This window comes from Cucumis melo, chromosome 6 (assembly GCF_025177605.1).
Source record: "Cucumis melo cultivar AY chromosome 6, USDA_Cmelo_AY_1.0, whole genome shotgun sequence".
Lineage (NCBI taxonomy): Eukaryota > Viridiplantae > Streptophyta > Magnoliopsida > Cucurbitales > Cucurbitaceae > Cucumis > Cucumis melo.
In genome coordinates, this window is record NC_066862.1 from 4,335,008 (window position 1) to 4,452,867 (window position 117,860).

General features: G+C 32.3%; 15 protein-coding genes and 2 long non-coding RNA genes across 21 annotated transcripts; 4 read left to right on the forward strand and 13 right to left on the reverse strand.

Annotated features, from left to right (window-relative positions):
• Positions 1–7,871: 7,871 nt before the first annotated feature.
• LOC103483738 (probable aquaporin NIP7-1) lies at positions 7,872–10,271 on the reverse strand. The gene is made up of 5 exons (XM_008440492.3): positions 10,077–10,271; positions 9,762–9,987; positions 9,471–9,674; positions 9,284–9,345; positions 7,872–8,387 (listed from the first exon to the last, which is right to left on the reverse strand). Exons 2-5 carry the CDS (start codon positions 9,900–9,902, stop codon positions 8,165–8,167), a joined length of 630 nt encoding a protein of 209 aa, XP_008438714.2. The 5' UTR covers positions 9,903–9,987; positions 10,077–10,271; the 3' UTR covers positions 7,872–8,164.
• Positions 10,272–12,265: 1,994 nt separating this feature from the next.
• Positions 12,266–13,716, reverse strand: LOC103483739 (probable aspartic proteinase GIP2). Its single transcript, XM_008440493.3, has one exon. It carries the CDS (start codon positions 13,698–13,700, stop codon positions 12,390–12,392), a length of 1,311 nt encoding a protein of 436 aa, XP_008438715.1. The 5' UTR covers positions 13,701–13,716; the 3' UTR covers positions 12,266–12,389.
• A 1,491-nt stretch (positions 13,717–15,207) lies between these two features.
• Positions 15,208–21,379, reverse strand: LOC103483740 (probable aspartic proteinase GIP2). The gene is made up of 2 exons (XM_051086113.1): positions 20,352–21,379; positions 15,208–15,727 (listed from the first exon to the last, which is right to left on the reverse strand). Exons 1-2 carry the CDS (start codon positions 21,144–21,146, stop codon positions 15,230–15,232), a joined length of 1,293 nt encoding a protein of 430 aa, XP_050942070.1. The 5' UTR covers positions 21,147–21,379; the 3' UTR covers positions 15,208–15,229.
• A 939-nt stretch (positions 21,380–22,318) lies between these two features.
• Positions 22,319–23,823, reverse strand: LOC103483742 (probable aspartic proteinase GIP2). Its single transcript, XM_008440496.3, has one exon. The coding sequence runs from the start codon at positions 23,784–23,786 to the stop codon at positions 22,476–22,478; it is 1,311 nt and encodes a 436-aa protein (XP_008438718.1). The 5' UTR covers positions 23,787–23,823; the 3' UTR covers positions 22,319–22,475.
• Positions 23,824–27,733: 3,910 nt separating this feature from the next.
• Positions 27,734–29,534, forward strand: LOC103483743 (transcription factor MUTE). Its single transcript, XM_008440497.3, has 3 exons — positions 27,734–27,865; positions 27,961–28,350; positions 29,300–29,534. Exons 1-3 carry the CDS (start codon positions 27,770–27,772, stop codon positions 29,384–29,386), a joined length of 573 nt encoding a protein of 190 aa, XP_008438719.1. The 5' UTR covers positions 27,734–27,769; the 3' UTR covers positions 29,387–29,534.
• Positions 29,535–33,340: 3,806 nt separating this feature from the next.
• Positions 33,341–35,863, reverse strand: LOC107990393 (uncharacterized). 2 transcript variants are annotated; one of them, XR_001761888.2, is made up of 2 exons: positions 35,043–35,863; positions 33,341–33,593 (listed from the first exon to the last, which is right to left on the reverse strand). It is a non-coding gene; the product is annotated as an uncharacterized LOC107990393 (long non-coding RNA). The 2 variants fall into 2 exon arrangements; XR_007821651.1 differs by having other exon boundaries at positions 33,341–33,890.
• Positions 35,864–41,811: 5,948 nt separating this feature from the next.
• Positions 41,812–44,153, reverse strand: LOC103483744 (heavy metal-associated isoprenylated plant protein 33). The gene is made up of 3 exons (XM_008440498.3): positions 44,009–44,153; positions 43,809–43,884; positions 41,812–43,630 (listed from the first exon to the last, which is right to left on the reverse strand). The coding sequence occupies exons 1-3, from the start codon at positions 44,036–44,038 to the stop codon at positions 42,234–42,236; spliced, it is 1,503 nt and encodes a 500-aa protein (XP_008438720.1). The 5' UTR covers positions 44,039–44,153; the 3' UTR covers positions 41,812–42,233.
• LOC127149855 (uncharacterized) lies at positions 43,200–44,910 on the forward strand. The gene is made up of 2 exons (XR_007821652.1): positions 43,200–43,348; positions 43,548–44,910. It is a non-coding gene; the product is annotated as an uncharacterized LOC127149855 (long non-coding RNA).
• A 2,840-nt stretch (positions 44,911–47,750) lies between these two features.
• Positions 47,751–51,952, reverse strand: LOC103483745 (probable E3 ubiquitin-protein ligase LUL4). Its single transcript, XM_008440500.3, has 3 exons — positions 51,270–51,952; positions 48,586–49,093; positions 47,751–48,232 (listed from the first exon to the last, which is right to left on the reverse strand). Exons 1-3 carry the CDS (start codon positions 51,848–51,850, stop codon positions 48,119–48,121), a joined length of 1,203 nt encoding a protein of 400 aa, XP_008438722.2. The 5' UTR covers positions 51,851–51,952; the 3' UTR covers positions 47,751–48,118.
• Positions 51,953–53,596: 1,644 nt separating this feature from the next.
• On the reverse strand, positions 53,597–55,389 carry LOC103483746 (uncharacterized). 2 transcript variants are annotated; one of them, XM_008440501.3, is made up of 3 exons: positions 54,943–55,389; positions 54,690–54,800; positions 53,597–54,283 (listed from the first exon to the last, which is right to left on the reverse strand). In XM_008440501.3, the coding sequence occupies exon 3, from the start codon at positions 54,184–54,186 to the stop codon at positions 53,758–53,760; it is 429 nt and encodes a 142-aa protein (XP_008438723.1). In that variant the 5' UTR covers positions 54,187–54,283; positions 54,690–54,800; positions 54,943–55,389; the 3' UTR covers positions 53,597–53,757. The 2 variants fall into 2 exon arrangements, with proteins under 2 accessions (XP_008438723.1, XP_050942072.1); XM_051086115.1 differs by having other exon boundaries at positions 53,597–54,800.
• Positions 55,390–56,294: 905 nt separating this feature from the next.
• On the reverse strand, positions 56,295–60,400 carry LOC103483747 (uncharacterized). The gene is made up of 9 exons (XM_017043435.2): positions 60,104–60,400; positions 59,065–59,126; positions 58,419–58,473; positions 58,232–58,330; positions 58,045–58,131; positions 57,514–57,630; positions 56,983–57,075; positions 56,832–56,862; positions 56,295–56,564 (listed from the first exon to the last, which is right to left on the reverse strand). Exons 1-9 carry the CDS (start codon positions 60,179–60,181, stop codon positions 56,383–56,385), a joined length of 804 nt encoding a protein of 267 aa, XP_016898924.1. The 5' UTR covers positions 60,182–60,400; the 3' UTR covers positions 56,295–56,382.
• Positions 60,401–63,512: 3,112 nt separating this feature from the next.
• LOC103483748 (uncharacterized) lies at positions 63,513–66,226 on the reverse strand. The gene is made up of 2 exons (XM_008440503.3): positions 65,829–66,226; positions 63,513–65,637 (listed from the first exon to the last, which is right to left on the reverse strand). The coding sequence occupies exon 2, from the start codon at positions 65,629–65,631 to the stop codon at positions 63,829–63,831; it is 1,803 nt and encodes a 600-aa protein (XP_008438725.1). The 5' UTR covers positions 65,632–65,637; positions 65,829–66,226; the 3' UTR covers positions 63,513–63,828.
• Positions 66,227–68,797: 2,571 nt separating this feature from the next.
• On the reverse strand, positions 68,798–73,901 carry LOC103483749 (UPF0613 protein PB24D3.06c). The gene is made up of 9 exons (XM_008440504.3): positions 73,356–73,901; positions 72,488–72,564; positions 72,286–72,391; positions 71,997–72,089; positions 71,842–71,907; positions 70,585–70,730; positions 70,280–70,388; positions 69,662–69,726; positions 68,798–69,276 (listed from the first exon to the last, which is right to left on the reverse strand). The coding sequence occupies exons 1-9, from the start codon at positions 73,629–73,631 to the stop codon at positions 69,129–69,131; spliced, it is 1,086 nt and encodes a 361-aa protein (XP_008438726.2). The 5' UTR covers positions 73,632–73,901; the 3' UTR covers positions 68,798–69,128.
• A 5,766-nt stretch (positions 73,902–79,667) lies between these two features.
• LOC103483750 (adenylate isopentenyltransferase 5, chloroplastic) lies at positions 79,668–81,653 on the reverse strand. Its single transcript, XM_008440505.3, has 2 exons — positions 81,383–81,653; positions 79,668–81,267 (listed from the first exon to the last, which is right to left on the reverse strand). The coding sequence occupies exon 2, from the start codon at positions 81,257–81,259 to the stop codon at positions 80,285–80,287; it is 975 nt and encodes a 324-aa protein (XP_008438727.1). The 5' UTR covers positions 81,260–81,267; positions 81,383–81,653; the 3' UTR covers positions 79,668–80,284.
• Positions 81,654–96,099: 14,446 nt separating this feature from the next.
• Positions 96,100–99,609, forward strand: LOC103483753 (endo-1,3;1,4-beta-D-glucanase-like). Its single transcript, XM_008440507.3, has 7 exons — positions 96,100–96,463; positions 96,810–96,831; positions 97,323–97,449; positions 97,763–97,853; positions 98,035–98,124; positions 98,845–98,945; positions 99,272–99,609. Exons 1-7 carry the CDS (start codon positions 96,316–96,318, stop codon positions 99,410–99,412), a joined length of 720 nt encoding a protein of 239 aa, XP_008438729.1. The 5' UTR covers positions 96,100–96,315; the 3' UTR covers positions 99,413–99,609.
• A 1,927-nt stretch (positions 99,610–101,536) lies between these two features.
• On the forward strand, positions 101,537–105,445 carry LOC103483751 (endo-1,3;1,4-beta-D-glucanase-like). Of its 2 annotated transcripts, none has more exons than XM_017043612.2 (7): positions 101,537–101,734; positions 102,561–102,582; positions 103,086–103,212; positions 103,526–103,616; positions 103,814–103,903; positions 104,708–104,814; positions 105,150–105,445. In XM_017043612.2, the coding sequence occupies exons 1-7, from the start codon at positions 101,587–101,589 to the stop codon at positions 105,288–105,290; spliced, it is 726 nt and encodes a 241-aa protein (XP_016899101.2). In that variant the 5' UTR covers positions 101,537–101,586; the 3' UTR covers positions 105,291–105,445. The 2 variants fall into 2 exon arrangements, with proteins under 2 accessions (XP_016899101.2, XP_008438728.2); XM_008440506.3 differs by having other exon boundaries at positions 104,708–104,808.
• Positions 105,446–106,194: 749 nt separating this feature from the next.
• Positions 106,195–117,543, reverse strand: LOC103483754 (BTB/POZ and MATH domain-containing protein 2). 2 transcript variants are annotated; one of them, XM_008440509.3, is made up of 4 exons: positions 116,791–117,543; positions 115,276–115,624; positions 114,303–114,579; positions 106,195–106,774 (listed from the first exon to the last, which is right to left on the reverse strand). In XM_008440509.3, the coding sequence occupies exons 1-4, from the start codon at positions 117,207–117,209 to the stop codon at positions 106,593–106,595; spliced, it is 1,227 nt and encodes a 408-aa protein (XP_008438731.1). In that variant the 5' UTR covers positions 117,210–117,543; the 3' UTR covers positions 106,195–106,592. The 2 variants fall into 2 exon arrangements, 1 of the variants encoding a protein (XP_008438731.1); XR_007821653.1 differs by lacking the exons at positions 114,303–114,579; positions 115,276–115,624; positions 116,791–117,543 and adding exons at positions 111,606–111,698; positions 112,019–114,291 and having other exon boundaries at positions 106,633–106,774.
• Positions 117,544–117,860: the final 317 nt, after the last annotated feature.

Below are 117,860 nucleotides of genomic sequence, written 5' to 3' on the forward strand. Positions count from 1 at the left end.
TAGGATGAGTCTACGAGTAACTAATTAGAGGTTAGATGATGTTTGAGTTTGGGTTGGAATTCTTTCATTTTTCTATGTAGTTGTTAGCATGGTAGTGTGTTTTTATGATGTGTTTGATATTTTCATTTGTTTAAAAAGTGTTATTTGTTTATCTATTAATTATTTTCACAATAATTTCTGCTAGATATTAGATCTCGATGTATCCAAATGTGAATAAGTAAGAGATGAAGATAGCAATAACTTTTAATTTGGTCTCTATACCAATATTTTGTACTAGTGCTTATGTTGCAAAGTTTTTAACATGGGTTTCTAAGTGTATTTTAGCTTTCTATCTCTCTCTCTATATTCACTATTTTATTTAGATTTATTTACAATAAGGTTTCTCAAAATCTCATTTTCTTCTAATTAAGTTTAGTTCAATATTTTGTCTGAGTTATTTAGGAATGTTTTACGGAAAATAAGTCGATTAAAAGTGCATATTTATCAACATATTATGGCTCGCTAAAATCAAAGTATACTTATTTAACGTATGTGTCTAACCAATATTTAAAAAAAAAAAACACTTTAGCCTATTTAAACAAAATTTTATAAACTATTTTTAATAATAGTTAGTATCAAAGAGTTACCACTTCAAACGTATAATCTAATCACAAAATATAATAGTTAATCCAACTATCAATTTGAACACATATTAAAGATGTTTTTAAAATGATTTTGTTACATTCGTGAAATGTTTATATTAGTTGTGAGGGTGGGTGATTTAATTTTTGTTGATAAAAAAGAAATATATGTATATTTATAATTAACTTGTACTTACTGTTTTTAAATTCTCTCTTGCAAGTTACATATGTATAAATTTAAGCAAATATTTATTTATTATATTTGTTACTTTAAGGTAGTAAAGAAGAATTAAATTGGAAATGGAGTCATTTTAATTTCAAATATATTATATACATGATAAACAAAAGTGATAATTATTGATAAATTTCTGTTAGTATAATTGTAGATATTATCTATCGATATCTAGCTATCATTATAGATTTTTTTTTACAAATAAGATATTATTTTTTATTATCATGGATAACAAAAAAAATGAAACTATTTACAAAGTACATCAAAAAAAAACTTAAATTAACTAAAAAGAGTTTGATAGATTTTGATATATCTTGTAAATAGTTTTAATATTTTTCTATTTTTTAAAATGTTTCATATATAAACTTTTTATAATGCAACCCCAAGACTTTTTTTTTTTTTTTTAATTGCTAAGAAATTTTAGTGCATGTTTATTATAGAATTTGAGAACAAAGGGTTCATTGAAACCAAAATTGTATTTTATGTTTTCATATATACGTTTGGTGACGTATTAAAAAAATTAAACTATAGCTATTTTTAAAAAAATATTTAAATGTGTTTCACTAAGATTTAATTGATGATAAGTTATTATTAATTTATTTATGAATATAATTTATGTTTAACAAATTAACTAAATTATAGTTTTAGTATTAAACTTCAACCAATAGTTTGATAAAACATTATATATAGTCTTTATGATTTGATGATACTCATAATAATAGTCCCCACAAACAAAATTTTGATTTATCAACTAAATTCTAGTTATAAATCAAATAAACTAAATTCTATCATTTTAAAATCATGGAGTCTCATTCTTTAATTTAACCTACAAAAAGTATATAATTATTATTTAATATTATTATATAATTTATAATACATATGATATTTAAAAAATAAGTTCAATTTACACCGACACATATCGTATTTCTAAACAATTTTATATGCATTTATGATAATTATGTTTTCTAAAATGTAAAAAGTTCAAATTTTAAATACAATAAAAAACATATAAAAATTATCGTTTTCATAATTTACATTGTTGGATCATAGAATTCTAAAAACAGAAACATAATTTGAAGAAAAACATATGAGAGAAACGAGATTCTGTATGAAGGAGGACTCAATATTCCTAAGCAATTTGGATAAGAATAAAACAATTTGATTAACCCTAAAGTTAAAATGCCAATAACAATTTGCCACGTGGCTAAGTGATGGTGGAATCTGTAAGTACGAAAACCACCTTGGGGGCAAAAATTTTCCCCCCTCCTATTCCAATATTCTCCACAAATATTAAAAATAAAACGAATCCAAAAAATAGACAACAGCAAAGTAATAATAATAATAATCAAATACTAAATTAATTACAATTTTAGTTAATATAATATAATTTAGTTTTCGCTTTAATATCGTACCTCATAAAATTCAAATTCAAATATGATTTGATAAAACACAACATTAATTTCTAAATGACAAATACAAATGATTCTTTTTAACTCCCAAGTAGAGACGACTCTACTCTATATATATACCTTTTTAATTACTTGGTACATATTAGGATGAAGGGGACAATTAAAAGCACAATCAATTTTTTCATACCAAACTAAGGTGCATTAAACAGGAAAATAAATTTAATGTTAATAATATCAATTGAAGCTGTTTGATTCAAAATTAAAAACAAATCTTCTTTGATTTTTATTGTTTTTTAAAGGAAAATTTTATAAGAATTCGAAACCGTTAGACCAACAACAAAATTTTCAACTTGTCTAACGAGTAAGGAGAGGAAACAACGTTAAAAGAAAATGTCTCTTCGATTTATATTATCTATTTGATTACTCTCTATTATAGTTGGTGAAAAATATATAAATTACCAATATAATTGAGACAAAAGCAATCAAATTTGAGTTTTGGCTAATCTAAATCTTTTTCAAATCATTTTCTTTTAGTTTACTAACATGATTAAACTAATTGATTATAAAAAAATTTTGAACATCTAAATCCTAGAAATCTTGTAATTTAAAATTTGACGTAGTTTTACAATATAAAAACTAAAATGGCATTTTAAATAGATGGGATCATAGTCATTTCTAATATCTCTTGGCTTTGTTATCTATTTTTAGCAATATAAGGAAGAAAAAAAAAACAATCAAAGCCATTTTTAAAAAAATCTTAAAAAATAGTTTTTAGAAATTTGCTGTTAGTTTTATTTTTATAATTTAAATAAGAATTGGTAAATGAAAAATATAATATATAAAAATATTAAAATTACATTAAAAAAGAAAGAGAGAAAGAAAGAAAGAAAGAAAGAAAGAAAGTTTTCCCTCAAAACCTTTAAATAAATTGTAAAAAATGAATAATTGATACATCAAACAGAGAAATGGTAAGAAGAAAAGAAAAGGATGAAGAATAAATTCTTCTTTTTGTGTGTGTTTGTAAAATTGCAATAGAAAAGGAATTTGAATGTTGATGAAGGCAACAAAAATTGGCAGTTGCTTGGGAAAGGTAAAGCGACAATTAAATAAATATTTGGGAAGGGTAGTTTTGGAAATAAAGTTTTAATATTTATTTTAAAAAGGTAGAATAAAAGAAAAAGGAAATAATTTGATTGCGTCAAAAAGTAAAAACGTACATTTGGATGGGTATCATAAGAATCGGGAAAGGAGTCGCCCCCTCACACTTACTATATTAATCACGCCCTCTTCTCCAATATAAATATCCCTTTTTTCTTCTATTCTTTTCAATTTCCACTTTTTATTTCTTTACAATCATTCCCATTTATCATTTTCTTTCCATTTTAATTTACCCATTTTTAAATATTACAAAATTTCATATAATCTTAAATTTTGATATATTTTGTAAATCTTCTCGATAGTTTTGTCATTTACATCGATTCTATTTATTTTAGTTTTTATATTTTATAGTTAATTTTTATTTTAATATTTGTATGAATAGATAGGTAAGAAAATAATCGTTTTTAAAAGTATAAACTACGATAAACAAAAGTTAAATAGGGTAAAGTAAATCAAAACTAAAAGTATATGAATCACTTTTATTACTATCATCTTTGCTCTATATCTTATTAATGCGTTAGGCAAAGTAGTTTAGGTTATTATTGCTGTTTTTATTATTGTTAGAAAGGATAAGTTAGGTTTTATGTTTTAAAAAGGTTAGATTTTTTTTTTTAAATCTTACGATACATACGCTTGACTTATTCATTTAATTATCATTTACAATATAATGAGTAAATTTACATACTAAAAAACTTAATGTTTTAAATCTCCACTCAACATACCGTTAAAGATCCAAAATAATAATATAAAAATTAAATATAGTAAAAAAGAAAAAAAAAAGTAGATTTCAATCATTAATTAATGTTTGGTAATTACTTGAAGTACTAAACTAATTATAACAATAGAGTGAATCATTAAATTAAAATATATGTAGTAAGGGCCAAACTTAAGCGATGTGCAACTAAAAAAAATGTCATATATATATACCCAACCAAAGCCTCTAAGGATTAAAATTAAAACATTAGATGAAATAAAAAATAGGGATATACATTTTTTTTAATATAAATGATTAAAATGATTTTTTTTTTTGTTGGAAAAATAATCATATCATTTTAACGATAAAAGAAAAAGAAAATCAATATCTTCATTTTCTTCCCACTTAAAAAAAACACCCCATATAAAAACATAACCTCGTTGACAAAACCAACCAATTTTGATCAATATGCCAAATATTTCTATTTAATAAAAAAAAAATTCACCTCAAATAAATTAAGGGAAAAAAAAGAAAAGAAAAGCAAATGACGTCTCTAAGAAATTGATATAAATATATATATATAATGCAATATCTGATGGCGACGTCCATGGTTTTTGGGTATGGCCCATAGTTTCAAATGTCACTTCAAATACAAATTTTAATTTAAAATGGAAATTACACGTAGAGAGGGTCTAAGTAGACAATAAAATATCTATTTTTAAACATCAACAAATCAAAAAGAGAGAGTTATTATTAAATATTAATAATTATATAATTATATAATGTTATAATTAATAATTGGCTCACCAAAGAAGACGATATAAAAATATAATTATTGTGGTACTTATTTGAATTTCATTAAAAAGAGGGAATTTAAAATTTAGGGTTTTAAGGCATAATCCAACCACTACCACCACCATAGATTGTGCCAAAATAAACAAATAAATTTATTTTTTGTTGGGGGAGGAGAAAATAGAAAAATAAATAAAGTGAGAGAGCCACATATTTTTCTCTTATTTTTCATTTGTGTTCCATTGACCTTGGAGTGACAATGGCAATATCTAGAGAGCTTTTCTTCATTTTTGTATGCTTCAAAGAGAACCACATTTTTATAAATACTTTTATTGGACCACACTTTTATTTAGATCATATTTGAATATCTAAGTGGAGGTAGCTATATGATGAACTTAGTGATAATGACTTTATGCTTTAGATCATATCAACATTTAATCTAATATGTTCCAAGTTTTTTTGGGTACATTTTGATTGTAATTTGATTAATAGTCAAAAATAAGATATGTATTATTATCGATTAGTAAATTAGTGGTTGAATTCTTTCATCCTATATATCGTGTGTTGAGCTCAACAAAACGTTGGTTGTATGTGTCTAATTCTTGATGTGAAGATAATTAAACATTGAATGTTGATTAAAGAAAATTATTTTTCTTTTCTTATGAAATTAGTTAATTTAATTTGGATTGGATTAATTGGTGAAGTTGTAACTTTAATTACTCTAGTATTTTGGATTTAGGCCTTTTGTGGGATTTAATTTAATTTAATTTGGGAACAATTTTTTTTTTATTCTATGTTTTTGGTATCTATGCTTATCTAAACAACAAATCAGATTATGATAAGAAAATAAACACAATATTTAAACAAAAAATTAAACACATTTTTGTTTGATTTTTTAAAATAGTAGCAAAGTGAAAATAACAAAACATACCAATTACTTTTACCTTATACCTTAGGTAAAAAGTGGTGTACTAAAGTTTTAAGAAAATAAAAACTAAAGGATTATAAATTAATGAGCCAAAATAATTATTAAAGAGAGTCATATTAATAAAATTACTACATTAGTTACCAAAAACTAAAAGGTTAATATGCTTATACATAGGTCATGTAATTAATCTAATTTATCATGGGAAGAAATAACGAAGATGGCCCTATTAACATAATTTTACGTTTTTAATTTTGAGTTTCATTTTTTTAAAGATAAAACGTAAAAGAATTTAATATTTTAAAAACTTAAGAATCAAAATAAAAATAATAATATCAATAATCTATAAACTAAAAAATGAAAGGAAAGTAGGCAATAAAATTCCAAAATCTTGAGAAAATTAGTTTCCTATATCCTATTTATCTTTTTTTTTTTTTACTATATATACTTTTTTCATTTGGGGAAGGTTAATTGAAAATAACAGGTTCTCTATTTTAATTTAGGTAACAGAAAGGGTTGAGCTCAAACTTTCATTGAGAAAGATAGGTTAACTCTCCAAATTGGTTAACTACTAATCTAATTAAAATCATTTTGGATTTTAAAATAATCTTTTAGTTGTTTATGAGTAAGAGAGTACTATTTTAAGGCTTTTTTTGTTTTTCCAATTAGTCTTTCACTTTCATCCCAAGTTGAAGGAATAGTCAATTTATTATTATTTTTTAATTAAAAAAAATAGCCAATTTTGTTTTAGGGGTTTAGAAGATGATCAATTATTTGTGATTGATTAATTAAGCATATATATATATATATATATATATATATATATATATATATATATATATATATATATATATATATATATATATATATATATATATATATATATATATATATATATATAGCCAAAGCTTAGATGGGTTGGAGGGAAAGAATTTATTGTGGTCTTAGTGGACCATTTCTTGATGGGGAAAGGACCTCAAATGATCTTGAGAGAGAGAGAGAGAGAGGGAAAAAAATATTGAGAGCATGCATGTTTCTTTCATTAATGTGTTTGGAAATTTTGAATATAGGATGGCAAATAATGATACACTCTTAGTACAACAATTAGGGCCAATGTTAATTATCGTTGAGCTAATTAATTCGTTTTAACAATACAATTTTTTTTCTATAAATATTTTAAATAAATTGCAAGATTCGTCAAATTTATAGTTGTAAAAATTGAACCCTCAAAACTTAAGTAATTGTAGAAATTGCATGTAATCGTTGTATAAGTTTGAAGTTTGAAGTTTTATCACTTATAGGTCTATTTCTTGCAACCCTAAATCCTAAACGATAAAAGTTTAGGGCTCTATCATTGGAGGTCTGTTTTTTTACAACCCTAAACCCTAATCTCTGTGATAATTTGAGGTCTCAATTTTTATTACTAAAAGTTTAAGATATGATGATGGTAAGAAAACAATAGTGGTTTTTACCAATTTATCTTAAAACTTTGTGATTTGGTACTTAATCCAATTAGAGAAAAACAATCCATATATTAACGAAGGAAAACTCATAAAATTTGCAATTAATTATTGGTTACTTTAATTTCAACAATCTACAGATTAATAAATGAGTTAACTATAGTGAGACTCTTTTTAGAGAGACAAATGTGAAGAAGCAATTATTGTGAGTGGTTGGCTTTAGGTTTACATTGAAGAAGATAAGATCGTTTGGTTGGAAAAAGGTAGAAAGCACTAAAGAAGTCTCCATCAACACATCAATTTTTGCTCTCTTTCTTTCTTTGCATTGCATTGCATTGCATTGTTTTCTCTAATTCTATTGGTTTAGGGCTTTCATGGAGTTATTATTATTTTTTCTTCAACTTGCTCTCTCCTACCTTTTCCTTTGCAAGTGAAGTTGCCTCATGATTTCATTATCCTTTATTGATAAATGTAATCAAAATCCATCAAACCCTAATTAAAAATATCTTTTTAGTTTTTCATATTAGGGTTATAATTTTTAATTATAAAAAAATAGTTTTAACCATCATGGTAAGAAATCAAACATTATTTGTTTTATAGTAGGAGGAAACCGAACATCCAATATTTCATTGATCTATGTAGATCGATATACATTTTCTTGGAATTAAAAACAAAAACCAACTTATTTACACCCATCTCAAATAATTTTACGAGACAACTAAGTAAGGTTTAATTTGATTACCGGTTAATAAAATTACACGATTTTATGACTAAATTGTTATTCCACGTCTGTCTATATAAGATGATAGATCATTTGGATCTATAAAAAAACGCAACTGGAAATATAGAGGGGATGATGAAGGGCGATTATTTGCTAAGTAATTAGATATGCGTTGGCAGAGGAGGAGAGATCAAAATGTTTGCCGTCGGAAGGTTGAAGCGGTGGAGGACAAAGGCGGAGGAAGTCGCTAATGAAGGCGCCGGTAATGGCTCCGATGCACGGAGCCGTAATATAGATCCATATGTCATCGAAAGCCCATGAAACAATGGCCGGCCCTAAAGATCTTGCTGGGTTCATTGATGCACCGGAAATGGGCCTACATCGGCCCAAGACCCATCAGCCTCTTTTTTTTATTATTATTATTTTAAAATAAATAAATAAATAAGTAAATAATAGTTACATATCTGCATATATATATATATATATAGATATTTTAAAAAATAATGATAAAAGTTTGTCACCAAATAGATCATATATTATAAATATTGGTCTATACTGTGAGAGTTTATTGTATCTTTAATATATTTACAATTTTTTTTTAAATGTTATTATACATTTAATCATTATGTCTAGATTGTTATCTATAATAATCACCCTAAATAAAAAGTATATAATTTCATAGTTTTGTTATCTAATATCTTAAATATGTCTTTAGTTAAATCTTTTTTATGTGAAATTTTTTCCGATCAAAGTATCGATTGTCTAATGGTATAAAAATTCATCGACAAAATATTTTAGTAGTTTTGAGTTTTTATCGATGAATTTTTATTTGGATCTTGGTTTTCAAAAATTATTTTTTATCTATAAATTTTATTTCAATTTAGTCTCTAAAAATGGAAGAAGATTTACGATTTTAACTATTACTCTCAATCTTCAGCAGTTTGGTGTTAATATATATTAATTAATTTAACATAATTAAACAAATTAGCTTTAATTTCATTAATTTTTCATCACTGTAAAAATGAATTAAGTCGTCAAATAGGAGTGGACAATTACTACAAATATGTGAAATCATAAACTATTAAAATGGAAACTAAACTCGGTTGAAACCTAAAAGTCTCAAATAGAAATTATAGTCAATTTACAAGAGTGAAATATTTTGAAGTGTAGAGAGATCAAACACCAAACACTAAGAATGAGAGAATGATTGGTGCAGTAACATTTCTTTCCTTTGATAATTAGCAGTAGATCAAAAATGTAGCCAAGACATACCCGGCAATAAACACAGCAAGGGCAATGGCCATTCCAATGACAAAGCCAGAAAATTGACGAACCTACATATCGTATTAAATCCGGGTCGATAAAAGAGAGAAATAATGTGTTGGATAGGTTAAGGTGACTTATGTATAATTAAATTAACACACAAAAATGAAAGTTTGATTATAAGTAAAAGACTTACTGATTGGGACTGATAGGATAAAGAAGAAAGTAGAAACATGAGAATGAAAGTTAAAAGAAGTTCGAGGAAAAAGGCAGAAAAGGGAGAAGAATAATTATGAAGTGGTCGAGTGATCAACTGTTGTGGTTTTATGCCAAAAACAAACATTGCTGCATATGTTGCCATTACACAACCTGTCGTTTGAGCCACCACATATGCCATTACCTAATTTCCAAACACAAAAAACTTTGAACGTAGTTTTATTATATCAATAGATCCATCGATTTGTTATTTTAGAGTGTAGTAGTGTACCCTAGACCATGGAAAGTGACCAAAAATGGCAGAGGCAAGAGTGATGGCTGGATTAAAATGAGCACCAGAAATGGGAGCAAAGCAGAACGTCAAAACGCCCACCGTCAAACCCGCAGCGATGGCGTAGTCCAGTACACCCATCTGACTGCCCGTCAGCTGCCCGGTCGCCGTTACCCCCGCTCACGCAAACAATCAACAAAAAACTCCCCACCATCTCTCCCAAAACCTACACCAAAAACAAACTAAAACATATTAGGGCCATAGCAGCAGTCGCCCATCGTTGCAATAGAAAAATAAATATGTTAGAAGCATTACCGGGCGAACAAGATTATCGTCCATTGTCGTCGGTCGTGGGAAGGTGGCGGAGACAGTGACGGGGATTGTATTATTGTTATTATTTGAAGCCATATGTGGAGTTTGGACAACGTTGTTGTTGAAGGGTTGTTTGAAAGTATAAAAAGCCTGAGTTTGATGATATGTGATTCTAAAGTTGGCGTGTGTATTTTTTTTGTAGTTAAAATTGTGGTGATTTGGTAAAGTTATTTTGATGTGTAGCCAACCAGGGTCTACTTCCTATCATTCATGTGTACGTAATGTGTGGTTCACACTCTTGTGGCTTTCGTCATATGCATTTATTACTTTCTTGCCAAAAGAAATAAGATTTTCAAAATTTAGAAAACCCCAAGGACTAAAGAATGAAAGACTCCCTTCAAACTTACCCTATGCGAAGAGTGATTTAAGATATGTTTGATAAACAATAAGGATGTGTTAATAAGGCATGCATGTCTTACACATGCCGTGTCTAACCTCAATCTTGGCCTCAGCCAACCTTAGCAAAATACCAAACAAGGCATGTCTTTGGATATCCCAACTCAGTTAAGTCCAAAGCCCCTATAGAGAGGGTTAATCCGTAGGTCAACTACAGTTGGGCATCGGCATTTGCAAAGCCCATCTGGGCTTGGGTTTCGTTGGGCCCAAGTGCTGGTGGGCTTTCATCTTGGCTCATGTCTATTTCCCTTTAAACAATCTCTTAGTAAACTGTGTTTCCAACTCATAATTTAATTTATTTATTATTATTTATGTATATATATTGAATAAATGATATTTAATTTGTTCTTATACTGAATCAATCAACTCCCCAACTCCATATGAAAAAAAAAAAGTTTGAAATTTTGTGTTGGATTAATATTTTAAACTAATATTTCCATCTATCTTATTTATTTTATTGTTATATATACGTATTTATTTAGACAAACAATTTATTTTCTCCCACCTTTTACGAAACCTCACTTACAACTTTCAAAAGTATATATATATATATAATTACTTAAAATATATTATCTTCAGCAGTCCACTTTGAACATATATGCTATCTATTTCGAGATGTCAGAATACAATAATCCAATTATCATTCTGTTGGCTAATGTCATAATGTTGCATCAAAACCTGTTTACAAAACATCAAAAACATATTTCTTTTCAACTTTCCCTTTCTCAACTTTACATGTTGTGTTAAAAATATTTCAATTGAGGAAAATAACTCTAAATTAAGAATATATTAACAAAACTTTCTTTAAAAGGTATGAATATTTCCTAAATTTAGTATTGGTGCAGTATTGAATTAAATACTTAAAAGGAAAATTAAAAGTTAAAACAATAATAACAAAACAGTATTCCATCTCAGTATTAAAGAATGAGTTATTAGCTGGGGTATGTTTTTCACAATAGAAAAGCAAAAAGGGAAAGGAAAAGAAAAAGAAAAACAGGTAATCAATTAATTCTTTAATACTTTGATGTTTAATAACAATCAATTTTGCTGTTTGTGCTTTTAATTTGTCTTTTTTATGGCTGCTTAACTGTACCATTGAACTAAAGTTCTGAATTATGAGGTATTAAAGTTAGATCAATTTTAAATCCAAACTAACGGTTCATTTATAAATTATAAACACTCCATAACATTTTATTTGGACACACTAATTAAAATTTATGGTAAAATTTCATGTATTAAGTGAAGAAAAATAAAAAAGAGAGAGAGAGAGAGAGAGAGAGAATTGGTCAATGTTCTATGCATTTTTATTTATAATAAACTTAGAAGTATGGATTCTTTAAACTTTATTATTGTTGAATTATTCTTAATGTTATAATTCTGCAAGTGGAATTATATTTTTCTTCAATTCAAATTCTAACACAGCTTAAGTATTGTTAATAAACATAAATTCGTTGAACAAAATGCACATCGAGTACTGCAAATCTAGCTTTCCAAAAACAATTGTTATTATAAAGTTTTCTTGTTTTAAAAACTAAAGATATAAATCATTGTTTTCCTCAAAAGCATTTAATTAAAATAATCAATGGTATGCTCAAACACACACTTAATGTATCCAAATCTCTAATGAACAGTTTCAATCCAACTCACATGAGGGGGCCATCATACATTATCCAATCAATAAATACAACACATTTCCCCCCCCCCCCCCCCCCCTTTTCGAAATTAAACAAACAATCTACCAAAGCCTCACCCTCAATTATTCAATATTAAAATTACAAAATACAAAACCTCAACACAAGTAGTGGTAAAAACATTTATTTGATTTGATAGAAAACTTGAGTTAAAAAGATTTTTAATTAATCAAGCAGCTGAAGTAAAATTGAAATTAGCACAAGTAGTCATCCGTCCCAATAGAGTTGAGCTAAATCCAAGTCTAGAAGTTGCCAAATCAAATTCAAGCAAATTATCCTCCATCTGGTGGGCTCCGATCACAATCGCCGTTCTCGCTTCAACTCCACCGTCAACAAATCCCAAGCACAATACATCGTCGTTTACCTGTACCATTGAGTTCGCACCGAAGATTCTCCAAATCACTTTCTTGTTCTGTAAAATCAAATCGATCGACGGCATACCCGGCCCCAATCGAGTACTTCCAAAGCTTTTTGACTTATAACAAACCCCAAACGGTGCCACCGCCGCCACTCGCGGAATGTTCCGGAGCTCCGTCGTGATTGTTTTCACCAACGCGTTGTAAATCGATGATTCCAGTACGGTGTATGGATGGATGGTGCTGATTTTTGTACCGCCGTTTCCGTTTCTGTCGATCTTGAGAAGAGTGGTGTTGAGTGGGACGGTTTTAGAGTTGAATACGATGGATTTAACGCCGATGAAATATTCCGATGATTTTTCCCCGGAGGTGGAGACGCCGGCGGTGCTGACGGGGTTTATGAAGAGTGGGGTATAAGTGAGGGATTTTGTTAAGTCGACGTTGGGTAAGAAATGGTACGGGCCGTTACCAGAGAAGATGACGCCCGGGGATCTAGTGGAACCGCTCAAGCACACGGCGAATTTCCGGTTAAAGCTGAAAGCCGCGGCGAATTGTGACGGCAGAGAGATTCCGGTTCTTCCGAATCCGGCCATTCCAGATACGCCGCCGTTGAGGCCTTCGAGGAGGAAAGTCGGGCCGCAGACGAAAATGAAATTGGGGACAGAGACGGCTCTGGTTGGATTGAAGCCGTTGGTGGAAGAAACAGAGACGACGTCGGTAGTGACTTCTCCACTGGTAGAGAGTTGGATGATGGTGTTTCCGGGGAAATGGCCGCAAGTGTTGTTGTTGCAGCCGGGGCGGGGCGGCGAAAAGCATTCACCGCAGGAAGTGGATTTGGAGAGGGAACATTGGGCGGAGCGGCAACGGACGGGTTTGTAGGAGGAAGAAACGTAGCCACTGTCACAGTCGACCCACATGAACCGACCGCCGAGGTCCACGGTTAGCTTTACAGGAACCAGTGGAGTTCGTTGGCGAATCTGGGTGATATATTGGCCAGATGGGTGTTTGGTGACGGGGAGAACGAGGGATTTGGGGCGGAAGGAAGTTGCGGCAATGGAAATGGAGAAAAGGAGAAAGAGAATGGAGGAGAAGAAGGAGAAGGAGAAGGAAGTGGAGGCCGCCATTGATGAAGATGTTTTGAGGTGTGGAAGTGGCGATGGAGGTTCTGAGTTTATATAGGCAGAGTGTGTTGGACGAATTTGACTGGTCAACGGAAATTGTACTTTCTATTTATTTTAAAATTCAGTTAAATTACAAGTTTATTCTAACATCCAAATTCCCTTTCTTTTTTATTATTACCAAATAATTGTGGGGATGGGACGAAGGTCTTGACAATTCATTTACCTTCATTTTGTGTTTACAAAAATGATTTGGTAGAATTTTCAATTTCAACTTAGACATAAAATTTAAATTTTATAATATGCGTATTCAATTTTTTATTTTTTCATTATATATATATATATATATATATATATATATATATATATATATATATATATATCAAAAGTTGATCCGATCTATTTCAAACAAAAATTAAAAGAAATAATATGAAAAAGTCTATGGCCTCTTCCTCTTGTTTTGTTATTTTATGTGTTTTATTTTTTTCTTATGCTTCAGTGGTTTTGTTTACTCACCGATCAATAAGTTTTGGATGTTTATAATACTTTGTTCATTTAGGCGGTAAGGGTTATGAGATTCTAGCTATATGATGCCCAACAACATGCATCTTCTTTGTAGTTATTATGTCAAAATATATATATTTTGGCTTTGCAATTTATTTAACTTTAATTCTTGCAGTTGATGTCAAAAAAAAAAAAAAAAAGTAATTTGTAGTCTTTCTATAGTTGTCAAGTTAGTTTAACGAGTCTTTTGTTGTTATTGTAAATGGATGCAATTTTCAACATCTTTTCCTAGTACCTATAGGTGTGTAGATCCCTTTAAGTTCAACTCGTCCAAGTAGTTTTAGAGAAAAGAGATAAGTTAATTACATAAGAAGTTTAATTCCCTTCCATATTCGAGAGAAAGGATCCAACAATTGCTCTATTGACCAACCAAGTCGACATAAATATTGTGTACGACCTCCTGACCTCCAACATATGAAAAGCTACGAATCTTATATAAATAAGATGGTCATCTCAATTTTTAAAATAAAAGAATATATAGTAAATTTCAACTCATTCAATAGTATCCCCTGTTTTATCTTCAAACTATTTTTTTTACAAATAACAATTTGAAAAAGTATTATATTTGAAGATAAAATTTAAAAGATGAAGTGGCAACTGAATCGGAGAATAGTTCTACTACCCTACTCTATGATTAGAAACTTGTGTCAAAATATGATGAGGAAGAAACGGAAATGGGAAAGAGACCATAAACTTTGCTTCTATTTACTTTTAAATTCTTGTGTGGGTGACGTGGACGGCTTTGAATAGTCTTAACATTTGTGCAAAATCTAAACGGTTGTCGCTTCGTCCACGTGGAGGCTCTGATTTTTCCAGCTGTTACTCTTTCGAATTGGACACTTTTCGACATTAGAAAAATGTAGTACTACTCATTTATTTAACTTTTCTATCACTTTCAATTCTTATCCATTCTCTAATAAATTAAAATTCAACCCATTTATCCCAACTTCAAATTTTGAATGAATCAAGCATCAGGATAAATTAAAATTAGCACAATTAGTGTTACGTCCCAGTAAAGTTGAGCTAAATCCAAGTCTAGAAGTTGCCAAATCAAATTCAAGCAAATTATCCTCGATTTGGTGGGCTCCAATCACCACCGCCGTTTTCGCTTCCACTCCACCGTCAACAAATCCCAAGCACAATACCTCGTCGTTCACAAGCACCATCGAGTTCGCACCGAACATTCTCCAAATCACTTTTTTGTTCTGCAAAATCAAATCAATCGATGCCACACCCGGCCCCAATTCAGTACTTCCAAAGCTCTTTGAACTATAACACACCTCAAACGGCGCCACCGCATCCACTCTCGGAATGTTCCCGAGCTCCGTCGTGAATGTTTTCACCAACGCGTTGTAAATTGATGGTTCCAGTACGGTGTATGGATTGACGGTACTGATTTTTGTACCACCGTTTCCGTTGCGGTCGATTTTCAGAAGAGTGGTGTTCAGTGGGACGGTGTTAAGAAAGTGCTTTATGATTGAAACATGCTCATGTGTGTTTATCTTTGTTAAGTTAATTTAGTCCAAGTTTGTTCCTATTTCTTAGGAATTAGTCATTCATGATTTGTAATCATGGAGAAAGTCTAGGGTCATGTTGATTAGTGGAGAAAGTTTAGGGTCATGATGTTAGTGGAGAAAGTTTAGGGTCATGATGTTAGTGGGTAGTTATTTTTAAGACTTTAAATACTGTATTTTTCTTTGAATGTAATTGAAATGAATTTGTCTTCAATTTTCCATTGCAATATTTATTTTTACTCTAGAAAATAACAATTGGTATCAGAGCTCTCTTCTTAAGGGATCTGTGAGTGTGAGTTGTTGTGTCATGGACGCCATAACAAGTTCTAGTTTCACTTCAATTTCTCCATTGATATTTGATGGAGACAACTACCAAGTTTGGGCAGTTCGTATGGAAGCTTATATGGAAGCTTTGGATATTTGGGAAGCAGTGGAAGAGGATTATGAAATTCCTGCTCTTCCAGACAATCCTACCATGGCACAAATCAAAGCGCAAAAGGAGAAGAAGACAAAGAAATCCAAGGCAAAGGCATGTCTGTTTGCTGCAGTCTCATCTACTATCTTCACTAGAATTATGACTCTGAGATCAGCATATGAGATATGGAATTATCTCAAGTCAGAATATGAGGGAGATGAAAGAATCAAAGGAATGCGTGTGCTAAACTTGATTCGAGAATTCGAGTTGCAGAAGATGAAGGAAACAGAATCAATTAAAGAGTATTCTGTTAGGTTATTGGACATTGCAAACCAAATCAGATTACTTGGTTCTGTGTTCAAGGACTCAAGAATTGTAGAAAAAATTCTTGTATCAGTGCCTGAAAAATTTGAGGCATCTATTTCTGCCTTAGAAAATACCAAAGATTTGACTCAAATCACTCTTGCAGAGATACTCAATGCTTTGCAAGCGCAGGAACAAAGAAGAGCCATGAGGCAAGAAGGTGCTGTTGAAGGAGCCTTGCCAGCGAAGCATCATGAGAACGTTAGGAACAATAAGAAGAAGAAGTTTTTCAAGAAGAATCAAATTTCTACTAGAGAATCTTCAACTTACAACAAAGCAGGAGTCAAGAAGGGATCCTATCCTCCCTGTTCACATTGCAATAAACAGGGTCATCCTCCTTTTAAATGCTGGAGGAGACCAAACGCCAAGTGCACCAAATGTAACCAAATGGGGCATGAAGCTGTAATTTGCAGGAACAATAATCAACAACAAGGTGTAGAGGCCAAAATTGCTTATCAGGAGGAGGAGGAGGAGGATCAATTGTTTGTGGCAACATGCTTCGTGGGTGGTGAGTCAAATGAAAGCTGGCTGATTGACAGTGGATGTACCAACCATATGACTCATGACAAGGAGTTGTTTAAAGATCTGAAGCCAACAAATATCACCAAAGTCAGAATTGGCAATGGAGACTACATCTCAGTCAAAGGAAAGGGGACTATTGCGATTGCCAGTTGTAAAGGTACAAAGCATATACAAGATGTTCTTTTTGTACCTGACATTAACCAAAATTTGTTGAGTGTGGGTCAACTTATTGAAAAAGGTTTTAAAGTTACTTTTGAAAATGAATATTGCTTGATTAAGGATGCAGCAAATCAAGATATTTTCAAAGTAAAAATGAAAGGAAAAAGTTTTTCACTTAATCCTTTAGAGGAGAAGCAATCTGTTTTTGCTCTCAAAGAAGATGAAACACAGCTTTGGCACAAAAGAGTCGGTCACTATCATCATCAAGGGCTGCTACAACTAACGGAGTTGGCACTTGATTTTCCCAAGCTTAGTGAAGAAATCTCAAGCTGCAAAGCGTGTCATTTTGGAAAGCAAAATAGGAAGTCATTTCCCAAGTCATCTTGGAGAGCCACTCAAAAATTGCAGCTCATTCACACAGATGTTGCAGGTCCTCAGAGAACACCTTCTTTAAAAGGTAGTCTCTATTATATTGCTTTTATTGATGACTTCACCAGAATGTGCTGGATTTTTTTCTTGAAGTTTAAATCAGAGGTTGCTCATGTCTTTTGGAAGTTCAAGGCAAGAGTTGAAAATGAAAGTGGTTGCAAAATTCAAATGGTAAGGTCTGACAATGGGAAGGAGTATGTTTCGGCAGAATTTGACAAGTTTTGTGAAGATTCAGGCATAAAACATCAACTTACAGCTCCTTACACTCCTCAACAAAATGGAGTTAGTGAGAGGAGAAATAGATACATCATGGAGATGACAAGATGCATGCTGCATGAAAAGAGTTTGCCAAAGAAGTTTTGGGCAGAGGCAGCAAATACAGCTGTATTTCTTCAAAATAGGCTTCCCACAAAAGCATTGAAGGAAAAGACACCATTTGAGGCATGGTATGGGTACAAACCATCATTGAAATTTCTCAAAGTATTTGGTTGTTTGTGTTTCACTCATGTTCCACAGAGCAAGCGTGACAAACTTGATAGGAGAGCTTCACCGGGTGTCTTTATAGGCTATAGTTCTATCAGCAAAGCCTATAAAATTTTCCAACCACAAATTGGAAAGATTGTCGTGAGCAGGGATGTTCACTTCGAGGAAGATGAAGAGTGGAACTTTGATGATGCAGAGAAGAAAGGTCAGACCTTGGAAAAGATGAAATTCAAGTTTTTTGATTCAAGCATTGAAGAGGAAGATGACAGGCAGAATGAAATAGTAGATGATGCTTCCGTGAGAGGAACAAGGTTGCTTTCTGATATTTATGAAAGGTGCAATGTTGCTGTGTGTGAACCTGCAAACTATGCAGAAGCAAAGAAAGATCAAAGGTGGATAGCTGCAATGGAGGAGGAGTTGTCAATGATAGAGAAGAACAAAACTTGGATCCTTGTTGACAGACCTCAAGATAGGAAGGTAATTGGAGTTAAATGGGTGTTTAGAACCAAGCTTAATGCTGATGGCTCGATTAACAAGCACAAAGCCAGGCTTGTGGTTAAAGGGTATGCTCAAATCTTTGGTGTTGATTACTCTGATACTTTTGCTCCTGTTGCTAGAATGGACACAATCAGGTTACTATTTGCAATAGCTGCACAAAAGGGGTGGAAATTGTATCAGTTGGATGTCAAATCAGCTTTTTTGAATGGTGTCTTACAAGAAGAAATTTATGTTGAGCAGCCCGAAGGATGTGAGAAGCAAGGTGAAAGAAATAAAGTCTATCTTCTCAAGAAGGCTCTTTATGGTTTAAAACAAGCTCCAAGAGCTTGGTATAGCAAAATTGATGAACATTTACTGAGCTTGGGATTTTTGAAAAGTCTATCAGAATCAACCTTATATGTTAAGCACAATGGTACTAACATTCTTATTGTTTCACTGTATGTTGATGACCTACTGGTTACAGGAAACAATGCAGATCATATTCAAAATTTCAAATGGGAGATGATGAAGATGTTTGAAATGACAGATCTCGGGCTCATGTCCTACTTCCTTGGCATAGAGATCAAGCAAGGGCAAGGTGAAGTTTTCATTTGCCAGAAAAAATATGCAAAGGAAATACTAAAGAAGTTTAAGATGGATGAGTGTAAGGCTGTAAGCACTCCAATGAATCAAAAAGAGAAGTTGTGCAAAGAAGATGGTGCTGACAAAGTTGATGAAGGATATTTTAGGAGTTTAATTGGTTGCTTGATGTATCTCACAGCAACAAGACCTGATATTTTGAATGCTGTGAGTATTTTGTCTCGTTTCATGCATTGTGCAAGTGAATTACATCTTAAGGCAGCAAAAAGAGTGATACGATATGTCAAAGGCACAAGTGATTTTGGTGTTAAGTTCACTAGGGGCAAGGAGTTCAAACTGATTGGTTTTTCTGATAGTGATTGGGGAGGTTCCATTGATGATATGAGAAGCACTTTAGGTTACTGTTTTACTCTTAGCTCTGGTGTTTTCTCTTGGAGCTCGAAAAAGCAAGAGATTGTAGCCCAATCCACTGCTGAAGCAGAATTTATTGCTGCAACAGCTACTGCCAATCAAGCTTTATGGCTGAGGAAAATTTTACTTGACCTTGATCTGGAGCAGAAGAAAAGCACGGAGATTCTTGTTGATAACAAAGCGGCTATTGCTATTTCTCATAATCCTGTGTTTTATAAGAAGACTAAACATTTTAACATCAAGTTATTTTTTTTAAGGGAAGTGCAGAAAAGTGGAGAGGTGATTCTTGTCTACTGCAAAACAGAAGATCAAGTTGCAGACATATTAACTAAACCGTTGCCTACTTGCAAGTTCGAGTTTCTAAGGTCAAAACTTGGTGTTTGCAACTCCTAAAGCAAGGAGGAGTGTTAAGAAAGTGCTTTATGATTGAAACATGCTCATGTGTGTTTATCTTTGTTAAGTTAATTTAGTCCAAGTTTGTTCCTATTTCTTAGGAATTAGTCATTCATGATTTGTAATCATGGAGAAAGTCTAGGGTCATGTTGATTAGTGGAGAAAGTTTAGGGTCATGATGTTAGTGGAGAAAGTTTAGGGTCATGATGTTAGTGGGTAGTTATTTTTAAGACTTTAAATACTGTATTTTTCTTTGAATGTAATTGAAATGAATTTGTCTTCAATTTTCCATTGCAATATTTATTTTTACTCTAGAAAATAACAGACGGTTTTGGAGTTGAATTCGATGGATTTAACGCCGATGAAATACTCCGACGATTTTTCCCCGGCGAAGCCAAGGGGATTGATGAACAACGGGGTATAAGTGAGAGAATTTGTTAAGTCGGTGTTGGGTAAGAAATGGTATGGGCCGTAACCGGAGAAGATGACGCCAGGGAATCTAGTGGAGCCGCTCAAGCACACGGTGAATTTCCGGTTAAAGCTGAAGGCGGCGGCGAATTGGGATGGTAGAGAGATTCTGGTTCTTCCGAATCCTGCCATTCCAGTTACACCGCCGGCAAGGCCTTCGAGGAGGAAAGTCGAGCTGCAGACGAACAGGAAATTGTGGACGGAGAGGGCTCTGGTTGGATTGAAGTCGTTGGTGGAAGAAACAGAGACAACGTCGGAAGTAACTTCTCCGCTAGAGGAGAGTTGGATAACGGTGTTTTCGGCGGGAAGGTGGCAAGTGTGGTTGTTGCAGCCGGGGTGGGGCGGCAAATAGCATTTGCCGCAGGAAATGGATTTGGCGAGGTAGCATTGGGCGGAGCGACAGCGAGCGGGTTTGTAGGAGGAAGAAACGTAGCCACGGTCACAGTCGACCCACATGAAGCGACCGCCGAGGTCAACCGTGAGATTGACTGGAACCAGAGGAGTTCGTTGGTGGATCTGGATGATGTATTGGAGAGATGGATGTTTGATGACAGGGAGAACGAGGGATTTGGGGGTGAAGGAAGTTGCGGCAATGGAAATGGAGAAGAGGAGGAAGAGAATGGAGGAGGAGGAGGAGAAGGAGAAGGAAGCCATTGATGGGGGATGTTTTGAGGTATTTGTTTGGAGACAGTGAATTTATATGGGGAGAGTGTTGAGGACGAAATTGACCGGCCATCGGAATTTTTCTTTTCATCATTCTTCTTTCTTCCTCCGTCCCTCGTTGTTTCTTTTTACTTACCAATTATTAAAGTAAGTTTGGAATGTTGATAGTACACATGTTCCTCAATAATACTCAATGTCACTTACTTACATTACATTGTTTTGATTAAAATAACTTCCTTTCAGGTTTGGTGTCTTTACTTTCTCTCGTTTATCAATTTAACTTTAAATATATTCAATTTTAAAAAATTGAAATCTTCAATCAATGAGTGTCTAAGAAGGTATCCCTAATATTGAGACCGTACTCTAAGATCCTCCTCTTTAAGAATGTGGAGAAACAACAAAAGGATTAAAGTACTTTTTTTATTTTTATTTTGGACATGCCAAACAGGTATTAAATGTTTAAAATTTGAATGTTTATGTTTTAAATTACTTAGAATAATAATTATCTATATTTGAATATACAAACTATTCTCAAATATTTGTGTTTTGTTTACTGATTTGTTATAGAAATTAAAAAGAATTAAACTTAAATGGTACTATATGATACTTAAAGTTAAACATATATATTTTGCTTTTGCTAAAATGAGAGAGATATACAATAAAATACAACACACTGATTGAATATAAATCTGAGAGAAGTCCTGAGCAAATAGAACAACAAATTAAAATCTCATATCGAATACGTGCCAAACATGGTAATTTATAATACACTAAGTGACTCTTCATGCCTTACGGTTCGATCAATTCTCCTTGTTCAACTTACAAGTTCAAACAAGTTATGTAACTCAATATAATATCTAATGAGTATACCTTCTTCATATAAGCATATCCCTTCATATAGTTTTACTACGAAGACACTCAAAAAATAAATGATCACTAGACACAATTCCAATAATATATAGAACACAATCACTAGGGACATCAATACACCAACGTTTGATGCAATCACAAAGTCTATGGTTGAATCCAAGTAGCAAGCCAAGCTATGAAAGCAGATCTACATATTTATTTATAATATAAGCTTTAAATTTCAATCCCTTAGAATCATATACTAAAATTAAAATCAGGCACAAAATAAAAAGAAAAAAACAAACAAGTATGTGTTAAAATAAACAAACAACCAAAAGCTTCTGCTCTCACTTATTAAATAATAAAGTATAAAAATAGAATACAATACAGAAATGTAAAAAGCAACAACATTTTATTTAATGGGAATTTAAGCATATGATTAATTAAAAACTTGGGATTATTTTTAATTAATCAAGAAGCATTAGAAGTAAAATTGAAATTAGCGCAAGTAGTCATCCGACCCAGTAAAGTTGGGGTGAAGCCAAGTCTAGAAGTTGCCAAATCAAACTCAAGCAATTTGTCCTCAATCTGGTGGGCTCCAATCACAATCGCGGTTCTCACATCAACCCCTCCGTCTACAAATCCCAAGCACAATACATCGTCGTTTACCTGTACCATCGAGTTCGCACCGAATATGCTCCAAATCACTTTCTTGTTCTGCAAAACCAAATCAATCGTCGGTACTCCTGCCCCCAATCGAGTGCTCGGAAAGCTCTTTGAGTTGTAACATACTTCGAACGGTGCCACCGCCGCCACCCTCGGCACTTTCGATACCTCTGTCGTGAATGCTTTCACCAACGCTTTGTATATTGAAGATTCTAGTACGGTGAATGGATTCACGGTGCTGATTTTGGTTCCGCCGTTTCCGTTGCTGTCGATTTTCAGAAGAGTCGTGTTGAGTGGGACGGGTTTGGAGTTAACGACGATGGAGGTAACGCCGATGAAATATTCCGTGGATTTTTCCCCGGCGGAGGACACGCCAGCGGTACTGACGGGGTTGATGAAGAGCGGGGTGTAGGTGAAGGAATTTGTTAAGTCGATGTTGGGTAAGAAATGGTACGGGCCGTTACCGGAGAAGATGACGCCAGGGGATCTAGTGGAGCCGCTCAAGCACACGGCGAATTTTCTGTTAAAACTGAAGGCGGCGGCGAATTGGGATGGTAGAGAGATTCCGTTTCTACCGAATCCAGCCATTCCGGTTACGCCGGGGGCGAGGCCTTCGAGGAGAAAAGTGGAACCGCAAACGAAGAGGAAATTAGGGATCGACACGGCTCTGGTTGGATTGAAGCCGTTGGTGGAGGAAACAGAGACGACGTCGGAAGCGACTTCTCCGCTAGTTGAGAGACGGATAATGGTGTTGCTGGGGAAAAGGCCGCAGGTATCGTTGTTGCAGCCGGGGCGGGGCGGCGAAAAGCATTGACCGCAGCTACTGGATTTGGAGGCAAGAGAGCATTGGGCGGAGCGACAACGAGCGGGTTTGTAGGAGGAAGAAACGTAGTCACGATCACAGTCGACCCACATGAACTGACCGCCGAGGTCCACCGTGAGTTTCACCGGAACCAGAGGAGTTCGTTGGTGGACCTCGGTGATATATTGAAGAGATGGGTGTTTGGTGACGGGGAGAACAAGGGATTTGGGACGGAAGGAAGTTGCGGCAATGGAGATGGAGAAGAGGAGGAAGAGAATGGAAGAGAAGAAGGAGAAGGAAGTGGAGGACGCCATTGAGGAGGGAGTTTTTGAGGTAATTTACTAATTTTGTTGGTGTGAAGTGAGGTTGGAGTTTATGAATTTATATAGGCAGTGTGGTTGACGAATTTGACCGGTCAACCAAAATAATTCTTTCTTCACTGTTCTTTTTTAAATAAGTTTTGTTTTTAGCTTAAAAGTTGATATGCCAACACAGTACTCGGATCCACAATGTAATGAATAAGTAACATTAATATTAGTTCAAGAAGTAATAACATTGTATAATTGCTATTTTTTCTATTAAAAAAGCTTAGTATAATGGTTGGTTGTCGTTCTTCCTCCCTCCTTACTTTCTTTATTTTTAATGCTTAACGACCCTCTTACTTTCTTTCTGAAAAAAGTTATTATATTTCTCTCCTAAAGCTTCTCTTACTTTTATTTTTATTTTATTTATTGCTTTAAAAGGCTTTCTTACTCATCATTAAAGTAAGTTTGAAGGTTAGTAACCATGCACTACACAATAATCCTCTTCTACCAAAGTGAATTAGTTTAAAGATGATTATTCAATAATATCTACTTCTTACATTCACACTAATTTTATATAAAGTAATAAATTTAATTTAAAATTATAAGATACAAAATAATTTTGAAAAGACATGGAAGGGGCAACCCAAGTTGGACAAACAGTTCTAGTACCCTACCAAGAAGAGCCCAAATTGGAAATACCTTAATTTGGGTTGATGACGTGGAATATTTTTATTCAAATGTGGAAGGCTTTGAAAAGTCTTCGGAAGGGTGAGAAAGTAAAACGGTTGGCGCTTTGTCCACGTGGAGCCTCCGATTTCTCCAGCTGTTCGCCACGTTTGAATTGGGCTCTTTTTGACATTAAAATAATAATGTAGTACTACTCGTTTGACTTTTCAATCACTTTCAATTCTTATCCATTCTTTATTAATTTTAAATTACATAATTAATTTGTCCAAGCTTAATTACCATTTATTATGATTTTTAGGACTTAGTAGTTGTATTCTTCACTTAATTCAAAGTCTTAAATATCCCCGTATCATTCTCATGTTAGTGTTTTAATGGATATTAGTTCATAATATCAGTTGAACTAAGTTTTTGTTGGTATGTATATATAAATATATTTATCCAACAAATTGTGAGTTAATCTAGATAGAGGAAAAAACCCAACACCACAAGATTAAAACCCGACAAACTTTTGACGGGGAAAATTGACAACACATATGATTAAAAAACACGATCTTAGGGGGTCCGCGATGATAGACGTGGAGAACAGATTTGGGTTGAAAAATTTAAGTGATTGGGTGTGTTGATAATAAGGTATGATGTAATAGCATGTTATTGTCACATCTAGCTTGGGGTTTTATTAATAAGATATTGTATGAATTAAAATAAACTAAAGGCATATTCCATTACGTGAACATTAATGTAGTTTCTGTGATATTCTACAAACGTGTAGAGGATGTCATAAATATTTAATTACAAAATTTTATTCCAATGATAATTTAAAGGCAAACAATAAATCTTTTTAAAATATTATAATTTATCAGTGTTATTGATGCAGGTAAAATATTTTACAATATTTTGTAAACATTTTAATTCTTTTTGTAATATTTTAAAATGAAAGAAAATGTAAAATATTTACGTCATAAATAATAATTTTGAAAAATAAAATAACCCACAAGTACACATCGTGAGATAATAAAAGTAATTTGCGATTGATGGACCATACATGCGCGTCAAAAAGCTTATTATTTGAACGGTTGTACAATATAGTTTGAAAGAATATTGTTTAAATATTGATACACGATCGTCTAGATCTTGGTAAATGGTTGTTTGAATCTATCACTTATCTATTTGGGATAGACAACGGCTAGATATTGGTAAACTATCTAAATGATTTGGTCATTACACGTGTTCTTTCTCTACGATTGTTTTAGATAATTAATTAACACGTGACAAATTGTAATTAGACAACTGAATAGATTACACAATAAACATATAACCTAATTTGTATGTGAATATTTTATATATTTTGATAAAGAAAGACATATAGATGCATCTAAATGTTATTATCATAACAAATCATGATAGTACTAAAATTTCTCCCTTTACGACTAGGAGATTCAATATTTCAACTTAATTAATTGCTAAGAAACTTGATTAGTGAGACCTATAATTGATACAGGTTGAGTCTACTTATATGATCCACCAGGGTACTACCCTCGTCGTGAAGAGAGAATTTAACCGGATGACACACCATCTTGTTGTAGAAGAGCTTAACAGGACTTATAGTTCTCTAAATTTTTACATCAACAATATCACATATAATTTTCCGTATGAATTCAAAACTTAAAACAAAATACATTTGAAATTTGTTTAAGTTGAAGTTATAAAATAGGAAATCCAGTCGTGTTTGGAGGGTATCCATTGAAACATCCTTTTTCACATTTTTGTTATAATAAAGCGTTTTTCAAATTTTGGTCTCATTGCAAAGAAAACCGTGAAATTACATAAACATAATTATAAAAAAAAATTAAATACTTTTATCAAACTAAATATGCTTAAGTAATCATACTTTTGGTGTTTAATTTCATAATTTTTGGGCCGAAGCAATTGGGCTACATTGCCCGAGCCCAAAATGGTAAACTCTCCCTAATCTTCCATTTCTTTTTCATTATAGTGAAACAAAGTTTGCAAGAAATCAGTCTCGTTTCTAACTTTTTCTAACATAATAAAAGAAGGATAATTAATCAAACATTTCTAACTCAATTATTTAAGCCAAAATATGGGTTAAAAAAAACTAATCTAATTATGACTTACTTTGAGAAATTATGTCATCCAAAGAAAAATACTAATGGTATCGTTCATTTAGTCGACGATCGAACTCGAATTTGTTGTAGATAAAAAGAGAATTCTTTAAAGAAAAATCAAGCTCGGTCTTTCTTTAATATGTAATAAAAGAACGTTACATATATAAGGATACATCGTATATGGGTTTAACGTTTGAATCCATAGAGAACATGTTCTATTGTATCTGTACTATTATATTCCAATATTCCTTTAGATGCAAAATGAGGGGTTAGTGTGAGCTTATCCATATAGTATTTATAAATCATAAAATTATCGTAGACTATAGTGGTTGAAGTATTGAAAAAATTTACTATCTCACGCACATTGGTAGCCAAAAGCTAGCTGTGGATGGGAATCAGAACATCACAGTTGAGACATCAAAGTTCATCTATTAAACTTTGAGTGATATAATGAGAAAGAAGTAGTTTTGCATGCAAATAATAAAGGGGAAAAAAATGAAGAAAGAGGTAAATGTATAAATGTATAAATGTACATATAGGTATATATAGAGAGAGAGAGAGCAAATAATTAAGAAGGAAAAAAAAAAAAGTTCGTATGCCACTTTAATTAAGAAAGAGGTAAAACCCTTTGTTTTTGGTTCCCTGATATTTTAGATATATATGGATGGCTATGTAGTTGTAGAACAAGTTGTGATACATTAATAACAGATTCAACTACTTGATATATATATGTTGATGTTAAAATTTAGAGAGAAAAAACTATTTTTTACTAACTTTTTTTTTAACCAACTTTTGATGTATTTCTTTCTGTCGAATGTAAAAGGAAAAAGAAAAAGAAAAAAGGTTTTGAGGTTTAGAAGAGTATGTTTTTAACTCACGAGGGGGGCACGTAATTGAGGCAAGGTATTAGGCGTGAGACGCGTAATACATGCATATATTACAAAGAGATATACAAGGAAACAAATAATATGATAAAAGTAATATTAATAAAACCATATCATAACTCTCACGAGACCTACAACTTCTTGCATTTATTATATATATGTATATGCCCTTCCCCCTTCTTTCTTTCTTTCTTTCTTTCTATTCATATATAAATACCTTCTCAATAATACTCCTCCTCTTTTGTTCCCAAAACACACACATATAGCACTCTTCAAATAAACCTCACATCAGTACCTCATGGCTCATATTGCTGTGGAGAGAAACAGAAGAAGGCAAATGAATGAACATCTTAGGGTTTTGAGATCTTTAACCCCTTCTTTCTATATCAAAAGGGTTTCTCTTCAATCTCTCTCTCACTCTGTTTTATTCTTAATTTTCATGTGCTTTCATATGATGATAGGGTTTTGGTAACTTTTATCTTATTACAGGGAGATCAAGCCTCCATTATTGGGGGAGTCATAGAGTTCATCAAGGAGTTGCATCAAGTGTTGCAATCCTTGGAGTCGAATAAACGAAGGAGGAAGAGTATAAGCCCTAGCCCCGGTCCGAGCCCCAGGCCACAGCTGGTGGCTTTGGGGTCCGATAAAAGCCCGTTCGGATTTGAAAATGGAGTTGACGTCGGAGCATGTTGCAATTCATCGGTTGCGGATGTTGAAGCAAAGATTTCGGGTTCGAACGTGGTTTTGAAGATCATTTCTCGACGGATTCCCGGCCAACTTTCAAAGATGATTGGTGTCTTCGAGAGGCTGTCCTTTGAGGTTCTTCATCTCAACATTAGTAGTATGGATGACACGGTTCTATACTCTTTTGTTGTCAAGGTATACAATATCATCAACATAAGGCTAATTAATTAACTACCCTCATCATTAATTAGGGTTTCTATTTTGATTCGGGATATTACAAAAAGCTCATACTTGAAACTCTAATTATTATTGTTTATTTCACAATATGACAACAAAATTATCTATATCTGAATAGGAATTATATAAATTGGAAAATATTTAAGATATCATATACACAAGAGGGTACTATATACTACCAAAGACGATTGATGGAAAATAATTACATAATACATAATTAGGGTTTCTAAGTACAACAAGTATTTGTGAATAGTAACAATCATTATATGATCATAATGAAAGAAATTGAAGTTAATGTGAACAAAATTATTTTTATTTCAATCGAAACTGACACAAGGAAACTATAGAAAGTTTGAATCATTGGTCAACTTTTTTTTTGCCCAAATCAAATATAGAGATCACCACACAAACTTAAGAAAAAGAGGGAGAATAATTTTTGTATTCAACACTTCAAAACAATATTATTTTTGCATGTGATGGTCATATATTCACAATTTTGATCTATCATTCCCTTCATTTTGGAATTGAATTCTCAACAATTTCCATGCTTTGGACTAAAGTTAGGGTTTATGGGTTTCCACTTTTAGTTACGAATCCATCCTATCTTCAATCTTCAACAACTATATTTAAATGCATACATGCATGGAATAACGACTAGCCAAAATTTTGATAAATCAAACTGGTTACTTATATTATCCTTAATTACTTTAGATTATATAAATCTAGAATAACTTATCACCCTTTTTTTTTCCATGCATGCATGCATGTAATATTGTTTTACATAAAATTTTACTTTAAACTCTAGATTTGTGGATTGTGTGATCAAAATTTTTTAGATTGTTAATTATTTTCCTTAATTTTCTGAGCTTAATTGATAAGTTTGGTTTAAACTTTATGTTGGATGCAGATAGGGCTTGAATGTCAGCTAAGTTTGGAGGAATTAGCTTATGAAGTTCAACAAAGCTTTTGCTCTCAACTTTATTTATGCCAGTGATAAACATAATTTAATTAACCTTTCAAGAACTTAATTATATGCTTAATTATAGTCAGTTTTAGTTTACATTAAGAATAGAAAAATAAGAAAGTTTGGCAGATCACTCAAGATCACTGTTTAATCAATATAAGAAGCTAATTTACATATATATGTTTATTTATTGATTTATATTCCTCCCTTATTATAAGTACTTAATCTGTTTTTTAGTTTAATAATTGCAGAACATAGATTAAACTATGGTTCTTTGGAGTCATATTAAAGGTTTTAATGGCCAATCTTGTAGTTGAAGATCATGATTAAGCCTTTGGCAAATGGGAAATTATTAAAAGAACAATTATTTTCTTGTTTTTTTTAAAAAAACATTATTTTAATTTTTAACAATTTGTAGCTGAGATTTTTCTTGTGATATATCATCTAAAGATTTCTCGTAATCTTTTAATTATTTTATGAATCATATAGTTACATTCCAGAAAAAAAAAATCAATTTATAATATATATGGCCCCTCAACTTAATTTGAATTTTATCTTAACTAAAACCTTTAATTAATAAGTTTATTAACTAAAAGACCTAACTAACTAACTAACTAACTAGTGTATCAAATTAAATCCTTCCATTACCGATTTCATTTAAAATTACATAAAAACTCCTTAAAATAATTAAAATTACTCCTCCTAAAAAAAATTTAATTCTTCCTCAGAATAATAGAGAGAAATAAGGTAGATGAAAACATAAAACATCACTCGTATACATGTTAATAAAGATACGAAGTTATTGATGTTTATTTGAGGTCTACAACATTATATTTTTCTCTAATATTGTGGTAATCTAGGCATAATTAAGTGCATATATATATATATATATATATAAATATATATATATAAATAAACTTAGGATGTTGACATTGATAATATTAAGATTTCTAACAAAGCCCAATTTAAGCAAATGGATAAAACAACCCCTGGATGAATCATATTGAACACCAAATGAGAATTTATAAATCAACTACATTTTATAATTAGTTAAAACTCTTGCTAATGAAATATTAATTAGCCACAAACTCTTTTAATTTTCAGTAATCTTTCTCTCTAAAATATATATATTTTGTTCTCACCTACAAATCATTATCCATATTCTAATTTCCTATTATTAGAAATTATTCAAGTAGAGTGTCACACGAACTAGTTATTTGTTTACTTTGAATATTCTCACATTACTTTCACATATTCATTTTCTTTATTGAACTACATTCATATATATATATATATATATATATATATATATATATACATACATGAAGAAATATTTCCCTAATAGTATAATATATTATTATTGTCTTCCTCTTATTTACTGGTAATCATAAAATAAGGGAATAGATAATATTTTTAGTAGAAATTATAGCATCAGAAAAATAGAAATAATTGTAAAAAGAAATCGTACAAAAGTTGTTGATAGTTAAACGATGAAGAAAATGAAGAACTAAAGTGGAAAGCAAAGGTCGTAGATGCGGCTTCGCCGGCGCCGCTGAACCAAAACCAAAACCAAAACCAAAACCAAAACCGTTGACGTTTTTGACTTTTAATTGAATAATCAGGTACGGTCACTCACAAGCGTGTTCCCTCTGACTCCTTGGACCCACCGAATGATTAAGGGAGGGGGGGCACGTGTACGCTTATAAAACGACGAGGTTGTCTACGGTCTGGATTATGGGCCAGTAGTGGCGATTGGAGTAATTATTAGGCGTGGGAAGGTGCACTCTATGCTTACCCTGGGTCCCACCCTTTTTCCTAAAGTAATAAAACACAGAAATACCAAATTAATAATTAACAATTGAGATTCCCTCTATCCTTCATTTTCCCAACTTAGCCCTTTATCACTTTTCTTCTTCTTCTTCTTCTTCTTCCTTTGCCTCTCTCTTCTTATTATGCCTTCATATTTTAATTCATTATTATTATTTATATATATATATATATATATATATATAAAATTACTTATGCTATAATTTCAAGTTACATAATTTACACTTAGAAACCTCTAAAATAATAGAATACTTATTTCATCTTTACGCTACAATCGAATTATTACGTCTCATTCTAGTTGTCGTCAATGAGTTGGGCCTTGTGGGCTTGTGGGTTAGGCCCAAGTAGGAAGGGCCTTTTGGGCCATGATTTTCAGTTCACCTTTTCTTTTTTCCTTTTTGGAAATTATTATTTTTAATTTTAAAAGAATATAATTGTGGTAAAATAAATATATTAATTTCTTGAAGTGAGCAAGTTGGATTTTTGTTTGAAAAATTGGTCCAATAATGAGAGTGGCATGTGAATTTGGGTACTGCATATTCCTGCCTCCTCACTCTAATCATCATCATCATCATCATTATTATTATTATTCAACCTTAGGGTTTACTATTACTTCACAATTACCTTATAATATCCATTTATTTCTTAGCCTCCAATCAACATATCAATTCCTTTTTCTTTTTTTTTTTCTCTCTTCATAAATAATGATTTTTCCATTTTTTGTTTTAGATCTTACACTTCTTTAAATTTTAGTTTTCAACTCACTGTTTTTAAGTACAAGTTAGCAATAAATACTCGATTTAAGAATTCATATCAAACATATTCAATAATTTAAAAACAGTTGCACATATAGTAGTAGAAGTACTTGGAATAAAATAAACTGAAATTTACAGTATAATAATTGAAACTAAAGAAAAGGGCTAATTTTAATTTTAATTCTTTGTGTATCATCTCTTTTGTTTTTCTCACTTGATCTAAAAAATCTAAAACCCTTTTTGCCATCCTATTGTTTATTTGACTATATAACAAAACAACTTCAACCAACAACTATATATATATAAGCATCTATGTAGTGATTAAGTCCCAATAAACATTCAATACTTTATAGCAGAAAAAGTTAGGGTTTAAGTATTATAATCTAACATTCTAAAATCTGCAGTCAACTGGAATGCATCGAAAGGAATAATAAAAAAGGGCAGGGAATCAAAAGGATATATAGCTTCTGTATGTACTTTGGACCATTCAATTAGAAATTTTGGTAGCTGCTAGGGTGGCTCGATTTTTCTAACATTAGTGATAATTTATTTGTCACTATCATATATATGAGTCCATTTACAACAGTTTCCAATTACAATATGTAAAGAGGATCTTTAAGCTTAGCAAGACCAAGGGGATATGCATCTGCCACAATTCAATTATTAAATTTCATTGCTACAAAAATGCAACCAAAACCATATAGGTGGGTAGGTGTTGGTCAAATGAGAGAAATGGGTTATATGATATTGATTCACATATTTAATACAATAAAAACAACAAATATAATATGAATAAATCAATGTTTATCACTTGTACCAAACATGGGTGTTGTGGCTTGTGCCTGTTTGATGGATGGCCCTTTAGATTATTCTAGGAAACCTAATCCATTAGGGCATAGTTAACTTATATTTAGATTGTATTTTATAGTCTAAGATTAGAGAAAGTCAGACTTGTACATATGGTATATTAGGTCTACTTAATCTAGACTATATAAATTCCTTAGCTTAGTTGACTGTGTCTACTCATATTTCTAGGTGAGCTTTTCAAGTGGAGAAGTTATTTGAGGAAGCGACACAATGTAATTGACCGTGTTTTAGAAAAAAAACTACAAAAATATCGAATTCGTATTTAGTGATTATTAGGGAATATCTAGATTTCTACATCTACACCCTATAATTATTAAATGCGTAAGTTATATTGTTAGGCTCATTGAATAATGTTTTCTTTAGATAAAAGAAACGTTTAACAATGGTGTAAAGCTTGTGGAATAAAGTAATATATCATCCAACAGTAGTTAAATGTTGAACAAAAGTGATATGTACGTACCGAAAAAATTTCCCTAAAATCTATCAAAAGAATTATTCAATGAAGTCAACAGTACGTGACTATCTCACATACACATCTAGAAAGAGAAATTGCTATATAGTTACGTTGTAGCTACTTCCTTGACCAATTATCCTATCAATCATCTGACTTTTAAAATTCACAAATTCTACCCAAATAGGAGTTTCTAAAACTTATTTCTCCATGAGATTTAAAACATAAAAGCACAAAGTACAAAAATTTAGGCTTTAATAACTTGAGAACCGGGGAACGGTTGAGGATGGGTTCTCGCTCATACTCCATGGGGCGCCCCTAAGTTGAGTAATAATGGCTACAAGGCAATTAAAATCAAATAAATAAACACATAAGCATACTTCTTTTTGGCCATTTTCTAATTCACTTTGCCCACCAAAAACACTCAATTAAATTCCAATTTCAAACTTCATTATGCATAGAGAAAAAAGAAATGGAGAGAGGGTTTTCAGTTGGCATTTTGCACTGGAATTGCGCAAGTTGTTGGGGGCAATAAATTGAACCCTAAAATTTCTCTGCCACTGAGATTCCAAGCACTGTGTAGTGTGCTTATGCTCTAAACCGGCTCCACATTGACTGAAGTGTTTTTTTTTTCCTACCAAAACCATATATTATTGAGCTTTGGAACTCTAAAATATAATTTGATGTCTCATTCCTAACAGACAATGCATATGATATTCTTTCCTAACAATAATTTATTTTCATATTTGGTACAAAAATAGCTTAATCTGATCTGTAATACAATTATTAAAAATGGTGCATATTGAGTGTGCTTGAGATTGAGAGGGAGTAGTACTTTTACTTAGAGTGCTGCTTAAGTCTACGATCTTATAAGATAATCTTATACTTAGAGAAAGTGTGATTTACCTTCGTTAAAAGACACGGTTGGAAGGGGATAACTTTTTGAAACTTATTATGAATTGGGATGGAGTAAAACCAAAGAATTTGACCATTTAAATACATGTGAAAAAGAAAAATTTTCTTTCTGCCGCTGTCAAGTCTGAGGGTGGAAGGGTATAAAGTAAATAACAAAAAGCAGAGTGCTTTTTGGGTTGGAGAGAGATGAGTTTTGGTCAAAGTGGTGAGGTGAGATGATCATTCTTGCCCAAATCAAGGGAATTAGTATTAAGGGTGGGTCATTTCTTTATTTAAATCACTAATCATAATCATTTTGAGGCATGGTCTCTCTCTCTCTTTCTCAAAAGCTAGAGGCACGTGAAGATTACTGAAAAAGTCTTTTAAAAAAACACAAATTGAAACGGCCTATAATCATCAGCTTTTGTCTCAAAATTAATAATTTTCTTTCAACTTAATCAAAACTTTAATGAATAGTGACAACTCAAAGTAATCATTCTGTAGCACAAGTCCAATCTGTTCCCCTCCTGAAATCATAAGGCTGCACAATTCTTTTTTTTCTGCTCAGCTCAAAGTATGTGTCCTAATTCAAGCAGTTTTACCATTCCAATTGATTACTTTACACTTTGGTGCAAGTGAGAGCTAGTTTCTGTCAGTATATTCATAAAAGTTCTTAAACAATACCTCATTCAGGCATTTCATCAAACACATACAGGACAACAACAAAACCACACATTAAAAACAGCACCCTAGATCAAGAACCACATAACAGATTTCACAGAGACATTTTATGAAACGGGTTAAGAGCAGCAATCAGAAATTAACCCATATATAAAATTAGCATAAACAGAGTAGAAAAAAATGAAGAAGGGTTTGAGTTTGACTGACTGACCACTTTAAAGCATTCCAATTTGAAAGAGCCGGGCGAACGAGAGAGAGTAGAATAGGGGTGTAATTGCGACACCCACTTGGTTGTTGTTGTGGGTTTTTTTTTTTTCTTTTGATGGAAGTGAAGGGAAGGGAATGTAGAAGAAGACGAACACTAAGCGTCAAATCTGGGAAAAGCTGCGTTTGACTGGAGAAGAGAAATATTCTTTTGGGTAATGGAAGTGATTAAACCCGGAATTCAAGCAACAGGTGTCGAAAAAGCATCACTTTCAATGGGGTTTTTTCCAATCCAATAATCTAAGAAATTCGCATTTGTAAATATCGAATCCACTTCTTTCTGTGTATGTATTGTTGTTCTTGAAGTTGAATGAAAAGTCTCTTCCAACCACTCGGCTGCAGAAATGTATGAACTTTGTCTTCTTTTTGGGACTGCCCATAATGGAAATTCGTAAAATATCAAATCAAATATATTTTTTTTAAAATCCTTTTTTCTTATATGTAAAAGATTCAATGTGTTTGATGAAATTATATGTTTCCACTGTTCATTCTGCTCATCCACACCTTACAACTTACAAATAACCTTTGGAACAAAAGAGAAAAACAAGTTTAGTAATCTTATAAATCCATTTCTTCTCTTCCTATCTCTTTTAGGGCAATGGTCATAAAAAGTACTCAAAATTTTTCCCATCCTTTACAAATTATACTTTTTTGACCAATTACCAAAAAGAAAAAAGAAAATCTTTAAATGCCACAGACAAACCATCTGTTTTTTTGGCTTTCTGGATGGAATCTTGGTCAGGACGAAGATCGACTTTGACTATTGTTTTGTACGTCTTCCATAAATCTTGTTTAATCTTTTTCCAATATTACGTATGTAATCTTTTTTCAAATTCTCTATTTTCATCTGAAGAGATTATGTCATCTTAGTCATCTTTTCTACCAAGATTTCTCATAAAAAGTTCAAGAAAATCGTTGGTTTTAATTTTTCTTTTCTGGTTCAACATTGATATATAGTGTATTAAACCCTGATTTCTTCTTCTTCTAAGCTAACAATAGTATATATTTGGACGTTGGTAATATGATTCAATTAGACTACACAAAGCAGTATGAGTTAGTGTTCAAAGTGTATGGATTGGACCAAATGATACCATTAATTAACTATCAACATGGTCATGTGTGAAACCAAAAAAGACCCACTAAGCTTATGTCTTAGACCAACAAGGTGGAAGTAGTCATGAATAGGGAGTTGATTAGTTATTAGGTTGGGTGTAACTCACCTATTATTTAGCATCTGTCTTGATATCTCTAACATAAAATGAAGCTCGTATTTGTGCGTTGTTTTGAACGTCAAATAAATGAGTAAAAGATGTGAACAAGAAGGATAGAGTATCAAGATGAATAATATCAACAAAGCAACAAGGTATATGACAATGTGAAACGTATTTGTGTCATTGACAGTGTCAATTATAAGCTTAGTGCAATTTAAATGGAGACTTGCTCCATTGCTTGAAAAGTCAAAGATTTGTCTTGAGCTGAAGTGCAAACGAGTGAAAAATGCTAAGCTCATCAAATTTCTGTCAAACAAACACTCGACACTCAACACATTAATATATAAGTCTTTTATGGTATAAAATGATGCTACAACATATTCAAAAGAATTTTGGCGCATATTGTAGGGAAAATACCGAGTTGTGGGACTTAGACTAGTGTAGATACTTTTGTTATTTGTTAAAGATTTGTTGGAATGAATGAGAATGACAACGTCTAATATTGTCAACACTCACTAGATACAATTAAAAGCATACAAATTTATTATTAGATTCTTAGCTATACAATTATATATATATAAATATATCCCACGCATTTTAAACTTTTTAAATCTAATAGACATAAATATAAAATTCTAAAAAAAAAATGTTTAGTTAACTTTGATTATTGTTAAACTTTGAAGTCGGTATCTATTTAGTCTTTAACTAAAAAAAATATATAAATTAAATTTTCAACTTTGTCCACATACCTAGATTGTGTATGTAATATAATTTTAAAATATATAAAAAAAAACTAATTGATAAAAAAAATTATTTTATGTCTAATAAATTTTTAAAATTTCAATTTTGTGATATTTTGATCTATAATTTTTTAAATAAACTTAAAACTTAGGTCTTCAATGGTAATGGTTGATTTTTTTTTTTCCTTTCTAAAATAAGCTTAAGTCATAAAAATTTCTAGGAAGTACTAATTTCTTTAGTTTTTAAGATTTGGTTTTGTTTCTTGAAAAACAAGAAAAATACAAATTTAGAAGTGAAATATGAATGAAAAGAAAAAAAATAATAAAATAATAAAAAAAAAGTGTAAATTTATAATTTAAATATAAATAAAAAAATAAAAAAAAAAAAAAAAAAAAGAAAAAGAAAAGAAAGAATGGAATGAAATTTGTAAATGAATGTGAAAAAAGAAAAGGGATTAATGGAAATGGTGGTGAGGTGTCTGTTAGTGTATTATCGCTGCCAAACGGAGGTGGCTGCCACAAACATTAAATGCAATCTCAGGCTATGTGGGCTGCCACCAATCCTCCAACGGTTACCCAAAACTTCACACAAACTCAACCCTTTTAACCTCCAATTCTTCCGTTACCTTTTTATTTTACTCATAAAACATCCACCTTTATTTCAAAGTATACAAAAATTCATTTTTATTTTAAAAATGTTTTCTAATTTACATACAAAAATTACTTATTATTTCCTTTTCCTTTTTTCCTTTTTAATTTTTTTGTTTGAAGTGTTACTTGAGCAATTTTAACTTTTGACTTTGTGAGTAATCTCACATCTAACACTGTCTTTTGGTTTGTAGTTAGAGATGACAACAAAAGTGGACATAATTGGGGAGATGTCATCTCCATGTTGACTCTGCAGAGATTCTTTTATCTTTTGTCTCTTTGTCTCATTTCCAAAGTTTGTTTTTTCCTTTTCATTTACCCAAAAAAAAAAAAAAAAAAAATCCATATTTTCAATTTTGAAATCGGATTACTATCTATACTTTTGAAACGTATATTTTTAACCGTTAATAATAAGAGACAGATTGAACACAACGTAGAGAATTCAACATCTAAAAATTACTTTCCTCGACCCCATTTCATAACTATCGATTCTTCCATTCGTTGGAAGTAAAATTCATAGAGGGACTTAGACCCTACAAAGATTTTTACATCCCTACCTTAATGCCAACATGTATAAGTATGCAAATCTTTTTTGTTTCACCAAACATGAGTGGGATTCAAATTTACTATATGTTAATTTATTATCTTTATGTTGTATATTTAGATTAAGAACTAATTAAAACCTTCAAAATATAGTTTTTTTACTAATATATTTGACCATTTTTATTGTTAGTGGTTTTTCGGAATTTTGATAAAAGTATCAACGAAATAATATTAGATATTTTTTAAAAAGAGTTATAACGTTTAACTATGATAATTAGTCATATAAAACATTCTTCATATTTATATAGAGAATCATAACACTTAAATGGTCACACATTAATCTATTATTAAATTATTCATTTTTTTTTAAAATATATATACATCAAACTCAATAGGTATATGTAGCAAAGCAAAATAAGACATATAACTAAACTAGTCTAAGTCTTACTACTAAACTTCTCTCAACATCTCCGTATTTTCATGGATTAAGAATTGTGATGAGTTGTGAACCAGAGGTTAATTTAGTATAAGTAGTAAATTAACTTGGTTTAAAACTCAAATACTTTTTTCTCTTCTAATTTTTTCTAATATTGTGCCTAATATCCATGTTTTGTTGATATCTTCATTGGATTTTTTTTTTGAAATATTACAATATTTTCATCAAGATATTATCTTTTAAGACCTTGGTTTAGATACATATCGAATCAAATTAGAATAATCTTCGATCGAACCAAAATGAGACAAGGTTCAACTTGACCAAAGTTGATCATTTAGGATTTTTCCTCCTACAAAATCCTAAATGGTTCGAAAAATGCATTATTTATAACTCATTCCTTAGTCGCAATCCTTTCCTCTTCTTTGAGAGGTTATTAAAATTAAATTTTCGTCATAAATTCTATCCCCTTGATTTGATAGTTTCATGAAATTATACAAAAGACATCATGATCAAAACAATCCATGTAACATAAAATACTAGCAATTTTAATCGGTGGAGATATTTTAATACACATTTTAATTTATTTTTGAGTAGATGTAAAATAGTTTGGGTAGGAATTAGGTTACATTATATTTTGAAATAATTACATAGAAACTATAAAGAAAAAGATGACAATTTGAAATAATTTAGGATAGGGATGGGGGTGAGATCAGGTGGGTGTGCGTGAAGGGAATGATAAGGTGCACCCACTCATAGGGAATTGAGAAAATTATTTAAAAAAAAAAAAAAAAACAGACAAAGTACTTTTAGAGTAAACAAAAGTAGGAGGGCCCCACATCAATCAGGCAATTGAGAAGAAATCTTTTTTTTTTTCTTTAAAAAAAACAAACAAACAAAGTTTAATTTTTTAAAAATTAACCTTTCCTTTCTTTTTTTAATTTTTTTTTTTAATTTTTCTATCAAAATAATAATAATAATAAAAAAAAGAAATGTGGAGGGCCCTACTGGAGAGTTCATCATGATCATCATGTGACCATTGGGGGAGCCCATCCTGACCCTTAATCTCTTCCAACACACGTACCAGAATTCGTGTCAACGCAGTTAGATTTTCAAAGACATAAGAAAGCAAAGAAAAGAGAAAAGGGAAGGTGTTGTGTTGTGTTGTGTTGTTTTTATTTAACATAGCCAAGCCATGTGTTTGTTTCTGTGTTTTATTCCATAATAGGTGTTGCTTATCCCGGATTGGTATCTCCCACTATCCATGTTACCAAACGTATGAAAAAGAGGGTTTGTTTTTGTTTTTGTTTTTGTTTTTGATGGGGAATTGGTAATACAAAGACAATATATCCTTTTGATTCCTAAAATCAATGTTGTGTTATGTTATGTTATGTTATGTTTTGTTATCTTTTGTTCTCTTCTATCCCTCTCCTCTTTCATTTCCATTCACATCTTACTAACATTATCCTTTCCCATTCCCCTTTTTCTTTCAAAACCACATCCCTTCAACTATTCACACTTTTTCAAAATGATATCCTTTATTGTACTTATAATTATGAAATTTAGTAAACAAAACTACTTCCGTTCTTATATTTCTTTGATTTCAATCATCCAAACCATAAACTTAAATGGTCGTAAACATTTTAATTAATAACAGCATAACGTTGCAAGTTCAATTTATATCATTTGGAGGTAAAACTTTTACATACTTCATGGATGATTTTTGCAACGGTGGTATTTGGAACGAGGATTCTTAATTTAAAAGAATAGATTGTTGTCACATGAGAATTAAAAAGGTTAAAAGAAAAAACAAGCCAAGGGAGCAAATGACTATTGAAAGAAAGTAATTAAGCGAAACAACTCAAATTGTCTGCTTCGACCTTTAAAGGTCTATTTCCTGGTTATAATCCAAGTCTCCATGGTCGCTGTGAGTTGGCTTTTTCTAAATCTTTTAAGTTTGAAAACCCGAACATCGTTTTAAAATTAAAAGTTTCCCCTCTCCTAACTTATTCCGATCCTTCACTAAATATTGACTTAAGAATAAAAAATTTTACTGCAAACAACATAGTACTGTGTTTTCTTTTCTTATATTTTTAAATTTACTGTCGAAGACTCGTGAAGATCAAATGTCATTTCAACAAAGTTTCGATCTAACGATATTTAAATATAGTTTTAAAATGCAAACCATGGAGTTTTTTTTTTCTCTCTTTTCTTTTCTTTCGTTTTTTTTCCTTTTTCGAAGAGAATTGGAAGTTTCTTTCCATTTCAAAGAGCACAAATTTAATGTGGATTAAAATATGCTCAATCTAATTTCGAAGCTATCAACTGATTCATAATAATTTTATTTGAAACTTGTACCTTTTTTTTTTTCCTCACAATTACTAATTATTATGAACCAAGTCCAAAAATATGTCAAAGAAAACTACCATTGTCTTGTTGAATTATTACTTTACCAACAAATTTCGACTTATCTTAATAAAATGGGTTAAGCTCTATTTTTTAGGCCAAGTACCCAAACTTGAAATTAAAAAAATTGAATTGCATACCCTTTTTTCAAATACAACAATTACGTATATAAAAGATGATCAATTTTTCTTTTTTTCTTTTTCTTTTTCCTATATTTATATAAACCAAAGCTTTTTGATCAAATAGAGTTATAATAATATGTGGATAGTTGATGTTCAACGCTAGACATTTTATATTAATTAGTTCTCCAACTGAAATTAAAAAGAAAAAAAAAATTGAAAACAATTATATATTCCTCTACTATTTCCAATACAGAGCTGAATTCTTGTAATAAAATAAAAGTTACCGAAAATCAAGAAATAGACCTTGGAGTATGAAACTACGAATCTAAGTCCACATTTTCTTTTCAACAACTCTAAAAATCTACCTCTTCCCTGTAGACCCATTTTTAAATTTTTGATTAACAACTAGTCCTTTTGATTAACATAAAAGAGATAATAGATTAATTATTGACATAATAATAATAATAATTAAAAAAAATAAACAAAAATCAGCCCACTCAGCTTTTTTGTTTTGTACTTTCTTTTTAATTAAAGAAGTAATAAGCAATAAAAATGAGTTTAAAAGTGATAAATAAATAGCAAAATAGAAAGAAAAAAAAAATGAAGGGAAAGATAAAGCAAAGAAATGGAAATTTACAATCCCCATCTCAATTTTCTTTTATTGTTGTTTATATAACATATAAACACTTATAAACATGATGTCCCAAGAAAAAAAAGAAGCAAAGCTCACTACCATTTTTTCATAGTTCCTTAATTTAATAATTATCTATAATTACTCTTCTTTTTGTCTTAGTGATATGATTAAAGACTCTAATTCAGCTTCAAATTCCAAAAAAAAAAAAAAAAAAAAAAAAAAAAGAAAAAAAAGGGAAAAAGAAAAACAAGCAAAATCAAGAGGGTGAAATATGATAGAGAAAGGCTAAATTAAGAAGAGATAACCATTCCCAAGTAGCTTAGTAGAAGAAGAGTATAATGGAGATTCTGATCTGAATTTCCGGCAGCATAACCGCCGTACGGCGGCGAGATATGGTGGTTTCACATGATGTTACAACTTGAAGGGTTCTCGTCGCTAAAATATGTGTAGGGTTCTGGCTGCGTTGGGGGATATGGGTTGTGGTACGGTGGTGGATATGGGTAAGGATATGGCGGGGGTACGTAATTTACTGCAGGTGGTGGCCGTGCGTACATCATTGGTTGGTGCCCGAGGGCGTGGTGCTGTTGTTGGTTCATCATCTGCGCCATGTACTGCTGTGGGTGCTGTTGGTAAGGGTTCCCCGTCATTCCTTCCGCCAAAAACCTACTGGCGCCACCGCCGTTGCCGTTTCCGTTCATGGTTGGTGCTGGGGGTGCGGCGGGAAGGCCTTGTACTGCCGAAAGATTGCCCATTTGACCCATCGTCCGGTCACCCATTTGACCTAATTGACCCATTTGACTCAAATTGGACATTCCCAATCCATGAGCACCGACCAAACTCTGTAGGTCTTGGCCCATTCCGTTTGCCCCACCGGCCGCCTTTTGACCGCCGTTCATCCCATTATTGCTTCCATTCCCACCGCCATGGCCGGTTTTGTTATTTCCCCCAGCACCGCCATGGCCACCGCCACCGCCACCGTTGTTTTTTCCTCCACCTCCACCACTGCCCTGTTTTTGGTTGCTCCCACCTCCACCTCCACCTCCACCGCCATTCCCTTTACCTCCCCCGTTGTTCCCATTCTTCGCGTTGTTATTCACCTGAACCGGTACAGCTCCACCGCCTTTCTTGCCGTTACCTCCACCATTTCCACCGGCGCCTGGACTATTCATCACCGCCGGATGATTCCCATTCACCATCATTTTCGGAATCTGGGCATTTCCCATGATGGGTTTCATCTTATTCGCTGGAGGGAGATGAAGATTACCTAAATCATCATCAAACTCGTCATCATCGTCATAATCCTCATCATCATAGTCATCAAGATCATCCTCATCGCTCAGATCATCATCCTCGTGCAAATTGAACTTCCCAGCTTTAGAAAGATTCGGGTTCTGATCTTTAACGGCCAATTTCAAGCCTTTAAATTGAGGCGGAAGCTTCAGATCTTGAAACCCTTTCATCGCTTGTAGCTGCTGAAGCTGTGACGGTTGCAACCCCTGCACATGTCCCCCTTTAGGTAAGTTATTTCCATTCCCTCCTCCTCCACCGCCGCCGCCTGCAGCGCCGCCCTTCTGGTTCTGGCCTTTGTTGTTGCCACCTTTGGCATTGTCAATTTGCATGTTCTTCATCTGATTAGCTATGTTGTTTTGCTGGTTTTTGTTGTTGTTTGCCGGTTGGCTACCCCAAATCTCTGCATGTTTGCCGGACTTCGCCAGCTTCTTGATTAGTACGGCGGCATCTACATTTCCGGTCACTGTGACCTTCCCCTGTTCTGCATCTATCTCGGTTGTAAAAACCCCTAAAAACCAACATGGGAAAAGAAAAACCAAAACAAAACAAACCCCAGAAATTAAAAATAAGCAAACCCCATCACACTCGAAACACTTTATAAAGAAGTAAAAACAGTCAAAATCAGGTGAAAGGAAAAAACAGAACAAACAAGGATTACACTCAAACAAAGGAAATAGAAAGAATACCATCGATTTTCTGCAAGATTTTCTTCACCTTGTGCTTGCATCCATCACAATGAATGTTCACCTTCAAGACACATTTCTGCATTCAACACCCAAAAAGGAAAAGAAAAATCAACAAATAGTAGAGACTAACATTAGAAAAAAACAGAACAAAAAGACAGAAAAAGGGAAAAAACACAAAGTAAGTAGAGTAAACAAAGCACCTGGATCTTCAAAAACTCTTCTTTACTCATAGCTTGAAGTCAAACAAACAGTACGAGTGAGAAAGAGAGAGAAAAACAAAGGAAGAAAAAAAAAAAAAAAGGAGATGAGAGGAGAATAGATCTAGGAAATGAAACAGAGGAGAGAGTAATGGGTTGTTAGTAGTAGTTGTTTGTTTTTTGGTTAGTGATTATGTTGGAACTCAACGAAGCAAATCCAGAGAGAAAGTAGGAATCTGAGAACAGAGAAAGAAACGAAGACCAAAGTTGAGAGAGAAACAGAGAGATGGGAAGGGATAGGTTGTGTTAAAAGGGTTTCTGTGTTCAACTCGTTCCTCTTTTTCAGGGTGAAACAAAGAAGAAAGAGAAACCTAAAAAAAAAAGAAAAAAAAAAAAAAAGGAAATGTTAAAACAAAAGCAAAAACGAAGCAAATGGGGGCAGAGGAGAAAGTGAAAAACGCTGCTGGCTGCACCAAAACGTAGAAACAGAGTACTCTTTATTTTTGAACAAACCCCATACTTTTCTTTCTTTTTTCTTTTTTCTTTTAATTCATCTCTCTATTGGTTGCATTTTGCAGAGATTTCGAAAACCCTCCGAATTTTTTTTTTAAAATTAATTATTTGACTTGAGCCGAGCCGAGACAAGCCGACTTGAGAATTGGGTTTTTTTTTTTGGCTCGGCTTGACGCGCTGGTGAGGGAAGAAACGGTGTCGTTCTGTGTGAATGATGAGGTCCCGACAAGACTGATTTATGGGTAAAGCTAAATAGATGTCTTTCCCCTGTTCTCTATTCCATGTGCTAATTATTATAACAAATCGTGTACAACGTATGTATATCTTTTGAGTTATGACGTTTGTTTGAGAAACAAAATTGAAAGTTAAACCTCTCATTTGTGTTTTGAAAATGGAATTCAAATTGTTAGGTAGTTACTAACATTTTAGTATACATAATAATAGAGTTCCGTTCGTGTATGTTGTTTATACTGATCTAGTTAGACGTCCATGTTGGCTTCCAAGTTAGAGTAACGGGTCATGAAGATGAGTTGATTTACTAAGAAGATACGTACATGGGTGAGAATTGATTTACCAAACGAGGGTGTCCTACGATGGCTCAAAAAGATGAAGTTTAGGGTTCGACGAAGGTAATTTAGTTTCATAAGACCTTGAAGTTTACCAATGTGTGGATCCCTTCTCCGAAAAGGACATTCTCAAAGGGTGTGGGAAACAAATTTGTAGGTCAAGTCAGAAAAACCACGAAAGGTGTAGAAAAGATGGTCCTCATAATGAAATAAATACTACAAAGAGATTTACGAGATATTTGACAACTTACTATGTACCAATTTAAAAAAGAGAAAAGAAAAAACCCTCACAAAAGCTAAAGGGTGTGACTCACCCACTAAAGAGGTATTATGGGTGTGAGTATTAAAAACATGCATCGATGTTTAAATCGATGCTTAGACTTGAATGATTTCAATTTGAGTAGAATAATATTACGTCTCTCTCCAATAAAATAAAATGGTCCCCTCTATTTATCGCGTTGCTATTGTCCCATAAGCAACTTTTGTACTACTTGAAAGTGAAAATTAAGTCCAATGGTGGCATATATCTCCATTCAACTCGTTTCAAGCTCAAATAAACTAATTGGCCTTACACCTCCTTGATCGTGCCTCCTCGAGGGAAGTTTAGTATTGCATATAATCCACGTGGGTGTGTAAAAAGGTAATGAACATGTGAGCTTCTAATCCTACCCATGATATATATCATATTCTAATACAACGTAAGTGAATCGTAACAATTAAAAATGGAATCTTTTCCATTTAAATACAAAATCTTTATAAGAAAGTAAGAATTAATAGGTTTGATTTTTTTGGGATACTTTTATAAATATGATCATTGTGTCTAATAATAGTAGCATTTGTAAAATTCTATGTATGCCTTTTGTATAAAATAAAAAAATGAAGCTTGTAGTTCACCTCTGTCCAAGGGGGAAAAGGAAGCCTCAAACTCTAAAGCATCTTTTAGCCTTTTAAGTAATGACTTCAAAGTACACTATGTGATAATAGTTAAGTAGAGACCAAGTAATTTGTGAGAAAGGCCAAGGTCAAAGTTGACCAATAATAATAAACAAACAAATAAATAAAAGTTGAAATGCACCATTCTCTTCTCTCTAAGGGCACATACCTTATAAAAGTCACATTGAGGAGCTTCTGATCTAAAGAACCACTTTACACTTTGAAAGAGGACTATCAAAATTCATGACTTTCAAGGATGAAATAATTCCAAAGCATCTCTCCCATTTTATATATAAGAAATTAGTTATTTGTTATTTTACTTTTTCTTAAATACAATACAACATCTTGCTATTTAAAAAAAAAAAGAAGAAGAAGAAGAAGAAGAAGAAGAAGAATTATGTTAATGTCTTTCTTCTAATATTCTTTTTCTTCTCTAACTCAACTTTAATTTTTCTCTCAAACCCAACATGTTTTTCCTCTTTATTTCTTGGTCTACAACTGTCTTAACTTCCTCTTCTCATCTCTCAAACATAACATCGGATAACTCTAAAATGACTTTTTTAAAATCATTATAGAAAACTTCTATTTATATTAAAGTCATCGAACCTTATAATGATTCACAACTAAACAAAAACAACACCACGACTAAAAACACACTTCCAAATACGCCAATACAAAAACGGCGAGTGTCTCAATGATTTCCCTCCTGTAAAAAACCAGAAGTGGAAAAAAGAGGAAAAAGGAGTTCTGTAGTTGAATCCAACACAGTTTAATGCATAGAGTATGTAGGCAGTTTATTTCTGGATTGAATGGCCATTAATTTTTCAAATAATCATAAATCTTGGATTGTAAATAAAGCTATAATGTATAGATAGAATATTCATGATGATCAATTTCTTTTTTTATATGTAAAAAGTAATATCAGAAAATGGGAAGAGGGGTGAAATTATGATTATCCATCAACGTAGACAATTCAATATATGGAGACAAAAGATCTGAAAAGAATAATTTCATGGTCCTACAAAAAAAAAAAAAAACCAACATAGAGAAGGATAAAATTTCCATCCCCAAGTATCAACCAACGTTTTCTTTTACCCCATTTTCTTCAATTCCAACCAAATTATTGCCTCTTTCTCAAAACCCTAAAACTGACATCAAACCCCATCTAACTTTTCCTCTTCTTCTCTTCTTCTTTTTTTTTTTTTTCCTTCATATGCAAACAAACTCTAACTCTGACTCTCTAACCCCATCTATAAACTAATTCTTCTAAGTTCAAGATTAAACCACAGTCTTAGCTTAGAGAGAGATGATTTTGGATGAAAGGGTAGTTTTGTTTTTGAGTAAATTATCTCCTTTCTATTCATCCTATTTTTGTCTATACTTGTAGGTGTTGTACATTAACTTTTGAAATTGCCTCAAGTAAAAACTTTAATGGGCAAACAAATATCAAGGCCTTATCACAATGACCCAGTTGCATTTCTTCATCACATGAACACCACATGCTCAATAAATAGAGGTTCATAAATGGTGAAGCAAATGAAAAAGGTCATTGATAGCATGTTACCAACAATGTCAACATTGCATACAACTCTCATATTATATCAATTCAAAAGAAAAGGACAAAAAACAATTTAGTGCATTGTGTGATCAAAGTGTCTTCCTAATCATCGCTAACTTACCTTTACCTTTCTAATTAAGCTTGTTGAGATTCTTGAACTTGTCTCGTTCAGTCCTTATAAAATAGGTCAAGTAAGAACCTGAACCCAATTTTTGTATATTCAATCTTCATACACTTAATACATATGTGCACATTAACGCACCACATACGAAAACCACGAATGTTATGTGTTCAAATCATACATTACAGTAGAAAGTCAGATCTGAGACGATTGGTATGACATTATTTGACAGTTAGACATGAGATGGAAATATCAAGTTGTAACTACTACACTAGTGTTATGTATACGAAGAAAAAGAAATATACAAATATGTGTGTGTGTAAAGATACTAAAGAATGCAGTATGTGGGATTATGACACATCAAAAACCAAAGAATTTAATAGCCATACCAGGCGATCCAACAAAGGATGAAGAGGAAATTCTCATTGGTCGCTATTGTTTATCCTGATTTCTATTAGTTCTTCAATTGGTTGACGGCAAATAGGACATTTATTGGATTGAAGTCTCAGTTCCTTGGCACATTCACTGCACATGCACTGTGGACAAAGGAACACAAGAAAGGAAATTTAAGTACAAAAGTGATTAAAAAAGGAAGGGAAATGTGTCTACTGTCTTGTTATGTGCCTTTTTTTTATTAATTTCTTTTTAAAATACTAATAAATCCAATGACTCTCAACTCAAATTTGGGCTAGCTGGAAAGCAAGGGGCGTATACGACCAATAAGCCAGAGAAGAGATATAGAAGATAAAAGATATAGCCAGAAAAGTGTGTTGTTTTTCTATGTAAGTTCCATCATGCGTTTGAAGAAATTAAATGTAAAAGACGGACTATAGCAGTTTGAATTTCATCACATGCTTTCCATGAACAAACACTCAAAATGGAGTCTTACCAAATGTCGGCATGGTAGTACGGCAGTATCCTTGGGTTCAGTCATGCAAATGACACACTCCTTCCCGGTGTCATTGTCGTCAAAACCTTCTGCTGATGAACTCCCTATTCCAAATATTTCACGCAACTCATATCTGACTCCATCAATCCACAGTAGTTGCCTAATCACTTTAACCTGGAAAGGACCACCATTTTTCTTCTCCAAAACAGCTTGAGTTATTTGCATGTGTGAATTATCTTGTTGAGGTTCACCAATTCGTTCATCATCAGATTGAGATGGTGAACAAGTCTCAGCTGATATAACAAGAGGGAACGTGTCTTCTGCAGGTGAAGGTTTTGAGAGGTCATCCAAGTCAAAAAATCCCAAGTCAAAGCCAGTTCCTACGGGCTGAAAGAATTTCTGAGCAGGACCCTTCTGAAATGGGATTTTTACTGGCTTGAAGGCATCGGGATATACTGGAACAAACCTACAATTGGGCTCTTCCTTGGCAAAAAATAGAATGGTTATGCTGTTCATCGTGTAATGAAATTGAATTAGAAACAGGAAATAGAATAGTATCTTCAAAGCAGCAATTAGGAAGCTGATGATAGGAGAAGTACAGGACTTGAAAACACAAGGTAAAGAAGTATCTAATCTAAGTTACAAACCTGGGACTAGGAGTACAACAATAAAAGCCCAGTCAGTTACTATTTCAGCTTTTTATCCAATTTCCTGAAGTAAGCTTGTTTAATAGGGATAATTTTTCCTTCTACTTTTTTTCCCTCAAAAAGATATTTGAAATCTTGAAATCTCTTATGTATGGTTAAATCATCTTATGTTTGAGAAACAGAAAACCAAAATTATAATGATTATCCAACACATCATGAAAAATGGAGGCTAGATAATGTGATCTTACCTACCATAAAACCCTCCGAGCAAGAGAGGCTTAGTTTCAGTTCATTTATGGGTTAAACCTGAACCAACCCTACATAGGCCTTTCCTTGCCTGTTTACTTCTTTCAGTGGCTACCTCCTAGATTGTTTTTCCTAACCGCTCCTCTAGACTCTAGTAACTAATGGAATTCCTTCGATTATTTTAGAACTTTATCTTTTTACAGACGGTAGTTTCATTTTTTACCCACCTCTGATACCAAGAAATATGGATAATTGATTATGCTCAAGGACTTCTTTCAAAATAATGATGAATAAAAACATCTTTTACATGCATTGCTCATCAAGGTTTTAAAAGGCTAAGGATAGCATCCAGGCAGTTCCTCTCAAAGAGGCAATGTGCAAGTCTTGAGACGGTACGAGGTATAAGCCTCAAATTTCACAAAAAAATATTTTTCAACTTCTAAATTAGTATGACCAAGTATTCCAATACATAATCGTCATATAAAAGTATTAAACATATGTCTATATATATTAAGCCACCCCCGTCAGTTGCCACTAAAACAAAAATTCTAAGAGAATATCTTTAGCCCACTATTTTCATATTTAGTAGAATTGAGTTATATTATAAATTTAAATCTTCAATGCTTTTAAAGTCACAATAGCAAAAATAGTAATAGTACAAATAGTCACAACTAAAAATTTTATACTTTTGAAGAACGAGGCAAATGAATATTATCCTTTTAATCATATATAAACGAGTCACAGAGACTTTAAGCCTCGGAATATTATCCTGTTGGAGTCTTGCTTCAAGGTATAAGCCTCGATAGTATTTTAAACAACAATTGCCCATTGCCTCATGCCACTTCAAGCTGTTAATTGTGAGGCCGGGTTAACATTAACCAAGTGATCTTTCCCTTTGCATATATATGTAATATATATAATCTGCCGATATTTTTTATAACCCAAGTACCAAGGCCAAGGCCCTACCCCACAAATCTGGGGGCACCAATCGCCCACCCCAAGGGTTTAAGACAAGAAGCTTGATTTAAATCCTTTCTTTGCAAGAAATATGATGGAACACCGAAATTTTACGGCATTTAAATTGGAGGATCTAACTATTCAAGCTAATATCACAATTTGCCGGTTCCCAACCTCACGTGTTGTATACGCTTATCAAGCCTTCCACCCCATCTTCTCCACACTTGTTAACCGGAAGACCCAAACTAAACATTCTTAATAGATATCAAAGTTACAGTACTAAAAGTTATGACAGTGCTCAACTGCTTACTGAATAGATTGTCCAAGCTTCTTCTTCCATAATACATGAAAGCAACTGTGTGGTACAATAATAGAAGGCAATGATCAAGACGAACTGCTTATAAGACTCTACTTAATGGTGACAGGCATAATTTGGTTTTCTTTTTCCTACCACTAATTATGAGCCTGGATGATTGGTGCTCGTTAAAACAAAATTATAAATATTCTACGATCACCAGCAATCTACAAAACTATATGTCATGAACACCAAACCAATAAAACAAGCACCCTGAACTTCAACCAACAATATGAGGAGATTAAATAAGCATTTTTTAACTAAGCCTCATGATTTCCCACTTAGTTTAGACTAACTAAAAGAAACCTCTTCAAGGTTTTAGAGAAGATCCCCCACCCCCAAATGCAGCAAGTGAAATCCAAATCAAGAACCGTTTAAAATAGTTCTAAATCATTATAATGCCATCCACAAGCCCAACACAGCACTAATTACAAGCCAAAACTCAATTAAGTGAAATTCAAGTAGAAAATTCAAGTTACCTTCCATCATACAACGCATCGAAAACGAAAGAAACCAAATGATGATCAGGGTTCTGCTCGTCCACCTCAATCTTTAAAGTATCTTTATGTACATTCACATCATTTCTAACCTTCTTCGCTTGCCGATGCTCCACAATCGGCAAAGGTGGTGGCGGAAGCAACGGCGGACCCATGGGCGGCCGAATTTGAGACCATCCATTACTCTGATTAGCATAATAAGGGTAAAAATTGAAACGCCCCATCGAAGAATTCCCATAATTACACGAATTGTACCCACCAGAGAAGTAATAAGAGTGAGGAGCAGGGGCAGGGGCAGGGGGAGGAGGATGAGGAATCGGTGGCAGAGGTAGTGGCTGAGAAGTTGAACCGTAAGGGTGGCTGTGCGGGGGGGGAGGGTGAGAATTAGTAAACTGATGAGTCTGAAGCGGGGGCGGCGGTGGCGGCGGAGGTGGAGCAGGAGAAAGAGATTGGGGTTCAGGGGGGTAATAGAACGAGGAAGAAGAAAGGTAGGGCGGAGGAGGAGGTGGAGGTGGGTTCTGAAGGTAGTTGTTTCTTCTTCTGTTACTCCATGAAATACCCATTTCAAGAATGAGAGATCGGAGGAGAAGAAATGAAAATTTGGGATCTTTTTTCTGTTGAAAATTTGGGAGAAGTAATTTGTGTGAAGTTGAAGAACAGTCGCCGTTCGTCCGTTGACATCTGTTTTCTATTTGACGGTTCTACGTTTAACTTGATTCCGACGTGTCGTTTTCCAACGCTGGAGATGATAACCACGCGTCCTTCTCTACAGACATGTAGGAAAATCAATATCACTATCCTACATGTCGTTCCCGTTGTTCCAACCTCAACTCATACACTCCCAATTCCAACTATATCGGAATTTGGATGTCAAATACTGCTGACGTGGCACAGACTCCAACTAACATAATACTAAAAAACTATTATTACTAATTCCCTTCAAGAAAAAAATTGTAAAAATATTTTCCAATCACCAAAAGTTCTTTCTTCTTTTTAATTCTATGAAATTTTTCAATCACTTAATTTTAATTTCAAGGAGTTAATACAAAGTTAATAGCGTATTAAATTTTTAGTTTTTATATTTTAACTATTTTTTTAAGTGTTTTATCATCTTTCATATATTGTTGATGTATTAATAAGATATAATTAATTTATAGGAAACTATGGATTAAAAAAAAAAACTATAATTAGACTTTGCTATCGAAACACTCAACATTATTTGTTGATTACTTGTAGTAACATTTGATAATAGTTATGTTGAGATGCAAGAATCTAATCGAAGTGATACACTTTATACACAAGACAAGATATCATGATGGTACGATGTTATGATCCGATATGTTTTTCATATTTAGATTAGTACTTCTTCAACAAGGTGAAGAGCTTCGGGTAGGTTAGAAGAACCATATAACTAGTTGGTAGAAGTGGAGTAGAGACATGTGGCCCAACGTTTGTAGGTCTCGGTGGCATTCAGTGTTCCTTTTGGATACTTAAATTTCTACGTTTGTTTGACGTTAACTGAATGATTAGGAGACCTTTTTTAAGCCAATGCCTTTGACCAATAGATCTCGTGGATTTGCCCTCAACAAAGTACACCAAATTCATTTGTATTTCAAAAGTACTTAAAATGTGTAACTTAATCCTTACGATAAAAACCTAACCCATGTTCATGTTTCATTCTTCAACTTAACATGACTCAGCTCATCCAAAATGATCAAAACAAAATCTCATGTCACAAAACTTATTCGAACATTTATTGATAATTTGTGATGAAAAAACTTTTGTTATTATTAATCAACAACTGGTGAACTTCTTGTAAACTTTAATAAAGCCTATGTCAAAGTTGCTTTTGTATAATTGTTGAAGCTAAGTCTCCTGATTTCTTGTTAACTTGTAGGAAAATTTACCCCAAAAAGAAACTACAAACTCAAACTTTTCTAAATTAAAGCTTTGCTTTTTTTTTAGTGATTTTCATTGAAGATGGAACTGCTGGCCAAACCACTCTCTTTGACCTTAATATACTTAGCTTGCTTGCAAGCAACCATTAGTCTCATACACCAATTTTTTTCCTACTTTCTCTAAATGCTCGTAAATGGCCATTTCAATTCCCACTCAATATGAAATGCAACATTTCGAAACAAACCATCTTAAGACTTAAAAGTTCGTGTTTAAAGAAGAAAAGAGACTTGGGATTACTACTAATCACACTTAAAGTTCGTTGGTTTGAGAAAGCAAGAAAACTAAGAATATAAATAGTCTAATTGAGAAGGGAAAACAAAGAAAAAAATACAGCAAGAGAACTCTGGGTGTTTAAAGCAATACACCGAAACAATGTCATCTGATTTTGTTCACTTCCAAAGAAAAAACAGAACATGGAAAGACAAGTGGACATTGCAGACTTCAAAAACAAGAACAACATTCATATAGAAGTTACAGAGGTTGAAGGCAAACACATTTATGAGTGTAAAATTCAGCAAAAATCGGGCCTTGGTTTCTTACGAACCGATATGCAGCCACGTTGATGATCCCTAAAGATTCTGATCTCAGAAAACTCCCTTAGATCTTCAAGACTGACGTATTGTTGTTTCACCATTCTCATGGAATCACCTCCACTTTCATGTATCCAAACATAAGGTTGACAAGCTTCATCATAGTAATAAAGCAAGCTCTTCATACTCCTTCCAGGCATATATGCTTTGTAAATACTCTTACATTTCAACCTCTTTGAGCATCCTGGCTTCAAACTATGCACTTTTTTCAATATCGATCCCACCCTTATCTGCAGCTCCACTGGCCTATCGCTCAAGTTCCATACTCGAGTGCCGAATCCCGACGCTTGAGCATGGTCTCTACACCCATCAAAGCAGCTACCAAGAGGGAAAACACCAAATCCTGGCATCTTTCAACCCAGTGATCGAAAAACAACTCGAAGTGTTGGTTCTGCTTTTGCCACCCTCCCAAATGTGAAAGACTAATACTACTTGAGGTGGTTTGAACTATATATAAATGAGATGAAACTATGAAAAGAGGGATCGGATGGCTGTGATTTGAAGGCTATAAAGAATCAAGAGGTTTGTAAAGCAATCTTGGGGATATGGTTAAATGAGAGTATGATAAGAAATTTGCAGTCTATATATTAATAATTTAACTATAATGGAATATGGATAAACCCCTTCCATCAAGGAATTGGTAGGGTCCTCAAAGACCATTGAATTCAACAGCATGAAAGAATAAAGATTTTTAAAAAGAAAGTGAAGAGAATGATAAAATTTTATTGGTTTTGTTGAGGAAGGAAGATCAAAAAAAAAAAAAAAAGAAATGGCGGTGTATGTAACCACTAAAAGGAAGAAATTTCAAAGCTTCATGATGAAAGATTGGGTTTAAAATATGATGTTGCTTCACCTTTCATGATGAAATCTTTTTCTTTTGATTCACTCCACTGTTCATTCTTCCCCCAACAAACTTCAATCACCTTAGAGAAGATTGTGGGAAGATTGATGGTGAGATTCTCACCTTGAAATAACAAAAAGAATCAAATTTTAAAAGTTAAAAACTACTTTAGATTCAATTGAGATATAATCGGCTACATAATCCAAAAGATGAAGAATGTAATTTAGAGTACATAGAAAAGAAATAATGTGTGAAATCAAGTTACCCAAATTGTGTTTTCTACTTTTATACTGAAGTGCACTCAACACGTAGTTGGGAGTTGAACATATTCCAATAGGGGTTGGTGGAGAGAAAAAGTAAAGGCTTCAAGAAGCAATGTTCCAAAGTTCTGTGTCTCCCACTTCAAATGGTTTACAGTCTCTTGTTCACATTTACAACCTCTCCAAACCACAAGCCTGCCTAATAATTTAGATGTGGAAAATTGTAAGTTTAGTTTAGTAAATTTTTAATCATACTAGAAGTTTAGTTTCGTAAAGTTAGATCTTGAATTTAAAATTGAGCTAATGTATGGGTAAGCACGCTAGACCGAAAAACTGTGTCAAACGACTAAATTAAAGTTGGTTTAGTTGATTTTGAAAAGTTTCAATTCGCAAAATTACAAATAGTTAAACCAACCAACCAACCCAACAAGACAACAAAAACTGACCAACATTTACACATAACAGTCAAGATCGATTTGAACATTTACTAAACCAACCATAGTTAATTCAATGATAGTTTGGTTGAAAAACGAAATTAAAAGTTTGAAAATCTATTAGAAACTCGATATAGTCAAAAAAATAGTTGTTTTTTTATTTTTAGTAATCAAACACATGTAAAAGTCGAGAGACTAAAGTCATAATCTAACATATTGTTTATATTAATCTTATGTCTGGGAGGCCTTAGATTTGAACTCATATCTAAAAAGATCTCAATACTATACGTTACATCCTAATTTTTGTATAAGCAGCAAAACCTAAAGTAGTTTGCCACGTGATAAACTTTTCTCTTTTATAATACTTTTGAGCTTTTTTAGTTGTGTGGTTGAGACATACTGTTTGTTTTGAGTGATATATAATTAAATTTGTTTTCGTCTACTAATTGAATTGGTGGTTTAATATGGTATCAAAACACATGTGGCTCAAAAGGTCCGGTGTTCAAGCCCTGCGTTGTTGCTTCCTCCCCCAATCAAAATTGATTTCCACAAGTGAGGGTAGGGAGTAACAATTAAATTTGTCTTCAACAACAATTTTGAACCTTTTGTTTCTAAATGAAAAAAATTGAACTTAACTTGGGTTCCCATTCCAACCAAACCCATTTACACCCCTAATATATATCTAGTTGAGTGATTTTTGTACCAACTTGGACAATACTTACTCTTCATATATCTGTCTGTGATCTTCCTTGCATTCTTTCCTGTAATGTTAGCATATATATATATATATATATATATATATATATATATATATATATATATATATATATATATATATATATATATATATATATATATATATATATATATATATATAGCCCCAATGACAAGGCAGAAGTTAAGCTACTCTGATAATACATGGCTCTCAATTAAAAGAAATCAAGCTTCTTCTTCTACATAAAGGAGATCGCGGAACTGTACAGAGAGATAACAAACCACAAGCTTTCATTGTCATTTTTCATGGTTGTCTTCAATTGGATCTATCTTCAGTATCAAAGGCTGCTTTAAATCTACAAGAAAATCGGCAACAACCGGTAGCTCACCAGATGTGATATCGTCGTAATCCTCGTTTTCAGCCAAAGCTTTATCTAGAGCAGCCTTGGCGACTCTTGTAATGCAAATGATTAGAACCACTGCAATTCAAAGAAAAAGGTTTCAAGGCTACCTTGGATGCAAAGCTCGTACAGGATGAAAAAAATGTTTTAGGTTCATTCCAATATGATGTTTCACCGGCTTAATAGAACAAATCAGGGTGACTTTGGGCGTTTATTGTTTTAGATATCAAACGATAACACGCTCATTAACCCACTCCGATTATAAGAAAGAAAGCAATCTATAGAAAAACTAAATGTCGGTATACGAGCATAATGTGCAAGGAATATGACCCAAGTCGAACTTACCAGATACGAAAAGGCCCAGCATGATAAATGCCTACATTCACAAAAGAGAAATTTTGCATCACACAAGGAAGAAGATAATAACAACTCATGCAAATACCTAAGAATTAGAGATTATCGATCTGTAGTCAACTTAGAACCTGAATTAGCTTACCCAATCAGACTTTGGAAATTCATTCCATCCGTGAGTTACATCCGATAAATCCTTAAGAGTTGTTCCCACATAAACTAATGCAACTGTAATTGGCTACAAACCAAACGATCATCAGGACATCATTGAATTAAAATCTCGATTAACAGAACTAATATAAATGTACAAAGAAAAACAGTGAGCTATGTAAAGTTATTGGATTGACCTAACAAGTATCCATGAATTTGTATAACCTTAGGACTTGTTTAGATTGACTTTTTAAGTGTTTAAATAAGTGTTTATCTGTGCACAAAAAAGTACTTATAAATGTTTAGAGGTCAATCCAAACGGGCACTAATTTTACTTTCAAATTATCTTTTTGACAAGTTTCTTGATTAACAATTAACGAGAAAATCAAAGAAGGGGAATATTCATAGAGTATTTAGACCTAAGATAACATAACCAAAAGATGGTTATTGTTGTTAAAATGATAAAATGTGTAAAATGAATCATTTGGATGCAATCTTTTAAGAGGAGAAAGCTGAGGGAACATACCATCATTCCCAACCAGGAAGCCAACATGTACTTTCCTAGTGAAATAGGAGTTACAGACAAAAGATAATTCATTATGTTGAATGGAAGCAAAGGAACAAGCCGAAGTAACAGAATGATCTGCAAAAGAAGTAAAATTTTTTAAACATGTAATGCAAATTATAGAAGTCAAAAGCTCAAGTATTTAGTATAATATAAACAGCTAAATTAGGCCCTTTTTGGCAACTATTTGCTCTTTTTTTACTTTTGGTTTTCAAAACCTAAGTCTTTTTCCTTTCAATTTCCTACCTCACTTTTGATGTTTCTTGAATAAAAGAGTTGCATTCTTAGCCAAATTATAAAAGCAAAAACAAATTTTAAAAACTACATTTTTTCTATATTCAAAACTTAACAATAGTAGAAAGTAGATAACAAAACAAGAACTCCATAAGTGGAATGGATGTTTGTAGGCTTAATTTTCAAAAACTAAAAACATAAAACCAAATAGTTACCAAATGAAACCTTAATAATGTAAAAATTGATTCACATACAAACCTTAAACCCCGACTTATGAATTGCAATTGCAACTGAACGAAACTGTGGATAGTCCTTCAACTTGGAAACAACAAATGACTTCCCAATCTAGGCAATGTAGTATGGAACTTAAATTGATTAGAAAAAGATCAAAGGGATAACAAGAGGAAATGATGCTATCAGTAAGGAAAGCAATCGAAGAACTTACTGTTCTTCCAAGAAGAAATGCTGCCCCAGCTCCAGCAGTTGCACCAATAGAATCAGCAGCAATGCCAATGGGCAACCCAAATAAGTAACCACCCCCAAGCTGAGGCAGTAAAGGGAGATAAAACTGAATGATGGCTTACAAATCTATAGCTAAGGCTCAAGAACCACCATAAAGGATTTAAGCTTACTGTCAGGATTGAGGCTGGAACAGCCATGATTGTCAATGGAATGTATGCAACAGCTCTGCATTTAACAGCAGAAAATGCTTTATAGTGCCTCTGATAAGAATTGTATTGATTGAGGTGAGGATACTTAAACCAATGTAGGGATCATTTCAAAAGGGTGTGCTTGAAAATAACTTTTGTCAAATCAATGTGAGACATGACTTCAATCATTCCAACTCAATTTAAGGGGTTGTTTGGCCCACCAATTTCTCACTTAAGTGAGTGTAAACAACTTCAACATTGCACATTTATCGAGTAACTTCACCTTCCTATTTTTTCATACTCTTCTCATTTATCGAAAAGATTAATCTCCCTCTCCATCTCTACTTTATTTATCGAGTAACTCTATCTTCTGTTTTTAATCTAATTTTCACAACTATCGAAGAATTTCGCCTTACAACTCTACACCCAAAGCACAAACTTATTAGCTCCAAAATATTAACTTTAAACTTATCGACCCCACTTAGTGGGTCAAATACCCCTAAAAGCAATTTTCATACTAACATAATTAGTTTCGAAGGATTTGATATTTCAAAGTGATTTTGAATATGGTTTACACCAATTTCAAAATCACTCTCAAACATGCCAGAAAGGAGGAGAGTTGACTCACAGTGCGACCGGACCCCAGACACCAAGATCCCGATGAACCCACAACAAGAAATCCTTCAAAATCTGCAAACAATTTGAGTTTGTTGGTATGTGAAATTAACTGAAGCAAATAATTTGTAGAAAAAGTAACAAGAAATAGACTTAGTAAGTAGGCTGCTCTGTTCAGCAGCAAAAGTTTCTTTCTCTAAATTTCTGCCACTGAAGTCTAATCCCTCTATGAATCATTTCTCCCACTAAATTCTACGTGTATAAAGTAAATTTGATAGTGTAATGAACAATGGAAAATACAGAAAAAATAAATAAATTGGTATTAAAAAAACTCCACAAACTTACTAAGTTTTAAGATTTCAAGTTTTGCCCAAACTTAAATTAAATTTTGAATGTGTTATATAAAAACTATAGCATTTATCGAAGTTTTAGGCGTAATTAGATCAAATTAAAAGTTTAAAGTGATAATTGTTAGGAAATTGAATTTTTTTCCCCAAAAAATATTTATTTTTAATGAATTATTAAACGTTTGCGGCAAACTTAAAATAAAAAATAATAACAATAATAATAAGTTCTGTTTGTTACTTTAAAAAACTTTAAAATAAAAATGAATTCCAGGAGGAAAGAATTTGTTTTGTCACCTTTCAATTTTTTTGTTTGCCTTCAACCCTAAATTCTAATTAGGCAAACAAAAAATCTTTATGATAAACTCTTTTTTTAGAGAAAAAAAATTAGGATGCATTTTATCTTTAACTTTATCTCTTCTTTCCTCAATTATTAAAGAAAGAGATTAAATCGAACAGGGCCAGATAACCTGTCAATATCATTTAAATATTTTTAAAAAATTATATAATTAGAATGAAAAAAAAAAAACCCCCCGGTTAAATGACTTAGATTATACAATCTCGATCAAAATGTGTTAGACTCAAATTTCTTAATTGAACTAAAAATAAATTGAATGAAAAATGTAAAGAGCCTTTGTTTATAAAGCTCACATATATTATCATAATTTAACGACTTGATTTGATATTCAGGGGATAATGAAAACAGACCTTTTGGAGAGGGAGAGTGAAGCAAGCGACGGCTATGGCGGCGATGAGGAGGATGAGGAAGACGATTCTCAAAGCCATGATCGGAGAAAGAAAAGAAAAGAAAAAAAAGGCCCTAGCTCCGTCGAAATTGGGGGCGTAAAGAAAAAAGAAAATAAATTCGGGTGGTGGTGATGGCGGTGGTGGGGGTGCAAAGTTAGAATTAAAAAAACGAAGCGACCCTTAAACGCAACAATTTACACTGCCACTTTCTTTGCTTTTTGCTTCTCAAATATCCTTTCCCTCTTTTTTTGTTCTCTCTTCTTCTTTAAATAAAAAACGGTTCCTTTTTTTTAGGTTTGATTATTCTTTTTCTTGTCTTTTTCTAATATCAATATTATATTAAATTTGTTAAAAAGTATTTAAATAGATATTTATGTGAATTGATCACACCAGATTTTATCCAACCAAAATAGATAAATAAGTATTACTATGTTCAAATTAATAAATATTTTAAAGCCACTTTTAATTTAGTTAACTAACTTTTAATTTTAATAGAGGGATCCATTTAGAATAAAATTTTCAAACTTTGTGAACTACATTTTACCTATAAATTCTTTTTCTTTTTTGAAAATATCCAACCAAAAAATCAAACTGATTAAAATATGTGATAGAGCATAATACCCTTAACAAATATTTAGAAAACTATAAAAAAAAAAAAAAAAAAAGAATTGGGCTTTGAAGCCTATATTTGGCCCAAACAAACTTAAGCTCAAAGGATGAGCCCATACAACCAACCTCAAGCCCAATTTTTTTTTCTTTTTTTAATTCCCAATAGAAGTTGGAAAAGGGCATCGTGAACAAAATTGATGGTTTAGTTTTATTTCCACCAAACACCCCTTCTAACCATTCTAATCAAATCAAATCCAATTATTTTGATTGATAATACAAGACATGATAGTGGGTTGAGTTTTTACTTATCATTTCTTCAACAACTTTTAAGTCTAATTTTAGGTATCACAATCAACGATTACCTCTACCAATTTTAACAATAGCCAACTCTAATAACAATTATAGTAAAATTTTAGTTCATAGCATTTAATAGTCATTCTTTATAGTAATTTGATATTAATGAAAACACTTTAGCATATAACAAGTAATGGGTTACAAGAGAAATAAGTATTTTTTTTTTTAAACAACTTTCGATCAATAGTTTTTAAAATGTAATTATTTTTCTAAGTCAACTAAAGGAGATCCAAATTGATTCATAACATATTAATTATTTCAAAGTACACGTAGTTCACGTCTCAATCTTTATTTTATGAATATGTACTTAAAAAAAAAAAACTTTTATGTGAAACACTTTTATGCCTAATTACTAATCTAACCAATCTTGTACGATATTATAGACATCAATTTTGTGTTATACAAATTAGAATAGCCTTTTATAAAAGGAATCTAAGTTGAAAATGGAGCCATAATGACTAAAGATAAGATGTCACCATTTTTGCGAGGCAAATAATAACATTCAACCTACGTTTAAGATACGAAAATATCAAAGTCTTAATATTGTAAAATTACCAAGGAGAATATCGAGATCGATGGATGTTTAAAAAATAAAATAAAACAATAAAGTCAAAGTAAAATATTTGATAGGGTAAAAAAAATATTTTATGATTTTTAAACTAGTAAATACATATTCTATCATTTATATTATATTTAGAAGACAATCATGTCGATGTTCAACCTAAGAAACCATTAAAATATCGACATATCGACAAATATATAATACTATTCATACATTACAATCAACACAGCCACACACAAACCCAACACCCTTAACCAACGTAATGAAATTACTATATATGAAAAAACATCTTGGGTTGACAAAAGCTACAATGGCATGAGAAATTTGTGTCTCAAATATGAACAATATTAACATCGTTTCCTATAGAAAGAATATTATTCAAATGAGGTATTCAATCTCGCTTTTAGTTTTTTTATTGACAATAAATGAAGTGGAAAAATCAAACCTCTATCTCGTAAAAGTTTGGTGCCAACTTGAGTTTTGCTTATTTCAGCAGTAATACATTTTTAGTTGGTATTATTTTATTATCCTTTTAAATGGTGAATCATGCTGGGGGTTGGTTTAAAAATTCCTATTGGGTTGGATTTGTAATGTAATATAATCTAAAAAAAATTTTGGATCAAACGTTTTGAGCTCGATTTGTAACACTAAACCCATTTTGTTCCGATTATTTTTCATTCAACCCTCCTTTTCACTCTTTTCATGCTTAAGGATCTCATTTTCAATTTGCCCTAAACTCCTCACACACCCCAATAACTATATAATTTTCAGTAATCTTAATTACATTTCATCTCACCAAACATCCTTACAGAATTAATGATAATAATAATAATTTTTTAAAAAATATCCAATGCGTCCAATGAATATGGTCAGATCTAAACATTTAGAATATTAAAAAAAAACTCGATTTTAAACAATAATGTTGACTTCAATTCAATTAAAAAGTGATTTGACTATATAAACCATGTTATATTGTTCTTGTCTTAACCTAATTTATATTAAACATTCAATAGTCAACTAGTTTCATGCAAGATAGGTATTGTACTACACTCATCGTTTCATACGAAACAATAACAATACACCTAGACTTCATAACCCTACAAACTTGTCAAACACACATAAAATACAATTGACAAAACTGTTTGAAATAATATTTTTAAATATAATATAACGTTGATGTCTGTCAATAATAAACATTGATAGACACTAATACTAAATACCAATAAACATCTACCTATCAAATTAAAAAAAAAAAGTTACCTTTTTCTTCGAAAAAATATTTTAATATTTATTTTAAAAAAATTAGAAAAATAAGTTTAATTTCTTAAAAAAAAAAAAAAGTGTCTCCTTGTGAATTTATTTCAACCAACCCTCCAAACTTCCTTTATGAACCCATTATACTTCCAATTTATTTTCCACAACATCCACCTAATCCTATCAACTAAAAGTTATTTGTAAATTGTCATTCAATCAAAGAAAAAGAAAGTGAAAGAGGAAAATTTGTTAGTGAGAAAAGGACAACTTGGTTTTCTTTTTATTTAACACAATAAATATTAGCATCCATTAAGAAAGAAAAATACAAAATGGGACCTATATATATATATGCTCAAAAGAATTAATTTTAACTATTAATTAAGTCCATATTTAATAACCATTTATCAAATTAATCAAATCTCACTCACTTTTTCTTTAGTAAAGTGAAGTTGATACTATCACTATTTATATGTTATATATTCTCTCTTATAAAAAAATGAGATGATTTAACATTACTACATCAACAAATGATTTTATATATATTATTGTTTTTTTTATCTCAAAATAACCAACAAGAATTGCAAAAAATCCTAAGGAGAAAAAAATAACAAATAATTATACATTATTAGTTACCAATATGTAAGTAAATACAAACTTTAGGCTGTATAAATTTAACTTCACCACTCACCCAAACGAAATTTACAAAGCAAAATACCAACAAGAGTTGCTGCTGCTTAGGTTTTGGTTTCAATTCCAATGGAGGTTGTTCGATTCCTCATTATTAACTTGGAAATTCCTCCATTAGAGCCGTTTTCTTTTTCCTTAAGTTCTACCAAAGAGTGTGTTTCTGAAGCTAATTCAAAACAATGGAGTTTCGGGTTTTGTTCTTCTTCTTGGTTTGGATCTATCATGTGCAGAGTACATTGAGAAGAATATGAGCTAACATGAGGTCTAAGAAATATTGGTGCCCTATTTCGCCATCCCTCCATTTCAGCTTTGCTGGTGCTCTCCCGTAATGGACTCCATCGTTGCACCGATTGTCGAAATGCCAAGGGAATGTCATGTCGAAGTTGTCGATCACGCCATGGATGATCCCAGCTTCCTTCAACTTCTCCAGCACTACCCAGTTGAATATTTCCATTTTGTTGGGATTGAAGGCAAGCGTTCGAGCGTAGCCACCGGTTGCGACCGTGGTTCGGTAGAACACCTTTGGGACTGTTAAACCCCTCTGCTTAATGGATTCCAAAACTTGTTTCCAGAAAGATGCAGCATAGGTTGCTCCGACGGAGAAAGCTCGGATATTTAACCAATGAACACCATCGTGGAGGCCCGAGTTCATGATGATTGTGTCGGGAACGGTTTCTTCTGAGAAGTATTTCTGCAGCAGACTTCTAAACCCTTCATTTCTCAATGAATTCAAACCTTCATAGTTTTGTGTTTCATTCCAATGCCCATTGAATATACTGGTAATGCGAACCGTTTGAGAAGGATTCTTCGGGTTCGAAAAATTCCTATCGAATCGCCTCGGAACTGCAGGGATTTCAGGCAAATCCAACACGAAATTAAGAAGGTTTCTTATCGTATCGACATGATTCGAATCACCCCAAAAGAAAATCCATCTACCCTTCAAGCAATCCCAAGCAGAACTACTAGAAAACATTTGAAATGAACAATGAGCAGAATAAACCCATCCATTACTCTCCAACAACCCTAATGGGCCATTACACCAAGGGCTTTGACAAGGATAATCTGGGGCGAAACACCGGTAGCGGCCGTCATCGCTGATCTCGCATTGGTCATTTTGACCGTGACGAGTCCACCGCCCTGTCCAAATATCTCTACTGAAATCAGAGCTCCGACACATTTTAATCTCCGGCAACACAACCGAATTCTTAACAAATCGAACTTTGATTCTACGAAGTTCTCGGTCGTAGGCAAATCGGGTTGGGGAAAACCTAAGCCCCTCGAAATGTCGAAATAGAAGAATCACAGTAAGATTATAATCGCCGGCGAAATCAGGGTGGACCTGAAGCCAAAACGAGTAAGTCCCATTACCAAAATCTTTAACAAACGGCCGAGATTTCCACAAATCCCCAGAAAGATCAGTCTCAAAATAATCTCCACCTAAACAACGAGGATTTCCAGATTCATCAAGAGCTTGGAATCGAAACTCATGAACATCTCCTGTTGAAAGCGTCACCATTGCCGGACTTTGACTTTCCATGCCGGAGATAGCGATGTCCGTCGTCTTCAAGTCTCTGCAAGGCTCACCGCCAGGAGCCAACCAAAGAGCAAGAAGATGGGAGGTGAAATTCGGCTCGAGTTCAGCTGAAAACCAATCAGAGACAGAGTCATGGTGAACCGCCGGTTTGCTCTGGTTCCGGCGAGGCTCGACGAGGGCATTCTGCGGCGGAACGGGTTCACTCAAAACCGATTCTGAAAAATTTATTTCGGGTTTGTAAGAGATAACTGGGGTGAAATTGGAATCATGGGTATTGGTATTGGTGAAATTAGAAGAAACAGAGACGAAATCTTGAGGAGAACGCCAAGCTTCAATGACAGTATTGATATTAGAACCATCGATACTCCAAATGGCTACCATACTGAGAAGAATCAAAGCCGTTAAAACCCCAAAACGGGAATGCACTAACGGAGACGACCTTAAAAGCCATGGATTTGAGGTCACCGGAAGCAACCCCTTTCCCTGCATCTGAAACTGCCGTAGATTCAACGAACCCACAAACCAAAAACAGAACAAACCCAAAAATCAGAACCAAAAAAAAAAAAAAAAACCCTTTTCTCGAACGACAAAGTTCTCTTCTTTTCTAAAAGCTAATAATTTTCCTTTCTCGATTAAACAAAAAAACCAAGAAATCAAAGAATGAAAAAGCAAGAATTTTTACTTACGGGGTGAACTCGAAAAAGCCAGAAATCTCTCTATTTCTTGAAGATGAGAAGAGATGGCAGATGCTTTCTTTTATCTTTCTATTTCTGAATCTATCTCTTTTCTCAATAATCTCTACTTCTTTCGACCATTGGAATGGGAAATCAGAATTTGGTTCTTTCTAAAAATAAAGAAATGGGTATTGATTGAAACATAAAAATAAAAAATAAAAAAAAATATCTGATATTTGTGTGTGTGTGTGTTTCTATTTTGCTTTCTAATTTCTAATCCTCTTCTGTCGGATAAAAAACAGCGACAATTATGGGGGAGGTGGTGGAGAGAAGAGGACGGTCCGGAGACCGGAGCTTGAGAGTTGATAGAAAGACAATTTTGTGAATGGACGATTTTACCCTTCGAATTGGATTCCAAAATTAAGAATTTCCACACCGACGCGGATCACCGACAGAGAAATAATAGAAGGGAGCTTCGTAGGGGTACTTTCGTCATTGTCATATTAATTTATTAATGCATGGGCCTTCCTAAATTGTAGCTGTGGCACGTGTGTTCCATGCGACATGTTTCTTGTCGTGTTCTGGGCCCAATAAATTTCTCACTCTCTAATTTTACTCTAAAATTTAGGGTTTTTTTTTTAATCCAACTTTAAACTAATAACTAATTGTATAATTTTAACCTTTTTCTCTCCACATTTTGAAGAAAAATAATGGTGTGAAATTATAATGGTATCAATTAATCACTTTAACTTTTTTTTTTTTAGTCATTTTTCTTTTGGGAACTGTTTTTTTTTTTTTTTTTTTTTTGTAAAATCGATGTTATAAACGTTTAAAATTATAGCATAAATCACTTTTAAAAGTAATCATGGTTGACAAATGAAAATATTAGAAGTTTAATCACTTAAATTATAAAGTTTTAATATATATTACAAATTGATATAATTATTAGGTATGTTTTTAATCAATACAACCCTAACAAATTGGGTGAGTTACTGATAACTTGATTTTCAACTCAACTTATTTCCACTGAATTCTTTTTAATGCTAACATGACAATCCATTAATGGAAGTAAATATGGCAATGTATTGTCTTTGTTGTTTAACTCTTTTTTCAAGAAAATGTTTGTTTTTTTTTTTTTAGGGGTTTTTAGGAACAATATTGATAAGATGAATTTAGTAAATTTCATTGGAAAGTTGTCAAAAATAGAACATTTATCTAAATTATTTATATTTTATAGAAAAATTAAATTTAATAAAATTTGTCTCTTAGTAATTTTAATAGTTTATTAGTTTTTTTTTTATTTTTAAAAGAAAACCCAATTTTATTTGACTAACTAAAATTATCTAGATTTAAATCTTATCTTTTTCCTTAAACTTTTAGAAATAGCTTATATTAATATTTGCAGTTAGAACTTTGTTAACGAAAGCATGACATAGCTTTTTTATTTGGATTGTTAAACTTACTCATCATATTAATTAAATCGATAAATAATGAAAAAATCTTACTAATTTATTATATAAATCTTTTATGTCAACACATTATAATCAAATAAACTCAAAAACTAATTTTGTTATTTTTCTCTCTCTCTCTAAAATTCAAATCTCTCGTCGCTCCCCACTCCTCCAACCTTTATTTATTTATTTTTCAAATTAAAATTTTGAAGCAAGACAAAACAACATTAAATAAAAATGACATATTGGTGTTAACATCCAAAGGTAAAATAAACTAGAACAACAAGCACAACATATATATAAAATAAACTTTACGAACTTGCAGATAAGCATTCCAACAACGAATCACAAAAAAAATGAAAGGAAAAGAAAAAAAAAACCTCAATAAATCACAAAATATTCCACACTCGAGGCACTAAGAATTTAGCATGTGAATTTAGAAAGTTCAATGTGTCAAAACAATGACAATCAAAACAAAACATTGAAGGCAGAGTGACTTTTTAAGTTTTTCGATAAAACATCAATTTAAAAAATCAATAATTATCTTATTTGAATACAAAAGTCATCTAAGAGTAAAAAAGACATACTCAGAAAACCAATTATCTAAATATTGGTAGTGGAAAATAAGGCAACATAATTAGTAACTGATTTAACATGAAATTGAGTGAGAGTTTCCATAGAAAGGCAACCAATGTTGGCAATATACTTTCAACATATGGCCCTGTGAATGGTTAGTTTCACTTTGGTAATTTGTTCGACCATTTCTCCAGAAAGAAAAACCATCAAACATTCCTAACTTTTGGAGCTTCTCTTTACTGAATTAAACATATTGACACCTTTAAAAACAATGCAAAACATTCCTAAAATCAATTACAATACTCAAACAAATTTACGTGACGAACAACATATTACAATGAGATTAATCTCCCGTTCTTGACTTTACGTCGTCTGTGATTCTTTAATCATTAATGTAAAAGATAGTCTTTTCTAAATAATTTTGTACATATAGCGATTTTAAGAATCATAATCAACCAAAATAGTTACATTTTTTAAATATTAAAAAAATATGTTACTGATAGTCCAATTATGTAATATGGTTTATCAGTTATAGATTTTAACAAATTTTATTATGTTTTTAACTTTTATTAAATATTGATATATGTGTTAATAGTACTTTAAATTTAATTGTTATATTTACAACTGTTGATTTAGGATTCGATGTGTTTCTAATATTTTTACGTTAATTATCATATTCCCACCCACCGTAAGTAGAGTTAATTTTATGGAGAAATTAAACATGATTAGAAACTAATATGACAAACTCAAATGACAGCGAGAAAAAAAATACACAAAAATAATTCTAAAATAATAATTTTTTACTCTGGACCCCTAACATAAGTTTCATCTCAATAATCTTGATTTCACAAGACAAATTTATGGTAATCAAATTTTCGGTAATATGATTCAATTACGACAATCCAATCACCTCCTAATGCATGAAAACTCTATCAAAGTAGACACAGAAACAACTTTTCAGTAAGCTTTTAGTAAACAATTACTAAAGCTGTGGACAACACAGCAAGAAATTCCAAATCTTAAGGGAACCAGTAAAACAAACCAACTCTTTTCTGTCTGTACATGACAATCATAACTACCACAGCCGACATAGCCTAGGTAGACACAAAAGATCTCATTCCCATTAAAAGTAACACTTTTCAGGATCCAAACCCACCTCAATTTGGAGATATGTTAAAATTAAATGTGGAAAAGGAAGGAAAATATAAGTTAATACATTAAAAAAATTTAAGAAAACACATGACAAGGGGGGACAGCGGAGGAGAAGACAGAAGAATGAACATTACTAATGCCATGGATCATCCCACCCCTTAGGACCCTCCCTTCTTACAAAATCAACTATGACCTCAACTGCTTCATTAACTCTGTTGGAGAGAGAATGATTCCCATGTTCAATTTCAACTTTCTCTGCACCTCCCATTGCTTTGCATAATCTGCATTACCTCATATAACACAACATCAAACATCATTAGGAATCCACCACTATGCTCCCGGTAAAATATAATCCGAAACAGAACCAGTCTATTGTATTTGAGGTACTCGGAAGTGAAACCTCCCCTATCTTGAGTATACTAGCGTAAAACCATCTAAACAATTCTCTACTTCTCCCATTTTCCCTCTATTTATAACTCAATACCATAACAATCTCTGTTACGGATATATATGTCTTTAATACTCTAATAATACTCTAACAGAGTTCTTATGATATCTGTGAATTACATTGTTTATTATGAAACAAAGTTGAGCAACACCAACACCATAATGGACTAAGAAATAGCATAGCAACTGCATATGTGTAACAAGAGATATATAGTTTACCTATCAACCAATGACTTCTTGTCCACATAGTCTGGCACATATTCGTCTCCCATGGAAAAGATAACCTGCAATCAACGTGAATGTCACCATTACCCATAACAGAATAAATAATGACTTGAGCTTTATCTTGATCCAAAATTGAAAGTTCCTTTTATTCACGTCTTACGTATTGTTAACCATTTTGACTCATACTCTCTTCTTAGCTACTTTGCACTGGCAGTCTTATTTGTTACTGTGGTTAAATACTTTGTTAAAACGTATTTACATGTCTTCTCCCAGCTGGTATTCTTGTACCTATTCCAACTGATAGTAATTTGGGAGTTAGCTTCTTCGAGAGCGTAATAAAAGGGGTTGTATTTGGGGTCTGGGTGTGATCAGTTTTGTATGCCTGACATTCTCTTTAGCTAATGAATTTGAAAGCTATCTTGGATTCAAGATGGATGTGAACCACAACTGCTATGATTTTGGGCGTCTTATTGTCTTTGATTTGTTTTGGACCTTTTGGTTTTACCCTGATTGGAGAATAGAATTCTCATCATACATCATGCATGAAGATTGTATTGCTCCATTCAGATAGATTAGGGAGAGAGAGAGAAAGAGAAAAGTGTGCATGCAGACCTGACATGGTGTGTTAGCCATGTGCCCAAGTCTCAATTTCAGTTGGTCATCGCTAAGGTCAGAGCTGAACATATCATCATCCCCCATGTACGAGCAAAGGGAATAATACCTGCAAATAGCTAATAGGAATGTTAAAAATTGCAATCTGTCTCTTTTCTTTTATCTCTAACAAGAAACAAAACTTGAACCAAAGTTTTTGATCTCAAGAAAAAATTAATGACACACCAAAAATTGCCTCACACACAGTAGTAACAAACTAACTTCCATCTCACTTTGAAGTAAAGACATTTTGGTATTGTACTCACCTAGTGGCAGTTATTGGAGAAGATGGATCTGCCTCTCTTGGCATAAGATCTAATCCTCTGCCTTCACTTATCATAGTTGAAGCTAAGTCAATCATGGCTGCTGTTTCAGGAAGAGTTGCTCTATACTCTCGATCACTAACTGGAGCCTGACCATATAAACAAGAATCGAGCCTAAAAGTTTAAAACTACACATGATCAAGTGCATCCAGAGATGGAACTACATGCTATCTAAAAGCAGTTGACTACAAGTTTTCAAAAGCCAAGAGGCAATTAACTTTCTTCATCATTTTGGTAACCACGGGAATCCAAAATTCTACAAGGCAAGAAGACAATTGTCTAACCCTATAACAAAGATTTGATTTAATATCCTAATAAAGTAGGCATCAGGTATCTAGGTTCACAACTCAACACTAGTAAAAACCGCCTTGATATTATCGAGGAAAAACAAGTTGTCTAGGTGTGGGTAATTTTTTGTCCCTTCTTTTTTACAATTCCAGGTGTGAGAAATTAGTGCACCTTGAACCCTATTAAAATCATCTTTCAATTTATGATATTTGGCTACTGTTGATGATCCCATAATTGATTTTCACGAGACTTCAAGGTGTTTATAAGATAGATAGACTACTCTTCTCATTATCGGTTAGTTTTGAGATGGAGCCAACAAGTGATCTAATGACTACATATCAAAAACTACTTCTAAAACTTCTCGAAACGCTATCGAGTTTTTTTTCTTTCACATTGACAACTACCTTACCTTACACCATTTGAATGCCAAAAGAACTCAAAAGACAATGACACTTAGATGGGTGATTACAACGGCTCGAACTCGTTCCCATATTGTGCACTAGGCCAACCCACGGTGGTTATTGATCAAATATTTAAAAGTTCTCTCCAACTCACCCAAATGTTTTAAGTGCTACTAGTAAAGTGGTTTTACTAAAAGACACTATCAAACTCATTCTTCCATATTCTCAAAATACAATGTCCACTTTCATATTTAGAAAATTAGAAATTTTCGTTGCATAAGAAAATCTTAATTCTTTATTCCCCAAATTTGACCTAGTTCATCTCGCTATTATGTGAACCCAAGTTGAAGTTTAACTACCAAAATGCTAAGCGGATGAACCCAAAATTTTGATGCTGGATTTTTTAATTGTTCAAGTCAGTCTAGAAAACGTTATACACCAATATATACTTTTCTTTTACTTCAGATCAAATAATTGAACACTCAAGGATTAAGTTATTACTTATTCTTACCTGCAAAATGGCACCACGAACTGCTCGAGAGCAAGCCGCATTCGTACGCATATAATGGACTATATCCTGCAAGAGTGTCCAAAGAACATAGTTAGATGACATGTCCAACCGTTGATCAAAGATGCAACCGTAGTTCAAAAACATTCAGAAATTACCTGACAGCCAGTACTGTGTCCAAGTAATACAACACCCTCAGAGTCTTCTTTATTGATCAAATAACTTACTAGCTGATCAAGCTCCTTGGCATCCTATATCAAACCAAGATCCATTTATTAAAACATAATCTCCAAGTCTAGAACCAGACAGCATATCACAGTTCATAATGCAAATAAAAATTAACCTCTAACTCCAGATAAATGTGAATACTACATACTATTGTCTTCAAACTAAAAGATAGTGTTTCTTCGTTCAAGAAACTATGCTAATATTGGCCATCCAACTTACTTGTTGCAAGCTGGAGGTACCATATCCACTATAAGATGATGAGAGAAGTATCTGAACAAGTGACCATTTTTCTTTATCCAAAGCAATTGCAAGAGGTTCCAAATATCTGCAAATAAAAAAGAAAACATATTCATTTTAATTTAGGCCCATAAGTCAAGCAAATAAAAGGTTCAATGTGGAAAACCCCTTGACAGAAACATACTCTGTTGCCATAAAGCCATCGGTCAATCCACCAATGAATATGACTTGCTGTTTGTAATCTCCTGTCTTAAATGCAACCTGTAGCACAAAGGACGTGGTTAACCAGGAATCGTGCGGGAGAGGTGCTTTTCATTCTTAGAAGCTAATTACTTCTAGGGGATAGCATTCCTTGAACTTCATGGCAGATTATAACTTCTAAGGCAAATGAAATATAACAGTGATCAACCAAACATAAAAAATCCCGGTACTTGTTACTACTTATCAGAATTAGGCAATATCAAAGTCAGAAGAAGTGGCCACAATAATTAGAATATCACAATAACAGAGAGAGAGCACCAACTAATAAATGGATCTTAAACCATCAGTTTAAGCTTTTGGATTAAATATTGATTAAACATGGCATAAGAGCAAACCTTTCTCGAACTCTTGCAATGTCATTTCCTCATCAATTAATATTTATTTGGTTCTACTAATTTCTAAGTCACAGGTGAGAAAAAGTGTTAAAGAGTATTAATATACTAACATTTACAATAACCCTTTAGCTTAAGCATTTGGGCTCAAGCTAATTTAACGGTACAAATAACATTAACTGAAGCTTAAAGATAATGATAATGTAATAAACCAGAATCAAACATGCCTATATATATAACATAAATTTTTCAACACAGTGATACTTCGAGGCCTAAAAAGTTCAAAGAGATGTTCACTAATTCCTCTCAACGCCACCACTAGCAAAATGGGAATATTCAAGATTAAGATCCCCATTTGCAAACCAATCCAATATCAAATTAAATAGGTGCAAAGAACAGAAAAACAATCAAATTACAATCCTCACATAAAGTTATGTGAAAGATAAAAGATCCACGGACCTGAATTGGCTTGGGACCGTACTTGAAGAGAAACCCACGGAAGTGATTCTTCTTGACGACAGGACCAGGGGAATCCCCAACAGGAGAGCCAGAGGAAGTGTTGGCCGACATTTTCATGCTCGCAGACCTATCAGAACGGCCGCGAACTATGCCGGAGAGCCATGAAGTGGTTGAGGACGACGAAGAGGAGTAGGGAGAAGAAGAAGAAGAAGAAGAAGAAGATACAGATACGGGAGGAATTGAAGATTGAGATGAAGAAGAAAGCGAGAGATTCATGTCAAATATCACAGACCCCAGTACAAATCATTGCCGATTACAATCTAAAACATTCTTTATTCAATCCACAGCTCTCAATAATGGTGGATTGGGAATTGTAGAAGAAATGGTAGATGGGTTTGTTAGGATTGGGTCGGATCGCCATGAGAAGAATGAAAAAGAGGGCCTTGAGCTTCTCTGTTCCCCGCCCAACCAAGACACGAAGAAGTGATTACACGCGGTATAACAAGCGCGTGTTAATTTAGTTGGTGTTCGTTTTTTCAAATATCTTATAATTTATATAATAATATATATCATACAATTTTCCTCAACCTATTGTGTTAAATTTTGAACAATCAAAAGTCAATTTGTTGTTGTTTTTGTTGTGTTTTATGAATGTGTTTTTTTCTATAATAGGACAATGCCACATTGTAGGCTTCTGGTAAAAAATAATATCCACACAATAGGACCAATCCTATAGTTGTTAACTCCAAAATTTGTAATAACTTAAAATAGGAAAAGATTGAAACATTTGAATGCATATTGTTTTGAAGTTTTTTCTTTTTAGTTAGTAATATTTGATGGGTGTTCTTTGACCGAAGACATTATCATGCCAAGCAAACATATTCAAGTTTGTAATCTATGAGTAAAATAAGTATGGTATGGGTTTGGCTAAAGTTAGTATGTTTATATCCGATTAATGTCGAGTTTCAATCTAATAAAACACTTCACTAAACATATATATTCGAATATTGTTTAAATAGTATATACTTTCCTTATGTTAGTTAGATGAGTTAAAGGATAACCCTAATACAACTTCAAAATCATAGTGAAAAAGTAATTAGGTCAACCGCACGTGGGAAAATATAAATACATCGTGATAAGCCTAATAAGAAGAGAGTTCAATATGACACGTTTATACATACATATAATGTGTTTATTTTTAGGACGGGACGGAACATGTATATGTATTTACTTAGGCAAAGCATCCTAAAAAGATACACATTAATCATATATGTGTATATATGATTTTTTAAAAAAAAGAAATACTTATACAATCTGTTAAGTTTGCATATATTTATGTCTATAAATTCTTTATCAAATCTTTAAGAGCAACAACATATTAAAATTGCAACACTTCTTGAGGACATTTGACTATATTTATAATATAATTAAATAAAATTCAATTTTATATCTATCCATATCCCTTTTTTCTCCTTTTATCAATCTTCCAAAGCCCATAGCTTTCAATTGGGCCAATGGGCCAATTATTTTTTTGTTTCCACTTGAAGCATCGATGCTTTTACGTTGGGCCATCAACATTGTTAATTAATATATAGAATTTGAACTTTGCTTTGCTACAATAATTACTCCCCTTCATTCAATCTCATATATCATATTTATTTAGATTTTAGTTTTCAAATGTCTCACATTTATCGTACAAAATTGTCTTTTAAAATATACTCTAAAGTTCATTCAATTTAGATAAATGTACTTTCAAATGTTCAATTTTAATGTCTATATTTTCAATAGATCTTAAATTTAGTCTCTACTACTAATTTAGCGTAGAAATATTTTTTTATTTTTTTTCTTCCCATTTTAAAAAATAAAAATCTAAAAAAGGTGGTATATTTTAACATGGAAATAAGAAGACTGAAAGTCAAATGGATAGAGCATATGAGAGTTGGGAAGACAAATCTATTAGATTTGATTTGCTAAAACATCAACTCCATACACTATCTCTTTCCTTTCATCCTTTTAAAAGAAAGAAAAAATCATTAAAACTTATATTTTCATTTAAAAGTGCAAAGTCAATCATAAATCATGTCCTTGTGTAGAGTATATTTGATGTTCACTCTCTTGTTAGACAGTGAAGATCGGAAAATACTCCACCTTCGTTTATGAGATTAAAGAGTTGGTGAAAATGTGGAAAAAGAATCGACAAGAAGCTTTGATTAAGATCAATTTGAACTTAATAATTTTGTTTAGGAAGAATTATATCGTTGAAAATAGTTTTGAAAATTAAAAGAAAAAAAATCTAATTTTAGATTTTGAAATAAAAGGTCAATTATGTAGTTACTTGGAAACGAGAGTATATCAATTAAATTGTTAAATATATTAAACTTATTCTACATAAAAATTTAATTAAATCGACCAATAGATATAAAACATTTATATAATTGGTTAATTAAATTATGTAGATGAATCCAACAATCAAACATTGCCAATTTGGATGAATGTCTAAAATTGGACTCAAGAAAGGAAAAAAAAAAAAAGAGAATGATTAAGAAATGGTTAAAATGGGAATCATTTTTTTTGGTTTTTGGCTTTGCTCTACTTAGAAGTTAAATTAGCTGACCTAAGCTAAATTACATTGTCCTTAATCATAAGATTAAAAAAAATAAACTAAAACATTGGATGATAAATTACTCTTGTCGGTGACAGATCGGTCAGCACAGACCAATTATACTCATCCTCTTGGAGTCTTTTCTATTAAATATTATCATTATTATTTTATGATTTTTATTTTTAAATTTACGCGGTTTTCTAGCTGTGCTTTACCTATATAATTCATGCATGTTTCCATTTGGGATACAAACAAAAAGTTAAAAGAAAACAATAATAAATGAGGATGATAATTGATAATATAGGATGGAAAATGAAATTAAACCATACTTTCATTAAATGGGTATTGAAAAAAATTGTAGAAAAAAGAGGATAAAGTCGGAGAAAAGAAAAAGAGACAGGAGGAGTGTGACTGTGAACAAGATGCCAAATCCAACACAACTAATTACTAATTCTCCTAATTTGTATATATTAATCCATCTTAGATATAGTTTACCCAACATCCAAAGCCTACCACTTTTTTCTTCTACAATAATGTTGTTGTCTCTCATGAGCATTAATTAATTAGGTCTTGCTTTGGGGCAATTTGATTTTAAAGAAGTTGGTTGTTTCAATTATTATAATATCAAATTAATATTTGTATCATTCTAAATTCTAAGTTTTATATATAAATAAATTTGGATTGTTCATTCAAGTTGAAACTACGTTTGAATCTCATATAATTTTATTTGTAAAAAAGAAAAAAGAACAAGTACCAGGAGTTCATTTTATTTTGAATAGGATCTTCCTTAGTCACATTTTTTTAAATTGAATTACGCTTTAAAAGTAATCTACTTTTTTCTTTTTTCTTTTCATAAAATATAAGTAAATTAAAAGAGAGATAATTAATTGTAAAGATTATTGCTAAAGCAACCTAAAACGAAGTAAAAAACTTATCATATCAACGTGAAATTAAATAGCTCTCTATATCTAAAAATGTCATTATTGCTCTCTTGGAATTATTAGCATTAGTAAAAAAAAAAAAAAAAGGTAAAAACCATACATATAGATAGAAAACAATAAAAATTTGAAGAAAAAAAAGGACATTTAAAAAAAATAAAAAATTAATAAAACTATTTACAAGATATATTAATTTTTTTTTACATTTTATAAATAATTTTAGTATTTTGTTATCCATAACAATTAAAAGAAACCCTTTCAATTCCTTCTTCCAAATCTTAGTTAATTTTGAATTTCTTTTTTGCTAAACAATAAATTTCAATTATTTTGTACTTTCTAAAAACTTATAAAAAATTAAGAACGAATCTAATACAATATTTCATTTTAAAAAGTTATCTCGCAGAATCACACAACTATCCATAATTAACAACTTCAAATTCTCTAAACAACAATACTAAAAAAAGCCATACATATTTTCTAATCAACTACTTGAAAATAAAAATCAACAAAAAAAAAAAAAAAAAAACCCAACAAATTTGACGTCATTAAACGTTGCGTCAACTTTGATAAGAGAAAAGCAACTATAGATTTACAATATCTATTGGAATGACCTACACTAACGATCTTGACAAACCATTTAACCATAAAACAAAAAAGCCGTACACAAAGAAAGTCTAACTACAATAGTCAATCGCAACAATCAATTCCAAATTAAAAAAATTAAAAGACTATATACTAAAAAAAGGTTGACAAAAAAAGTGTATATATATATATATATATATATATATATATTATAAAAGAAGAAAAAGATTTGAAGGAATAAAAATGAAGGTAAAAAGAGAAAAAGAATTTAGACCCCACAAAATGATACCGAGGCAAGTGAACAGAACAAGAACAATAACACTAACAATAACCTCTCTTTCTTAAAAAAACATTTCTCATAAAATCATTGTCCTTTTTTTTTTCTTTTTTCTTTTTTTTTTTTTACATTCCATTCTAAATAATGAATAACAATAACAATAACAATAATAATAATAAAAAGAAAAAAAGGTCAAGCCTCCAAATTCCATCTTCTTTTACAAAAGGATTGATTTTGACTGAATTTAAATGTTTTGAAAAATAAAGAAAAGAAATAATATTTGGAGGGGGGGAGGGTTCGGGTGTGGGTAGCTTTCGGTGTGAGTGGAGTATCAAGCCCACTATCATACTATTTTTAATAATTGGAATCATGTGGATTTTACTCCACTTATAAAAACAAACTTTTGATTGTTAATTGTTTAAAAATTAAAATTATTATTCCATTTTGGAACAAAGGATTTTAGCTTTTGGCACGTGTGGGCCGTGGGAATAACTTGGGGGGAGTTTTTCTATCTTTTTTTCTTTTTTTTTTTGATATAATCACCGTCAAATCAAAAGCGGTTGTAAACCACACCCATGGGACCTTTCCTTTTCATCCACCGTTCATTTCTCCACACCCTCCCTCACTCTTCCATCAAACTACTTTTCGTACGGTGCGAACAGATTCACACACACACACACACACACACAATACACTATTACTTTCCTTTTTTTCTTTTTAATTTTTCAATTCCTTTTTTGGAAAACTTATTTACTTCTTTTTCTTCTTAATTTCTCGTCTGTGAATTTCTATAGTTTGAAATTAATTCCAAATTAAACGTTCTCTTTGAATCATCTTATTTTTTAAAGTTTGTATGGAACGATCAATCTCCAATACGTTCATGAGTTTGCGATAAAAGATCTAGGAATAGTGGAAAGATAAACTGATTATTTAAGTAGGAGGTTTGATAGTTGATTCTACGAGCTTTATTATGCTCACATGGGTTGAATATTTGTGTTTAAGTCTTACCTAAATAATGGCAACTTGTATAATTTTTTAGTCATAAGAACAAAACAACAATGTCAACTTTCATCTTCTTCCATCGATGGTAGGGGTGAATGGAATCTTTGTATTTCTCTATTTCGACATGATCAATAAATTGTGTTGTATAATCCAAAAATTTCGTGGATGAAGAAACTACTTTATTTAATCTACAGATTTTGGATGATAGAATTTTTGTTTCTTTTTTGTTTCTAAGAGCTAAAGATTTTCCTTCGTCAGATAAACAAAAACCACACGAAATCTACGTAAATAAATTCGCCATTAAAATTTCTTATCCTTCTTGAAAGTTACAGAAGAAAGACATTTTCCTTTCTTTTCTTTTTTTTTCTAGGGCATTTTTGTCGTCTTCTCCTTCATTTTTACAAAAAGAAAATTGTAAATAACATTGTAAAACCATTCACGAATGAACTTCAAAACATATAATTAAACAATCCCGATATTATAACAATCAATTTGAAACATTAGGAACCAAACACGTATATTTTATAGAAATTTGAGGGTCGAAGAAACATTTTTTCCTTAAATTTTTTTCAATTGAAATGTTAACTAATTCATAGAAATATCTACGAACTTTGTATTTTACTTAAAAATCCACTCAAACGGTAAAACTTTAAAGTTAAAAAACATCCTTGTATCACATTTGTACGTATATTTTCTATTTTATCGCTTTTCGATCAATATAATTCTTAAAAATAAAGATAAACTTATATTTAAATGTTTAATTAAACATTCAAATAACATTTCTTTAAAAAGTCATAAGACATAAAAAGGAGTTAGAGGATTTAGTAACATAAAAAGAGTTAAAATAATAAAGAAATATCTTTTATTGTACAAGAATATGTTGAGAACACAATATAAAGTTTGAGAGATGGTTTTGTATAATTTTAGTTTACAATATTTGAAAGAGTTTCCACAAGAGATACATAAAAAGGAGTGAAAAGACCAAAAACTCCAATAAGAAGAAGAAGGGTTTCTTTTAATACACACGGTGGGTGGGTGGGGGGGAAGGTAAGTGGGTCATACTTCTCAAAATCACCCAATCATAGAGGGCCAACCAAAGAGGTGCATCGAAGCTGATGTAGCTGCACCACACACAATTCTCCAATTTCTTTTTCTCCTTTTTTCTTTTTTCCTTTTAAAGAAAAAAAAGTATTATTTTAATATTTTTAGAGCCGGCAGAAATTATATATATATATATATATATATATATAGACGGCTTATCTGTACGGCCGCCAGTTGTGAGTACTTAACGACCTGACAGCAACGTTTGTCAGTCCGAAGTGGTAATTTTTTTTGCCTTTTTTTTTTTTTTTTTTTTCCTTTTCATGTTTTTTCTTTAAAATTACTCAAACCAAAAAAAAAAAAAAAAAAAAAAAAAGAAAAGAAAAGAAAAAGATAATTTTTTTTAATAAAAAAAGTAAAATCGGAAGCTTGCCACGTGGCACGCGGAGGCGTAGATTCTGTGGGGTCGACGAGTTTGGGGATTACTTTAACGGCTTACGGCGGCGACGGCGCGGGAGACCGCATCCGGAGTGGAAATTCCGGTGGTGATACGGCGGCTACCGTCGCAGAGGAATTGGTCGACGATCCTCGAGCTTGGTTCGAGGACAAGCTTTTCCCAAACGTCAACGGAGTTTTCACCGTCGGTCAAAAAGGCTCCGGTGGCATCGAGTCGCCGGAGATTCCAATTCCATTTAGTATGAAGAAGGCGAATCTTCTCGAGTTGCCGGAATGCCAATCGGCAAGTATTGTCTTTAATTCTTGAAATCGCCAATTCTAAGAGAATTTTTAAGACCCTCTCATCGGCGCCGTCGCGTTCTGCTCTTAAATACTCGTGCAATTCCGGCACTCCAATAGCTCGTTTAATCCCTTGAGAATAATCACCTTCTGGATCAAAAATCTGTCTCACTTCTTCGACAAACCCACCGTCGACCATCCGATCAACGCGATCGGAGACAAATTTTTGAAGAATTGGTAAAGAAACATCGACCCACAAAAAGCAGAACTCGTATCGGAATCGGGCCTCTGCATAATCATTAACCAGAGCTTCAATGTAGGAATTTGATCCACCGGCGATGATCGGGAGGCGATCTCTGGCCAAAATTGATTCAATAGCAACGGAGGCATGATGAGTGAAATCACGAGAAGAGAAATTCGATTTTGGGTCAATTGAACTTAACAAATGGTGTGGAATTCCACGGCGTTCTTCTTCGGTTACTTTATTTGTTACAACATCAAGTCCTTCATAAACCTGAATCTTATCGGAATTCACAATTTCCGACGGAAATCGTGTGGCTAGCTCGATTGCTAATCGAGATTTACCCGTTCCGGTGGCTCCCATTACCACAACCACTTTATCTTTCCGCCGGAAAAACTGTTCCATATTGAAATTCCCCTGAAAATTCCCCACCAGTGGCTGAACTTGCTTCCCGGCGGCAGAGGTCAATGACAATGCCATCCTCATCAAATGAGCTGCAAAAAATAACCAAAACCCATTTCAAAAAACGAAAACTTCAATCAACCCATTTGAATAATTTTTAAAAACTTTGTTCTGTTGGATGTGTTCTTAGAGAATTCAAAACAGTACCTGAAGAGAAAAAAAGAGACAGAGAGAGAGAGGGGTTTGTAGGGTATATGCAAGAGAGTAATTTGAAAGGATTAGCTTATGGATAGTGAGGGATTAGGCATTAATAATGTCCCTAATTGAAGAAACACCAAAGTTTTGATTTTTTTTTTTCCTTTTTGGAGGAATAATATGTGAAAAATTTAGGAATTTTTTTCTTTCTTCTAAGAAGGAATTGGGATTTTGTGGGTTTCAAAGAAAATGATGTGTGACATTATCTTTCCCTTCTTCTCCAATTGCCTCTTTGGCTCAACCATTAGAGAACTTCACTTGGTATTTATATGCCCTTCCCAAAAGAACTTTATTTAAAAAAGAAAAAAGAAACATTAATTGAAATATTTTGAATGTTACCTTTAGTACGGAGACTGCTTCCGATCATGTTTGAAGCTTCTTCAGTTGTATCTTAAAATTTTTTTGGAAAGATCCCTAATAAATAAAATATTGATCAACAGAGACTTTGCCTTCATATGCCATAATTATGAAGTTTGTTTTAACAACAGATATCAACTTCAATCCCATGCCACAAGTTCTTAACGAGTAGCAGGTTAGTATGTCTGTTTCAATTTGTGTCTAATTCAAGTAATAATTATAAAAAGAGACAACAAATAGGTTTATTTTGGAAATATTTTTAGTACTAAAGTAGTTAGCATACTCGGTTTCATTTATTATTTTACATGTCATTTGTGGAAATGTTAGTTTATTCCATGAGTTTTGACCTACTTTTAAATGTTTCGTTTATGACACGTAATGAACGAATGTACGTAACACAAATTTTGGTAATACTACCATTTATGTACGTTAGAAACTTTTTTGCTCATGTTTTGAATATGGTAAAAAAAATAAATCTTTTTTACCTTTGACCTCTTATTGATTTTTTCTTTTAAGTCAATAAGTTAAGAAAATCAAATCACCCTAAAAGGTTATAAGAACTCAAAAAGTAGGGAAGAATGGGATAAATCCCTTTTTGCTAAAATGTGGGTCGTCCTATTTTTCGTACAAGGAATATGAACGAAAACCACATCATTAGAGAAGATTGTTAAGAAAGAAATATCGTCCCTTATTGAGACTTCTAATCAAGTATTTGAATATTATTTCAATTGCGCTATTCAAACTAACTTTTTTCTTTCCGTAAATAATTTTCTCATTTAGAAGAGGAACATGTTGTTAATCTATAGTTAACACAAAACTAATTGATATATATATATATATTTATCATACTCAACTTTAAAAGACAAATAACATATGGAAACAGTACTTAGTATTTTGATGATCATATGGAACGGTCCTTTTCTATATTGGTCGTTTTGATATAATGGAAGAATTTTGAATAAGGGAATATGATCAAAGAGTCTCAATCTAGAAACAACTACAACATTTCTCTTTTAAATTTCAACTATTAACATTCTGTCATATATCCATCCATCTATAGATACAAATATATTCCTTTAAGGAATTGATAGTTTGAATTAATGTAAGTTTTTTTTTTCTTTTTTTTTTCTTTTTCTATGGGGTAGAGGAATTTTTTCTTTTATAATAATTTTGGACCAATAAAACAAGAGATGCCATTATTACACTAAAACAAAGAAGAGAAATTTAACAGCAAAAAAAAAAAAAAAAAAAAAAAAAAAAACTTTTGGAAATCAAATTTTTGATTCCAATGAAGTGGAGAAGGGTATATGAAGAAGAGACAATCTTGGAGTCTAGCTAAGAAGCAAACAGAGGTTTTTTTTTTTTTTTTTTTTAATTTATAAAAATTAATTTTAAGTTCATATGCTCACCAGCCAGCCCTAGCTAGGGTTTAATATTTCACTTTTTGCATGAATATTGTTTTGAAGTGACTATTCAGCTTTTTAATTTTCTCAAAGAGAGATGTTGTGGTAACTATTATATTTGTTGTTCAATCTATTGATAAAAAAGAATCATTCTATACTTATAGATCTCGTTCAATATTAGACACGTAACAAATGTAAAGACGAAGATATATAGAATTTTTAAGCTTAGTTATGTAGCATGCATTTTATCCACTAAATTACATGTTTGAATTTTTGGTAACAAAAACATAATTTTGTCGTTTTTAGTTGCTTTTAGTACGTGTTTTTCTTTTTTGCTCTTCTAAACTTTTATTTTCTTCTAAATTGAGTCATTTTGAAAGGAAAAGAAGACACTCAAGTTTGGAGTAAATTCATTTTTTTAAAAAAAATTGTTAGTGAATAAATATGGTTTTTAAGGGAAAAAGAAAGAAAATGGTATTATTAGTAAACAAACCTTAGTGTCAGAGAATAATAAAATGATTACACCAAGCCTAATCTTGATTAATAGTAATTATTCTTTCTATGTATAGTTTTTGTTTTAAAATAACAATTCTAGAAGAATTTGAAACCCTAACCCTAAATATATAAAAGTTCTAACTTCTAAGAGAGCTTATTCAATGACCATTATTATTTTATTTTTATTGTCAATGTTGAAACCATATACACTTATTTACTTACCCTAATTAATCATCTTTAAACGTTTCTAAAATTTTCCTAAAGAATATTTTTCCATATTTCCAACAAAACATTAATTAGAAACTAAAATAAGACATTGAATATTTCTTAAATTAAAATTTGAGAAATTAGTTCAAACAAAAATCGGTTGAAAATATTTATAAACATAGCAATATTTCATACTCTATCATTAATAAATTATGAAATTTTTCTATATTTTGTAAATATTTATTTATTTTGTTATAATTGTCAACAACAAAAAAAAATTTAAAAATAACCTCTATATATCTCTCTCTGTTCATTCTAAAAATAAAAACCTAAAACTAAAATCGCTATGAATAATTAAGTATAATGCACTAAATTAAACTACTTGAAATAGATACATCATATATATATATATATATATATATGTGAAAGATGACATAAATTTAATCAATTTAGTTGTTATGATTGGGAAAAATATTGAAGCTATTTATGGGAGTATATAAAGACTGTTTACGACATTTTACTAAACTATAGGGATGTTTTAGGTTATGGGATGAAAATGAATGTATAATAATTGAAATTGATTAATGAAGTAATTTATATATATAGTATATATATAATTATATATATAATGAAGATATGTTGTTGGTTGATATTAAAAAAATGGGCACAACCACGTAACCAAACAATACTGGGTGGGGGCTAGTTGTTTTAGAAAAAAGCAGTGGGCAAAAAGAATTTTTCTTTTATAGTGGTTTAGGATGCCCTTGTTTTTATTTATTTTAATTAATCTCAATTGTAGTGTGAAGAGACATTAGCTTATTAATTTAATTAATTAACACACACACACATTACTATAAATATTATACTAGAGGGATACCCTTGAGGTGACTAATCACTTTCATTTTATATATAATCATCTTCATTAATATCAATTTAGTTGACAAGACATATCAAATAAATCAGGCTATATATAACCTAATTCATTGAATGGTATATGTATGTATATATTTAGTTAGTGTGATTAGGCACGTTAGTTATTGATGCGAAAAAACCTAGAGATATAGAGAAAAATATTTGTCCTTTTTGTGATACCAACGATAAATTTGATTTGAGTGAATGTGAAAGAGATCATGAGTATTTATACAATAGTGTTGCGGTGCTCAAAGTATATACTTCAATGCATAAGTTCATGCATGAAGTGATAAAAGTATAACACATTGAAAGTTTAAGTGTCAAAATGGACTTGATTCTCTTTGAGTCATAATAATTATATTATAATGAATCATTGACCTAAGTCATCTAAATCATAGGTTAAAACTAAGCTAACCCTTGAACTAAATTAGACCGACACATGTCATGTGAATCGAGGGTTAGCTCGGTCTCAAGCTAGCCTGAGTGAGGATATGATCTAGCTAATTAATTAATTGTATTTTTTTTTTTGTTCTTTTTTAATATCAAATGTGTTTATATGTCTAAAATTCAATCATACACAATATATAATGTTCGAGCAAGGTTTTAATCGAAATTTTTTAAAATGAAAAATAACGATAGTGTAAATTTTTTGACGAGATTGTTTTTATGTTTTTTCTAACCGTTAAATATTAATTTAACTTTTAACTTTTTGCATGATTTTTCTTTTCTTTAAAAAAAAAAAGAGTGCAACATAGGATTTCTAAAATGGTCATCCCTTTTCAATTATTACTCTCACCTAAGTTCTAATAAAATTTGATGCATTAAAGTTGGTATGATCCAACCTCAACAATAATATTTATATTAAAACAGGCCATTTGATTTTGTATAGTTATCATGAGTGAGGATGAGGTTAAGAAAATGATAATTAAAAATATTATTAATTAGGATTTAAATTAGATATAATGAATAAAAAGACAGAAAAAGAAAAAGAAAGAAAAAAACTTTTTGTTTTAAGGGAGAGAGAATAATTTAATTGAATGAAAAATTTTAATATATAGTTTTTCTAATTTATTGAGTGACAGAAAGTTGAGGAGGGACACATATTGGCACCTAAAGATATAATTGTGGGAACAAAATATTTAAATGTAAGGTTCCACAATTTGATTGACTAAAACCCAAGAATCTTTCTTTTTCTTCTTCTCTTCTTTTTTTTTTTTTCTTTGCCCTTTTTAGCTTCTCTTCATATGAATGAGGAAATAAAATAAAATAGAAAGAGAGGATTTTCTTAATCAAATTTAAAATAAACATAATTTAAAATGTGTCATTCTCGTTATATGACAGTTAATTTCTTCTTCTTCTTCTTCTTCTTCTTCTTCTTCTTCTTCTTTCTTCTTCTTTTTTTAACGTTTATATTCATATACTTTTATTCTCTTTGCACTATAACATTAGTAGAAACCACAATAGATTCCTATTATTAGTTTCTATTTGTTATTGTACACAAATAATTAATTAACTAATCTTAAACAAAGATGAACGATTAAATTTTAGTTCTTGTGGAGCCACCAATATTCTTTAATGGAAAAACATCATTTAACAAGGAAGTGTCTTTTTCTTTTTTTTTTTTTTTCTTTTTTTTTTTTAAATTTTTAGTGATATTTCTTGTTTTGTTTTTCAAGATATATAAAAGAAAAATTAGTGGGACACTATATAATCTTTTGATGTAATGATATAAATAGTTATCTAACTTTGGTTTTAATATGTTATTCTAAAGTCAAATAGAACTTGTTTGACTTATGATCATTTTTACCTTTTAAATTAGTTGTGCTTTAATTATTTGGAATGTAAGTAAAAATGAATCATAGAAGCTTGAATTTATGAAACTTAGCAGTGATAAGAAAATGTTTATTATTATCTATGTATTTTCTTATTTAAGATTATCTATTTCTTGAATTAGATTATTATTTGATTATTCAAAGTTAAGGTAACCTTGAGAATAAAGTTAAATTATTATACGTTTTGCGTCTAAAAAGTCTATGAGCATTAGAAAGTACATAATATTTAGGTCGTGGGTTTTCAATTATGTGTTTGATCAATTCTTTGACTTTGAAAATGTCTAGTAAGTATCTAATACTTGGAAAATGTCAAATAAATCAATGAACGCTTAAACTTGTGCTAGTGGGTCTTTAACGTATTCAATATATGTAAGTTTGATCGATGCCATTTTTTTAGGTTTTGCGAATTAAACCTCTGAACATTATATTTTTCCTTACTTTATTATCTACTTTGTCTATCAACGTGTTAAAAAACTAAGACGTTTTTTTTAAGTTAAAAAAATTGCTTTTTATTCATAATTTAATTAAGAATTCAATGAAATTAGTGTAAGAAACTAAAAAAAATAAATTTAAATATATAAAAAAAAAACCTAAATAGTTTACCAAACAAATGGATTTTAAACTTTTTAATCATTTATCATATAAATATAAGTGACATTTTTAAATTAAAATACGACAAAATTTTATATTTTTATTAATTTCTATAAGTATTTAACTATACGTAATAAAAATATATTTATAGTTAATAAATATAAATAATTGTTATATAATTTAAATATGTTATTGTTAGAATTTAGTGAATGTTATTATAAAAAATTACTATATAAAAAATATAGGGAGAATAAAGTATGTTTGGAATATAAAAGAAAGAGGAAATGAATTAAGTTTGACCAAAGAAAAAAGAAAAAGAGTAAAAAAAAAAAAAAAAAAAAAAAAAGGAAATAGAGAGTGATGAAAATGGGAGCCGCACGTGCAACGGGGGCCCGTAATGATTAGGAAAAGAAATTATATAACATTATCTTTGTGTACCAATTTATCATCATAATCCTTAGTACCAACTTAACTTTACTCAATTATATAATTCTCTTATTATATTCATTTATTCATTCATGTTTCAATTTTATATTTCCCAATATTAGGTGGGGTAACCTATTTACATCAATATATAATATTTATCAACTGCTCCAACTTTTATAACCTTATATGACTTTGGTCAAACTTAAAATTTTTACTTCCTCTCAAAGTTTTAGAAATTTTATTAATTTCTAAAATTATGTAAATTAAACATAAAAGTAAATGTAAATTAATATGGACGTTTGAATTTTTAATTTTAATCGGATTAACGTTTTAATTATATCGTAAGTTATGTATTTATAATAAATATAAAAATTATTGTTCAATAATTTTTAGTAGGCGTTCGGATTTTAAATTATAGGGAAAGTGGAGTGAGTTATGTTAAAGTACTCCATGTTTGGAGTCACGATAAGTTTTTCTTATAATTCTTTTGTTTCTCTCTTTTTCAATATTGCACGCTCCTTCTCCGATCTTTTCCACTCATTTCCTAATTATTTTCAAATTTTGCATCATTTTTCACTTTTCTACATTTTCCTACTTTCCTTTTCTATCTCTTTCTTTAATTTATTTCTTTATAACACTTTTTTTTCTCTTTATTTCATCCTTTTTTATCCCTTCGTTTTCTCTTTCATTCTTCTTTTTGCCTTCGTTTTTTCCTTTCATTTTTTTAAAACTTTTTTCTTCCTAGAATATACGTTTAAACTTTATCGTAGATTTTTCACTTCTTAATATGCATTATAATTGTTTTTTTTTGTGTTGTTTACTCATATATTCAATAATTGTTCTTTTTATGTTCTTTTTTTTATTTGTTTTAGTACAATAATTTTAATAATAATCAATTTGTAATTATATGTTTTCCATTACATAGGTACGTCGAAAATAAATTAGTGAAAACTAACAATTCAAGCTAAATTTGTGAAATGAACGTTGTAATTAAGGAGATTAAATAAATCAATTTGAAGCAGAATATTGTATTTCATGAAAAATATATATGCATGGAAAAAAAAGGATTAGTGCAAAAGGAAAGATCAAAGCTTAATTTATGATATGAACGTTGTAATTAAAAACTTTTTTCATTTGATATACCATATACATACATGCAAAAAAAAAAATGTGGTTTAAAGTAATGATTTAATAACAGTAATTTTAATTAATGAAATAAACGTCGTAATTAAGAAGACTAAGGAAAGTGCTTTTAAGAAAAATATTGCATTTCATGACAAATATAAATGAATGAAAAAAATTAGCGGAAACGCAAGATCAAAACTTAAATTATTGCTAGAAACGTCGTAATTAGAAGCTTACTTAATTCGATGTACAATATATATATATATATATATATATATATATATATATGCATGAAAAAAAATTTGTGAAGCATCACGATTGATGCTAAATTTATTGAACGAATATTATAATCAAAATTATTTAATAAAATAAATTTATGAATATTGTATATTGAATCTACCGTACATATTTTAGAAAGAAAAAAAATCGTGAAAAACTAATATTGTAATAGTCTGCACCCCAATCACAGACTATCATAACATAAACTATAATAATTTACGTCTCAAATGTAGACTATCATAAATCATTCATTGTCTTGCAAAAGTATATAATGTCAGTGGCTCATTTTATAAGTTTAGTTATTAAAAAGTGGAGAATAATGAACTATAGATTTGGAAGACATGATAATTAATTAATTAAAGTATTTTACGATGCCTTTCATACTTGAGTTTATGTTCAACACATTCAAGACCTTAAGCTTAATGTTAATGATTATTCTCCATAAACGATCTTCATCATTTTTGACTTATCATCTGTTCGTTCGTGGTTGAGAAAGTCAATTTATAAATAATTGTACTGAAAATTAAACAAATTTAACATATAAAACTAGACGTTGAAATTAATTAATTAATGTAATACAAATTGTAGAATTGGTAGGGTGCTTCCAACTATATAATATTTAATTTGTTGAAATTCATGAGGATGGGAGACTTAGGTTATTGATGGTTTTTAATTAATTATTTACAATATATAATGTAAGGTTTTATGTTCAAATGGCAATGGCACTAGCCTACTACCTTATTGAGTAATTATTGTTATTGTTATCATCATTATTATTAATTTTAAGAAACCTTATAATAAAATAAAAGTGTGTTGGTAAATAGTTCAAAATATTTTCAAATTTATCTTGTAATAATGTTGTTTTATCCCACATGTTCTCATAAGTATCACTACTAAAGTTTGTTTGATTCACTAACCAAAAAAAAAAAAAAAATCCTTTTATTTTGAATACATTTTGTAAAAATTTGTTTCGAATAAAAACATTGATATTTTTTTTTTTAATTTCCTATATTCTAAAATTGTTTTTATTAATTTTAAATTACACTATGTCAACTACTGATCTAAAAACACTTTTGCTGCCAAGTTTCTTTAGTATATGGTTCATCTAATTATTGGTCAATTAAAAATAGTCGTTAAAGATAATCATTCTAAGTTGAATACTCAAATTAGGATAATTGTTTTAAATGAAAAATCTCTTAAAAGTACATATGGAGTTTTTTTTCCCTGGATTGAAGTTTGTATATTCTAATTATGTTAAATAATAAAGAAAATTGAAAAAAAAAAAAACAAAAAACAATATCCAAGTGGGTTTTTTGAGATTCTAAGCACTAAATCTTCACATTTAGAAAACCATTCTACTGTAAAGTTTTAGGTTGTATTTTGAAATTTTTTCTTATTGATTTTTTTAAATAAAATTCTTTATTCTCTTAGTTTGACAACCTATTTCTAATTTTTATCATTCTTTTCTGTTATATATATATATATACACACACGTCGAAATCGTTAATATACAATAATAATAACATATCTAGCAAATTTTCAATATCTATTTACAACAGATGCTATTAATGATATCGATGTAATATTCTATAGAATATTTTTAAAAATTGATTTATTATTATTATTATTTACATCAAGAGGTTTATGTCACATGTATTTTTTTTTTTTTTTTTAATTTTATTTTAAAAAGAGAGAGAGAGAGAGGATTGAGGATGAATCAAGTGGGGTTTTGACATTCATGAAAGCATTTATAGGGATGTGAAATTGAAGGATCAAGTGGGTTTGAATCATTTGAGAAATGATGGGCTGCACTCTGATAAAGAAGTTTAATTTTAATTTTTTCTAAAAAGAAGTAATTAATCATCATTAGTAAGTGATCAGTAGTAATGATATGAGTTTAGATTAAAGACTATATATAATTAAACTTAATTAATTATAATATAACATACACTTGTACTTTATAGTATAATAATTAATAAATGGCATTGAGGGAGCTAGCCCCACACACTCACACACACACTCTCACAAATCTAGTTCATATGCTCATATATATATATATATATATATATATATATATATGCCTCACTTTTGAGTGTCCCTTTTCTATTCCAAATGTGACCTTTTTTTCATTCAAGGGACACATTTACAATTCTCTTTACAATTTAAATTACAATATTACTCATGCTTGATATTTTGTAAATGCCGTTTCAAACCTACTGTTAGATTAGAAATCTTTATACGAAAGAGGGATGTCAATTCAAATATGTTTCTTATATAGTTTAAGGTGTTTAACCAAAGTTCAAATTATCGATGTTGATGGAAAATATCAAGGTCTCGATTTTATGAAAATTATTCCAATTAGTTAATGACACTTTGATTGTGGCTCAACTAGTTTATAATTGGCAATTTTAATCAACATTTTAACCAAGAAGTTACTAACGTCAAACAAACAAAACTTTGCATCATTTAAACATCAATTTAACTTTGAGATGAAATGATGTGGAAATTTAATGGAAAATAAAGGGTTTAAATGAGGTTATAAATAAATTTAATTTTTTTGTGGTTTTTTTTTAATGAAAAGTTCAATTTCTTTGAAAATAAAATTTCTTTTAATTGAAAATTGGGGGGAAGTGTAAAAGTTTATTTACAAAATTTCGTCGTAAAAAATGTTATTGGTATGTGAAACTATCCAATTGCATGTAAAATTGAAAAACTTGAATAGAACTAATAATGTAACTAATTTCTTAAGAAAAAAATATCAAACTTTTTTCTTTTGAAATGTAGTTAATTAAAGAATTTTTCAAAATTTCATCGAAATAGGAAGAAAAGAAATTACCCCTAATCTAAAAACCACTCACACATATATTTAATTTGAGAAAATATATCTTACAATAATATATATATATATATATATATAGTTATCGGAGATATTCAAAAATATCCAATATATACGTTGATCTAGTGACCATTTAAAAGTTTTGAATCTCATTCCTTCACGTTTTTTTACCCTTTTTTGACATGCTTTAATGTTTGTTGGACCAACCCACGATATTCAATCTAAATATTCAAACTATGCTTTAAGTGTTCATAATCACTCTCTTAATATGACTTTTTTTCGACCATGTGCTTGCCTTACTATATCAATCTAACAATTTAATACTCCAATCTATCGTTTGGTATTTAAAATTAATGTCACTCACGTCAACTAGAAACTACGTCTTTTTTTCTCACTCAAAACAATAAAGAAAAAAAAAATAGTATATGACTTAATTGTATAATACAACAAATTTGATAACAAATAGCCTGTTTGTTAGTCTATTTTTTTTTTTAAATTAGTTTTAATCTTAAACTAATTAAAAGTTTAGAGACAAAATATTAGTTATAAAAAGCCTTTAATATTAATAGGGCTAAGACAAAAGACTCTATAAATTAATACATAGGCTAATTAAGACACAACATATTAATTCTTTTTTTTTTCTTTGTCTAAATTAAATCATCCTAATATTTATTTGAAATTTGTATTAATATATTACCTATCAACTTACAAGAGAATAGTCAAAGTGAGGAAAATTTAAAGAAAAGTTTTTATTTTAATCATGGATAGAATAATTAATTTTTTCTTTATTTTCTTTATTTTTTTTTTTTAAAAAAAGTTGTCGTCAAATAATAGAATATTTAGCTAAGACATTATTTATAATATAGTCAAATATTAAAATTAGGTTTCCCATGCGAGAATGGAATCTTGATTATGCATTCGAATTTAAAATTTAGTGGTGCAGCTAACTTTAATGTAATTAAGATATTAATTTCCCCTAACTTTTATTTTGTTTTTTCTTTTATATATATATATATATTAATCAAGATAATGATTGGGCCTCACGTGGATCCCAATACGCACTGCGGGTTGGTTCTTGAAAAGCCCATCTTATAATATTTACGAATAATGACACCAATAAACCCTAAAGAAAATCATAAATCATAAATATATATATATATACTCTATTTTCATATGTCCTTTTTAAATACTTTTTCCTTAAAATATATTGCGACATGTTGTATTTAAAAACAAGTAAAAATGTAAAAGTTAAATATACTAAAAATGAGTTAATAGTTGAAGTGAGCATGACTCAACGATAATTGACATGTACTATTTATCTCTTGTGAGATTGAATATTCAAATTTGTTTACTCTATTTGTTGATCAACTTAAAAAGATAGGTCACCGAACTTATTTTTTTTGTTAATAGAAGTTGTTACCATACATGCATCGTAATATTGTTTATTTTTAGAAGTTGTGCCATAAACTGATCACTAGTGAAATTCATTCAATATATATGTGGAGGACATGATATCTTAGGATTTTGAGTACAAGATTTCATGTTCTGATATTATGTTAAATTATGGGTTGGCGAAAAAATTTTAAACTAACAAGTAAATGTGAATTAATGTTATATCAACATTCGAACGCATTTCTTATCTCAAGCGTTCATTGATTAAAACTATTTGATCAATGTTCAAAATATGATCTATAGTATCAAAGTAGCCGCAAGTTTTACAAAATAATAAAAGGTTAGAAAGTAAGAACTTTATTGAAATAAATTAGGTTGTCGTCCACTCTTCTATGGGTTTCACCACCGCCTGTCGTCGTCCAAAATAAAAGAAACAAAAGAAGAAGAAAGATGAACTATAAAAATAAGGTAAAATTCAATAATGTAAATGCACTATAGGTTAAGGTATCCATATTTAAAAAAATAGAGTTTCAACTTTTTTGGTATTAGATAAGGCTTTTGAGATATGATATTTAATTCATAAATTAAAGGAGTAATAAAAATTAATTTATGTAAAAGAAAAAACTATAAAGGACAAAAATGCCCCTGTTTCTATTTAGGCCATATTTCAGCAAAACTAGAAAAGGGAGATTTTTCAAAATTTGTAACCGAAGCCATATTGTCCAAATTCTCTTGCAAAAGGGGCTTGTCCATTTTTTGGTTGGGCACTGGCCCAATTTTAGGCCCAACAAAGCTAATGGACCTTAAGGTCAATGAAATATAAATAGCAATATTTAAAAAAAAATTACAAATATAACAAATTTTATCGGTGATAGATCTATTTCGTCTATAAATTTTTATGATCTATGTTATATTTGTAACTATCTTTTTTGACAAATATCAACTTATAACAATAAACAACAACAATGGGAATAAAAACTCTTAAGTTAGAATGCTAATTTAAACCTTGAATCACACTCATTTAAACCTTTATGAATTTATACATTATTTACTTACGTACTTTTTTTTAAAAAGAGGCATTTTTAAATATATAAAAAAAGTAACTAGATTATTTAGAGAATAAAGGAAAACTCTATATTACGTTGATAATTAGTGTATAACAACATTTATAAATTTGAAATTTTATTATATTTTGTCATTTTTTTACAATAAAAAAAAAAGAACACAGAGGAAAACTTATAATTATATAAGTTGAGCAAAAGTGAATTTGATTCAAAGATAATTGACATTAAATTTTTCTTAGGAGTTGAAAGATTCAATAATTCCTTCTACAATTGTTGTACTTGAAGAATCTATCACATGACCGAGACTTGGTCTAGGTCATGATTTATTTTTTCTATAGTTGTTGTAACAAAGAAAATGCTAACATGAAGGTGGCCTTTGTAGTAATAATTGGGAAGATATGGAGTTGGATGAACTACTCCCAATTAATGTTTTGGTGCAAGAATCTATAGGTTGAAATTCGAACATTGTTCCTTGGCTTTAAGCCAAATCGTCATTGAAAGCAAAGCGACGACAAGAAAATGTCAGCTCCCAATGCTATTCTATATTTTTTTCTTCAGTACTTTTTTGATTTGTTATTATTACTTCTATTGAATCTCACACTCGAGCTTCAATTGTGATGTACCTTTTGCATTATAGCCAAGGTTGTGGTTGAGCTTTCAAAGGTGGATCATTTGATTCAAGCTGCTGTGTTGCTACATCCATCGTCCATTAATGTTGATGAAATCAAATGTTTGTTTATAAGTTGCAATATTATCTTTGTTCCATTCGACCTTTTTCTTTATTTAATAAGAAATATTTTCATTTTGGAATATAAAAATAAAGGAGGTTGTATCAAATGCACAAAATACTAACACATACAAAATCCTCATTTTCTGTTAGCTCCCAAATTATGTAATAGCCACAACCAAACACTAACATGTGATTTAGTTCTAAGTCTCACATTTCATCTCATTCTATTTGCAAAATTCATCTTCTACTTCCACTAGATTGACCAAAATAAAGTTGTCTAAGAACTCCTTTGGTCAATCTTCCTTATCGTAGCCAAGCACAAACCAAAATATTAGAAGACACTTATTTGATACATTATTGGAAACAAGCGTTATGTCGATAATGCATACTAATCTTATGTCCTTCCATATGGAAAATGCACGAGCGAGACTGAAGGAACGTGCAACAATAACATGCTCGAAAGGAAGTTCAACTAGGCTTATGAAAAAGATCACATCATTATCTAACGTTTTTATTTTTCATTTCTATAATTTGTAGGATGATGCTTTCTTAATAATTTTATAATTTTAAAAAACAATAAGTGAAATAGCTCTTAAAAAGATTACAAGAGAGCTAATTTACAATTTCATGGGATATTTTCAAATATAACAAAATCAACCAAAATATTTATAAAATATACCAAAATTTTATATAATTTCATATTTACCCGTGATATTAATAGAAAAGATTATCCATGTCTATTATTTGTAAATCAAATTTCAATTTTACAATCATTTTCCTAATTTTGATCACAATTTTCAAACTATGAATTGTTGATTAAGAAAATTTGGTTCCATTGCATAGTTTAGTCATTAGTGGAGAGCTATTTCCACTAGTATATTATTATCATTGAAAAGGTGAAAAATGTCACACATTTGGAATTATATAATTACCGATTTTTCTTTTGTCGTTTATTATAATCATATTATATAAATTTAAAACCGACGAAAATTAGTTGAAAATGAAATGTTCGTCATCATTTGATATTATTAAAAAGAAAAAATAGGAAGAAAGGACGAAAATTTAGGAAGAAGAAGAAGGATTTGGAGTATTTGACGTAAGGGCTGAGGCAAATTCGATTTTGGGTGATTGAGGAAGTTCAAATCCAAACGCCATTTCCATCTTTTTAAGCATTTTTCTACTTGCTTCCACTGAAATCAGTCAGAGTAAAACGAAGGATCCTCATTGAATACAAAAATGTCAGGTCCTCAATGCTGTTCAAACCCACCAACTCTAAACCCCAGCAGCGGCGCCGGCCATATCGAACAACTCGGCGGCCTTACCACCTACGTCTCCGGCTCCCCTGACTCCAAAATCGCGGTCCTTTTTATTACCGATGTCTACGGTACAGTAGCTAAACCCATTTCATTCTCATATATCTATATATATATGGTACCTACAGTAGGATATGAGTATTTGACTTCTGGGTAAAGGGAATTTCCACATGGGTCTCTCTCTTTTGACTGTAGAATTGTAATAGATGTTCTTTTGGGAGTTCGGGAATTGATAAAAATTTCTCCTTGCCCTAGATTTGTTTTTTTTCATCTAATGCTCTACTATACTTCATCTAATACTATACTATACTACATAAAATTTTAAATGTCTATGAAGTTCTTTTTCGCTTTCACTGATATAAGATGCATGTGAAAGTATAGTGGCCTAAGCTTTTCTTGCTGTCTTGCGCTTTGCAGGATTTGAAGCTCCACTTTTAAGGTATTTCTAAGATTAGAGAGATTATGCAATTGCCGCATTGCTTCACGTGATTTTGTTACTAAAGAAGGGATTGTTTTGTTCTTGCTGTGATTGGATTTGTTTTATTCAGTAAAGAAGATGGATATGAAGAGGATTTCAGTAGAAGAATAAGCAGCAATTTTTAGAGTGTACACAAAGAAGTTGATCTTTTTGGCTTTAAAAGAAATGGCGCAACATGCCACTTTTGGGAGACTGTTTTATTAGCTCTTATATCCACTTTTGTAAACTTCATATCCATTTAACTTGTATATCTCTTCTCATATAATCCCTTTTAACTTCCTTGGCTTTGACCTTGGCCCTGACCCTTTTTCTTTGGGTCGTAGTTCTAGTTTCACACCGTTCATGAAACCATTTCTTATTACCAACAAGTTGGAAGTTGAAGATTGGTATCTTTTGCTGCACATATCTTTGGATTCTACTTCACACTAATTTCAGCTCCTTTCAATTTGTAGGAAGCTAGCAGATAAGGTTGCAGCTGCTGGGTTCTTTGTGGTTGCTCCCGATTTCTTCCATGGAGATCCATTTGTCCCAGATGATGCTAATAGGCCCATTCGGGTTTGGCTACAAGATCATGGACCTGTTAGTTCTTGCCTTTCACTTCATTACTGCAGCATTTTCTTAATTATCATCTATCTGCCGCTGCTGAAGTTGTGTTTTAGTTTCTAGGACAAATGAGGGACTGGGAATTATATTAATAGGGTTGGTAAGGAGTTGACTGACTCGTGTGCTTTGTGGCTTGCTCACTCCTATCTAAGAAAACGTTTTTTCAGTTTGAAAATGGGGTGGCCTTTGTCATCACGCTGTTGTATTCTGAATATCGCTAAAGAAAACCAATCATTATATTAAGTGAAATGCGAGAGTTCAAATTCATGTTGATACAATGGTTTAACAGGACAAGGGTTTTGATGATGCGAAGCCTGTGGTTGAAGCTCTGAAAAACAAGGGTATCTCAGCGATTGGAGCCGTAGGCATTTGCTGGGGTGGTGAGTATATTCATCATGTGTTTCCTATTAACATATTTTGTTCGTATTGTTAAGAACACTATCCATTGCTTTCATGTGCAGGAATCTATAAGTTCATTCATATTGCTTAATACTTCCTAATATTACCCGAATGGAAATTTCTTACTTTTGTTTGAATTGTGATGAACTTCTGTACCCTCAGCCAAGGTTGTCGTTGAACTTGCAAAAGTGGAGTTGATTCAAGCTGCTGTGTTGCTACATCCTTCGTTTGTCACTGTCGATGACATCAAAGGTTTGTATTTTGGTTCCAGCATTTGTCCGCTTTGACCTTTTCTTTTGTCTGTCCTTTTAATAAGAAATTCCATTGTTGAAGATGAAAGACTGGAAGGCTGCTTCAAGCAATCAAACTTCGAACAAACAATAGAACCTCTGAACACGAACCAAACAATACAAAACCACATTTTTATAAGCTTCCCAATTGCGTAATAAATAGCCACACGACAGCTTAGCATTGGGTGGTGCTTCGTTTTAAATCTCCATATTGAACCATTCTCAGGTGTTTAGTTTTACTTTTAATGCACCAGTGAGGCTGAACAAACACGCTGAAGAGTATTCCCAAAAGGATGTTTCTCCCTAATTCAATAGGGCCAAATCAGAAAAATCTCATTGTTTTCTGACGATCATATTTTCCATTATTTTAAGAAGAGAGAGGCAACGACATGATGATGAGCTAGATGGATAGGCTTGACCACTGCAAGAACCTGACAAGCTAGGTGGATAGGCCTTATTACTAAATGTTTTTTTCTTTTCAACTTTCTTCACTTGAAGGTGGACGCTTTCTAAAGTATTAGGCCTTATGTTCCTTCTGTCAAAGGAAAATCTTAGATTGGCTGATTTGTTCTATTTAGTATCAGGAATTATTTCTTTCTATTTGTGGTAACTAACTAATAAGAAATGAATGAAAACAACTTAATAAGAGCTAACTGAGTCCAACGTTTACTTATAATTGTAGGGGTCAAAGCTCACATTTCAATACTAGGAGCGGAGATTGATCATATGTCTCCTCCAGAACTTTTGAAACAATTTGAAGAAATCTTGTCTGCAAAGCCTGAGGTAAGAGTGAGAGTCATCTTATTTTCCTTCCTTTTACTTCCTTTAGTTGAACTTTAATTAATCATGATATCTTTTGTGAATATGATCTTGTCTCTCGTGACAAAAAAAAAAAGAAAAAAAGAAAAAAAGAAAAGTTGTTTACGTTGACAATAAATAAAGGTTACAAAGGCTAAATCTAATTACTTTTGACAAGTTATATAGACCATTTCCTTGGTTCATTTTAGGATATTCAAGCTCGATATTGATCTTACACTTCTCACATTACCCACATATGCATTCATTCAACTTGAAAGCAGATGTAAATTTTGACCTCTTTGAATGTATAGGTCGACGGGTTCGTAAAGATCTTTCCAAAGGTTTCTCATGGGTGGACTGTGAGGTACAATGTGGAAGATGAAGAGGCTGTCAAATGTGCAGATGAAGCTCATGAGGACTTGTTGGCTTGGTTTACTAAGTATGTTAAGTAATTGGATTGGCCATTGTCAATCCTTCTTGTTAGTATCTTTGTGTTGTAAGCCATTTTACTGTTTAAGCTCAGAATAAGAAGTTTGGAAATGCAGCTGCAGCTGCTTTCTAATATCTCAGTGAAAAACAAGGGAACAGTCATAATATTAGCAGATTTGATGATGATCATGCTGATGATAGCACAACAATAATTTTTGCATTTTCTGTGTGAGATTGGAACATCTCTTTGATTTTACAGGGAGATATCGAACGTAATTTCAAAATCACTTTGAAATTTTTTGATGGAATTTAATGAAATATCTAATTCGTAGGGTGGAAATAAATATTAATCGTGGAGGAAAGAACAATATGAGATACTATATTAAATCACTTATCCATCCAAAAGCTTAACATGATAGCTGTTAAGGTAATTAATAATAGGTCTTTTTGTTAGGAATAGCTTTAGTTAGACATTTTATTAGTCTAGATTTATTTTGTTAGTCTACATTTTTGGGTATTTATACCCTCGTGGCCTTGTCCATTTTCGTCGATCAATATTGTTAACCAAAATACATTGTTTATATTCTCTAGTTTGAGAGTTGAAAAAAGCAAAAACTTTGAAAGAATGTTGTAGAATGTTATTGTAATTGGGGAGAGAGAGAATTATTTATTGTGAATGTACCTATTTTTTAGACGTTTTCGGTTGGAATTTTTTATGTATATTCTTGGTAAGTCTAGTTATTTTTGTTTAAAGTTTCAAGCATACATAAATCAAATATAACTTGCTATGATCTAAAAAGTCTCTTACCAAGTCAATACGATCGTTTAACATGGTCAACACGATTGTTCAGATTTGAAACTAATTTTTCATCGTTAAAAAAGTACACAATTGTGTGGATATGATTTAGATGATCGTTTACTAAGTTAACACGATCGTTTAGATTTGAAGCCATTTTCACATTATTTAATTACACGATTATGTGGGTATAATCTAAATGATCACTTACCTAGTCAACACAATCATTTAACGTAGTCAACACAATCGTTTAGATTTGAAGTTTTTTCTTCCTATCGTTGAAAAAGAATTACAAGATTGTGTGGATATGATGTAAACGATCACTTACCATAGTTAATGCGATCGTTAAAAATAACTACACGATCGTATTGATACTACCTACATGATTCGTGTATTTCCCCTTATATATATATTATTAATTCGGCTTGGGTTGGATTGAACCGAATTTTTCAACCCAACCCAAGACTAAACCCAACTCGAAAGAAATCAAAATTTTCAATCTAACCTAATCCACATTTTAAATATAATATGGGTTGGATAATTTGGATTGTCGGGTTATTCTTACGCCTCCCATTTTCACTAATTTTTTTGTTTGGTCGTTTATAATCTAGAAGTATGTCATCAAAATTTGAAAACCAAAAAAAAGCTTTTTTTTTTTAGAATTTGTATAAAGATTCAATTATTTTAATGTAGAAAAAAGATTTAAAAAAAATTGTACGAGAGTCAATTCATAATTTAACGAAATATTGCAAAGTCAACTAAAATATTCCTAAAATATTATTAAATTCCATATAAGTGATATCTATAAAAAAGACTATATGTCGTTAATTGAACTCTAAAATTTTATAAATCAGTTTTGTCGTATAATTTTTCTAAATTTAATCACAATTTTCAAACACAATGTAAATACTATGAATCATTGATTAAGAAATAAGAAGAATTGGTTCCATCAATTGGAGCATAGTTTAGTCATTAGTGACGTGGAGAGTTATTTCCATTAGTATGTTATCATTCAAGAGGTGTAAATGTCACGCATTTCCAATCATAGAATTACCATTTCTTCTGTCGTTTGTTATGATTATGTTCTAAATTTACAATCGATGGAATTTGGTTGAAAATGAAATGTTCCTCATCATTTGGTATTGTTGAAAAGAAAAAAAAATGGGAAAGACAGGACGAAAATTTAGGAAGAAGAAGAAGAAGAATTTGGCATTTGGAGTATTTATTAATGGCGTTACGGTTTATCCATGCATTTTGACGTAAGGACTGATGCAAATTCGATGTTGGGTGTTTGGGGAAGTTCAAACCCAAACGCCATTTCCATCTTTATAACCATTTCTCTACTTTCTTCCACTGAAATCAGTCATAGAGTAAAACGAAGGATCCTCAGTGAATACAAAAATGTCAGGTCCTCAATGCTGTTCAAACCCACCAACTCTAAACCCCAGCAGCGGCGCCGGCCATATCGAACAACTCGGCGGCCTTACCACCTACGTCTCCGGCTCCCCTGACTCCAAACGCGCTATCCTTTTTATTACCGATGTCTACGGTACGGTAGCTAACCCTTCGATGGAGGGAAGGGTTAGAATTTAAATTTTTCATTTTTTTCTTTTACTGGTAATTTATTGGATTACGCCGATTAACCCGAATCTTTTTTGCTCCTATATTAGAAAAACTAGAACGCTTTTGTAGATTAAGTATGTGAAATTATTGGAGTTAGAATATGAATTTAGAAAAAGAAACTAATAATTTACTCGCACCTACCAGTTAAATATATATAATTTAGAGTATGAATTTTAAAAAAATTAGTAATTTATTAACACGGGACATTTACTTAGAAAATATTGAAAATGGACATCATATTTAAGAAAACTAATACAACTTTGTTTTACACAATTTGGTAAATTAAATATGTGTATTAGATTTAAAATACGAATTTAAAAAATAATAATTTTCATAATCCTTCTCCACACCCATCATAATCCAACCTTTTTCGTAACCAAGAATTATCATAACCTTTTCCCTCTCCCAAACGACCCTTATGTGGTACCTATGGTAGGATATAAGGTATTTGATTTCTGGGTAAAGGAAATTTTAACATGAATCTTTCTCTAATCATTATAATAAATGTTCTTTTGGGAGTTTGGAAATTGATAAAAATTTCTCCAAATCTTAGATTTGTTTATTTTCAAACTGACCCGAACACTCACGAATATAAAAATAAAAATAAAAATCTAACGCTATACTATATTTCATCTCATACTATACTTCATAAAATTTTAAATATCTTTGAAGTTCTCTTTCGGTTTCACTGATGTAAGATCCATGTGGAAGTCTATTGCCCTAAGCTTTTTTTGCTGCCTTGCGCTTTGCAGGATTTGAAGCTCCACTTGTAAGGTATTTCTAAAATTGGAGAGATTATGCAATTGCTGCATTGCTTCACGTGATTTTGTTACTAAAGAAGAAATTGCTTTTGTTCTTGCTGTGATTGGATTGGTTTTATTCAGTAAAGAAGATGAGCATTTCGGTAGAAGAATAAGCAGCAATTTTTAGAGTTTTACACAAAGAAGTTGCATCTTTTTAGCTTTTTGGCTTTAAAAGAAATAGAGCAACAGGCCACTTTTGGTAGACTATGTTTTATTAGCTCTTCTTGTTGTAAACTTTATATCCATTTAACTTGTTGTACATCTCTACTCATATATTCCTTTTTAACTTCCTTGGCTTTGACCTTGGCCCTTGACCTTGGCCCTGACCCTTTTTTTTTGGGTGGTAGTTTCACACCGTTCATGAAACCATTTCTTATTACCAACAAATTAGAAGGAAGTTGAAGATTGATATCTTTTGCTGCATATATCTTTGGATTCTACTTGACACTAATTTCAGCTCCTTTCAATTTGTAGGAAGCTGGCCGATAAGGTTGCAGCTGCTGGGTTCTTTGTGGTTGCTCCTGATTTCTTCCATGGAGATCCATTTGTCCCAGATGATGCTAATAGGACCATTTCGGTTTGGTTACAAGATCATGGACCTGTTAGTTCTTGCCTTTCACTTCATTACTGCAGCATTTTCTTAATTATCATCTATCTGCCGCTGCTGAAGTTGTGTTTTAGTTTCTAGGACAAATGTGGGACTGGGAATTATATTAACAGGGTTGGTAAGGAGTTGACCGACTCGTGTGCTTGGTGGCCTGTTCACTCCTATCTAAGAAAACGTTTTTTCAGTTTGAAAATGTGGTGGCCTTTGTCATCATGTTGTTTTATTCTGAATATCGCCAAAGAAAATCAATTGTTATACTGATTGAACTGCGACAGTTCAAATTCATGTTGATATAATGGTTTAACAGGACAAGGGTTTTGATGATGCGAAGCCGGTGGTTGAAGCTCTGAAAAACAAAGGTATCTCAGCGATTGGAGCCGCAGGCGTTTGCTGGGGTGGTGAGTATATTGATCACGTGTTTCTTATTATCATATTTTGTTCGCATCGTTAAAAAAACACAATTATCCACTGCTTTCAATGTGCTGGAATCTATAAGTTCATTCATATTGCTGAATACTTCCTATGATCTGTTAATATTTCCTGGATGAAAATTTCTTACTTTTGTTTGAATTGTGATGAACTTTTGTACCCTCAGCCAAGGTTGTGGTTGAACTTGCAAAAGTGGAGTTGATTCAGGCTGCTGTGTTGCTGCATCCTTCGCTTGTCACTGTCGATGACATCAAAGGTTTGTATTTTGGTTCCAGCATCTGTCCGCTTTGACCTCTTTTTCTTTTCTTTTGTCTGTTCTTTTTAATTAGAAACACTTCCATTGTTGAAGATGAAAGACAGGAATGCACCCCAAGTCAGACAAAAAAGCAATCAAACTTCGAACAAACAATAGAACCTCTGAACACGAACCAAACCATACAAAACCGCATTTTTATAAGCTCCCCAATTGCGTAATAAATAGCCACACGACAGCTTAGAATTGACAGGTGCTTAGTTTTAAATCTCCATATTCAACTCATTCTCAGGTGCTTAGTTTTACTTTTTATGCACTAGTGAGGCTAATCAAACACGCTGAAGAGTATTCCCAAAAGGATGTTTCTCCCTAATTCAATAGGGCCAAACCAGAAAGAAAGATCTCATTGTTTTCTGACGATCATATTTTCCGTTAAGAAGAGAGAGGCAACGACCTGATGATGAGCTAGATGGATAGGCCCGACCACTGCAAACTCTTTTCCCTCACATTAAAAATTTTCTGGCAAAACAAAATCACAAAGCGAATAGGCAAGAACCTGACAAGCTAGGTGGATAGGCCTTATTACTAAATGTTCTTTTCTTTTTAACTTTCTTCACTTGAAGCAGGACACTTTCTAAAGTATGAGACCATATCTTCCTTCTGGTAAAGGAAAATTTCAGATTGGCTGATTTGTTCTATTCAGTATCAGGAGTTATTTTTTTATATTTGTGATAACTAATTAATAAGAAATGAATGAAAACAACTTAATAAGAACTAACTAAGTCCAACATTTACTTATAATTGTAGGGGTCAAAGCTCACATTTTAATATTGGGAGCGGAGATCGATCAAATATCTCCTCCAGAACTCTTAAAACAATTTGAAGAAATCTTGTCTGCAAAGCCTGAGGTAAGGGTGAGAGTCATCTTATTTTCCTTCCTTTTACTTCCTTTAGTTGAACTTTAATTAATCATGATATTTCTTGTGAATCTGATCTTTCTCTCTTAAAAAAAAAAAAAAAAATTGTTTACATTGACAACAGATAAAGGTTAGAAAGCCTAAATCTAATTACTTAAGTTAGTCTTTAGTTCATTTTAGGATATTGAATCTTTCGCCACAATCATATCAAGCTCGACGTTTTCTTCCCCTACCTTCTTGTCAAATTTCGATCTTACACTTCTCACATTACCCACATATGCACTCATTCAACTTGAAAGTAGATGTAAATTTTGACTTCTTCGAATGTATAGGTCGACGGGTTCGTAAAGATCTTTCCAAAGGTTTCTCATGGGTGGACTGTGAGGTACAATGTGGAAGATGCAGAGGCTATCAAATGTGCAGATGAAGCTCACGAGGACTTGTTGGCTTGGTTTACTATGTTAAGTAATTGAATTGGCCATGGTCAATCCCTCTTGCTAGTATCTTTGTGTTGTAAGCCACTTTACTCTTTAAGCTCAGAATAAGATGTTTGGAAATGCAGCTGCTTTCTAATATATCAATAATAAACATGGAACTGTCATAATATTGGCAGATTTGATGATGATCATGTTGATGATAGCACAGCAATAATTTTTGTATTTTCTTTGTGTGAGATTGAAACATCTCTTTGATTTTGCAGTGAGGAAAGTTTGTGAACCGTATTTTGGTTACAATTTTTCTAAAATTAGAATTATGAAATTGTGAACCTTGTATGGATTTGTTAATCTTACCAAACACTTAAATACCACTTTTTTATTCCAGGGAAAGCACTTGAACACCACTTGTTTGAACAATATAAAGTTTAATTTTACTTTTTAGGTAACCATACAAATTTTTATACGCTATAAATTTACCTATTAGCCAAAAATGAATGTAGTTCAATTAGTATAGTGAAAGTAAAAAATATGATTCTAAAAAATTACCAATCATACGTAGATATCATACAAAATGGCTCTCTATAAATATATGCACCATCTTTTCTCAATAAAATGAAATGAAATGAAAAGAAAAAGAAAAAGAAAAACAAATTCTTGTTGAAAAATCAACTCCAATTCCTTTTCTTTTCTTCTAATCAAAGTTTTAATTCAACTCAAGCCAATTGATTCTTTCAATCCAATAAAACAAGTAAATCATACTTTTCCAAAAATGAAAAAGCTAATTGATGTCCAGACTCACTAAAATGATGACACGGTTACTTCTAAATAATAAGAATAACATCGTTTACAAGAAAAATTATCATTTAATTATTCAATTCCCATGACACTGAAGAATGATAAAAGTAAAATTGAGACACACTTCAAGAACATTTGGAAGAAATTAAGAAATTAAAAATTATATGGCACTTTCATATGAACAAATCGATATTTCCTTAAAGTACAACAGAAGTTCAACATTAACAGGGTATTCACTGTCCAAAACATAGTTGAAGGGACCAAATATTCCTAAATTTTCTCAACATGATCTCTCAACAGTTGACCCTTTTCTTTTCTTGTTTAGGGTAGGGGGAGCTTACAAATACTACTGTACAAAACTAAAACCAGACCTTGCCAATGTTTACTTCATTTCATTTAAAATAGACAACCAACAAAATAGGGACACTTATAATTCATACAAGAATAATTTGTAGAGCATCAATTGAATACAGGAAGAAAAAGAATTGCCTAATTCCTAATAGGTCAATGGTTTCCCTGTGTTTTCTTTTGCTTCCAAAGTAGTCAATATAACCTTTGCTTCACACGCCTTCCATTCAGATCGCTGCCATCTAAAAAGGTCAAATTTCCAAACCCAGAAGTAAGGACATTGTGTTCGGTAACTCTTGCTACATATTGCAGTAGCTCAGTAAGAACAGCAGGGCAGCTTTCTTTGAGATAATCGAACCCGTCCGATTGCATCACGGCTGAAAATTTACTAAAATACTTTAGACTTTATATGTCGAATACAATGATTCAATCTATGCTTATCAACCCTCGTAGCGTTATATAACTAGGAGGGAACAATCACAAAAAGATTAAAGACTAAATATTAAATTCTTTCCATTTAAATGTTTTAGCAAATTATGTATAAAGTAACATTTGGCACTAGAAAGGGGATGATTATCTAAAAGGGACTGTTCAATAGGTTGAGCCATAGAGAGACGGTGTTGCTAATTCATGTTAAGTAGTCGCTCCAAGAGAAGGATATGGTGCGTCAAACAACATCCTAGGACTGATCAATACATTCATTCTATTCATCAATGAACAATCACGACTTCTCTTGATAAACTTCCATAAAATATGTCAACTACACAAAAACCTGTCTTAACACACCTAAACAACATTATATCGAAAAGTTACAAAAAGTTTTATAAAAATAACAGACTATCACCATATATAAAGGACATTTAATAAATCGTGAGCTATGGCATACAGTGATGCTTTTCAGAAATAGTAAAGAGTCAATCTTCCAACATCTTCGTGATAATAGAGTTTTAAAGACTAGCTTAAGTTTTTCTGTCCAATGCCATTAGAACTCTACTTTGGAAACCGAGTGGACGATTTTGGTCAATTGCTGAAGGCTAATTGTGTGGGATGGCTATCTACCCTTTTCTCTGTATCGTCTCTTCTTAATGAAACTTCGATTCCATGGATGGGAAAAAGAAGGGTCAATCAAGAACAACGTATCAAAAATGTCTTCAAAGGAGTTCAGTTACTTATTACTAACCCGCCCCCCAAAGAAATCGAACTGGCAATCCCACAGCAAATCCTCAAGGTCCTCCCCATGCCTCTGTCAGCGATTGAAAATGCACCATTGCAAAAGCAAAATAAAAGAAGAATGTATTTGGATATGATCCTAGGTATTCACTCTCCCATGTAAAAGTTTACCACTAACACCTTGACCTTCTTTAACCTGCCAGAGTGAAGAGAACATAGAGGCAACCGAGGTGGGAGGAGGGGCAGGAAAAATAAGGAAGAATACCCTCTAGAAGGATCAAAGGACGAGAGCTTGAGTGATGTAGCCCAAGTGACCAAAGAAACTTTTCCTTGGGTGTGGCCTAAAAGAGAGGATGCTCGTATCTGGTCCCCTAATCCTTCTGGAGGCTTCTCATGCCATTTCATTCTTTCCTTCTTTTGTGTTCCTTCTCCACAAAGCACCACTATTCCCTCTCCCACTTCAGATGCCTCTAAGTTCTTGTACCTCTGACAAGTTATAATTCCAAAAAATGTGTGTGGAAAGTTTTAGCTGGGAAAGTGAATACCTTGGATCGTACCCAAATGCATTCTTCTCCCGTGTTGTTTACCAAAATGGTTTTTTATTTGCAAGAGGCATTGGGAAGACCTTGAGCATTTGTAGTGGGATTACCAGTTCCAAATCGTTCGAGAACCTTGTATGGTGTGAGTAAAGCTTAAGATAGGGAAGGGATGGTAGCTCATTCTTGGAGGAGGTACTTATGAGTTCTCCATTCAGGGAAAAGGAAAAGTCCAAAAAATCAATATACATGCATACTAATCCAGTCACCACGACCTAGAATCTCACCATGCTCAATGATCCCTTACTTGACTTCATATTTGAACCGGCTCAGGACATGGTGGAACACATACAATCACATCCTTAACTGTTGAAATAAAGGATCGTACAAGAAGCAACCAGCTGAATGTTTCTATGATTAAACAAGGTCACTCATCAAACCTTCAATATTCTCCCAAACATCCATCCATCTAACATTAATCCAACTCCATCACTTCTATTGAAAGCAATTAACAACAACCCGAGACTTACGTGGAAACTCGAGAACCGGGAGAAAAACCACGATACTTTAGTTTTTATTATTTTTCTTATGAACAAAAACAATAGGTACAAAGGGAGAATAAATAGAGTACAAAAGGAATAAGAAAGGAAAATATTTAGGAAATATTTAGGAAATAAAATCTTATATTTTATTCTTTCCAAAAGTACTAATTCTAACACTCCCCCTCAAGTTGGGAGGTAAATATCAATGAGTCCCAACTTGCTAACGCAAAGGTCGAAGTGTGGTCGAAGAAGCCCCTTGGTAAGAACATCAGCAATCTGTTGGCTTGAAGAAATGTACGGAATGCATATGCTTCCACTATCAAGTCTTTCTTTGATGAAATGCCGATCAATCTCAACATGTTTAGTTCTATCATGTTGAACTGGGTTGTTAGCAATACTAATAGCGGCTTTATTATCACAAAAAAGCTTCAATGGTGTCTCACATTCCTGATGAAGATCTGACAAGACTTTCTGGAGCCAAATTTCCCCACATATTCCCAGACTCATAGCTCTGTATTCAACCTCAGCACTGCTCCTAGCCACAACACTTTGCTTCTTACTCCTCCAAGTTACAAGATTGCCCCAAACAAAGGTACAATAACCGGAGGTAGACTTTCTATCAATAACAAATCCTGCCCAATCTGAGTCAGTATATGCCTCAATGGTCTTTCTATTTGTTTTTCTAAACATCAACCCTTTACCAGGTGTATTTTTCAATAGGAGTATCAGCAGGACGACATCCCAACATACCTGTCTCGGTTAGCAAATCAAGGGTGTATTTTCTCTGAGACACAGAAATACCTTCTTTTGATCTAGCCACCTCCATTCCAAGGAAATATTTCAAATTTCCCAAGTCTTTGATTTCAAATTCATCACCCATTCTCTGCTTTAGTTGACTGATTTCTGTTTGATCATCTCCAGTCAAAACAATGTCATCCACATAAACTATTAGAATAGCAATCTTTCCTGTCTTGGAAGCCTTTGTAAATAAAGTATGGTCAGAGTGTCCTTGACTGTACCCTTGGGACTTGACAAAGGTAGTGAATCTGTCAAACCATGCTCTCAGAGACTGTTTCAGACCATATAGAGATTTTTGGAGTTTACACACCTGCTGACCAAATTGGGCTTCAAATCCTGGTGGGGGGCTCATGTAGACTTCCTCCACAAGGTCTCCATTCAAAAAAGCATTCTTAACATCCAGCTGGTATAGAGGCCAATCTTTGTTCACAGCAACAGATAGCAGGACTCTAACAGTATTCAATTTAGCAACTGGAGAAAAAGTTTCTGAATAGTCAATACCATAGGTTTGAGTGAACCCCTTTGCAACTAACCTTGCCTTGTGTCTATCAAGCGTACCATTTGCTTGGTATTTGAGAGAGAATACCCATTTGCATCCTACAGTTTTATGTCCCTTGGGTAGAGCACAGATCTCCCAAGTTCTATTCTTTTCGAGAGCCTTCATCTCTTCCATAACAGCATTCTTCCATTTAGGACACTCTAGAGCAGTGTAGATATTTTTCGGTATTATGGTAGAGTCAAGGCTTGCTGTAAACGCTCTAAACTGTGGAGAGAGATTATCATAGGAAACATAGTTGCAAATGGGATGTTTAGTGCATGATCTGGTACCTTTTCTCAATGCAATTGGAATGTCAAGAGAGGGATCATACTCATCAAGTTTTCTTGTATGACCCTGTTCAGCTTCATCGTTACTGGTTTCTATTCTAACTCAGTCTCATCATCACGGTTCTTTTCTTCCATATTTTCAAGAACAACAACATCAGACAAGGTTTTGTATGGTTTTCCATACCTTGGTCTCGAGGAGGTTCGAAATTTTGGACTGGAGCCGGCGGTTGACTAGTGGGGGACCCAACTTCCTTTCTGAGATTCCTCCTGTAATATGTTTTCCAGGGAACTTGGTTTGTGGGTAAGATTATGGGATGAGGATCAATGCCAGACACGGTAATAGGAGTAGGTTCAACAAATTCAAAGGTGCTGTTAGACTCTTCACTCACATTCTCCACCTGAAGATGGCTAACGGGAAAGTAGGGTCGGTTTTCACAGAAAGTAACGTCCATAGTGACAAAATATTTTCTAGACGGCGGGTGAAAACATTTATAACCGCGTTGGTGAAGGGGATACCCAACAAACACACAGGCCTGAGCCCGAGGGGTAAATTTGGTCTGATTAAGGCCGAAATTATGGACATAGGCGGTGCACCCAAACACACGAAGAGGAACCTCAGAAACAAGACGAGTAGAGGGGCAAGACTCCTTAAGACAATCTAAGGGAGTCTGAAGGTGGAGGATACGAGAAGGCATTCTATTGATTAAGTGAGCAGCTGTAAGAATAGCATCTCCCCATAGGTATGATGGAAGGGAAGTGGAAAGCATAAATGAACGGGCTACTTCCACAAGGTGTCGGTTTTTTCGTTCGGCCACTCCATTTTGTTGAGGAGTGTAGGCACATGAGGTTTAGTGAACAATCCCCTTGGAGGCTAGAAATTCACTAAGGTTATGGTTTTGGAATTCCCGACCATTATCACTTCGAAGAATTGCAATTTTTGTATGAAATTGTGTTTTGATAGTATGATAGAAGTTTTGGAAAATGGATGGAACCTCGGATTTATCTGTGATAAGGTAGACCCAGGTAAGACGGGTATGGTCATCAATGAAAGTTACAAACCACTGCTTTCCCGAGGAGGTGGTGACCTTGGAAGGACCCCAAACGTCACTATGGATGAGGTTAAACGGTTGTGTAGGTTTATATGGTTGTGAGGGAAAAGAGACTCGATGTTGTTTAGCCCGGATACACACATCACAAGATAGAGAAGAGACATCAAGTTCAGAAAAAAGATGGGGAAATAAATATTGCATATATGTAAAGTTTGGGTGGCCCAGTCGAAAATGTCACAACATACAGTCTTGTTCAGAAGTGCTAAAGTAGGATGACAGTAAACTAACCCTAGACAAACTACTACATGAGGTATCATCATCAAGGATGTAAAGTCCCCTGCTATGCCGGACAGTGCCAATCGTCCTCCCCGAGCTCATGTCCTGAAAATAAACCGATTCAGGTAAGAAGATAGCTTTACAATGCAACTCACGAGTGATCTTGCTTATAGATAACAAATTGTAAGACAGTTTAGGGACATGCAAAACATTCTGAAGAGCAAAACCGTCAAAGGGAACTATTTGTCCTTTGCCAGCGATCGGAGCTAGAGAGTCATCGGCTATTCGGATTTTTTCATTACCGGCACACGGGGCATATGAGATAAAGTGTTCCGAAGAACCTGTCAAGTGATCTGTAGCCCCCGAGTCTAAGATCCAGGGATTCTTCCCATCAACGCTAATAAGCCCAAGGGACTGAGGCATACCTGACTGAGCAATGGCACCCAGAGTCGGAGTCTTGGTCTGGCTCGCAGTAGGATCAGTTGATTGAGAAGTGCTAGCAGGTGTAGTCTCACTAATGTAGGCACGTCCTGAGTTCTGTTTCTCGTTGGAGGACCGTTTCTTACCTCCTGGGGGACAACCGTGGAGTTTCCAACACTGATCCTTGGTGTGCCATTGTTTCTTGCAGTGCTCACACACAGGAATTGACTTCCCATTATTCTTGTCACTGTCATGATTTGAGGACCGAGAGCTAAAGGCAGCGGAGTCAATGGTAGGGGTAGTCAATACACCCATGGCATTAGTGCGATCCTCTTCCAGGCGGACATCAAAACAAACTTCCATTAGGGAGGGAAGAGGTCTTTGTCCGAGTATACGACCACAAACATTATCAAATTTGGGATTAAGTCCTGCAAGGAAGTCATAAACACGGTCAGCCTCTTCAAGTTTAGCATATTGTGTACTGTCATTTGGTGTGTCTCAAACTGTCTCTCTGCACAAATCCATCTCTTGCCAGAGGAGAGAGAGCTTGTTAAAATAGGTAGTTACGTCCAGGGTCCCTTGTTTGCAATTATGGACCTGTTTTCGCAGTGTATATAACCGAGAGGCATTCTGTCGTTTCGAGTAAAGGGTCTGAGTTATATCCCACAAATCTTTTGTTGTGGCTGCATATAGTAGAGGCTTGCCGATCTGTGGTTCCATACTATTAATCAGCATGGACCGAATAAGTGAGTCCTCTCCTTTCCAGAGTCGTTCCAAGGCGTCTCCTGGTGGAGGACGTACAGTCTCTCCAGTTAAGAAGCCGAACTGGTATCGACCTTCGAGGAACATCTTTATTGATTGGGACCAAGAAAAATAACTTTGACCATTTAATTTTTCGCCTGAAAAATTCCCTGCAGACGAACCCAAAGAGCCAGTTATATAATTTGACTGTGAATTAGGGAACGAAGTTACCGGGTTCTTGGAATACATCGGCAACTCAGTTGGTTTGGAATGCGTTGAAGATTCGCCCGCTTCAATGTCCGATCTGTTTTGGGGTTGATCAATTCTGTTACCAGAAAACAGCGGTTGCTGTAAAGAGTCAACGTACAGCTGCTGCTTACTGTACTGATTTGACAGATTTACGGTTGAGGGTTGCTGTCCGGAGCTCATAGACGGCGCGTGAGGATGCGGATGGTCGGAAGGGTTTGACGGTTGGACATCCGACAGCGCGTAGAAGGGAATGGGATGGGCGGTGACGTGAAACGGCGGCAGCGCGTGGGCCCACGCGCCGGACACGAGCGGCGCGTGAATCATCTTCTGGTCAGACGGCGGTGCGTACGGCTGCGGAACCACTCCCGTTGGGTAGATCGGCGGTTTCTGTAGGTTCTGGAGCAATTTCTCCATGGCGGCGGCGGCGGCGACGTGTTCAGTTTCGATCTGGGTTTCTCCTAGGTTATTTTCTAGGGTTTCGTTATTGCTTTGCTCTGATACCATATTGAAAGCAATTAACAACAACCCGAGACTTACGTGGAAACCCGAGAACCGGGAGAAAAACCACGATACTTTAGTTTTTATTATTTTTCTTATGAACAAAAACAATAGGTACAAAGGGAGAATAAATAGTGTAAAATAGGAATAAGAAAGGAAAAGATTTAGGAAATATTTAGGAAATAAAATCTTATATTTTATTCTTTACAAAAGTACTAATTCTAACAACTTCAAATAGCCCAACCACCGAACTAGCTGGCGTGCCCATATTACAGAAAAATATTCTGGCACTAGGAACACTAAGTCTTCCAAATTTGTCACAAGACAATGCCAAGCCCAGCTCAACAGTGAATAGAAAATAAGGACCAAATGAACAACCTATATCCTTTCTCCCAAACCTTAAAGATTTTCTCTTTATACTAAATTGACAACCTCGTTTTACCCATGTGATTGTCTCAACAACTACAGCTAAGAAACTGTGAGAATGTGACAGTATTTTAATTTCCTGGGTCAACAAAAGTGTAATAGAAAAAAATTAGGTGTTTTGGGGTTTTCCACTTTTTTCATTCATCAATGACATGTTTCTTTATCCAAAAAAAAAAAAAGTAAAAAGAAAAAGAGAATGTAACGTTAAACATAAAACAATTTAAATTTAGAAGATAATACAACTGAAACTACTTAATGTTATTGTTTTCTAAGGAGTGAGTCCCTTTCTCCACCTTGTTAACAGGGTCCACTAATTTTCATAAGAAAAAGCTACTGAGCCATATTAGTGAGTCCAATTTTATGATAAAGCCATACCTTTTAAATTTTCAGGCATGGCGATAAATCTGAGGCATGCAGCTTTCAATTGGAAACAATGGTGCTGCTCAGCTAAAGCTAATGTAGTTGCCACAGTATTTATGGCAATATCTTCACAGAGTTTAGCCTCACAAAGCAATTTAAGCCTGTCTAATGCATAACGGTCTGCAGCTGCAAGAAGATGTTGAGCCATCAAAGTTGATGCCCACTTGGAGTTTGCACCAACAAGCTCAAGCATGTCTGGTAGATTGTCCCAGTACATGAAATGAAGTAACGCCTGCAGATTCCAATAACAAAAAGAAGTTCAGAGTAATGCAATATACTTCATCCAAAGTTCTTTCTTTTCCTAATGGGTAGTGGCGTGTTTTACATTACATTGACAGACTTCCAAGGATTTGGAACACCAATATGCAAAGAGACTCTTTGGTGAAAAGTTTTGTAAATCTTGGAGACTCGGAGTGTATTTAGCCCCTAACAGGAATTATTGTGCTATGCTGGTAAGGGTTCTCTTGAATCTCTGATTACAGCCAAACTCATCGACATGATTAATACTAAACAAATTAAGAAAGGTCAAAGCTCTTACTCTTTTCTAAAAATTACACTATTTATTTTCAGGACTATCAAACACACATTAGGAACTAAGAAAGTCCAAAATTCTTACCCTTTTCTAATAGTTACATTATTTACACGCATGCCACATAAAACCAATACCTTTCCCTTTGGAAGCACCAACAAGTTGTTAGAAAAGTAAAGAAATAAATGAAACCTTTTTCTCTTGAAAGCACAGACAATTTGTTAATAAAATTAAAAAATTATAAATGAAGTCCATAAGGTTCCAATCATCATGTATATCAAGAAGTGTATTACATGCACAATTTAAGCTGACTGCAGCACAACAGCATGCTTGAGTCTCTACATGTGACCATATGCACTTATCTGCCGGTGTATGTAAGAGATAGAGAGGGGAGAGAACCTTAAATACAGGAGCCTCAATGTCTTCGACCTTTATCAATCGAGTATCCTTATCCTTCAATGGGCCAAAAAGTTGTGCCCTGAATACAGGTGAACGTGCTGCAATGACCAACTTGTGGGCTGCAAATATTTCACCATTTACTTCAAAATTGACATCAGCACACTTACCACTTTCCAAAAGCTTCCCAAAGTGCTGGCCAATGTTAGAGGGAGGTGGTGTTATAGAATAGATTTTAGGTCCCTCCGTTTGTGATTTAACAACACCAACAACACATTTAATCGAGAGGCAATCATCTTTAAGGTAGTCTGATGACTCCAAAAGAGTTCTTTTGAAATAACGCTTATAACCCCTGCAAATTCATACGCAATATCCCTTTTTTAGCCTTCATACAATCATTAAGAAAATAATAGACAACTTAAAATAGAACACACTATATGTGCCAAATTTTTTGTTGGAAAAAGAGAGTGAGAACATCATACAAACATGAAGGTCGCAATTGAAGTGGACTTAAGAAAACAGTAGAAACTGAATGTAACATAGAGGAAAATGAGAGAGAATTCCCAAATCCACAAACACACTTACATCCATCAAACTCTAAATAAAATTTGTCCGAAGGATTGTTGTCTCACTATCTCATTTCTTCTATGATAAGCATGAGTGTGCAGGTCCACGTACATCCTTGGTCCTTGACTAATTCTTCCTCAGAACTCTATGGCAGTTCGATATAAACATTCTTAGTAGTACTATGACTTAAAACGGATCTAGGTACACGACTTGCCTCTTTAACTAGTAAGCCAAACTCGCAGCAATTAAGGGTAGAGAATTGATCCCTTGGATTTTTGTTTGAAGTCCATTATGTTATAAATTGGCATCATCAAGTCTAATAGCTTATTCATTTTCTTTCCGTACAATTTGTACGAAAAAATAAATAGGATGCTTGAATCCTTTAACTGGATGACGGGCAACTGGAAAATCAATTCTAGTTATACCATCCAAGGGGGCATACACCTCTAGCTTTTAACCTCAATAGTGCATTTTTTCCCCCAAAAAAAGTGGAATCATTTATTACTTCATTGTTTTTGTTTTTCTCCAGGCATCCAGTGCAATTAAGGTTCTAACGGTTTCCAGTAGACTGCTTGCTAGCTCCCTCTTCATACGGGACAGGAAGAAACCATCAGTAGGCTTACCTGCTGTTAATCAGGAACTGGAAGATAGCCCAATTTTCGTCCTTGATGATAGGCCAATTTTTCTTTTGTTTCAGTGGAAAAAGAAAAACTTCTCACAATTATAGGTTAATGGAATTTAAATAAAAACAATCTATCCAGTTGAACAAATAAATGAGTACCAACAAACGATTGGATCACATAACCTTTTCTAAGTGTAGAGTCTAGAACCAACTCAATCAACGCTGTTTTCTAACTTCCCCAACTTACTAGCGGATGATAAGTATTAAGCACAAATTGAGCAAAACACAATCATTAAAGAAGAATCCAAATCAATAAGTAAAACAATTACCACATGCTTCCACGATACTTGAGGGTGTATGGACCGCTCTCGAGCCTCCTTTCGAAATGGCTATGAACCTTATGATTCCCTTTTCCACTCTGATCGAAAAGTGTCAATTCAAAAAGAGCCCTAACATCGGCGCCGTCGCTGACCAACGCTATGAAAATAGAGACATACGCGGCGTTGTCCTCCATACTCTTACCATCGGGATAGAAATAGATAGCCCATTCGTACCCACCAACAAGAAACGTATCGGATGTAATGTATTTCCCAATTCCCATACCTTTATTGAGGGAGTACCCATTGATCTTGAAATCATGCGTAACATTAACGGTCTCGAATCGAGCGGTAGAGGAGGTCACCGGTAAAGGCTGAGAAGGATTCGAAGAGGCTTTAGAGGCTTCTCTAAACAATTTGATTGTGCCCATCAACTAAAAGTTTGAGAACAATCGATCTTTTGCAAAATTGAATGATAATCTTCACGAAAAAAGGCAAAATTGAAATAGTTGGTTAGGTTAAAAGTAAGAATTGAAGAAGGGTTTTGAAATTTAAAGTGAAAATCAGCGGCAAAGTTTATGAATTTGGGAGGCGGGAGAGTTGAGAAAAGCCTTCGGGGTAAGGAGGTGGGAATGGAAGAATCAGGAATCGAGGGAAGAAGATGAAGATGAAGATGAAGATGAAGATGAAAGAGCTCGATTTGAAAAAAGAAAGTCTAAACATGAAAGTGCAAAGACGAGAGCTTTGGCTTTAATAAAAACATCAGAATCCAATCCACCATGAACTTTCTTAATTATTACATGATTAATTCATTAATTAATTAATTAAATCATTGTTTTGTTTTTCATTAATTATTAATTATTTGTTGAACAATGAGTTTTTCCTTTTTCCTTTTTCCTCTTTCCTTTCTTACCAACTAATTCAACATGGGTGATGACATCACCCATCTTTTAAAATTAATCTATTCTTTATTATTTTATTTTTTTTATTAATACACTTCTTAATTAGGGACACACCACTTGAGTTTCACTTCCATCCATACAATTAGTTTAATTAATAAATATGATTTATATTCAAATTTT

What these genes read in the sequence shown, in the direction of transcription:
- LOC103483738 (XM_008440492.3), bottom strand. Translation starts at nt 9,902, where the DNA reads ATGGGTGTACTGGACTACGCCATCGCTGCGGGTTTGACGGTGGGCGTT. An exon ending in TATCCTATCAGTCCCAATCA is followed by an intron (nt 9,346 to 9,470) that starts GTAAGTCTTTTA and finishes TACGATATGTAG; the next exon opens with GTTCGTCAATTTTCTGGCTT. An exon ending in CTTGCTGTGTTTATTGCCGG is followed by an intron (nt 8,388 to 9,283) that starts GTATGTCTTGGC and finishes GGGCCGATGTAG; the next exon opens with GCCCATTTCCGGTGCATCAA.
- LOC103483739 (XM_008440493.3), bottom strand. Translation starts at nt 13,700, where the DNA reads ATGGCGGCCTCCACTTCCTTCTCCTTCTCCTTCTTCTCCTCCATTCTC.
- LOC103483740 (XM_051086113.1), bottom strand. Translation starts at nt 21,146, where the DNA reads ATGGCTTCCTTCTCCTTCTCCTCCTCCTCCTCCATTCTCTTCCTCCTC. An exon ending in TCGAATTCAACTCCAAAACC is followed by an intron (nt 15,728 to 20,351) that starts GTCTGTTATTTT and finishes TCAATCATAAAG; the next exon opens with CACTTTCTTAACACCGTCCC.
- LOC103483742 (XM_008440496.3), bottom strand. Translation starts at nt 23,786, where the DNA reads ATGGCGTCCTCCACTTCCTTCTCCTTCTTCTCTTCCATTCTCTTCCTC.
- LOC103483743 (XM_008440497.3), top strand. Translation starts at nt 27,770, where the DNA reads ATGGCTCATATTGCTGTGGAGAGAAACAGAAGAAGGCAAATGAATGAA. An exon ending in CTTCTTTCTATATCAAAAGG is followed by an intron (nt 27,866 to 27,960) that starts GTTTCTCTTCAA and finishes ATCTTATTACAG; the next exon opens with GGAGATCAAGCCTCCATTAT. An exon ending in TATACTCTTTTGTTGTCAAG is followed by an intron (nt 28,351 to 29,299) that starts GTATACAATATC and finishes TGTTGGATGCAG; the next exon opens with ATAGGGCTTGAATGTCAGCT.
- LOC103483744 (XM_008440498.3), bottom strand. Translation starts at nt 44,038, where the DNA reads ATGAGTAAAGAAGAGTTTTTGAAGATCCAG. An exon ending in AAGAGTTTTTGAAGATCCAG is followed by an intron (nt 43,885 to 44,008) that starts GTGCTTTGTTTA and finishes TGTTGAATGCAG; the next exon opens with AAATGTGTCTTGAAGGTGAA. An exon ending in AATCTTGCAGAAAATCGATG is followed by an intron (nt 43,631 to 43,808) that starts GTATTCTTTCTA and finishes GTTGGTTTTTAG; the next exon opens with GGGTTTTTACAACCGAGATA.
- LOC103483745 (XM_008440500.3), bottom strand. Translation starts at nt 51,850, where the DNA reads ATGGGTATTTCATGGAGTAACAGAAGAAGAAACAACTACCTTCAGAAC. An exon ending in GATGCGTTGTATGATGGAAG is followed by an intron (nt 49,094 to 51,269) that starts GTAACTTGAATT and finishes CACGATGAACAG; the next exon opens with CATAACCATTCTATTTTTTG. An exon ending in TACTACCATGCCGACATTTG is followed by an intron (nt 48,233 to 48,585) that starts GTAAGACTCCAT and finishes CTTTGTCCACAG; the next exon opens with TGCATGTGCAGTGAATGTGC.
- LOC103483746 (XM_008440501.3), bottom strand. Translation starts at nt 54,186, where the DNA reads ATGCCAGGATTTGGTGTTTTCCCTCTTGGTAGCTGCTTTGATGGGTGT.
- LOC103483747 (XM_017043435.2), bottom strand. Translation starts at nt 60,181, where the DNA reads ATGGCTTTGAGAATCGTCTTCCTCATCCTCCTCATCGCCGCCATAGCC. An exon ending in TTCCAGCCTCAATCCTGACA is followed by an intron (nt 58,331 to 58,418) that starts GTAAGCTTAAAT and finishes TTACTGCCTCAG; the next exon opens with CTTGGGGGTGGTTACTTATT. An exon ending in TTCATAAGTCGGGGTTTAAG is followed by an intron (nt 57,631 to 58,044) that starts GTTTGTATGTGA and finishes CTTCTTTTGCAG; the next exon opens with ATCATTCTGTTACTTCGGCT.
- LOC103483748 (XM_008440503.3), bottom strand. Translation starts at nt 65,631, where the DNA reads ATGCAGGGAAAGGGGTTGCTTCCGGTGACCTCAAATCCATGGCTTTTA.
- LOC103483749 (XM_008440504.3), bottom strand. Translation starts at nt 73,631, where the DNA reads ATGAATCTCTCGCTTTCTTCTTCATCTCAATCTTCAATTCCTCCCGTA. An exon ending in GTACCTCCAGCTTGCAACAA is followed by an intron (nt 72,090 to 72,285) that starts GTAAGTTGGATG and finishes GGTTTGATATAG; the next exon opens with GATGCCAAGGAGCTTGATCA. An exon ending in TTCGTGGTGCCATTTTGCAG is followed by an intron (nt 70,731 to 71,841) that starts GTAAGAATAAGT and finishes TTATATGGTCAG; the next exon opens with GCTCCAGTTAGTGATCGAGA.
- LOC103483750 (XM_008440505.3), bottom strand. Translation starts at nt 81,259, where the DNA reads ATGAGGATGGCATTGTCATTGACCTCTGCCGCCGGGAAGCAAGTTCAG.
- LOC103483753 (XM_008440507.3), top strand. Translation starts at nt 96,316, where the DNA reads ATGTCAGGTCCTCAATGCTGTTCAAACCCACCAACTCTAAACCCCAGC. An exon ending in TTTTATTACCGATGTCTACG is followed by an intron (nt 96,464 to 96,809) that starts GTACAGTAGCTA and finishes TGCGCTTTGCAG; the next exon opens with GATTTGAAGCTCCACTTTTA. An exon ending in GGCTACAAGATCATGGACCT is followed by an intron (nt 97,450 to 97,762) that starts GTTAGTTCTTGC and finishes ATGGTTTAACAG; the next exon opens with GACAAGGGTTTTGATGATGC.
- LOC103483751 (XM_017043612.2), top strand. Translation starts at nt 101,587, where the DNA reads ATGTCAGGTCCTCAATGCTGTTCAAACCCACCAACTCTAAACCCCAGC. An exon ending in TTTTATTACCGATGTCTACG is followed by an intron (nt 101,735 to 102,560) that starts GTACGGTAGCTA and finishes TGCGCTTTGCAG; the next exon opens with GATTTGAAGCTCCACTTGTA. An exon ending in TTTGAAGCTCCACTTGTAAG is followed by an intron (nt 102,583 to 103,085) that starts GTATTTCTAAAA and finishes TTCAATTTGTAG; the next exon opens with GAAGCTGGCCGATAAGGTTG.
- LOC103483754 (XM_008440509.3), bottom strand. Translation starts at nt 117,209, where the DNA reads ATGGGCACAATCAAATTGTTTAGAGAAGCCTCTAAAGCCTCTTCGAAT. An exon ending in AAGTATCGTGGAAGCATGTG is followed by an intron (nt 115,625 to 116,790) that starts GTAATTGTTTTA and finishes ATGAATTTGCAG; the next exon opens with GGGTTATAAGCGTTATTTCA. An exon ending in TTGAGGCTCCTGTATTTAAG is followed by an intron (nt 114,580 to 115,275) that starts GTTCTCTCCCCT and finishes TGGAATCTGCAG; the next exon opens with GCGTTACTTCATTTCATGTA.